Source organism: Morus notabilis, unplaced genomic scaffold (genome assembly GCF_000414095.1).
Source record: "Morus notabilis unplaced genomic scaffold, ASM41409v2 Scaffold388, whole genome shotgun sequence".
Lineage (NCBI taxonomy): Eukaryota > Viridiplantae > Streptophyta > Magnoliopsida > Rosales > Moraceae > Morus > Morus notabilis.
Genome location: NW_010362833.1, coordinates 398,911 through 509,275, shown reverse-complemented (window position 1 = coordinate 509,275; position 110,365 = coordinate 398,911). Strand labels below are relative to the sequence as shown.

General features: G+C 34.9%; 15 protein-coding genes across 23 annotated transcripts; 8 read left to right on the top strand and 7 right to left on the bottom strand.

The window, feature by feature from the left end:
• Positions 1-1,605: 1,605 nt before the first annotated feature.
• Positions 1,606-4,595, bottom strand: LOC21403286 ((+)-neomenthol dehydrogenase). 2 transcript variants are annotated; one of them, XM_010103068.2, is made up of 4 exons: positions 4,390-4,595; positions 3,979-4,237; positions 2,510-2,692; positions 1,606-2,085 (listed from the first exon to the last, which is right to left on the bottom strand). In XM_010103068.2, the coding sequence occupies exons 1-4, from the start codon at positions 4,461-4,463 to the stop codon at positions 1,681-1,683; spliced, it is 921 nt and encodes a 306-aa protein (XP_010101370.1). In that variant the 5' UTR covers positions 4,464-4,595; the 3' UTR covers positions 1,606-1,680. The 2 variants fall into 2 exon arrangements, with proteins under 2 accessions (XP_010101370.1, XP_024024656.1); XM_024168888.1 differs by lacking the exon at positions 2,510-2,692.
• A 2,115-nt stretch (positions 4,596-6,710) lies between these two features.
• Positions 6,711-15,084, bottom strand: LOC21403285 (cysteine synthase). The gene is made up of 10 exons (XM_024168887.1): positions 14,665-15,084; positions 13,593-13,702; positions 13,322-13,379; positions 12,617-12,880; positions 11,938-12,075; positions 11,637-11,688; positions 11,451-11,530; positions 11,135-11,194; positions 10,334-10,414; positions 6,711-7,154 (listed from the first exon to the last, which is right to left on the bottom strand). Exons 1-10 carry the CDS (start codon positions 14,923-14,925, stop codon positions 7,062-7,064), a joined length of 1,197 nt encoding a protein of 398 aa, XP_024024655.1. The 5' UTR covers positions 14,926-15,084; the 3' UTR covers positions 6,711-7,061.
• A 2,228-nt stretch (positions 15,085-17,312) lies between these two features.
• LOC21403284 (U5 small nuclear ribonucleoprotein 40 kDa protein) lies at positions 17,313-19,884 on the bottom strand. Of its 2 annotated transcripts, none has more exons than XM_010103066.2 (2): positions 19,807-19,884; positions 17,313-18,730 (listed from the first exon to the last, which is right to left on the bottom strand). In XM_010103066.2, exon 2 carries the CDS (start codon positions 18,718-18,720, stop codon positions 17,683-17,685), a length of 1,038 nt encoding a protein of 345 aa, XP_010101368.1. In that variant the 5' UTR covers positions 18,721-18,730; positions 19,807-19,884; the 3' UTR covers positions 17,313-17,682. The 2 variants fall into 2 exon arrangements, with proteins under 2 accessions (XP_010101368.1, XP_024024628.1); XM_024168860.1 differs by having other exon boundaries at positions 17,313-18,751; positions 19,807-19,882.
• Positions 19,885-20,975: 1,091 nt separating this feature from the next.
• On the top strand, positions 20,976-27,112 carry LOC21403283 (ion channel CASTOR). 2 transcript variants are annotated; one of them, XM_024168852.1, is made up of 12 exons: positions 20,976-21,500; positions 21,597-21,668; positions 22,230-22,838; positions 23,036-23,218; positions 23,337-23,396; positions 23,496-23,699; positions 23,903-24,151; positions 24,652-24,750; positions 24,950-25,144; positions 25,468-25,560; positions 25,827-26,081; positions 26,508-27,112. In XM_024168852.1, exons 1-12 carry the CDS (start codon positions 21,129-21,131, stop codon positions 26,724-26,726), a joined length of 2,610 nt encoding a protein of 869 aa, XP_024024620.1. In that variant the 5' UTR covers positions 20,976-21,128; the 3' UTR covers positions 26,727-27,112. The 2 variants fall into 2 exon arrangements, with proteins under 2 accessions (XP_024024620.1, XP_024024621.1); XM_024168853.1 differs by lacking the exon at positions 24,652-24,750 and adding an exon at positions 24,498-24,596.
• Positions 27,113-28,010: 898 nt separating this feature from the next.
• Positions 28,011-33,611, bottom strand: LOC112092503. Its single transcript, XM_024168857.1, has 13 exons — positions 33,406-33,611; positions 31,678-32,637; positions 31,239-31,339; positions 30,973-31,087; positions 30,698-30,775; positions 30,469-30,561; positions 30,057-30,140; positions 29,671-29,769; positions 29,522-29,584; positions 29,300-29,330; positions 29,127-29,173; positions 28,586-28,644; positions 28,011-28,446 (listed from the first exon to the last, which is right to left on the bottom strand). Exons 1-13 carry the CDS (start codon positions 33,457-33,459, stop codon positions 28,212-28,214), a joined length of 2,019 nt encoding a protein of 672 aa, XP_024024625.1. The 5' UTR covers positions 33,460-33,611; the 3' UTR covers positions 28,011-28,211.
• A 3,342-nt stretch (positions 33,612-36,953) lies between these two features.
• On the top strand, positions 36,954-39,454 carry LOC112092502 (probably inactive leucine-rich repeat receptor-like protein kinase At5g48380). The gene is made up of 2 exons (XM_024168855.1): positions 36,954-37,863; positions 38,401-39,454. Exons 1-2 carry the CDS (start codon positions 36,979-36,981, stop codon positions 39,334-39,336), a joined length of 1,821 nt encoding a protein of 606 aa, XP_024024623.1. The 5' UTR covers positions 36,954-36,978; the 3' UTR covers positions 39,337-39,454.
• A 2,329-nt stretch (positions 39,455-41,783) lies between these two features.
• LOC21403282 (probable phosphoinositide phosphatase SAC9) lies at positions 41,784-51,423 on the top strand. The gene is made up of 13 exons (XM_024168885.1): positions 41,784-42,151; positions 42,874-43,472; positions 43,971-44,103; positions 44,357-45,567; positions 46,225-46,332; positions 46,473-46,643; positions 46,880-47,122; positions 47,361-47,798; positions 48,073-48,909; positions 49,466-49,663; positions 49,961-50,416; positions 50,510-50,740; positions 51,006-51,423. The coding sequence occupies exons 1-13, from the start codon at positions 42,139-42,141 to the stop codon at positions 51,282-51,284; spliced, it is 4,917 nt and encodes a 1,638-aa protein (XP_024024653.1). The 5' UTR covers positions 41,784-42,138; the 3' UTR covers positions 51,285-51,423.
• A 1,250-nt stretch (positions 51,424-52,673) lies between these two features.
• On the top strand, positions 52,674-55,525 carry LOC21403281 (60S ribosomal protein L5). Its single transcript, XM_024168844.1, has 9 exons — positions 52,674-52,755; positions 53,374-53,443; positions 53,544-53,635; positions 53,944-54,070; positions 54,198-54,277; positions 54,382-54,498; positions 54,640-54,774; positions 54,867-55,036; positions 55,292-55,525. The coding sequence occupies exons 1-9, from the start codon at positions 52,753-52,755 to the stop codon at positions 55,398-55,400; spliced, it is 903 nt and encodes a 300-aa protein (XP_024024612.1). The 5' UTR covers positions 52,674-52,752; the 3' UTR covers positions 55,401-55,525.
• An 898-nt stretch (positions 55,526-56,423) lies between these two features.
• On the top strand, positions 56,424-58,364 carry LOC21403280. The gene is made up of 2 exons (XM_010103062.2): positions 56,424-56,923; positions 57,899-58,364. Exons 1-2 carry the CDS (start codon positions 56,754-56,756, stop codon positions 58,158-58,160), a joined length of 432 nt encoding a protein of 143 aa, XP_010101364.1. The 5' UTR covers positions 56,424-56,753; the 3' UTR covers positions 58,161-58,364.
• A 2,110-nt stretch (positions 58,365-60,474) lies between these two features.
• Positions 60,475-63,205, top strand: LOC21403279. 3 transcript variants are annotated; one of them, XM_024168867.1, is made up of 7 exons: positions 60,475-60,697; positions 60,933-60,984; positions 61,253-61,412; positions 61,530-61,611; positions 61,760-61,976; positions 62,138-62,202; positions 62,767-63,205. In XM_024168867.1, the coding sequence occupies exons 1-7, from the start codon at positions 60,605-60,607 to the stop codon at positions 63,019-63,021; spliced, it is 924 nt and encodes a 307-aa protein (XP_024024635.1). In that variant the 5' UTR covers positions 60,475-60,604; the 3' UTR covers positions 63,022-63,205. The 3 variants fall into 3 exon arrangements, with proteins under 3 accessions (XP_024024635.1, XP_010101363.1, XP_024024636.1); XM_010103061.2 differs by having other exon boundaries at positions 60,915-60,984; XM_024168868.1 differs by lacking the exon at positions 60,475-60,697 and having other exon boundaries at positions 60,981-61,016.
• Positions 63,206-65,908: 2,703 nt separating this feature from the next.
• Positions 65,909-69,447, top strand: LOC21403278 (mitogen-activated protein kinase homolog MMK1). The gene is made up of 6 exons (XM_024168869.1): positions 65,909-66,237; positions 66,340-66,469; positions 66,998-67,135; positions 68,019-68,351; positions 68,789-68,969; positions 69,082-69,447. Exons 1-6 carry the CDS (start codon positions 65,996-65,998, stop codon positions 69,252-69,254), a joined length of 1,197 nt encoding a protein of 398 aa, XP_024024637.1. The 5' UTR covers positions 65,909-65,995; the 3' UTR covers positions 69,255-69,447.
• Positions 69,448-71,030: 1,583 nt separating this feature from the next.
• Positions 71,031-74,463, bottom strand: LOC21403277 (protein FAM133). The gene is made up of 5 exons (XM_010103059.2): positions 74,138-74,463; positions 73,418-73,519; positions 72,334-72,475; positions 72,173-72,219; positions 71,031-71,572 (listed from the first exon to the last, which is right to left on the bottom strand). The coding sequence occupies exons 1-5, from the start codon at positions 74,222-74,224 to the stop codon at positions 71,354-71,356; spliced, it is 597 nt and encodes a 198-aa protein (XP_010101361.1). The 5' UTR covers positions 74,225-74,463; the 3' UTR covers positions 71,031-71,353.
• Positions 74,464-89,375: 14,912 nt separating this feature from the next.
• LOC21403273 (formin-like protein 2) lies at positions 89,376-94,238 on the top strand. Its single transcript, XM_010103055.2, has 5 exons — positions 89,376-89,394; positions 89,776-91,846; positions 92,140-92,348; positions 92,520-92,764; positions 92,912-94,238. The coding sequence occupies exons 2-5, from the start codon at positions 90,339-90,341 to the stop codon at positions 93,758-93,760; spliced, it is 2,811 nt and encodes a 936-aa protein (XP_010101357.1). The 5' UTR covers positions 89,376-89,394; positions 89,776-90,338; the 3' UTR covers positions 93,761-94,238.
• A 179-nt stretch (positions 94,239-94,417) lies between these two features.
• Positions 94,418-97,889, bottom strand: LOC21403272 (acyl-coenzyme A thioesterase 9, mitochondrial). 2 transcript variants are annotated; one of them, XM_024168834.1, is made up of 6 exons: positions 97,700-97,889; positions 97,122-97,571; positions 96,455-96,632; positions 95,365-95,831; positions 94,950-95,078; positions 94,418-94,705 (listed from the first exon to the last, which is right to left on the bottom strand). In XM_024168834.1, exons 2-6 carry the CDS (start codon positions 97,557-97,559, stop codon positions 94,547-94,549), a joined length of 1,371 nt encoding a protein of 456 aa, XP_024024602.1. In that variant the 5' UTR covers positions 97,560-97,571; positions 97,700-97,889; the 3' UTR covers positions 94,418-94,546. The 2 variants fall into 2 exon arrangements, with proteins under 2 accessions (XP_024024602.1, XP_024024601.1); XM_024168833.1 differs by having other exon boundaries at positions 97,122-97,568.
• Positions 97,890-101,228: 3,339 nt separating this feature from the next.
• On the bottom strand, positions 101,229-104,954 carry LOC112090257 (BTB/POZ and TAZ domain-containing protein 3). 3 transcript variants are annotated; one of them, XM_024168835.1, is made up of 7 exons: positions 104,803-104,954; positions 104,082-104,174; positions 102,814-103,203; positions 102,571-102,701; positions 102,164-102,470; positions 101,695-102,008; positions 101,229-101,469 (listed from the first exon to the last, which is right to left on the bottom strand). In XM_024168835.1, exons 3-7 carry the CDS (start codon positions 103,153-103,155, stop codon positions 101,334-101,336), a joined length of 1,230 nt encoding a protein of 409 aa, XP_024024603.1. In that variant the 5' UTR covers positions 103,156-103,203; positions 104,082-104,174; positions 104,803-104,954; the 3' UTR covers positions 101,229-101,333. The 3 variants fall into 3 exon arrangements, with proteins under 3 accessions (XP_024024603.1, XP_024024604.1, XP_024024605.1); XM_024168836.1 differs by having other exon boundaries at positions 104,082-104,166; XM_024168837.1 differs by lacking the exon at positions 104,082-104,174.
• Between the last annotated feature and the right edge of the window lie 5,411 nt (positions 104,955-110,365).

Below are 110,365 nucleotides of genomic sequence, written 5' to 3'. Positions count from 1 at the left end.
TCTAATTACTTCTTTATCCTTGAGTACCATTGATTCTCTAATGGACAGTGATTCATAAAACACATTCATGAATCGGAGCTCCTACTGATCCAAGTACCGAATCAACCCTCAAGAGAATTATTTATCTACTTCTTTCTTAAGAAGGAATGGATTCCATCTCATGTAATAACATTCCCGGCTACCTACTTCATCATGTCTCCAAAATACAAGGAATAAGATTCAGGATCTCAGAATCCGTACCGAGTAAATCAAAAGACACAAATCCATAAATAGGAGTTTGTTAAGAACTCAGGATTAAGATCATTCTATATATGACCATCGGTAGACTCAATTAGAATTTCTATACTTAACGGAATTATTAGAAATTCATATCGTGTCTGTGTCCTTGTTCCACATAATCTCATTATGCGAAATACACTCATTCAATATCTCGCCATATTAACAGTGCGGATAACACCGTTCCATTCTAAATGGGAATGACATGTATTAATAATGTTTTAATTAAAGATTCCAAACTTTAATTAAATTCATTATGAACATTGCTTTTTGATTATTATCCTTAAACATTATCCTCTCATATATAACACTTATATACAATGTTTAAGGTTACATAAATAATCATGGAATTTTTATTGATATTCATAAAATATTCATAAATATATGCACATAAAATAATGAATAAACTCCTTTATTAAATAAATAATAAATATCCTATTACATTTCATGCTTCTAGGACACCATTCCCAACAGGTGGGTCACGGTGCACGATGGATTTGAGTCGCCGAGGCTGAAGAGGGATGAGGTGCAATGGATCGGTGAGGTGATGACAGCTGGGCTCGCCGGATGGAGAAGAGGAGAAAAAGAAGGAGCCTCGTGTTAGAAATTAGAAAGTGGAAAAAATAGAAATTAGAAAGAAAGAAAGTCAGAGAGAGAGAGAGATGGGTGGGGGGGTGGGGGTTTGCAATGGATCGGTGAGACGATGATAGTTGGGCTCGCCGGATGGAGAAGAGGAGAAGAAGAAGAAGGAGCCTCGTGTTAGAAATTAGAAAGTGGAGAAAATAGAAATTAGAAAGAAAGAAAGTCAGAGAGAGAGAGATGATGGGGGGAGAGGATTTTCTTTGTTTTTTCTTATTATTTTTTATATTTTCAAAGGGTATAAGCGTAATTGCACTTTTAATGCTCTATAAATAAGTGACACGTGTAATTTCTGTCACTCATTGTAACAGAAGGAAAAAACTTGTTAACGGAATAAAATTCAGGAGAAGCAGATGTTACATTTTAAAATTTAGAAAATAAAGTGTTACAAGAGTCATAGTTCATGGGAAATTTTTAAAATTAATTCCTAATTAATTATTGGTGGCCAGGATATATTCTCTTTGACCATTTTTTCTTTATTTTCATTGTTATCATTATTATTATTATATTATTATTATTTGTATTATTGTTATTATTATTATTATTGTTGTTGTTGTTCAAGTATTGGTCAAGTTTCAGAGTAATCATATAAATAGTGTCGGTGCATATATATACAATATTCATTGTGTGTGTGTATATATATTTACTCAATATTCTTTGTTTTTGGAAATGGAGCCTGATGATCACATGTGCCCAACTGAAAGGAGTCGGTCGATCAATAGATTTATTAATGAATTACAAAACATTAATAAGCACTTTTAATTACTACAGTTTAGAGTCAAGAAAAGTAGCAGTGTTATTGTTGGCCCATACAAAGAATTTGCCACTAGGCAGTTGGTGAGGCGGAAGCAAGGCCAGCCTAGCCCCGGTCTCGGCGGCATCATCCGCAGTGTGCGTGCCCTTGCCGTGAGTCATGGCTGTTTGAGTGAAGCCGGGGCAGTAGCAGTTGACACTCAACCCTAATCCAGCGTACCGCTTTGCCAAAACCCTACTGTACGCACTTAGCGCCAATTTTGATACCGCGTAGTCTGTCCACATTTCTGGCCACCCTCGGCTCTCCCACACTCCGTTCTTCACGTCATTGAGAAATGAGTTAACCACACCCTCGATCTGCTCCTCGGACAGATCCTTGCTCGCCAAAATTGCTTTTATGCTAGGGTTTCTCATCTTCTATAATCACAGCACCATCGTAATTTGTCCAAACATTAATTTGTTAGCATTTAGCATTATGACACACACATATGTATTTTTTATATATAATGTCATGTTAAATATACGATCAAGAGTATTAATGTACAATGGTTTAAAATTTGTAATACAATTCATGACATGAACTTAAAAGCAAACTTAATTAATCTCTTTTTATATATATAATATGTTTTTTTTTTTTTGGCATAAATCATGAAATTTACGGACACACGTGAAAAATTCCCGACTCCCAATTGCATGTGTTCAAGTTATAAATGAAATGTCACTTTTAAAAAGTACAAGCAATTTTAAGATGATCCGAGGTAACAATAAACTCTGTTTTAATTAAAATTGATCTATTGATTATGTTTTAAGTTATATGTAATAGAGTTGATAAAGAACTTACATCTAGAGAGCCAAGTCTAGAGGTAATGTTAAGTAAACGACTTGAGGAAGAAGAACGACGGAAGAAGGGCAAGAGTGATTGTGTGAGTAACTTAGCTCCAAAGAAATTTGTTTTCATCACTCTCTCTGCCTGCTTTACTGAGTTCTCTCCAATTTCGTTGTATGATATACCAGCATTGTTTATCTGCAATAGTATGTGTGTGTGTATGTATGTATATATATATATATATATATATTAACACCATTAACAATTAAAATTTAATTAATTTTTCATTAATCAATAATAATTACTCGAGATTTTTTAAACGATAGTATTTAATATGGCTTACTTTTTAAATGTAATGATAATATATATATTCTCTAGAAGATAACTGCGACAACTACTATATATATAAAATACATATATGAACTTCACATACGTACTAATTAAGCATGCAATTAATAATTTTGAGTATTCCAACAACTCCAGCTCATGATGTAGCGAGAAAAACGCACTAATTTATATAGTTATGTCTATTAGTTCTAATTATCGAGTCAATAAATGGGAAATCTGCATAAAAATACTTTGACGTCAAATTGCCCTAGCTTCCAAATGACTTCTTATGATCATAAATATTATTCTTAATTTTTAAAACACACTCGTGCATGGCGGGTTCATTTTCTAACATTATATATGAGTTGCGTATATATATGTAAATTAAATAAGGGAAAAAAGGGGCTAAGGTATATCCTAATATCTGTTTAGTTTTAAATTCACATGATCGAAATTCATATTAGAGTTAAGAATAAAAAATCAACTTTAGTAGAACTTAATAGTTATATGATAATCCAGAATAATTAATAATAATGAAATTCAAGTCCGACCCCTATGTTAATTAGCTTCCAATCAGTATTAAAAAGTAAAACAATTTCTACAATCATTTTCATATGTACTTTTATTTTCCTCAAAAGAGAAAAAAAAAAAAAAAAAGAAACCATATACATGAACATGTATAGATGTTGATAGAGCAGGTCAAAGGCATACGACAAACAAAGGAATGCAAAGAAAAAGCGATAGCGCTGTCCGAAAAAGGGGGGAAAAGAGAAAAATACTTGTATTATATATATGTATATAGCTACATATATGTAAATATTAAACGCAAGTTACGTACCTTTACACGCCAGTGCATGCATATACATACATACATATACATATGATGTATGTATATGTGTATGTGTATATTATCTACTAAAATGAACAATATATTTTCATTAAAACCAGCAAAAACCGGAACCGGTCAAAATGTTGCACAAACAGCAGTTAAAATATCGTGTGGTCTTGAATTTATCGTACACATATATAATACTACTATATACAATTTAAAAAAAAAAAAAAAAAAAAACCATTTTGAACAAGGAGCTAAAAAATCTTGAGACACAGAGTCATAATAAATATACATAACAAGTAAAGATGATATTATAGAGACTTACAAGAATGTCCAAGGCCGGGAAGTTTTGTGAGAACCAGGAGACAAACGCTTGGATAGAAGCAGGGTCAGAAACATCCAAGCGAAAGAAGTGAACAAAGAGTCCTTGTCTTTTGAGTGATTCAACGGCCTTTGATCCTCTCTCCAAGTCTCTGGCAGTGAGTATTAGGGTTAGTCCAATCTCCGCCAGCCGCTTCACGAGCGCGAAACCGATGCCCTTGTTCGCTCCGGTCACTATGGCCACCGTCTCCTTGGACCACCATCTTCATGTATACGTGTACCATTAAAAATTGAGCATATGATAATTATAAATATAGTTCTAGTATGGTCAATTAATGCACAGAAAATATAGATGTAATTGAAAATTTGTATGAGTGGGAGAGAGAAATTAGTTAGATGAAGTAGTAGTTTATACCTGGTGGGGGATTGGAATGGATCTGAAGAAGGCAAAGAGAGGTGATCATACGGCTCTTTGGAATATTGATCCATTATTGTTTGGACTTTTGATTAAGAGAAGAAAACGGTGCAATTTATATAAGGATGGGAAAGGACAGGGCAATATTTTATTGCCTATCAACATCTTATATATTTAGGACCAGTTTGTGTGTGTTCATACAACTAAACAAGTACAATATTAGGCTTTACTTTATTCCTATATATATATATATAATTTTTTTTTTTTTTTTGATAAAGGCTTTAATAGAATTAAGGCAAGTGTGAAGATGGATCATAATAAGTAAAAGTAGCTCCCGCTTTGTCTCCAATTAACCCATAATAGAATGGGGGAAATGTTTTTTTTCTTCTTTTGAAAAAAGTATAAAGGAGCTGAGGAGCCTCAGTAGAAGGTAGGCCTGCTGGCCAACCCCCTCTGCAATTAAATTATTTTCTTTTATTTCGATAATATGTGACCAATAGTTTATTTTTAAGTACTTTTTATTTTATTTTATTTGGTTTCTACTTTTCAACCATTCAAATTAGTTTTTTATTACATCTGCATCACACAAGATGATGTATAGTCTCTAACCATATATATATGATGTGTGTGTCGTTTTTTAGCCGCCTAATTTGGTCTGCTATGTGGTGAACAGATTATGCAAATTACTGTTCTATATATATGTATATATATATATATGTGTGTGTGTGTGTGTGTGTGTGTGTGTGTGTGTATCTATATGTGCTGATTTTTTCTTTTATTTGGGGAAAATAAATGTGCTGGTTTAAATGATAAACTTACTCTTGGCATCGTATAGAAGTTTGGTTTGAGATCAAATTATTAGTTTTTATTTTCACTGAATTAGTAATTGGAAAATGAAAATTAATATCGGCAGATTTTCTTGACCACATGTACTAATTACTATAGAGTAAAAACTTTCTAACTGATCATCACACACACATTCCCTAGCATTTAGGACAATAAAAGGGTGAAGCTTGACTTGTGTAGTGAAAAGAAAAAGGCACCATTTTAGTAATTAAGTCTGAGCAAATGGCACTAAACTAGAACGAAAAAAAAAAAAAAGCTGTTTTAGGATATAAAGTTAAAGCTATGTATTTTTATTTTTGCAATAATATAATCTTTTGCATGCTTGGAATCCATACAGTGAAGTGGTGGTCTGTCATGCTTAAAAAGCTACACGATCACTATGTTATTGTTATATATTAAACACAAACATAAACTTATTATAAATTAAGGGCAGTGTAATTTACTGATTCGAGTTTTTAATTTGAGTTGAAATGTAACTTTATGTGAGAACTTCTTACTGTAATAAAAAAATTAAATATAACTATTTTTAAGAATTTTTTACTGTAATAAAATTTAAATTATAAATTCAAATCGGTGAAATGAACGGACCTAAAGAACATATGTGAGAACTTCTTACTGTAATAAAAAAATTAAATATAACTATTTTTAAAAAATTTTTACTGTAATAAAATTTAAATTATAAATTCAAATCGGTGAAATGAACGGACCTAAAGAACAACTCAAAGTTTAGATTAGAACACGAGCCACTATTCCATAGCCTAGCTAGTCATTTATATAATCTGTCGCTTTCTGAGTTTCTAGGATGGGGGACCTCAATCTTGCTTTTTTGCCACTTTGTCAAACGTCTATTGAAATTTGGGGGAGAATATTTGAATAATTATTAATTGGCCGCGTGATTAGGTTTAGGTAAATGCTGACCCATAGCCGTCACAAAAGCATTTCTTTAACGTTGTAAATCAAGAGGAGAGAATTTTTTATGAATAATGAATTTTTCTGTCTCCTTTCAAAGAATCTAAAAAGCTAACTTCTTTCATCCCTCTTTTCACTTGTGTTCTGTTTTTTTCTGGCTGAGGAAGAAATAATCTCGTTGATCTTGGTTGATTACTAGACGTGTTACATTTAGGAAAAAAATAATTGCTGTTGTTTTGGAATAAAAAGTAGTATAATTGGTATTTAAGTTGGGTAAAATAGAAGTAGCATGTGCGTCTTTATAAAATAGAAGTAGCATGTGCATATTTATAAATATTCTGCTATATTAAAGTGCAGAATTCCATTTTTTTTTTCCTTCCATGGATGGAACGTGCAGACTTTAATATGTATCCAATCCGAAAGGAATTTATTCCTGGTTAGGAGGAGGAAAAGACTACATTTTCACACGGACTTCTTTAGGAAATATGCATATGTAGAATTCAAAACCAAAATTCGAAACAGTGATTGACCAAAAAAATTAGGAAATGAAGGAAAGACTAGTCAAATTGGGATTTAGGTGGCTGGGTATTTTGATTATTGAAATCGTCAAATGCCAATACATTACCAACTGGAAGAAATCCGTGGCTGTGAAAATGGAATAAAATTGGTCTTAGATTTTGGTTTTATTCCCTTCCAGTCAATTTTGAAGACGAATTTTCTCGACAGCTCATTGTCCAAAATCAAGAACGAAAGTCCCATCGCAACTCCAGTGACTGGGATTTTCTAGAGAAAATCATGAAGAAACAAATTGCCCAAGGTCCTCTGGAGGAAAAACAGAACCTAAGAAAATGCACAGGAAAGAAAATTTTAACATGTTTCATGTTATAGAATCATTAAGGGCATTCTTTTTTGTGTTTTCATGGCTCTGGTTGCATCTTCTCGCATTCTTCTCGAATCGACTGAAAGAGAACCGAAGAGAGATATCGTTCACCAAAGCTTGGAAAGACCACCTGCAAGCCATTGAAATTCTCAGATGAATTGACATGAAGGGAAGTTTGGAAATTAATTCTTTAGTTGCTGCATGCTTTGCATGTAACACGTTACTGATCAGTCAACAAGGAGGGAAAAAATGTCTAAAAATGGTTTAGTGGAAGGATTTGGGATAAGAAAAGACTATTGAATTGTTGTAGGGAGGAAATTGGGAAGGAAAGAAATGAAAATCCATGGGGGTATTAGTTGCCACCATTTTTTTCCGTTCTAACTTTTGAAAGAAAAGAAGATAAAAGGTTACACACAGCTCATGAGGTATGACCGTATGAAATGACTCATTTCCATTTTCATACTCAAAACAAAACCATTTCGAAAAATACTACCAAACGGCCTATGTTTCCATCAATTACCTCATTCAATCATTATGTACAAGGATATAACAGTAAATTTTGCTCCAAGAAAACATAGGATTAACATTATAAATGCCCTTAAACTATGTACCCTAGTTCAACATCCTCCTTGAAGTTTGAAAAAGGTTCATTGGACCCCCCAAACTATGTACCCTAATTCAAAATGATGATGTGACACTACTTTTAATTTTATAAATGCCCACTGAATTATTGATTTTTAGTAACCTGACCTATAAATTATGGATTTTGTGTCAACTTGCCCCCAAAATTTTAAGAATAAGAGCAAGTTGACAAAAAATAAAAGTTTAGGGGGCATTTATGAACTTATATTAATTTAGGGAGTGTTCTGAACCACTTTACATACTTCAGGGAGAAACGAACTCTCTTTTAAAATTTGAGTGGCATGTTGAAGTAGGTTACATAGTTAGGAAGCAATTATGAAATTAATCTTAAAATACACTAGTAAAAAACAATTTCTTTCCTCTTTTTCCATCCCTCTCACCATATATATGGTGCAACACAATTTCCTGGAGGGGGTTATCTTAGGAACAAAAAAACTACTGTTTCCTGTACTAAGCGGAGGACAATAAGGCAGAAGCTACGTTAGCAAGTATGTTCCAATGGTGTCATTCCAACCAACCAAAAAAGGAAAGAAAAAGGCAAAGGCCGAGGAAACATTAAAGAAGCAGGTCCGTTTCACCTTAGCCGGTCTCTCTCACGGGTCAGCTTTTGGTTGGTGGCTTTGTTCACATGTCCTTTTGATAACTGGTTAGTGCACATGTTTTTCCTATAAAAATAAGAATTTGTTCACGTGGTGGCCACGATCAGTTTTTACTTTTTACTTTGAGAAAATTATTGCATTCATTGAGCCTAGAGCTGGAAGAAGTGATATATATCTCCTGCCAGTGAAACTAGTGGTGTCAAATGGGCCAGGCCGTCTATGGACGGCCTGACTCAGTCCGTAACAGTGCCGGATTCGGTACGACCTGGTACAATACTGTTACACGCTGTGTCGGCCCGGCACGTTTGATGGGCTAGGGCTGGGCTTCGGCTTCTCAGCCCGCGGCTCAAGCCCGTGAAGGCCCGCGGCCCGGCCCAAGCCCAATTTGGCCCAAGCCCGGATTCAGCCCTTGTTCAGCCCGGCCCAGACCCGCGAAAAAGCCCTCCAGCCCTTTCTGATTGTGACCGTTGGGCCCTTCGCGGGCCCAACGGTCACAATCCGAAAAAAACCCCAAAAATCCCCTATAATGTTGAAGGCTCCAATAATTCAAACAATATTGCAGGAACAGTCAGATGCGCCCAAGAAAGTTCTCAACTGACGTGAGACATAGGTGGAATTCCACTTATTTAATGTTGAAGGCTGTACTCCAGTATTCACAGCTCATCACAACATATGTAAACAATAAGAACGATCAACTTTTAATTTTCGATATAGATTGTCAGATTGGTCAATATTTTTTTAAATTTCTAGAAGTTTTTTACAATGCTTTTAAATTACTTTCTAGAGTTTATTATCCTACTACACATTTAATTTCACATCAATTATTTAATATTTCAGAAACATTTTCTTATTATAGGGATACAATACTTTTTGAAAACATAGTTAAGGTAATGGAAACTAAATTTAAAAGTTATTGATCAGGTTGTCCTATGTTATATGCATTAACAACCATTTTAGATCCTAGGTGCGGAGTAAATGAGACTGAATCTTTGATGACTGTTACATCAGAAAATTTAGGTATTGATATGCAACTAACTATTACTGACGCTAGGAAAATGTTAGAAAATGTATTTAGTTTGTATGAAGCAAAATACAGCACAGATCGAAAAGAACATGGAACTTCGACGTCAACTAGTAGTTCGGGGCCTAAAGGCTCGTCGTGGAGTTTCTTGAAGAAGAAAGAGAAAACGGCTGGATCGTTATCAACACAAACATCTACCGAACTGGTAAAATATTTTGAAGCAAATTTTGTAATCGATGACGACAAACTGGACATCTTACAGTGGTGGAAGAGCAAGACCGATCGTTTTCCAACACTGTCCGTAATAGCTCGTGACATTCTGACAACTCCAGTGTCAACGGTAGCATCGGAGCAAGCATTTAGTGCAAGCAACCGAATTCTTGACGAGAAGAGAATCATAATGCATCCAAATATCTTGGAGGGGCTAATATGCATTAAAGACTGGGAAGATGCTAGAAGACGAAAATAACAATACACGGATGATCCAATGCAATATTATTTTTCTAACTTAGAAATAACAGAATCTTCTAGAAGCACTTAGGTTTTGTAATTTACTATTCCTAGAATACTGCACTCTTTTTTCCTTCACTAAGGTTCCCACAGGTTTTACTTGGCAAGATTTTTAACGAAGCAGTCATTTATGTGTACTTATTCGTATTATCTCAATTCAATAAAATCACATATCATAGGGACATATGATATATTTTCTTTTTTTTTTAATTAAATTTTAGAAAAAAAAATTTACAAGGGCCAAGACCAGCCCGTGAAGGGCCTGGGCCCAGGCCCGATCCTGGCCCTTATAGACTAGGGTAGCAGGCTTAAGATTTTCTCCTCATGCCGTGCCAGGCACGGCCTAGGCTCGCCACAGGCCTAGGGTCGGACGTGTCGTGCCGGTCCGGCACGGCACGTTTGACAACTCTAAGTGAAACGTTATCTACCCTCAAAAACGTCAATTTCCTCTATTTTTTGCTTTTCCAATCATGAGCTAAAAAGCAAAGTGTAAATCCCTCATGATCGATTTGGATGGCATAGATGAAAATGACATACCGCGATAAGCTTCCCAGCATTCTCTGGTCTCTTTCCAACCTTGATTGCAGCGGCAGCTGCTGCCCCAGAAGATATTCCAACCTGATATTGATTGAAGTGTAACCATTAGAGAACATCAAAATATAAACACACAACACCAGAGAAGCACAGACATAATTTCTTGACAAGGGGCAGAATCAAGCAGCTAAAATTAATAAAGAAAAGAGTACATTTGAACATTCTAGTAAGAAATATACTTAAAGCCCTCCAATACTTTAAGCTGGTTTAAAGGCCTTTCAACAATCCAAGCTGGGGATGGCTACTTGTCTTTCTCAGTGGTACCGCTTTTTTTCCCCCCTCTTTCCTTACTAAAATGTCATCTCTGAGTAAATAAAGCATAATACTTGGAGATTGTTTTCACTTCAGTTTCCCTACTATCGCTGAAATTAATAAAGAAAAGAAGAATAATGTGGGACGGTTAACAGGGTTAATAGATTTCAAGGAAGAAAGCAGAGCTAATGGCTTTCCAGCTGGGTTAAGGACCTTTCCAGTATTCCAAGCTGGGACGGGTGTTTCCTATTTACCAGTCTTTCTCATAGGTCCTTTTTTTTTTTCTCTCGTGATTAAGATGTTATTTCTGAGCAAATGAAGCATAATACTTTTGTTTTCACTTCAGTTCCTTCAACGTAGTCATAATGTACAACAATGCTTTGTAACTTCAAATTTCACAGTATGAACAGCAGATATGTAATTCCGATTCCAAATTTTGCCTTTAATTGAATGGAGAGTTAACAAAAACAATGAAATACGAAAGGGACAAACCAACAAGCCTTCCTGTAGTGCCAATTGCTTCGCAGTTTCAACAGCTTCCTCACTGGATATCTGCCAATTGCCAAATTCAGAATCTGTGAGAACTGGTACGTCGTATAGAATAATAGACATAATTAATCAGAAAATGATTATGATACATCCTAGGGAAGCCAACAAAGTAGTTGGCGTCGTCACACTACCTTGGTTAAATTAGCCATGATACAGGGGATTTGAAACTTTGGTTGAAGAATATGAAAAAGAAAGAAACAAAACTAACAAATAAAAGAAAGTGATGTATATTTGAAAAAAGAAAAGCAAAACATTAGACCTCGATGACTTCATCAACAATATCTTGGTCTAAATTCCTTGGTATAAATCCAGCTCCAATCCCTTGAATCTTGTGAGGACCTGCATATTAATAAAAAGTCGAGAAAAGCAAATGATTAAAACTTTAAAACAACGATGCAAGCTTGTGTTTAAACTGAATTGCTAGAAGGTTACCGCTATGACTTACCAGGCTTTCCACCTGATAATATGTTACTCTCTGTAGGTTCTATACCAATAACCTGAAACAGAGTGTGTCAAATGGATGCCCAAAAATAGAAATGAAAAATAAAATGATGAATTGTTCCTTTCTAAATTCTTTGCCACCCAGCAAGGAAATTAGTATGCGCCAGTAGTATCTAAAGCGGATTTCATCCTAGACAAAGGAACTTATAAGGCTATCAAGTTCACGATGTACAGCTTGTTGGTACGCCCATGAAAATGGAAACAATCCAGAAGTGGTTTTGCAATAGTTAAAGAGAGAAACTTACCTTTATGTTAGGGTTTTGCTCTTTGAGGAACCGACCAGCCCCAGAAATGGTTCCTCCAGTTCCAATTCCTCCAATAAATATATCCACCTTCCCTCTTGTATCTTCCCAGATCTCTGGACCAGTTGTCTCATAGTGTATCTGCATAATGAATGCACATAAAACAAACACATTGGAAATTAGAAATCAAAATGTTGCACCACGCAACTAAAAAGAAGATCTTACTTTTTTTCGTAAACCTCATTGGAAGATAATAATCTAACCATTTTCTGGAATGTTAGAACTTGAAGAAGAGATTTCATAGAAGAGGTTAACAGGTAAGCTGTCTGGAAAGGATCTAATAAAAAATATGCTGATTACGTTTGAACTAGTTTCTATCTCTTTCCAAAGATCAAGTTTATATTTACACTTTATGTTGTTCTTAAATCTCTCTAGCAAAGTACTTTAGTCAGTTTCTTTCCAATTCGTTATAAAACTACAGACAACATAGCAAATAAATTTAAATCGTCATTGGCGTATTGATCTAAGTGTATGTTGTTCTTCCTGCTGTAGAATGAAAATTTGAGAAGCAATCTAAAATCATAAAACAGGACATGTACAATATTGTTAGAGGAGACTTGAGCCAATTGTTCTGTCATTGTGACTGTGTAGCACAAATAAACCAACTGAAGGGAGCACAAACCTTGGGATTCGCAGGATTGTCAAATTGTTGAAGCATATAGGCATTGGGTGTGCTATTCAATATTTCTTCAGCTTTCTGAACTGCTCCTTTCATGCCCTTGGCTGAATCAGTCAAAACAAGGTCAGCGCCAAATGCTTTTAGAAGAACTCTTCTTTCCAGACTCATTGAAGCAGGCATTGTTAGTATGAGCTTATATCCTTTTGAGGCAGCAATAAAAGCGAGACCAATGCCAGTGTTTCCACTTGTGGGTTCCACAAGAACGCTCTAAAAGAGAATGAAATGAAGAAATTATGTTAGAACAAATCAGAAAGCTAGCCAAAGCAATATTCACAAGAACCAAAGCTGATAAATAATTCAGTGATTTTCTTCGGTCACCATTCTTTTTTTTTTAATCTATTTATAGAGGGGTAAAACAATAAAAGTGGATGGGAAAAACAACAGAATCGAGTCTCCACTCGACTAATACTAAAATCATCTGAAAAGATTCACTTTTAAGCAATTCTAACTATTCTAAAGGCTCTTGCGGGAAAACATCACACAATTGGTTAAGGGAACTGTTTAGCACTAGGCTGCATAAAACTTTCAATTTCGTTTTGAAGTGGCCAAATGCAAGATACTTGATAGTTTTATCGGTCTAATTCAAGAGCATATCACACATTTCTCATTTTCCATACACGAGCAGACAGCTATAACCCCACTTGTTACCTTTCCAGGTGTTATAAGTCCTTTTTGCTCAGCATCATTTATCATACTAAGCCCTATCCTGTAGACAACATAAAAAAGAATATGTTAATTTTATAGAAACATCATTTACAACTTTTTATGTCTAGATGATAAAAGTGACCTGTGATTGTGAACAACTCTGTACTGAGCGTAGACCAGGATACATTTGAAAATTATACAAGAAATTGAATTTTTCTGGACTATAGAAGTTCTTATATCTCATCCCCAACATTGGCATATGATGCTTCCTCACCTGTCCTTAACGCTGCAACATGGCTCCATAATCTCAAGCTTGGCAGCAATGTTTGCCACGGATCCCTTTACTATATTATTCAGGTAAACCATCGGAGTTTTCCCGATAAGCTGCAGCATCAAAAGCAACCAATGGAGATGAATCAACAACAAAGAGAATTCATAATCCAGTGGGCAAAATGAATAGAGTTCTGTAGAAACAAGAAGCTCTCATACTTACACCTATTATTCACAAGACTTTACATTTTACTTTTCAATTTCAGAATTTTTCAGGGTGAAATAGAAAATAGATTAGTCCACTCCTGTGTACAGATCAAGATTATCATAGGCTTGTTCATCAAGCAGCAATTTACTGGTTTGGAAACTATGAGGCGCATCATGTATTTTGAAAAGAAAAAAAAAAAAAAATATATATATATATATATATATATACACACACACACACACACATATATATATATATATATAAGAAGAATTTAAATTTCCAACTTAACAACCAAATGCAAATTGCAAAGTAAGAACCAAAATAGTTTCTTATAGCATCCGAGAAACTCATCAAAGCGGGAGTTGACTATGTCCATGATAGCATTACCAAAATTTTGTGCCCTTAATATTTATCTGATTTTTTTTTCTTTTTTGATTTGGCCAAGAAAGCAGCCAATCTCTGAATTATATTCATGAAAATGGAATTTTTTCTATTATTTCGATCAATTAGAAACAGAAACTAGAAAATGGACAATCTTCTTTATTTAAACATATTAACAATTTAGCATAGTAGTTAATTTTGAAATAACAAAAGATTAGACATTTGTGGGGAAAACCTATCACATCCCATAGATAATTTCTAAATAAAAAAAAAAGAGCTTACGTAAATAAATACTAATGACTAGACTTAAGGCGAAATCTTTACCAAACTAATGGCAATTTCTAGAAACAACCGAACAATAACAACAATTATCAGTAAATTAAATCAATTTCCTGAGCTGAAAAACACGTTAATCAACATTCAACAGGAAGAATCACGATAAGTCCTACAAAAAGACAAAAACAGAGAAAGAGATGAATGAGCGTACCTGAGTAACATCTTCAGCAATGTTGAGACCTTCGACCTCGGTTTGTGGCTCCGTGGAAACGGCTTTGCAGACGACGGAGCGACCGGAGACGAGCTTGAGCTTCGCAGACCTAGTCGTCTTCTTCGCCGAAGCCACAGACAGAGAGTTCAGACTCAAAGAGTAGCATTGGTTCGGAACCAAGGAAGAAGAGATTGAGCAGAGCTTGGATTTGGTGCTTCCAAGAGACGATGTCAACGGATTGGTCACAGAAGATGAACCCATTTTGTCGGAGAGAACCCGCTTTTCTCTTCTTCTCTGCAAATGAAATGAAAGAAAGGAAAGCGCAGAAAAATTCCCAAATAGTGGAAACGACCCGTACGGTTCTAATTGTCCAGTTCGTTAGATATTTACTCAGTTTTGGCTGTCATGATCTTTTTGTCGATCCTGTAATTGACTGGCTAATAACGATCTGCCGTCTGTTCAGTGTTGACGCTTACAGTCTCGGATAAAGTTGACTTCAGTGAAGCGTTGAGAATATTTTTATTTTTCAATTTTTTTCTTTTATTTTTTGAAAGTTCTTTTATTTAATTTTGGCCATTCATTCAGTGGCATATGTATCTAATTAATCATAGCTAGCCTTCAGCAAAATAAATAAATAAATAATCACAGCTAGCTGCCGTTATATCAAATTTAAAAATAAAAAATTAATCATAGCTGCCACGTTTGCTTTATACACACAGACATATATATATATATATGCATTCTTTTTTTTTAAAGGAATATTTTTTTGGAATATTTTGAAATAAATATTTATTACATTATTAATTTTGCTTGTGCAACGGAAAGAAACTGTTTTTTTAAGGTAGAAAGAAACATTGTTGTTTCAGCCAAACACACAAAATGTTCGTGTCATTTATCAATAATTTATGGTTAAAAATATGTTACGAAAGACATAGTTTCACATAAAACTGAGAATTATATTTATATCTATCTGTCTGTCTCTATATAATCATAATTTGTGTAATTTAGTAATTACTCCTTAATCACTGCTGAGTCTTTTTATGATGCCAAAATGATTTGGCTAGAAGCACACAATGACACAAAATCCATGGCACGTCTAGAGCTGACCACCAATTTTGTGGGAATAACGTACTTTTCTTTCCAAAACGTTACTTAAGATTTCTTTGGAAAATTCGTCTACATTCAATGTACCATCCATGTTGGCTAACTCGATACAAGTATAACACGTTTCTTCTCTTAGACAATTGAGGCTCCATCTTGTCTATTTTGTAGAAAATAAAGTTATCCAGATCCTTCCAATAATGAAACAAAACGTTGAAGAACGGAAATGCTAGCATTGATTTTCTGCCCTTTTTTTTTTTTTTTGTCACTTCCTGAAAATTATTTTTGGACATTTTTGTCCTTTCCAACGTTGTTTATAAACATTTACTACCATTTGGAATAGGATTACTTTTATAAATGTCTTTTAAAGTATGTATTTTATTTTAAAACGCTCCATAATTTTTTAAAATATGTCAAAATACATTCTAATTTTAAAATAGGTCAAAATACCTTCTAATAGCTTATAAGGAATTCAAGTAACATTTGGGTAAAACGGGGAAATTTCAGCTAAGAAGCAGAGGAAGTATTTCAAACACAATAATTCTTTGAGTGATTTTGACTCCGGATCCGATTCCGAGTACCATCGCCGCACACGGCTTGAGTGGAAAGCATCACATCTGTGAACGCAGAGCCTCGTCGTCACAGAGAAGTGATCAAGAGACTTATCGTTGGTGCCCTTGAAGATCCCCCTCTCTCAGCCAAATCTCCGTCACATACCCCTTTAAGCAGTTTCCCACACCCCTTCCTACCCCCAGCCTAGAGCTGGGAGTCCCCTCCTCCCCCAACCCATGTCTCAACAATACGGCTTTTGAATTGATTATTTCCTCTTGTTTTTGGTCTGATTTATTTGTATTACTTAATTCTTGGTAGTGTTTTGGTCTTGTTGAATTTGATTAGAAGAACGGAATAAATACATTTTTCTTGAGTTTTTTCCTTATGTTTTGCTCGGTGAGAATGTGTCTATTTATGGCTTTGAAGATCTCATGAGCTAAAAAAGAAATGGTTATGGAAAGTGGGATTCGTTTGATTGCACAGAGAAAGAAACAAAGCTCGGGGTTTTCTCTATTTTTCTTGATTTGTGTTGTTTTATAATTTGATTTCATTTGTTTTCTGTCTGAATGGTAGTAGAAGAGCTAAAAATAGATTTGGATCTGTTTGGTTACAATTTCTCTTTCTTTCTTTCTTTCTTTTTTTTTGGTTTGATTTGTTTAGTTATATTTAATCATTTTTTCAAAATTAATTAGATATTAATATCTTTAGTTAATCTTTAATGACGTGCCAGGAGTATTTTAAACTGTTTTCTATACATTAAAGAATGTTTTGACCTATTTTAAAAAATCACGAGCATTTAAAATATATATATATATATACTTCGGAGGTGTTTATGAAATTAATCATTTGAAATAATGCTTTGCAGTAAAATTCATCGAAAAAGAATCTTTTAATCACATAACACTTGCAGAATGCAAATATAAATTAACTCGCTAACATTCAAATGCACATTCATAGGAACACTTTTGTCAAAAGTTTAGATTGGAAATGATAGCTGCGGGACAAAGAAAGATTTTAATTGCATCGTTGTAAAATATGACAACCTGATGCGTTAAAGACCTAATAAACCAGATTTTGATGCATTTACTCTCCCTTGTCAGCCAAAGCGCTATCAAACAAGGATTAAACAAGACAAACAGACACCAAGCAATGGCCGTATAGCTTCTACAAATTCCAAATTCTACATATCTAAACAATACTTCAAGGTCATATTGAAAAACTCATCAAAATGTTTGTACAAAACGCTGGATTAGTTGCAATTGTTTTTGAAACTAGGACGCGATACAAGCCTCTCATATCTCACTTTTGTTAATGCAGCTAACAGATTGATGAGAAGCGGCAGATTCAACTATGTTTCAGTACAACTCATATCTCTCCCAGATAAATCTGCTTGTCACTACTGCAAGATCCAATGATTGGCTCACTGGGGTGGAAGACGCTCTCGTTCACGGATCCAGTGTGCCCGGGGAGTTTATACAAGATGCGTCGAGAAGTAGTATCCCACATGTATACCATCCGGTCGGAACTACCAGCAGTAACCTTGCTTCCATCAGGAGACCAGCTACATTTCAGCAGGTTCTTTTCAAAGTTGTGTTGCTGCCCTTCCAATATCTTCACACAGCGGTTCTGCGGCGCATATGGCCGCATATCCCAAATGCAGAGCTTGCAGTCCATTCCATTGGTCAGAAGATAGGAGCCATCAGGGCTCAACGACATACCAGTTATCATATCTTGATGCCCTTGAAGTGTCATCATTACTTCACCCTTGCGCAAGTCCCAGACCTTGACATCATTGTCAATACCACCCGTGTAGATCTTATCGGATGCATCTGAGAAGCTTACTGCTGTAATTTGGTATTTGTCTGGAAATGTTTGGATCGCACCTCTTTGACGCATATCCCATAGTTTGGCAGTCCCATCATCAGATCCGCTGACTATTAGAGGAGGACCCCTCCTGGATGGGCAGCATGAATTCACAAATGAGGAATGCTCAGCCATCTTCTTAATTTGTTTCCCCGTTTCGACATCCCATGCCCTGAGAGTTTTGTCCGGACTGGCTGATATGATCTGGGACCCATCAGTAGTCCAGTGAAGATCCAAAACTGCATTCTTGTGCCCTTTTAAGACCATGAAGTTCTTACATTCTCCATGCACATACCATAAGAAAATTTCTCTGTCATGCGACCCAGACGCAACCACCGTTCCAGCCGGATTAAACTTCATTGTGTATATAGCACTCTGATGACCTGTCAGCAACATGATTGGCGATTCCAAACTGGAAGTCCTTTGTTTTCCATTTTGCCCAGGTGCTTGGGGAGCGTTATACGGTACAGTTGCCCATTCCATTGGCCTAGGACCAACTACAGACAGAGCATTTTCACCCTCTGTAGGAAGAACTTGCATCTTTGATCTCCTGGTATTTGAAGAGCAGAATCTAGTTACAAAAGAATTCCAATCCATACAAAAAGGAAAAATAAAACCAATGCTTAAGTGACTTGGAAAAAACAGAACCCAATAAAGGCAACAATTTCGGCCGATACAAGTCAATTGATTGTATGAACAAATAAAATTCAAGCTTTCAAGAATCTTAGTTTGCAAAGAATCATCTAATAAAAGAGCTCTCACATGAAAACTTCTATTAGTATATAGCAGAAGGAAACTATATCAAGCATGCGAAAATGTTAGCAGTATATAACATGTTCTGAGTACAGACCACTTAATTTTTCTCCCTAGTCATTGCAATATGAAAATTTATACCACAATCAACAGCAAAGAGTACAAATAAGTAGCCAATCCTAAATGATCTCAAGAAAAGAGAATTATTTGGTAGGTACATGTACAACCGCAGTTTTGGACCGTCAGACATTAGAATCATATTATAGCTAGAAAAATATACAAATTTAATCTAACTTGATGAAAATCTGACGTTTTTCGATAATGCAGGGTACATAATTTTTTCCTTAAGAATTCATACAGGGTTTCAAGTTCCAACGAAATCAGGCACTAGCTAACAGAAATACAGAGTGGGAAAGGAAAAGAAGAAAGAAATGAGTAAGAGCCAACATGATAAAATCCTTGTATTGTATCAAAGGATGTGTTCTCAGATAATAGAACAGAAAAAGCTCTGCAAATCCAGAACTTCAAAAGAAAAGAAACTACCATCTATATTAAACTTCCAACTTTTATTAACAAAATTACAAAAATCGAAAAACCCATATTATTTTGTTCTCATTTTAAACCCACAAATATCGCGAACAATCTAATTCAAGTAAAGTTTGCAATACCATAATCTATACATAACACCCAGATTTCAATTTTCACCCCAAAAGCTTACAGGTTCCAATCCATTACACATTTTATCAATTGAATTAGTTGGTCGAGAAATGATTAGGGAAAGTAATAAATCTTTGGTTTCCAACTTAACCAGTCAAAATACCGAATCCATTATTCCAGACGAATAACATCAGAAAGAGAGAGAAGAAAGAGTACCTGTAAGAGTGAGGGCCCTTTTTATGGTAAACCCTAGAGGGACGGAGGTTCTTCTACAACTTCCACTGCTTAACCGAGCTCGATAGAACTAGAAGATTTGTTTGAAAAAGAACAAAAAATAAATACCCAAAGAAGAAAACGACGTCGTCTTTAAATAGGTTTCTTGTCGTTCAATTTTGGCATTTGCTATCTACGACTTTGTTCTTGTCCTTGCTAGCATTCTTATTATTATTATTATTATTATTATTATTTTCATTATCTATTTTATTGTTTTTTATTTGCATTTCGTTGTCATATTCTAGGTGGTTCGACACTTCAGTCGTGTTTAAAATTGATCTCATTTTTATTTTTTACATTTTTTGAGAAAGAAAAAATGAAAACGTTTTCAAAACGGCGTTTGGCGCAATAAAGACAAAAAATGGAAATGAAAATGATTTTTTAGTTTAGTGTAAAATAAGAGATAAATGAAAAATGACTTTTAGTCATTTTTCATTTATCTCTTATTTTACACTAAACTAAAAAATCATTTTCATTTCCATTTTTTGTCTTTATTGCGCCAAACGCCGTTTTGAAAACGTTTTCATTTCTATTTTTATATAAAAAATAAAATCATTTTAAAATGAGTTTTAAACGTGACCTTTCAGTCTGGTTTTCTTTTATTGTTGAATGTCGCTGACTCGCTCTTCAGTTTGTTGTCGTTCTCATTCATTATATCGTTTTCCATTTGTTTCCTTGTTAACTTGTAAATTGTAATCTACCTTTCTGTCGTATTTCCGCTTCATTCCGATCTTCTTGTGTCGTTTTACTTTTCTCTTGGCGTTATTAAGGTTGTTGCCGTTTTTATTTTTTTCGTACTGGTCACTCACTTCACTTGCAATTTAACTGTTGCTCTCCGGTTTCGTAGTCGTTTTATTCTTTTATTGTTGTTATTAATCATTAATTTTGGTGTCGTTTGTTAGCTTTATTGTGGAATTTGTGGTCTTCCGGTCTCGCTCCTTCCCCTTTTTAAGGTCGTTAATCACTTTGCTTTCTTCATGTCGTTTTCCATTTTTTTCATTATTTGCACTTTTTTTTGACATTGTCATATCATTATCACTAAAAAAAAAAAATTATTCTTTAAATACGACAATACCTATACAATAATCCAACTCTTGACAACTAGTCGGCTTCATTAGCCATTTAAACCCCCTGCAAAACGTACGATCATCAAAAGCTAGTTCTAAATTTTTCGTTCTTACAGGAAAAAAAAAAAACTAATTCTAATTACATAAAATTTCTTCTTTACCGAAAGTACCCCCGAAACCATAAAATTATTACCACTTATGTCCGTTGACTCCGACGCGGGAACAGCCTCGGCTTCCTCCAGCAGAGACTGGTACTTCCCTTCACCGCCCTTCCTCCACCACCAGAATATCTCAAATTACCCCCGCCGATTCCCCGAAACCCCCAGATTCTCCCCTGTACCGGAGCCGTCGCCACCGCAAAGAGCTTTCCACCATGCAGGCCTTCGCCGGAGAGTCGGATTCGCTCGCCGGAGCGACCAGCCTCTCAGAACTGACCGCCGCGACGACGCCATTTCGGTCCGGAAGTCGGAAAATTCCGGTGAGAGGGCTTCCGCTCCGAAGAAGGCGATAGGTTTTCTCGGTCAAGGCTTGGAGTTTCGAGCTCGATGGAAGATGGCTGTCACTGTCGCGGTGTGTTCTCGGTTCTGTATCTGTATACTCCTACACGCACACACACATTTGTGGTTTTGAATCTGAGACTTGTTTTTTTTTTGGGGTGAAATGCAGGTTTTGATCACGGTTTTCTCGTCACTTCTGTATCAGAATTTCTCTTTGCACAACCAGGTCAATGCTTTGCAGGTAATAGGTTCTTTAAACAACCAAGTCAATGTCTTGTAAAAAAAGAAAAAGAAAAGCAAAAAAGATCACTTAGATCATTTCGCTGTTGTTTTTTTAACGCATTTTTTTGTACCATAAAATCTCTTTAGACAACCAATTCAATGCCTCGCAGTTTATAGAAGGAAAAGAAAATTCAAGTGGTTTTCAAAATTTGTCTGCTTTTGATAAATTTTGTATCAAAATTTATCTTTAAAGAACCAAGTCAATGCCTTGCAGGTTCAGAGCCAAAAAAAATAAAATGCCTTGCAGGTTTAAAGAAACACAGTTTTTATGATGGATTTTTTTAAAAGGATTAATTGCTAGTTGATCTCGAGTTTGTTGGTTGTTATTATATTTGTATCATTTTTTGAAAATTATAGTGTTTTCTCATGATACTTTTCCTTGCCAATGTCGAGTTAAATGTCTCTTATCTTGGTGTTGTTTGGGACCTTTATCTGATTATTTTTTGTTTCAAGATATTGTGCTGAAGCTTCTTCCATTGCGTAAGATTATGATGCTTACAAATTTTTTTTTTTTTTTCAGGAGCACATTTCTGAGCTTGAAACTTCACTTCTTGCCTGCAATTTGTCAGAATCAATAGATTCTATCAATTCCTTTGCAGGGGACACTGATGATCTTCCCAGCAAAAGCTTAAAAAGATTGGCTCTTTTTGTTTCAGTCACACTTCTATCCATCCCCATATTTGCCTTCAAGTTTATTGACTATGTATCAAAACAAAGGTCATCGGAAAATATTTCAGAAGAAGTTTCTCTCAACAAGCAGCTAGCGTATCAGGTCGATGTGTTTTTATCAGTCCACCCATATGCTAAGCCATTGGGATTGCTAGTTGCAACTCTTTTACTTATTTGTCTTGGTGGGTTAGCGCTTTTCGGAGTGAAAGACGATAACTTAGCAGAATGCCTTTGGTTATCATGGACTTATGTGGCTGATTCTGGCAATCATGCTAACTCTGAACAAATCGGTGAAAGATTAGTTTCGGTTTCTATTAGCTTTGGTGGTATGCTAATCTTTGCAATGATGCTTGGACTTGTTTCTGATGCAATTTCCGAAAAGTTTGATTCGTTGAGGAAAGGAAGAAGCGAGGTAGTTGAGCAAAACCATACGTTGATTCTTGGGTGGAGCGATAAATTGGTAAGTTTTTGCTTTTGTTGCTGATCTAGGTGATTAAGGGGATTATCTTTTATCTGTTTTATTAGAAAATGAGTGAGAGAAAAGTTTACTATTATGTTGGCATGGTCATGGAAGAATGTGATCATTAAAAACATTTATATGCTAGTTTAAGTGGCTCGTATTGTCTAATGACTGGTAGTACCCTTTCAATTTTTTAGGGATCACTATTAAATCAGCTTGCAATAGCAAACGAGAGTTTGGGGGGAGGAATGGTTGTGGTAATGGTCGAGAGAGACAAGGAGGAAATGGAACTTGACATTGCAAAAATGGAGTTTGATTTCAAAGGAACATCCGTCATTTGCAGAAGTGGGAGTCCTCTTATTCTGGCTGACTTGAAAAAGGTCTGTACTCTTGCTTATTAAAATATTTGCTTTCCGGGGGATGCAATCACAAAAATTTTTAAAATATTCTTAGCTTGTGCAAGCCCCTTCCGGTTTCCTAATAGTATTCACTTTGCAGGTATCTGTCTCAAAGGCCCGTGCAATAGTCATCCTTGCTGAAGATGGAAACGCTGATCAGGTCTGCTTCAGTCAGTCTCTCTTTTTTGGGGTTGCAAATGTTGGATTTTGTGCATGAATAGTTTAGACTTTAAACTTAATTCTCTCTGAATTGGTGCAGAGCGATGCTCGTGCACTGAGAACTGTTTTAAGTCTAACGGGAGTAAAAGAAGGGCTTAGAGGACATATAGTGGTTGAGCTAAGTGATCTTGACAATGAGGTTCTTGTTAAACTTGTTGGCGGGGACCTTGTTGAGACTGTTGTGGCTCATGATGTTATTGGCCGCTTGATGATTCAATGTGCTAGACAGCCAGGACTTGCACAGGTCACTGCTCCAAAATGCTTCTAATATTATTTTGGGTTGTTAGATATTTTTGAACTTTTTGTACTAACTTTAAAAAATAAAAAAAAATAAAAAATAAAAAAAATAAAAAATTATTTTGGGTTGTTAGATATTTTTGAACTTTTTGTACTAACTTTAAAAAAAAAAAAAAAAAAAAAAAAAAACTTCTGGGCTGGCTATGGCAGATTTGGGAAGATATCCTTGGGTTTGAAAATTGTGAGTTCTACATCAAAAGATGGCCTCAATTGGATGGCATGCATTTTGAGGATGCCTTGATCAGTTTCCCTGATGCCATCCCCTGTGGAGTCAAGGTTGCATCATTAGGTGGTAAAATTATTCTAAATCCCGAGGATTCCTATGTTCTAGAAGAAGGTGATGAAGTTCTTGTGATAGCGGAGGATGATGATACATATGCTCCAGCGGCGTTGCCTATGGTGCTTTCACATTCCCTTAAAACCATCAAATTTTCACATTGGTTTTTCTTCTAGTTTATTCATTGTTTGTTTCTAGGTAATTCGATAAATGATTCTATATATTATCTTAATCCGATTCCTATAACAGGAAAAGTATTACTAGTAATCAAGTTGTTACAGACGTGGTCCAGCCTCACAGTTTAAAGAGGAGGAAATATTGAGCAAAAGAAATAGAATGGGTTACGTGTATTATTACAAAAGAAAATTTTCATGTGCCTTGATGATCCCTAAAATGGAAATTTAGTAAATGGGGGATGTGGATGCCTTCATTAAAACTTACATAAGTATAATCAATTTGATCATTCAGGTCAAAGAGGCATCATTCATACACATCACCCGGCCATCAAGAAAGCCACAGAAGATTCTACTATGTGGATGGAGGAGGGACATTGATGATATGATTGTGGTACGTGCTTCTATTGAAGCTCCTAATCTCTGTTTTTTCCACCTGAATGCTGCAGGTCTGGAGAGGAAGTCTACCCAAAGACTTTATTGTTCCAAAGAAAGCTGAAAAGATACTTTTGTGTGGTTGGCGACGAGATATGGAGGATATTATTATGGTAATCTTACAAGGGTTTGCAATCTGGCTCCCAGTACATCTGGGTGCTATTCTTAGCATGCACAAATGGATGATGGCTATGTCAGAGACAGTTTAATGCTTTCTGCTTCAGCCTCAAAAGTGGATTGCTACTTCTGCAATTCCAAACACTAGAACTGTCAGTTACCACAAGTTACCTTGATTTTATGCTTTCTGCGCAGGTGTTGGATGCCTTCCTGGCACATGGTTCAGAGCTCTGGATGTTTAACGAAGTTGCGGAAAATGAAAGGGAAAAGAAGCTCATTGACGGTGGTCTTGATATCAGCAGGTTGGAGAATATAACTCTGGTTAATCGTGAGGGAAATGCTGTTATACGGCGTCATTTGGAAAGCCTGCCTTTGGAATCTTTTGATTCTGTGAGTAGCATGATACTGGACGTCCTTTTAAGCATTTGTAGAATGGTAGCAACAGATAACACTAATATCATTTGTAGGAAAAATGATTACCAAAGTACTGCAGTGACATTATTTTACTGGTCTTCCTTTCCGGAGACTGGAGCAATGGCATTATTTGCCATTTGACTGTGATAGATGAATGACTATCATGCAGGACGCAACATCTTAAATTAGGGAGACATAACTTTCCATTTATGGGACTTGTATAGACTCTAGTTTACTTTTAAGATATCATTCTTCACATTTCAAAGGTCATCCTGCTAATATGTTATTCATTTCTACAGATCTTAATTCTAGCTGATGAGTCTGTGGAAGACTCAGCAATTCAAGCCGACTCCAGATCTCTTGCCACATTACTGTTGATTCGCGATATTCAGGTACTTAGTGGTATTTGTTTAGCCGTTTCAACTTCTTTAATATTTTTATCTCTGCAGATAGATATTATGAACAATTCACGTACGCAATTAGAATTTTCGACTGGGGGTGAAGAAATTCATTGTCGCTTGGTTTTGTGGGGAAAGAACTGCCCAAATTGGGCGAGTTACTTCTTAATCTTCATTCGATTCGTGACGTTCTTTTACGGAGAACTGCTTGTCTATGGGGCTTTGTTATATTCAATCTCCAAAGCTTTATGGTTTTGCAGGCCAAGCGGATGCCGATGGTAACACAAGTTCACAGAGGAAGCTTCTCACAAGGCTCTTGGATTGGCGAAATGCAGCAGGCTTCTGACAAGTCAGTTATAATTAGTGAAATTCTGGATCCAAGGACTAAAAATCTATTAGCCATGTCAAAGATCAGTGATTATGTGCTATCAAATGAGCTCGTCAGCATGGCATTAGCCATGGTTGCTGAGGATCGACAAATAAACAATGTGTTGGAAGAGCTCTTTGCCGAGGAGGTATTCTTCTCTTTGATAGATTGGCTATTCCACCTATTCAGTACTTTATTCAGCAAATAGGAGAAAGTGCAAGAAATTATTATTATTGTTATAGAAGATTGTGAGAAAAATTTAACTGTTACTCCTCCATGCAAAATCGCCACATGTTTGATATTGCGGGTTTTCTGAAAAATGAACATTAGGGCTTTATGCTAAAGAAAAGAGTTTTTTATTTAATCAATTATTAGAAACACAGAGCTATAAGACAAACATCATAGCCATCGTCACCCCTCCACCTTTGGTAGTTTGCAAACATCTGCTATTTTTTATGCATGCATAGGCATAGCTGAGCTCGTTAGGTGAATTCTTCTTTTCGACGACTCTTAATCAGTATTGCAGTACACTAAACATGATGTTGGGTTTTTGTCAACTTTTCGTTTCCTTCAGGGAAATGAGTTACAAATACGGCAAGCAGATCTCTATCTTCGTGAAGGTGAGGAATTGAGTTTCTATGAAGTAAACCTACGAGCCCGACAGAGGAGAGAGATTGTGATTGGTTACCGGTTGGCTAATGCTGAGAGAGCTGTAATTAATCCTCCATCCAAAAGCAACAGACAAAGGTGGTCAGTGAAGGATGTTTTTGTGGTAATTGCTGAGAAGGAATGAATTATTCCTAAAATTACCCAGGTGAAAAAGAAAAGACTTGGGAATTTCATCAGAAATGAGGTACTGTTTTAGATGTGGTTTTATAGGCATCTTATGGAAAAAGCATGTGCTTGTGATTTTCTGAAAGAAAAAAAATGGTGGAGAATTGAGAATGCTTCCACTCCCCGCAGAGAGATTGAAAGAGAGAATACATCCGGGCTTCCTACACCAGAAATCGACATTAAACTTCTCTGTTTAGATGTATATCAGTTATCAGATTAAGTATACCACACAAATTTCTGTATATTTTCCCTAATTCACAGTGAACCTATCAAGCGGCCATGTCAAGTAGTCAACAATCACCATTTTTTTCCCCACATGTAGCAGAGTATGTTCGACTGTTCAATATACCCTTTCACAGTTCCATATTTAATGATAATTTTCAACTATTAGTGTAGGATATATACTTGAGAAGGAAGTTGATTTGAATCAGTGGATCTAGGCAATTTACCATTGTTATTTTTTCATTATCTTGTTCACTGGATTGGTTACCGGTTGGCTAATGCTGAGAGAGCTGTAATTAATCCTCCATCCAAAAGCAACAGACAAAGGTGGTCAGTGAAGGATGTTTTTGTGGTAATTGCTGAGAAGGAATGAATTATTCCTAAAATTACCCAGGTGAAAAAGAAGAGACTTGGGAATTTCATCAGAAATGAGGTACTGTTTTAGATGTGGTTTTATAGGTATCTTATGGAAAAAGCATGTGCTTGTGATTTTCTGAAAGAAAAAAAATGGTGGAGAATTGAGAATGCTTCCACTCCCCGCAGAGAGATTGAAAGAGAGAATACATCCGGGCTTCCTACACCAGAAATCGACATTAAACTTCTCTGTTTAGATGTATATCAGTTATCAGATTAAGTATACCACACAAATTTCTGTATATTTTCCCTAATTCACAGTGAACCTATCAAGCGGCCATGTCAAGTAGTCAACAATCACCATCTTTTTCCCCACATGTAGCAGAGTATGTTCGACTGTTCAATATACCCTTTCACAGTTCCATATTTAATGATAATTTTCAACTATCAGTGTAGGATATATACTTGAGAAGGAAGTTGATTTGAATCAGTGGATCTAGGCAATTTACCATTGTTATTTTTTCATTATCTCGTTCACTGGGCAGAGTATTTGCATCTCTCAATTCCATTGTACCTTCTGCATTGTACTTCACTCGACCCTTTTGAATTCTTTACAAGTCAGTCTCGAGAAAAACAGAGTTAAATTTGCTAGCACAAATAATTGATATAACGAAAATGTACAAAACTTGGGTTATTTATTTGAAGAAAAAAGGTACATAACAGTCGTACTTTGCATAAACAAAAGAAAAAGAAGGGGAGTAATTTGTGAATGACTGCTTATTGTACAGTAACAAGGGTAATTTGTGTTCTCAAGTCAGAATATTAGGCTCACAGTTGAAGTGATACCGCAGCAAGAAAAACTGAAGCTCTACGCTTCAGAGAGATCTACATTCTCGCTTACAGAAATCGTTGACTCGGGAGATTGATCAGCTAAACCTTCAGCATCAGATGGTTGAGATTCGTGCTTTGCAGCTGCCTGGAGAACCCGGTTTTGGACATCTGAGGATGATGGAGATGTCGGAATTCCAACACGGTTCGACTCCAATTTTCCGGCTGCCCATGAGAATGCCTGAGCTCCAATTCTAGCAGGAGCAAGCAATAGCCTGGGAGCATCGTAATAACAGCAACAGCAAGACATTTAAGTGAAATATATATGACATATAAAAGTAACAAAAGGGCATTAAACAAAAAATGATAGTGGTTAAAAATCTCCTGCTAGGATCTAAGGGAGAAAACTTTTACCTCACATCTTGTTTGAAATCGTCAGCGCGCTCATAAGAAGCAACACGCCGGAATACGGTCTGCAAGGATTATAATGCACCAAGGAATAAAGAAATGGTTCAAAATTGAACGATATAGCTTAAATACAGAAAAGGGCATAAAAGAAGATTCAGATGCCTTGTTTGGTAGGAGAAATAAGTATAGGGGGTTTAATGGATGGATTTAAAGACTTTATGGTTGTTTGGTAGGAGGGAATGGACTAGATAAGAGATCCAAAATCCTTTGCAAGACTCCAATTTTGATCCTCTGATTTCAGAAGGATTGGAGGAAGGAATCCATACCAAACTTAATACGAGAACCGTCATTTCCTTCCTTTTCATTTTTCTCACCCAAGGTTATAATCTACTTATCCTTACTGTTTCCTTTTCCTCTCACCAAAGACAGCCTTAAGTTGATAGAAAGTACAAGTAGTAGGGGAAGGAGGAGGGAAGCAACAGTTCACGAGAAGCAGCAAGCAAAGAGATGGAGTTCTAAACTGAGACAGAAATAAATGAGAAAATACCTGACCAAGGCCAATAACGCCAATGAATTGGAGTGTTTTCTCCCATTCTGGAAACAGAGATTACCATGTTTAGTCAGGAAAAAGAGAGGCAAAAACCAAAAACAGTTACCTAATAGATGACAGATTCAGCAGTGCATATGAGCGGATGACAGATACAAGAACAAGTATACTACCTAATACTGCATACGACGCCGCGATCAAACCCTGCAGATGAAGTAGTCACTTTTATTAGCTAAAGTTGCACAAAGAATAACATCTTCGGTACAAAGTCATCAACGCACCCCCCGGTTGCATCTGGTATATCCCTGTGTCTATTTAGTCTTAACCAATTTAAGTGACAATTAACCATGTTGGAACTTATTAACACGGTAGTGTAGAAAAAACATGAAGCTTACCACGCCATACCCAAGAACTTGTATTGGAGAAGTTTTAATATCCTCCAGGATTGCTTCTGCATCCTGAAATATATGCAAGTTTTGCATGAGCATAATGTGATAAAATCAACTCTAGTCATCAAAAATTAGTAAATATATAAATTAGATACCTCGTTGAGTATGGTAAGCGCCGTCTCAGGTTTGAGTCCCTTAACACGAAGACCCTCTTTCACCCAAGACCGGAAGCCGCCTTGAACCAAGTAAGATTGCTGTCATGTAGGATACAGCGTCATAATCAACACTTGCATGTTCAAATGCAATCGAAGATGAGTAGATGACCAATAACTTTTGCCTAGAATTGGACAGCTTGATTTTCATTCAGGCAATAAAATAGAAAAGGATCCTTCCATCTAAATTATCTGATCACTTTAGTGAAATTGAATGTGAAACTACAACTAGCAATTTGATTTTTCAGGACTCAAAATCATAGTTCACAAGCTAGATACACGAGCACGACCGTCCAGGGTTGCCTTAAAACCGAGTTAGAAACACTTGCCTTAACCCCAAGCTTTCTCAAGGATCTTGCAATTCCTTTAGAACGAGAACCTTCAGCATCAAGAACTATAACCTTGGATCTGTCCTACAAATAGTAGAAAACCCAACCAAAATCATTATTCAGGCCAGATCCCAACCATGAAGGTCAGAATATTGATAGAGGAACCATATCTAAACATTATAATTTATTTCCCAAATGTTATACATCGTTTTCAATAGTTGGATTTTATAATCTTTTAGCATGTGTACACCTCATGATAAGTATGACCAAAAGCATAAAAGAGCTGGTCGAGGAGACACAATGCTTACAAAAATATATAATTGCTAGCTAGGTTAAATTGTTGCTGCGCCAATAGATTTAAAAATGAGTTTGGTTCCTAGCAATGAAAAACATAAAGCTCTTCAATCCTCACCTGGACAATCTTCAAGTTCCGAATAACAGCAGCAGTCAAGGTGTCTTCAAGGTCTCGTCCATTCTTGAACAACTTGCGTTGAGACCCATTAACCTGAAAAGTAATAAGAATCATAACAATGCAACTCGCATGTTTAGGTCCCTCACCATAACATTCATAAGGTCCTCACCATAGCAAGTATAGACTTGGAATCAATCCTTGTCTAACGACAAATTAAGTGTAAACCAACCTCAGGAATAGTTATACTTGCATAGCGATACCGAGCTGATCGTCGGAGATCTGGAATGCCATCTCGTTCTCTCAAAACCTTCACAAAGAAAATATCAGATTCAAAATCCATGGGGGAATTAACAAAGTATTTTCAGAAGGGATTCTTTCTCATCTCCTCCAATACATGACTTCAAAAGGAATGATGGGTTAGAATTTCACTTGGAAAACTCAGCATACTTAAAAATATTACAGTCTACAAAGTAGTAACTGATAAACCAAAAGAATGTCTCTTGCCTCAGGCCGGATATCAATGAGTACAGCATTCTCCTTCCCTGTCAAGATCTCCAAAGTTAATTGAGGAGACAAATCTCCCGCATAACCGCTATATGTCAACACCCAATAGAAGACCCTGTACCAAATCTGATGAGAAATATAAATTTCTCACGCAGCAGACTAATCCATTTTCATAATAAACAAGGAAAGAGAAAAGATAAAAGATAAAAATTGGAAAGAGAAAAGATAAAAGATAAAAATTTCTTAGCAAAAAAGGACTTTCATACCATAACGTTGCAGAGGTGCCAAGAAAAAGGACAAATGGAACGATTGGATCATTTGGGTCCAAGCCAAGACCTTTCTCTAACCCCTCAATAGCAATATAAACCTGCTTATAGCACAGTTAACTTTAGCTTTAAGAATGTCATCGGGATACAGTTTTAAGCTATGAAAACAAACACAATAAATTCAAATTGCATCCGGTTCAAACAGTTTTTCAGTCAAACTAAAAGAATTCGTACCAAAAAGGTGAAGACTGACAACCTCAAAGAAAAGATTAAAAAAGGTTTGAACCTAGGGAACACTTCAGGTAATCTGGGAAAAAAATGCATAGGCCAGATGGTCATTTTGTACTGACAAACATAAAAGAATCTATGAAGATCCCATATGAGAATCATATAAATGTTATCCAAGGTAGAAAGCATGAGCTAACATTTACAGAAGTACCTTCTGAAAAGCAATCTTAGCAGGACCAAGAATTTGATTTGCTTTCTCTTCAGACAAATTAAGTGCATCCCTAATCTCAGGAGGAAGCGATTCTTTGGCAGACTGATAAGAATAAATAACAAAGGAAGTGCCATTTGTTAAAGAATCCTCCACGGCAACAATTGTACGTCTCAACAAATCAACAGCAATAACAGCTGCTTTGCTTGTGGTTTCCTTCAGGTCACTTGAAAAATTTGTCACTTTATTACCAGCTAATTCTCCGGTTTTATCGAAAGTTGAAAACACTTTACCAACAGCACCATCCACTGCATCATTAGCGCTTCTAATGATAGATGATATTGATGAATTGACTGTCTCAAGTGAACTATTCACAGCATTTTCTCCTTTGCTGATTGAATCATTAAAAGTACTACTAACCCCAGCTGTAAACTCCTCGAAACTAGATTTTGCACCAGACAACGAATCACCATCCACATCTAGGGAGACAGATGGAGCCGCCGAGGTGGATGATTCTGGCATTAAATCAACAGATGTAATGGTTTCAGGTTGTACATAGCCAGACAAAACATTAGCATTTTCATTCAAATTGTCAGTAAGATCCACCACTCCATTATCTGTGGCAGATAGGTCCAAGTTTTCAACATACTTCAGTTCAACGCTTCCCGTTGGATGACTTTTATATTCATCTCCTGTTGAAGAGCTCCACGCATAGGAATGCTTGCATTTAAGATAGTCTGACTCATTTTGGCAGGAATTTTCAGCAATAAAATTAGCGGAGACCAATTTTTCTGTGCCCTTCACAAAATTAGAATAGGAAGACTTTGCGGCATGTGTTCTGAAGAAATCTCTTTGCAAATTCACTCCATTTGACAATCCTAAGACCCGATATTCGAGCAGACATCTGGCCTCAATTTCCTTCTGGAATGAGGAAAAGGGGCGCAACCCTCCATGGGCTGAAATCTGTGAAATTCAAACTTTCCAACGAATTAATAAAGTTCGATAAGCATATCCACAGAGATGTTATACAGACACATTAGTGATGTGGTGTCGTTAACATTTTCATCTTCTACGCAGCAAAGGGTCACTTTTTGTTGACTCCTCCAAACTTAACTTCTTTTCTAATTCAAATGATCAAATTTAAAGTTGAGAAATAGATTAATCAATTAAGGGACACTTTTTCTCCTATGCCAACCAATTTTCACAAGACAATCCAAAAAGTGGGAGTATCTGTGATCAGCAATTTACACAATCTAAACATAAGGGAAAAAAGAGCCGCCAAAATATATAAAAACAGATTAAACCTAACGTAAACAAATTTATGAAAACACATTACTGGTGTCATAAGTGAAATTGACAGTAAGAATGACAACGATTTTCTGCTTGTAGCAATAAAGGGATTGTCTTTATCATTAGTTCCTCTAAAGACCAAACTTGTAATGTGTCTTTTGTCACTTGAAATCTAAGGTCCAAAAAAAAAAAAAAAAACTAATGAAAGGGGGTATATATTTTTTGAAACAATGACAACCAAGTTCACTAGACAAAACACACATTAGTAACGGATTAAAAGTTATAATCCTACAACTGGGATGATCCATAAACATCTATCAACACAATCTAGACTAATCAGCTCAGAACCGATTACATAAAAAAACCAAATAAACCTGGGGTAAGCAAATCTTATTAGATAAGTATTGGATTAGAAAAGAAGCAAACAATTTGGAATCTGACCTGAGAATGAGAAGAACAGCTTGGAGTTGCAGAACAAACAGGCAACATTGTCATATCATCAACTGAAAAACTCAAACACCCCAAAAAGAAATACACAAATAACTCACAAAACTCTCATCCTGAACAAATTAACTTCAAATTCTAAGAAAACCCACCGACCAAAAACTTAGTTACAGTTGCTGAAATGGGCTTCTTAAGATACAAGGCAAAGCTAAATAGCCGAAAATCGAAATGGAGTCAAAATTATTATGGTCATTTTTATTTTAAACAGGAGATATCTGAAAACCGAAAATGGGTTTTGGATTTGTGTGAGGATTGTCCAATGAAAAAGAATTATGAAGATGACGAGGCAAATCGTGTGGCTTGTTCAAGCACTTAGCTTGATCTTGTTCAGCTCCTCTTCTCCTCTCGTTTCTCTTGTGGGACCCTCATCCATGTCTTCGCTCTTTCAAGTCCCTTTCGTACTTCATCGTTTTAGGATATTCAAATTTACCATGGTTGCCCTGAAATTTGCTTTATTCTGTATCGACCCTCACAGTATATTGTATTTTCCTTCACACCTTTATTTGTTGTCGTTGTCGTTTCCTTTTGTATTATGGTCTTCCAAGTTTGTGTCGTTTTTGTTTTTTATTGTCGTTCTTAAGGTCTTTGTGGTTGTTTGTGGTCTTCCTAGTTGCTGGAGTTGTCGCCATTCTTCTTTTTTCTTTTTTTTTTTTTTTCTCTCTAGTTTCTTACTTGCTTCCCCATTTTATCATTGGTCTTCCAATTTGTTTGTTGTTGTTGTTGTTGTTCAGTTTGTTGTACTCACTACCTTCTTATCGCTTTCCAGTGGTTTAGCAATTTCCTTCGTGTTGTACAGTTCCGTTTTATTGTCGTTTTAATCCTTTATGCTGCTCATCATTTTTTTTTTGTTTTTTTGCTGCTGTACTCAATTCTATTATGGTCTTCCAGACTCCAGTTCCAAAGTCTCTTTAATTTCATTGTCGTTTTATCTTTAATTTCATTGTGTTGTAATTGTTTACTGTTTTCTTGTCGTTTAAATAAGACGTTTGGTTAGAGGATTCAAACTATGTTATTCGAATCATTTTTTATTTACGTGTATTTTTTATGAGAGAAAATACTATAGTGAATCACTAATCATAATTTAAATCAGGGAACGAATTCCTCTAGTGTCTGTCCTTTTTGTCATTCTGAAATGTTTCTGTTGTACTTATGGCTGGAATTTATCTCATTTTTGTTTTTTACATTTTTTGAGAATAAAAAAATGAAAATATTTTTAAAATGGTGTTAAAAATAAAAATAAAAATGATTTTTTAGTTTAGTGTAAAATGAGAGAGAAATGAAAAACGACTTTTAGTTATTATTTTTTGTTTTTATTTTCTCCTCTCTCGAGCAGATAGAGACATTAATGAGTTTTTTATACTGAAAAAAATCTCTTGATAAAACTACAAAACACATTTTCAAAAACGATTCATGTCTGAGATTGAAAACGTTTTTATTTTTATTTTTATATAAAAAATAAAATCATTTTAAAATGAGTTGTTCTATGATTGATATTCTTATGTGCTGTCATTGAACTACTTTTTACGTTCTTGTTTTGGCTTTTTGTCGTTTTCAATGTCTTTTTCAATTTCTTGCCCTTTTTCTTCTGTTTGTTGTCCTTCCAAGTCGTCAGTGTTTATTGTTTGTTGCCGCTTAACTATTTTATTGTCGTTTTCTTCTGGTAGTTGTCGTTCTTTTTATTTATTTTTTCATTTTTCTTCAGTTTATGTCATTCATATCCTTCTTGTCCTTTTATAATTCTTGAGTGTTGTTACTGTGTTTTTTTTTTGGAAGTTACTGTGTTTTGTTTAACTATTTTATGTAAAAAAAAAAATCCTTATTTTCAGAAGTCTGTCGCTTTTTTCTGTTTTTTCCGAGATGATATATCATGTACACGATGGTGCTAGAGCCTTAGAGATCATATCAGAATTCATGGCGGAAGTGAGCAACAAACAATTAATAGATAGACCCTTATTTATTTATTTATTTATTTGCATATTCAACGCGTTTGTGATATACAATTCAGTTCTGTGGTCAAAAGAGCTCTTCTGATATCTTTATCCAAAAGAGGGAGAAAAAAGGAGCATAAAGTAGAGCACTCGTTTCAGTGTTACTGTGTCTTTAATATGTTATATTACTTGGACAATAATGCTGTTTTCTTCTACATCTCAACAGGGTTAACAAAACTTTAACTGGAGCGGACATTGAAAAGGCCAAAAAAAAAAAAAATGCATATTCTAAAAACGCATAGGATGAAATTCCTTTCATGTTTCCACCTAAAAAAAAAAAAAAGAAAAGATTAATTTCACGTGCTTAAATTATGATCTACGGTATTTAGTATAATACTCCAAATATTAGCTGAATTCTGTGGCCAAATTAAGATCACTCTACTATATATATATATATATATATATATATATATATATTACAAGGAAAGATTTAGCTAATATGCACCCAAGGAAGTTGTGACTTGGCTCCTTTTGATTTGAGCTACAGTGATATATATAAACTGCTGAAAACGCGTGTAAGTTTATGACCTTAAAGCACGCCATGACTAATGAGCCAACGCATGGGAATTGACATGCAGAGACCATTTAATTTTGGCTCTTTTCCTTGCAAGTTCCAAGTCTTCGTCTAGCTATCATTTCTAATATTGACTTGGAAATACATATATATGTGGCTTGACTTTGAAGACCCTGCTTGCTTGTCTTGGTAGCCCTATAATGGAACTAACTCATGCCCTGTTTGTTTCTGTTTTCATTTTCATTTTTCACGTTTTTCAAGACTAAAAAATGAAAACAGAAACAGAAAATGTGTTTGGCTTAAAAATTTTTAAAAAACAAAAATAAAACCGTTTTTATCTTTTGTGAAAAATAGAAAACGAAAAAAATGTGTTTTCATTTTCTTGTTTTCGTTTTTTAAAAACGGATTTCATTTTTTTTTTCATTTTCTTCTCTCTCTTTTTTGAAACTGTTTTTGTCTTATATAATGATGTTTATTTAATATATTATTATTTAATTAATATTATTTATTTAATATATTATTATTTTAAATATTATTACATGTTTTTAAAAATTAAACCACCAAACACAGTTTCAGTTTTTTTTAAAACTAAAATCAATCTCTGAATAAAACTACCAAACGCATTTCATAAATAATTTTAAAATGAAAATGAAAACGTTTTCATTTCTATTTTCATACAGAAAATAAAAATATTTTAGAATTAATTCCAAACGCACCCCTATATTTCTTTATTTTTATTATTTTTTACGTCTTTTTAATAATATTGTGATAAGTCAATTAAAATATCACATTAATTAAATATTATTATCACGTCAATTAAAAAGATGTGTCATGTTTTTATTAGAAAGACACAAAAAAGACGTGTCATGTTTTTATTAGAAAGACACAAAAGAGAGAGGAAAAAAAGGGCATACGAACTCAATCCACCCTGTAATATCCTTCTTTCTTTACTTAATATGACTAGTGTTGCCTCTGCCCCTTGCATTAAGCCTGTGGTCGAAGACATATATGATCAATATGGCTCTCAAAATCTGTACAGCTCTTGCTTTGCTCCGCTTGTTCCTTTTGCTGTCAATATGTTCGTTCGGAGCGAGTCGTGCTCTTGTGGACGATATCCATTGCTTGAAAGCTATTAAAGCTTCCCTTGAAGACCCTTATGGTTACTTGGCTTCATGGGACTTTAACAACAACACAGAAGGTTTCATCTGTAAATTTATAGGAGTAGACTGCTGGCATCCTGATGAGAACAAGGTCCTTAACATCAGAATCACCGATATGGGGCTTAAGGGCACTTTCCCAAGAGGACTTGGACGCTGCAGAAGCTTAACTGGTTTGGACCTCTCCAACAACAAACTCCACGGACCCATTCCATCCGACATAGGGACTTTGCTTCCTTCTGTGACAAGTCTTGATCTTTCCTCCAACAACTTTTCAGGTGAAATCCCAAAGAGCCTAGCAAATTGTACTTATCTAAATGTCCTAAAGCTCGATCACAACCGACTCACCGGCAATTTGCCTAAGGAACTTGGTTTGCTTAGTAGGCTCAAAATGTTTAGCGTGGCGGACAATCTGCTTTCAGGACCAGTTCCTGATTTCCTAACAGGAGCGAGGATGGAAACGTATGCGAACAATAGTAAACTTTGTGGGGGGCCGTTGAGACGTTGCCGGCTCAAGCATAAGAAGAAATTCGATGATGATCCATTCAGAACTGGGTTTCAAGTTGGCTATTTTGTTTCGGCTGCAGCTGCGTTTATTTTGTTTTCTGTGTCCTGGCTGCAAGTGAAGAGCATAATCAAGATGATATTATTTTCTATGGTGCCGGTGCAAAACAGGCTCAGAAGAAAAGAAGCTGATCAACTACTTCACCTTCCAACTCTCAAGAACAAATATGAGGTATTCTCTTTAATTTCAGTTTAATAGATCTCCCTCTAACTATTAGAGAGAATATCTCAAATTCCTTTTCTGTGTATGAGCTCTTATATTAAGGATATAATTACTCATAATGAATATAAAGGGCAAGAGACGCATGTTTCCTTTTCCCAACTATTCGCATGTTTAGTTAGGATAATCAGGAGTGCTAATTTTGTTTGAATTAAGATGGGGAAAGCCAATCCTAAGTTACCCAGATTTTGTATCCTTTTGAATTAGGGACCACAGGAACATTTTTTTTACTTAAGCTATTAAGATTCCTATTCCTAGTGGAGTTAAAAAACAGTAAAAAGAGAATTAATGACCCCTTTATTATTCCTTTCACTTCCTTTCGAAAACACTTTTCTTTCACATTGCATTTTGTAACAAGTAGGTAAAATTTTAGTAGAAAAGACTTAATGCATCATGCGTGGTTGCTTTCAGTTTCTATTTCATGAGTTGGAACTTTGTTCACACAAATCTTACAGAATTAACCAAGAGTTATTGTCATCTCATTAACAGGTTTCACAGCTTGAAAAACTGGTTAACAGAATGAGTTTTACTGAACTCAGTAAGGCAACAGACAATTTCAGCGAGGACAATGTAATAGGAAAGGGAAAGACGGGGACAATGTACAAGGCCACTCTTCAAAACGGCTGGTTTCTTGCGGTTAAGAGATTAAACGACTCACCGCAATTCGAGAGCCAAATCGTGTCTGAGCTCTTGGGTTTGGCTAGAATAAGGCATGGCAACATAATTCCTCTCTTGGGTTTCTGCATGGAAGAAAATGAAAGACTTCTGGTTTACAAATACATGTCAAATGGGAATCTCCATGATTGCTTGCATCATGTGCAATGTGAGGCTAAAATCTTGGAATGGCCTATGAGGATCAAAATTGCCATGGGAATAGCAAGAGGCTTGGCCTGCCTCCACCACAAGTGCATTTTCCGAGTTGTCCATCGTAACATAAGCTCAAGATGTGTCTTACTCGATCGTTATTTCGAGCCCAAGATATCGAATTTCGGATCTGCTATCATGTCAAATTACGGAGGGGCAATGTTTGTGTACCCGAATGAGAATGAATCCGGTTTGTTCGTGAATAGTGGGGTGTGGGAATCAGATTTTGTGAAGAAGGATGTCTACGACTTTGGGATTTTGTTGCTCGAGTTGATTACTGGGAAGGAAACCATCACTACTTCTTCTTATAGGAATCTTCACAATACTTTAGTAGAATGGATCAACCATCTTTCAACAAGCTCCTATGTTTTCGATGATGCCATTGACAAGGCTTTGATTGGGCATGGATTTGATGGTGAGATATTGCAGGTGCTGGGAATAGTAGCAGATTGTGTTCATCCTTTTCCGTATGAGAGGCCAACAATGCTTCAAGTATACAAAAGAATTAGCCATATTGGAGAGAAATATGGCATCCCATGTGATTTTGGAATGCTGCTCTAACAATCAAGACTATTCAGCTACAATTGGAGTCAAACACGTATTATGTTTGATACCCAACGAAGCAGAATAAATCTTTGTTAAGAATGACAACTAGTAATAATAAAGTGGAAATTGATGAGTTGTTTGGTTGGGGGATTTGTATCCCGATTCGAATCATGATTCTTGATTCGTTACAGTATTTTCTCTCACAAAAAATACACGTAAATCGAAAATGATTCTAATCTCATGATTTTAATCCATGAACCAAACGTATTCTGAACTTTTTAAAGGCTTGAACTTCCATTTTAAAGGGTCAATTTTATAAGTAGGGTGGCCCAATATTCTTATAGATTGTATCTTTATACCTTACAACAGTATCACTTTAAAAGAAAATGGATTATAAATGTGTTTTTAGAAATAAAATAACATGTAACCATGCCTTTCTCATTGTGTTCATCCTTTTCCGTATGAAAGGCCAACAATGCTTCAAGTATACAACAGAATTAGCCGTGTTGGAGAGAAATACGGTATTCCATGTGACTTCGGAATGCTGCTCTAACAAACATTTGAGTTTGACACCCAATGAAAAACATTTTTGCGGCCATAATATAATTTAATCCATATTAGATTATTTGCAAGTTCTAGTTGATTTCTTAAATGAGTTTTTAGGAGCTAAGCATTTTTCTAGTTTTTTTTTTTTAAATGCAAAACGACATTTCACTAATCAGCAAGCATGAAGCTCTTACATAAAATTTGATACAACAAATCAAAATCAATAGATCAGTTGGCATCTTAATATAGGAATCCATAGACACAATTTGAAGCACTCTCTAGGCTCTTTTAAGTCTTTCTTTACAGTTGGCTCTCCTAAAAAGATTGTAGTAAACTCTCAATAAAGACTGATCTCTGAAAGCAGATATTCTTTCAAATTAAACTCGTCGAGCGAGAGATCTAGTTAAAAATATACAGAAAATAAAAAACAACACAAAACTCACACAAGGTTAGAAGCTTGGTGGGGGAAACAAATACAACATTAGCAAAATGATTGTATTTATTCCCCTTACGACTAAAAAAGAGGAGAAAACACTAGCATGGACTCCATCATCACGTAGATCGGCTGAAGTAGAAAGCGTGAGTGTATTTTAAAGGTCGGCTAACCGGAGATACTTTCAATAGCCGGCCAAACTGTTCTCCTTCTTCTCGGCTCTCCCTTCCCGGAATTCTCTCTTTCCCCAAAATCTGTACTGTTTAGCTAGTTCTTTGAGTATTTCTGTTGAGGAAAAATCATTTTCTGACGTGTAGATATATTTTAAGGATCATTTCATGCCTAGATAGCGAGCAAAGATTATCTTAGCTATATGTCACTTAGATAAAATAAATCACTTTTGTAATTGGAAATGTTTCCTAGTTTGGAAATTGAAGGCTGATACAAACATGTTTACTGTAAGTTGGGTAAACGACTGTCGCTTTAATGTTCGAAATCCTTTGTTAAATCGGTATGTGGTTTATGCAAAGCTTATACAAATAAACAATGTTTTTATTTATTTATTTATTTTTGATAAATAAATGAAAAAAATGAACCCAACATTGTTGGACGATGGACGTTGTGAAATGACTGTTTTGGGCACCTTTTTTTTTTTTTTTTTTTTCCATTCCTGTTCTTTATACTCTTACAATTATTAATTTAATTAGCATACAGTTTTTTTTTCTTTTTTGTCGTTGTTATTTCCTCCTCCATTTCTACTTGTCGTTTAACTTTCCACTTAGCATACAGGTTTTATTTTTATTCTTTTTTGTCGTTGTAATTTCCTCCTCCATTTTTCTACTTGTCGTTTAACTTTCCACTTGGCCAATCCAATCCAAAAAAAACCCCAAAAGAATCCGGGGGAAATTGTGTGTCGTTTAAGCAAAGAAAAGAAGATCTTACCATGTATAGATTCAAACTCCTCCAAAAGTCAAATCAAAAGTTTTACCATTGTCATAACCAGAAAATTAAAACAACATTTGGTTGGAAGATTCAAACCATGTGATTCGAACCATTTTCAATTTACGTGAATTTTTTATGAGAAAAAATATTATAACGAACCACGAATCATGATTCAAATCAGGGAACGAATTCCTCTACCAAACATCCTCTAAAATAAAACCAAAAAGGAAAAGTGAAATAAAAAAAAGAGACTCTTTACTTGAGAATCCTAAAAAATGATTTATTGGTAGAATATCATTTTTTATTGTTAGATTATTTTTTTAATAATTAAATCATTTTTTATTGTTAAATTATTTTTTTAATAATTAGATAGGTATACGATACATTATAAATTTTTAATATAAATTTATACAGTTAAAAAATTAATTCAACGCTTAAAAAACAACACTCTACCTGTAGAGCTTTTTAGGTTAGAGAATCCTAAAATAATAATAATAATAATAATAAAATAAAAAATAAACAAGCCCTCCTCTCTCTCCCTTCTCGACTCGCAAGCGTGTCTGTCAAAGGACATATTTTCTTGTCGAACCAAAGAAGACGTTAATTTTCTTTTTCTTTTTCCTTTTTAGTCACTTTCCTATTTTGTTTTTCGTCCTTGGGGAATCGAACAAATGAAATGAAGAAAATGCCGAAGAATTGTTGAGCGTTCCAAAAATTGTATAAAAAAAACTGCGGACGACGAGCCCTATAGCTGATCGGAATCGGATGGATTGGAATTCTCCTCGGAAAACTGGGTGACGATTCGCAGTTGAATTAATAAATCAAGATTTAATTCCTTAATTTATTAAGGAATTAATAAATCAAGATTTAATTCCTTAATTTATTAAGGATCGGTTATGGCATCACCTGGTCAGCTTCTTCTTCTTCATCTTCTAAATCTTCCTCTTCTTCTTTAGTTAACTATTGTTTGTTTATGCGTGATTTGGATATAATTAGCGATGTATGATCTGTTGCTTTGGAAGCTTTTGTTATGAATTTGACTATTATGTATCCATATCCCTCAGATTTGTAATCTAGCTTCCCAATTTGCTTCTTGTTTTTTCGCTTTTCCTATTATTGACTATTTGTCCCAGTTACTTCTAGTCCTGGTAGTTTTGTTGTATTCATTGCCTGTTTGTTATAATTTTTTTGTATTTTATCGCCAAAACCTGTGCTTTTCCGGCTTTTTGTGTGTGTGTTTGTGTGATTTCTGTTTGAGGATTCCCAACTCCCAACCATTCTCTGTAGCTGGTAGTACTCTTTTGGGGTATTCATGAAAACTCTTCTTGGTTCAAAATAAGTTTGGAAATTTGGGTTGAGAAAATTATTGATTAACAAGTCACTATGTGGAAGAAAGTACGATTTCACTTAGTTGGCTACTGTTTCTGGGGTCTTCATAAATAAAACTCCAATGTGTTATTCAAACTGCTTGGGGAATAGTTTGTTTATGGTAGTTTGTTGTTCTCATTTTAGTTTGAATTGGCTCCCTTATTTGAGTAACTACTAACTCTGACTGATTAATGTTACTTGTATAGAGTTTTAGATCGATTTGAAGATATGACTTAGAATTTATTTTGTCGTATTGTTTGCAGCTGGTGGTTTGAGGGAGACCTCCATTGTTGTTGTTACCCTCGATACTGGTGAAGTGTATATCGTCACAAGCTTGGCCTCTAGGCTTGACACTCAGGTGATATATGTTGATCCAACAACAGGAGCGCTTCGATACAATGCAAAGGTGGGGCTTGATGTCTTTAGGTCAGAAAATGAAGCTCTAGATTACATTACAAATGGGTCGAGATGGCTATGTAAGAGTACAACTTATGCTCGAGCAATGTTGGGGTATGCTGCCCTTGGAAGCTTTGGGTTGCTTCTTGTTGCGACAAAGTTAACTGCTAGCATTCCCAATTTGCCGGGTGGGGGGTGTGTGTATACGGTGACCGAGAGCCAATGGATCAAGATATCACTTCAAAATCCTCAACCCCAAGGGAAAGGTGAAGTAAAAAATGTTCAAGAATTGACGGATCTTGACATTGATGGAAAACACTACTTTTGCGAGACAAGGGACATTACACGACCTTTTCCAAGTCGCATGTCCTTTAATGAGCCTGATGAAGAATTTGTATGGAATGGATGGTTTTCATTGCCTTTCAAAAGCATTGGACTGCCACAACACTGTGTCATTCTTCTTCAGGTTTTATTTTGTTCTCAATATCTTCAACTTGAGTGCTCGTTATTGCCAAGTCTTAAACTGTGCTGTCACATACGCATACATCTCTATATGAAGCTATAATACAATCGAGCCTAGAAAATAGATTTCATGGTTATTAATTTTGCTACCCCCACTCCCCAATTTCACTTCAATTGTGCTTTGTACAAATATCTCATTCTTTTTTTCCCCTTTAATAAGAATGCTTTTCTCTCATTTGTCAATCATTGTGTTTGATTATTTTAGTCAAGTGTTGGTTTGCTTCCCCATTAGTTGGCCCCATTATCTTTGCTTTTACTTTTTTAAAAATTATTTTTTATTTAATGTTTCAGGTGCTCTAGTGAAATTGATTACAAAAGAATTTCTTTTATTATTTCAGTTCATTAAATCGAAATTCTTTAGTACCTCATGGCATTTGAGTGGCATCTTAGTTGTTATAGTTATTATGTTCGTACTGCTGTCTTATATTATATTAATCTGTAGGGGTTTGCAGAATGTCGGAGTTTTGGAAGCTCAGGGCAACTAGAAGGGATTGTTGCTCTTATTGCTCGTCGGAGCAGGTTGCATCCTGGTACTCGATATTTGGCAAGGGGATTAAATTCATGTTTTAGCACGGGTAAGATAACCTACTATTAGCAGCTCTGGAATTTTTCTTAATAATATAAGTGGCTACTTTTGAAGCAAAAGAGAGCTCTGAATATCAAAATAAAAACAAAAAGTCATGTGCACTTAGCAGATGGCATCAAAGAAACGTGCTTTGATTATTGGATTTGGATTTTAACTTTTCAAATGTACTGTTTGTCTTTTATGTTATCTGTCCACATCTTAAATGGTTCATGTAAACTTATGCCTAATGTAAATCCGGACAGGAAATGAAGTTGAGTGTGAGCAGCTTGTATGGGTTCCTAGGAAAGCTGGTCAGAGTGTTCCTTTTAACACATATCTCTGGAGACGAGGTACGATTCCTATCTGGTGGGGAGCAGAACTAAAGATTACTGCCGCGGAAGCAGAAATATATGTTTCTGATTGTGATCCGTACAAAGGAAGCACACAATATTATCAGAGGTTAAGTAAGAGATATGATGCTCGAAATTTTGATGTATCTGTTGGGGTGAATCAGAATAGAAAAGCTTTAGTTCCAATTGTATGCATCAACCTGTTAAGAAATGGAGAAGGGAAGTCAGAGTGCATTTTAGTTCAACACTTTGAGGAATCCTTGAATTATATTAGATCAACTGGGAAACTCCCCTATACTCGAATCCATTTGATAAATTATGACTGGCATGCCAGTACAAAATTAAAAGGCGAGCAGCAAACAATTGAAGGGTTATGGAAACTTTTAAAAGCCCCCACTGTATCTATAGGCATATCTGAAGGAGATTATTTGCCTTCAAGACAACGGATTAAAGATTGCAAGGGTGAAGTCATCCATACTGATAACTTAGAAGGTGCGTTCTGCTTGAGATCCCGTCAAAATGGAGTGCTACGTTTCAACTGTGCCGATTCTTTAGATAGGACCAATGCTGCTAGTTTCTTTGGTGCCCTCCAAGTATTTATGGAGCAGTGTAGGCGGCTGGGAATATCACTTGATAGTGACTTGGCATTTGGCTATCAGTCGTTTAATGATCATGGTGGATACACTGCTCCTCTGCCACCAGGGTGGGAAAAAAGATCTGATACAGTGACAGGAAAAATTTATTATATAGATCATAATACTAGGACTACAACATGGATGCATCCTTGTCCAGATAAACCTTGGAAAAGATTTGACATGACGTTTGAGGAGTTCAAGAGGTCAACAATTTTGTCCCCTGTATCCCAGCTTGCTGATCTTTTTCTGCTTGCTGGTGATATTCACGCCACACTTTATACTGGTTCAAAAGCTATGCATAGCCAAATTCTCAGCATTTTCAATGAAGATTCTGGAAAGTTATTTTCTGCCGCTCAGAATATGAAAATCACCTTGCAGAGAAGATACAAAAATGCACTTGTGGACAGTTCTCGGCAAAAGCAGTTGCAGATGTTCCTAGGGATACGACTTTTCAAGCATCTTCCATCCATATCTTTGTGTCCTCTAAATGTACGTCATGCTTGGACTTTTCCAACTTAATCGTGGTCCTAGTCCTACTCTTTTGCTTTCCATTTTCAAACTTATTTTCGTTGTTTGTGTATCTAGATTTTTGACGTGATTATTCCTATGTTGATTTCCAAGTTCTTGTTATCCTAATTAGTTCTACAGGGCTTCTTATTTCTTTGTTGTCTGCTAAAAGGCGAGAGTCAAAGCTGTTCTGGATTTTCATTAACCTGCAGAGAGTTTATTTGAACTAAATAATTAATAACTGTGGATTTGGCATTGTGTATTATATGCTGCAAAATGCTGAAACATATCAAAGCCTTCCTCTAATAGTTTCTTTTAAAAAAATTAATTTGGAGCTGAGCACAATTTAGTGTATGACAGATGACTTCCATTTGAATCTAGTTGTCTTTGTTACTCGTGATTAATTGGCTAATTGGTTTAATTGGCTGACTGCAATTTGCTAATTTTCACCAAAAAATTGCTGATTGAGTTAACTTGTTCAATGCTGCTCTTGTAATCTGAGTGTCTTTTTTTGCTTGTTACATATGAAGTTTTCTTGTAAACGAATTTTTTTTTTTTTTTTTTTTTGTTGGGAATTTCCTGCATTTTAGTTGTTGAAGTCTTTGACTGCATCTCCACATAACATGCTGATAATTGCAGGTAGTCTCTCGACCATCTGGTTTCTTTCTTAAGCCAGTTACCAGTATGTTTCCAAGTTCAAGTGGCGAATCAAGTCTTCTGAGTTTCAAGAGAAAAGACCAAATTTGGGTACTTAAAATATATCTTTCCAACAAATGGTTTATTGTAATCCCATTAAGAAGAGATCCTTTTGTGAGTGACTCTATAATTATCCAACTAGAGTTCTCTCTGTTAATGTTTCTTTTGGAAAATGCAAATTTTTTTGGCAGGTTTGTCCACAGGCTGCTGATGTCGTCGAACTTTTTATCTATCTTGGCGAGCCTTGTCATGTTTGCCAGCTTCTTCTCACAATATCTCATGGTGCAGATGACTCGACTTATCCATCAACAGTTGACGTTAGGACGGGACGCAATCTGGATAGTCTTAAACTGGTCCTTGAGGTCGGTGATGCCTCTTTTTCTAATTTTCATGTTAAAACTTTGCTTCTAGAGTTTCCCCTTGTAACTGGACTTTGTGTGTGCACGCGCGCATTTTTTCCCCCTCTCTATAATCAATTGTGTTTTATATGTTTGGTGTCTACATATAGTGGGTTGTTCCCAGGACAAAGTTTGTTTCTTTTGTATTGTTTCAACAGTCACTCCTGTGATCTCTGATCTTTATTGGACCTCGTTGGCAGGGTGCTTCTATACCTCAGTGTGTAAATGGGACAAACCTCTTGATACCTTTACCAGGGCTGATCAATGAAGAGGATTTGGCTATCACTGGAGCAGGCACACGCCTTCATGATCAAGATACGTCAGCCCTTCCATTCTTGTATGATTTTGAGGAAGTGGAAGGTGAATTGGACTTCCTCACCCGTGTCATTGCACTTACATTTTATCCTGCTGATTTGGAAAGAAGCCCCATGACTTTGGGTGAGGTAGAGTGCTTATAAGCAATTTGGCCTGGCGTAACTTGACTCGTGATACTCTTTTGTTTTTTACTTCAGTAATCTATAAATGATCGAGTGCATCACTATTAGAAATTATTACGAGACGATTTTTCTTCTCAGTTACTTGTTTATAATTCACATTTATTAACAGAGTTAGGCATGCAAGGAAAGCATCCATATTATTAACTGCAACATGATAATACTTCTTGTGTCAATTTTATTGCAGATAGAAGTCCTTGGAGTTTCTCTTCCTTGGAGAGGCATCTTAAACAATGAAGGGCCCGGTGCAACATTAATTGACCTTACCAAAAGCGTTAAAGAGGAGACAAATCCCTTTTTGTCTGGTTCAGATACCAACCCCTTTAATGGCTCTTCATTCCATGAAAATGCATCAGCATCGGTGCAGTCAAGTTCTTCTGGAAACAATTGGCCTGACCTCTTGACTGGAGGAGAGAGTTTGCCAGATCACATTGCTCAACCAGTGACAGAAAACATTGTGGGACAGGGAAGTGACTTGCTTGATTTCTTGGATCAAGCTGTTGTTGAGTATCATGGCGGTGCTGAAAATGATAAAAATCTGTCATCTTCAGGGGATTGTAGGAGTTCGGGTTGCAGTTCCCAGCAGTACATAAATTGTCTGAAATCTCTTGCGGGGCCACAAATGGTATAATACCATCTTATGCATCATACATATTGCTTAATGACCATGATATTAGAGCGTTGTTATAGTATTTTACTGTGAAATCACAGCGCATTTTTCCCCGAAAAGCTTAAATTATGAATTTTTCCTCATTATTAAATTATTGTTTTAGGAAATAGGAACTAATAAAGACTAGATAGCATCTAAATTTTCATAACATCTGGAACTAACTTTTTTGCATACTTGTGCAAATCCAACCGATGTAAACCTTGAAAACTAATGGATTGGAATTTTGCAGGGAAGAAAACTAGACTTCGTAGATGCAATGAAACTTGAAATTGAACGCCTCCAGTTGAATCTTTCTGCTGCCGAAAGGGATAGAGCTTTATTATCTGTTGGAATCGACCCCGCGAGTATCAATCCAAATCTCTTACTCGATCAACATTACATGGGAAGATTGTGCAAAGTTGCGAATTCCCTTGCAGTGCTTGGACAGGCTTCATTTGAAGACAAAATTATAGCTTCTATTGGGCTTGAGACAACGGATGATGATGTAATAGATTTCTGGAATATATGTAGAATTGGGGAGAGCTGCTCTGGTGGGGTGTGTGAGGTTCGTGCTGAAACTGATGCAGCAAGGCGCACGTCTTCCAACACTTCATCTCCGGGAGTTTCGAAACCTGCCTTGTTTTGTTCCCAATGTGAAAGAAAAGCATGTAAAACCTGTTGTGCAGGGAGAGGGGCACTTCTACTTTCAAGCTTTAAATCAAGGGATGCCATGAACTACAATGGGATGTCAAACCAAGGTGGATCAAGTCATGGCAGCCAAATTGACGTATCCACCAATCGTTCTGTAGTGCTAGATGGTGTTATTTGTAAACGTTGCTGCCACGAAATTGTATTAGATGCCCTGATCTTGGACTATGTTAGAGTGTTGATTAGCTTGCATAGTAGTGCTCGTCTGGATATTGCAGCACGTAAAGCGTTGGATCAGGTGATGGGATCTTCACTTTGGGATGATGATTCTGAAAGGAATAAACAATTGGTTGGTCAGAGATCAGTTAAAGCCTTAAGAAAGTTACTTAATGGAGAGGAATCCATTGCTGAATTTCCATTTGCCAGCTTTCTGCACTCGGTATATTATCCCCTCTTGTGTACTGGTCTAGTTTCAGAACTTCCACATATCATGTGCAAGTGATTGGAGTAGCAAATTTCTTGCGTAATCTTGCATTTTCGTCGCCACACCATAAGAACATAGTTGATTTGTCCCTGTTTTTGCTATTATCTTACAGAAACAGGGCAAGAAATATACTTCTCCATCAGTATATTCTATTTTGTCTCATTTACTCCACCCTCACTCTGTCACTTACAAAAGTATTTTTTTTTTTTAATTTCCTTTGTTCTGCCCTCTAAAAACTTTATTCATTGTCAAAATGGGGGAATAAAATTTTGCTACCATTAGCACACAATAAAAAAAATAATAATAATAAAAAGGATCCTTTTCCACTGTAACCTTTGTCATTATGAGGTTATGGAGGTCTGAATGTCATTATGAGGTTAATGCAAGGCTAAGGAATATTTTGTGGTACAATGTGTTAAAAAGGTTGTGATAAATAATTGAATTTCATGCAGCTGGATTTGGTGATGGTTTCATTCTTTGTAATGTTAATCCATATATGATGTTATTGTAGGTCGAAACTGCAACAGATTCAGCACCACTTTTGTCACTGCTTGCTCCACTTAATTCTGGATCACGGAATTCATTTTGGAAAGCTCCTCCCACTACCACTTCTGCCGAATTTATTCTTGTTCTTGGTACCCTTTCTGATGTCAGTGGAGTTATTTTGGTTGTTAGTCCTTGTGGCTACTCTGAGACCGATGCACCTATCGTATGTCGACTTCTTTGCTCACTTTTTTCCCTCTTGTTTAATGGATTTAGCCATTTAGGTAGAGGTTTATCAACTGCGTTTTGTGTAGAGAGCCTATCATCTACAACTAGCAAGTGTAAAACTGCAACATCAATTTGTTAGTTGTCGGCTTACTCTTTTTTGTAAAGAAATTGAGCTTCAGAAAACAAAGAAAATTTCTTCACTATTGCTCTACTCTCTGTCTTCAACTGTCATTTATGCTATATATTTGGTTTTATTTATCCTGCCTTTGATTCCTCTCCATCTTTGGTTGTACAGGTGCAAATCTGGGCCAGCAATAAAATAGACAAGGAGGAAAGGTCATGCATGGGAAAATGGGATGTGAATTCCCTCATCAGGTCTTCGCAAGAATATTATGGGCAAGAAATATCCAATGGTGATGATAAAGTACCAAGGCATGTGAAGTTTGCATTTAGGAACCCAGTTAGATGCCGCATCATTTGGATAACGTTACGTCTTCCACGATCCGGTTCAAGTTCTTTTAACTTGGATAACTTGAACCTTTTGTCTCTCGATGAAAACCCATTTGCACAAGTAAACAGACGTGCCTCCTTTGGAGGATCAATCGCCAGTGAAACCTGTCTTCACGCCAAAAGGATACTAGTGGTGGGGAGCCCGGTGAAAAAAGATATGGCACTTGCATCGCCACAAACTACTGACCAGCCGAATGTGAAAAGCTGGTTGGAGAGAGCTCCACAGTTAAATAGATTTAAGGTAAACCTATTAACTATTCATGATCACTTCTGTTTTTTGTTTCTCTCTTTTTCCGTTTTGCATCCTCATTCTTGATCTTATTCGAATTTCCAGGTTCCACTTGAAGCTGAACGGCCGATGAACAATGACCTCGTCTTGGAACAATATCTATCTCCTGTTTCACCTAAGCTTGCCGGATTCCGTCTAGATGCTTTTAGTGCAATAAAGCCTCGGCTAACCCATTCGCCATCTTCAAAAGCACATATCTGGGATATGTCGGCAACATTATTAGAAGACAGACACATCTCTCCAGCTGTTCTGTATATCCAAGTATCTGCTCTTCAGGTGCTAAACTAACTGCTTTATTTCTAAATTTTCCTAGGGGTATCGTTGTTCATTGTAGCCTAACTCGTTACCCCAATTGGTTTCATCTCTTTGTCAAGTCTCATGATAAGCACAGACTGTCACATCGTAGTTTTAATACAAGGCTACATGTAATGGTGATCACATCGTAAATAGTGATAATAGTATTTTTCATCGTATGACATTATGAGCGTGAATTTTTACTTTTAACTAAAACCATCTCTAAAACATTGCTCCAACTTAACAGGAACCTCACGGCGCGGTAACCATTGCGGAATATCGGTTGCCGGAGGCAAAGCCCGGAACAGCTCTGTACTTTGATTTCCCTAGTCAAATACAAAGCCGCAGAATTACATTTAAACTTCTTGGAGATATCACGGCGTTCGCAGATGACCCAACAGAGCAGGACGATTCCAGTTTTGGTTCTCCAATAGCCGTTGCATTGTCTTTGGTCAACAGAATTAAGTTGTATTACTATGCTGATCCTTATGAACTTGGAAAATGGGCTAGCCTTTCAGCAGTTTAAAAAGAGAACTAGACTGAGGAAAGAAAAAGATTTTCGTGTTGTGTTATTATGTAGTTTTGTTATCATTATTGGAATTATTATTCTGTATTCTTTGAAATTGTAAACTTGTTCATTCATAATCAATGGTGGTATTGGAATATCATTTCTTAAGAAATTTTCTATATCCTTCGTGCAAGACGGATTGAGCTGTTTGATAGAAATTTTCGTTAATTTCGTTACTCTTGTGTTTCTGGGAACCAAAAACTTACACCTTTCCTTAATAATGCAAGCATAATGAATCATAAGCGTGCAATTTTATAGAGTTTGTTCGGTTGCATTTTTAAGTTATGGTGATTTGAGTGTAGATCTTGAGTTGAATTTGAATTATAATTTGAATTGAAGTTGTAATTTGAGTTTGTGTTTCAATGTGCACGTTTGAGTTATTGTTTGAATTAAGAATCTATTTGAGTTTGTGTTTGGGTGGATCAAAACTTGAATTTGTATTTAAATAGTATTTTAATAAAAACTCAATGGTGATGGAAAATTTTAATAGTGTATATGGATGGGGTTTTATTTGTTTCTTCGTTGTGAACACACAAAAAAATTATCTCAATCGAAATTGAAATGAAAAAGTTGGTGTTTTTAATAATAAAAAAAATACAGTTCATTAACTTGAGTTTGAGTTTAAGAAGTTGAGTTGAAGGAGGAATTTGAACTCCGATTTTAGCCACAAATTCAAGTTAAAACTCGAGTTTAAAATCAATTTCAAACTCAAATTTTACAAAAAAAACGTGAACTTGAATAAAATTATAACTCGAGTTTAAATTTTTTTTGAGTTTTGAACTAAAAGAACAAGCCCATAGCTTCTCAAGCCATGACAACTCGAGTAACTAGACATAGGTCCCGTTCATTTCACCGATTCGAGTTTAGAATTCGAGTTTTACTACAGTAAAAAACTCTCATATAAAATCACTTCTTAACTCGAATTAAAAATTCAAATCAGCGAACTAAACAGACCCTTAATATTCATTGATTCTCCAAGGCAATAAAATATACTTTTAACGTTATTAATTATGAAAAATAAAAATAAAAATAAACTATTATAATTTTTAAAAAAAAATTCAAAATGATGGCAATTAAAATAATAAAAATAAAAATAAAAAAATAAAAAGATAAACCTCTGCCTAAAGCTCAACCTTGCAAGCAGAAAAGCCCAATTGCTGCGGAAGACACGGAAAGGGCTTTAGTAGAGACATAGTCCACCATAAGGCCCACGTGTATCTTCGCGACATCTGAGGGTACAAACCCTAGCGCCATGAAGCAAGTGAATCGTAGCCGTCGATCTCGGTGACACTCTGAGAGTTAGGGTTTATTTGTTCTGCCTCTGCTATATAACTCCAGTATCTCCTTTTCATATAGCCGCTTCCTCTGTCTCTCTCTCTCTCTCTCTCTCTCTCTCTTCGCTTCTGATCCTTTTTCCGCTTCAGCAATGGTAAGTCTTCTCCTCAACTGCGAATGCACATTTCCCTTCTTGTTCTTCCGCTTCGATCTTCTTTTCCTCCGTTTGGATTTGTGAAAAATGTGTTGCATTTTCATGGAAGAGTTTGTGTTTGATTTTTTTTTTTTTTTAATTTTAAGAGTTTTTGCTTGGTCACCGAGAAAATTCTGGTTTTTTTTTTTTTTTGTTTTCTTTCTCCGATTTAGAACCTGAGAAGGATTGTATGTTTGTGGTTTATCTGCTTATGTTTGATCTAGTTGCTGTTTAATTGTTCAGAGGATGAGGAAATGGATACAGGAAATTTTGATACATCAAGTGACGCCAAAAAATGATAGTATTTTGATAATTTTCTTTATTCGATTACCTGGAAATTTTTGTGTTTGTGGTACATTTATTTAGTCTGTGTTGTTGTTTTTATTTAATTGGTGATAGAATAAGGGAATTGAAAGGGGAAGTTATTTTGGCACTTTTTTAGGATTTACTTGCGTTTTTGACGAGATTTGGATATTTAAATTGAAATGATTAGTGATTTTTTAACATAATGACTAAACCGTAGTTTTAGACCTTCATCGAACTTTATTAGCCGCTGACAATCTTTGTTAACTGATTTAGGCCTTCGTGAAAGCACAAAAAACTAAAGCTTACTTCAAGAGGTATCAGGTCAAGTTCAAGAGAAGGAGAGGTAATTATTATTATTTCAGTTTCATGACTTCACCGTGTTTCGTTTTTCGATTTAATTAATGCTCTATCTCACAGCTTTTGGTCGTCTGAAATATTTGCAGAGGGAAAGACGGACTACAGGGCCAGGATCCGCCTGATCAATCAGGACAAAAATAAGTACAATACGCCGAAATACCGGTTTGTTGTACGATTTGTATCCTTCGTTTAAATATTTTTCATGTGTTAAAAGATCTATTAAGAAGCCTACTATTTATGTGGTTAATGTCGCTTCAAAAGAAAGATGTGTTTATGATTTGTTATCTGAACATAAGTTACTGCAGCTGTTTTGTGGGATTCTCATGCTGATCCGTTTGTGGGATTCATAAGATATAGAGACGTTTCTGTCTTTGTAGCTGTGTTTTTTGGGTTTCCTAAGCATGTCAAGAAACGATTTGGGTTTCCCTTTAAAATACATGTATTCCATGTTACTGTTTATGTTTCTATCCTTTACTCATTTATTAGACCAATAAGAACATTATTGCCCAAATCGTTTCTGCTTCCATTGCCGGTGATATTGTTCTCGCTGCAGCTTACTCCTATGAGCTCCCCCAATATGGGCTTGAAGTAGGTCTTACAAACTATGCCGCAGGTATTTCCATCAACCCAATTTATTGTAGTTTCTCTTGTTTATTTTTACTCTATTTCCCTGTTTTTGAATGCCCTTGCCTATTCCCTGTTTTTGAATGTCCTTGCATCGGCTACTTAATGTGTTTTAGCCTACTGCACTGGACTTCTCGTGGCTCGCCGCGTCCTGAAGCAGCTTGAAATGGATGGCGAATATGAGGGCAATGTTGAGGTATCTTTGAGTTTGTATGTCTGTGCGTTGCCTTAATGTGCCGTCTCAGCCACTTATTTATGTATTTAGTTGCCATATGTTTAAGAAGGTGCTAATGTTGCCAGGCTACTGGTGAGGATTTCTCTGTAGAGCCAACTGAAAACAGGAGGCCATTCCGTGCTCTCCTTGATGTTGGTCTTATCCAGACTACCACTGGCAATCGTGTTTTTGGTGCTCTCAAGGTAGTTTTATTTTTTTTTTGGCAGTAATTTTTTCTTTTGTCTGGTCTTGCCGATACTTTAATTTCTGAGAAGCCTAATTTGATATAGTTTATCAAGTCTTCATGTCATGTTAGTAGATCTCATTAATTTTGTGAATTGTAGGGGGCTTTGGATGGTGGCTTGGATATCCCTCACAGTGAGAAGAGGTTTGCTGGATTTTCAAAGGACAGCAAGCAGCTTGATGCTGAGGTTCACCGCAAGTACATCTATGGTGGACATGTTGCTGCATACATGAGGGTATGGTTTGAGAATTTGGTTTAAGTTTATTTCATATGCATGTAATTGTTGTCAATGTCATTTCACTTGAGTTCCTTGTTTGTTTTTTTTAGACTTTGGCCGAGGATGAGCCAGAGAAATTCCTGGCCCACTTCAGTGAATACCTCAAGAGGGGCATTGATGCTGATAACTTGGAAGAGCTGTACAAGAAGGTCCACGCAGCAATTCGTGCTGACCCCACAGGAAGGAAATCTGAGAAACAGCCTCCCAAGGAACACAAGAGGTGTCTACTAACTTTGTTCTTGTTCAGTTTCGGATCATTTATCTATTCATACATGTTTAGATAAGTTGAATTTCTTGCTTTTGAGGACTTGAGCATATTACAGTGTTCTCGTTGACAATTTCTGTATATCCATGTTTCTTTCTGATTCTGATTTAGTCTCGAGGCAATTGTGTCATTTTGTCAATGTTGTTGAGCCAACTGACGATTATTATTATTATTATTATTATTATTATTATTATTATTATTGTAAAACAGGTACAACTTGAAGAAACTCACCTACGAGGAAAGGAAGGCAAAGTTGATAGAGCGATTGAATGCCTTCAACTCAGCTGCCGACGTAGATGATGATGAGGACGACGAGTGAAGTTTGTATGGTGGAGTTCGCCGGTGATTTTGTTTCTGCTTTTCCTTTAGGACAGATGCTGCATTATTTACAGTTAATTATCAAGTTTTTTTTCTTTTTGTCAGAGGTTTGAGTAATTTTTGTCATTTTGAAATATTAAGCAAGAAATGCGAATTAAGTTTGACTTCTTGTTACTTATGTTTATTTTGTTTCCATACTATAAATCTAAAGTGTAGTTGTGTCCTCATCCAAAATTTCATTTCGTTAATTGTTAAAGACTTGCATGCACGTCAGTTTTGTCTTAATTGGTGCATATATATTTGTGTGTGCATTTTTTAGCATTTATATCTTTTGCTAAATGTCTATGCTTTTCAGCTGGAAATTGTTTCGTAAGACTGGGTCGTTGACTGGCAAACGAAAACTGTTGGTCGACATATGCAATGCTTATAAACTAGTTTAAAAACACCACTGTTATCTAATGGGTTCTTCTCTAGTAAATTACTCTCAAATGTGTGTAGCTACCACAGGTGGATTATATTTATGTGTGTATATATATATATATATATATATATGTATATATCATGTTCTTGGCATTTGAAAAGTTGTTAAAATGTTATATGTATGTTTCGTTCATTTTACCGATTCGAACGGGCTGTAATGCTTAATGTTCCTGTCGAATTGATGAAATATATCTGGTCAACTGTGATAATTAAAGGCATTTAGACGGGCTGTAATGCTTAATGTTCCTGTCGAATTGATGAAAATATATCTGGTCAACTGTGATAATTAAAGGCATTCATTAAAAGGGTTTTGTGGAGAAATTTGATAGAGTGACTATTCAGTGGAAAATGGCTTTTTAAATTTCGAAGAATGATCATGTTATATATATATATATATATAATTGGTCGTTTCTAATTGTTCTATAATACAAATAAAATTTTTTGGAGAATTATTTTATTAATAAAACTATTCTATTCAGTCATTTTTACAAAGAGCTTGAGTTTTATGATTACCAATTTCTGTGGAGATTCGTTCAATGAAATTCTTAATGCGGCACGACGACTCTGATTTTGTACATCTTAGAGGAATAGAGTGGGGGATTTGATTTTATTGACCAAATGATATCCAATCCACAATACATAAAAGAAAGCAGCATGAAAAAGGGTCCACTACTATGCAATCTTATCCGTTGTCAGCCAATAGGCTAACGTTTTCATGTACATCCGGCTCTCAACTTTTCAACACTATCCACAAAACAGATATAGATTTAGATTTAGCTCCTCAATTCTCAAAAAAAAAAAAAAATGGCTCGTTGCAATTCAAACAAGAATCCCATAAACTCTTACTCTTAACTAGGGAGGGAGAGAGAGAGTCATGGCACATTCACTAACCCCGGCGGCAGCCAGTGCAACAACACCCTTCTCAACCACATCCAAGAGGAACAACACCAATTTCCCTTCTCCAACTTTTCTCAGAGTCCGGGCTTCCCACCAAGCTCAAAATGTTGCCCCGGATGACAATCATAATAATATCATTAACCGCAGGTTAGTTGTTACGTTTCTTAACTGGAACCAAACTATTTCCCTTGTGCAATGCCTAAATTTTGCCCCATTTTTACAGTCTGTTTGGTATGATTGAAAACTAGAAGGAAGGAAAATATTTGAGGGATTTTAGGATGGAAATTGATAAATTGAGATGTTTGGATGGAAAGGAAATTTAGGTAGAAAAATTAAGGAGTGGGTCCCACTATATTTCTTCTTTTCACAGGTGGGCGGAAAATGGAATGGAAAATGGAGACAACTAATTAAAGTGAGCAAAGTTATTAAACTACTATTTTCTCTATCAACATCCAAGCAAAAAATTTAAGCGGCAATTTTGAAAAATTAAGCAAGCGGGTGGTTTGTATTTGCTAATGTATAGCAGTTGTATGAAAGCCCTATCTCGTTGTATTTGAAATTTTATACTTAATGCATGATAGGTTGAATGTTAATGACAAATGGTGATGCTAAATTATTTTTATTACTTTTTTGGGAACTAAAAAATATATGGTTAAATACTACTTGGATAAAATGGTAACTATTCATGTTGTTTTATCATGAAGTACAATTTTACCTCTTGACATTCTTTTCACAAATATTATTCATAGGTATAAAAGTAATTTACGAGTAAGATTTTCTCTTTTCTCCTAATTTAATTTCCAATACTAAACAAGTGAATGTAAGCTCATTTTCTTTTCATCTTCTCGTACCAAACAACATAAAAGAAAATCAATTTTCTCTCTATCATTACTATTTTTCATCACTTTCATATTTTTTTTCTATTATATTTTCTTTTATTCATACTAATTATTATTATTTTTCATCACTTTCATATTTCCTTTACAGACCGGTGCGTGTATATTTTGCCTGTTTCAATTAAAACCCAATGTATGTGAGTTTGCCTAGTGTAAAGGACAAGTACATATACATGTTTTGTTTAGTGATCCTCCTGTCATTTTTATGTTATGGAATGGAGTTTAGGACTTTGAGCCTCGGGTTGGCTGGTGCAGTCCTTAGCTTGAACGGTGGTGACGGGAGCGCGAGAGCCGCCGGGAGAAGGCCTCCTCCACCCCCACCGGAAGAGAAGAAGGACCTGAATTTGAGCGGCGTTCAGGCAAAAGTATTGGCTAGCAAAAAGAGGAAGGAAGCCATGAAGGAAGAAATAGCCAAGCTGAGGGAGAAAGGAAAGGCCGTTATCAAACCGCCCTCTGAAAAACCACCGCCACCTTCGCCTTCTGAATAGTTGTCCCACTATTTTACCATCCACTTGTAATTTGCTCGTGTCTTTTCTTCAGAATCACAAAGATTAATTTTGTTTGAATGGAGAGGAACGAAATGTGTATTCTTTTGTGGCGGAGAAAGTATCATTCAGCAATGAGCCACTAAAACTAGAAATTAAAATGGGCAGGTAAAAGGACTTCGTCTACACAAACTTGTGATTTCCAATTTGATCATAATAAATTGCTAATGCAAAAACTGCCTTTTAAGTTTTTGCTTTCATTAGTAATTGAGTTGAATAAAAGTTAGATGGTTTAGAATGCGCTTTTTTTTTTTTTTTTTTTTGTTGAAATAATATAGTATATGTTGGTACAAGAATTTAGAGGACAGATCAGAGTTACAATATAAATACTTTGTTTAATATTTACAACGCGCCTTTCATCAACCTCACTCATGCATACAATATGCACTACAATGAAAAAGTTTTAATTAGTTTGGTGAAGCCTTCAACACAATTAGATCCCTTCTTGCCTTTTGGAATAATTAGTCAAACTTGATTTTCTGGAGAAATTGTCCCCCTTGACATACCAACATTTGATATCTTATGATCCGTTTAAGAGGTATATTCGAACTCATGATTTTTTATTTTAATATTTAAAATTTAAATTTTATATGAAAGTTTTACACAATAACAGAATTAATAATTTAAGTTTGAATATATGAAACAAATGACTCATTATATTTATAGTTATTTAGTAGGAGGATCTTGTTGGTGTTTCAAGATGTTCTCTATGTGTAGGATCCTAATTCGATTAATCTAAATTTAGACAAATTGATGCTTTTGTTTTTTTCCTTCCTCCTGTATGTAGATCGTGTATATACCTGTTCATAATTAAGTTATCATCATAATTTACCCAAAATAATAATAATAATAAGTCAAAAACCAAAAGCTTTAAGGATCTTTATGCCAAAAAATAAGTATTTAAAACATAAGGCCCGTGAAAGCCTTCAAAGATCAAACAAGAGATATTTACATTTTTATACCTTATGTTTTAAGCTTATTTAAAATCTATACATTTAGTTTTTAATCTCATTAAAAATATACATTTAAATTTAATTTAATATATAAATTTATCATTTATCTCAGTCAATAATTGATTTTAACTTTTAAAATGACCAAATTATCCTTAAGAAAAAAGAGAGAAAGTAAAACTAAACCTTTCCAACACTACAAAAATAAATATTAAAAACACAACAAAAAAAACTCATTTCAATAGTATTTTAAATTTTTTAAAGTTAAAACCGTAAGTTTAAAGTTTCTTTTTAGTTTTTTTTTCTTTATTCTTTTGTATTTAAGGGTACTTTAAGTATTTTATACTTGAAATTGAGAGTTAATTGTGAAAATATATAAATTTAAGTATTAAATCTAATTTAAAAATATATATTTAATAAAATTAAAAATTAAAAATATAATTTTTGAATAAACTCAAAACACATATTATAAAAATGTAAATATCCCATTAAACAATAATGGGATTTAACAGAAAAAGACCACACACTAACAACTGCCAACGAAATGAAAGTTTATGGACACAGTTGTCAAAATTTTCAAATGGAAAAGCCAAGTGCCAGGAAAATGGGATTTGGGGACGTCCCTTTTACCATTGCCCGAGTGTTTAAGCCCTGTTTAATTTGTTAATTTAAATTTTATTAATTTAAATTTTTTGATTTGAATAAAAAATTTTAAATTATTTGATTTAAATTATAGTTTAAATTGACATTTGAATGTATAGTTAAAATTTTAATTTAAACAGAGAATAAAATTTAAATTTGTGTTTAGTAGGTGTGAAATCAAATAGAGTGAGTACATTTTTAGGCCCCGTTCACTTCGCTAATTCGAATTTAGAATTTGAGTTGAGATGTGACTTTATGTGAGAACTTTTTACTGTAGTAAAAAAGTTAAATGTGATTGTTTATTAGAGCTTTTTACTGTAGAAAAACTCGAATTCTAAATTCGAATCAGCGAAGTGAACGGGGCCTTAGTGTTTAAAAATAGTTTGAACGATTAAACTTGAGGGAGAGTTAAATTTTAAGTTCGACCGTTTAATTCAGTTCAAATAGAAAATATAATTCACACTGCATGTTTACTAAATATCAATTTAAACTGTACTTACTGTTCAAATTGAATTGAACTGAACTAAATTAATGAAATAAATGAGGTTAAATTTGCAAAATAAGGACTAAAGTGCTAAGAGTTGAAAAAATTGAGAAGATGAGGTGAAAAAAAAAAAAATATATATATATATATATATATGGAAAGTTGAGTTTGGCTCCCATTTCAGACGGAAAAAGGCCCTGGGAGTCGGGGAGTTTGGACTTCCAAACAAACTGAGAATCAAAGGAAGGTAAATTTTTCTCATCTTCAAAGGAACAGAGAGAGAGAGAGAGAGAGAGAGAGAGAAGCGGAAGATGATGCCCAGATGTTCAGTTCTGCCAAACGAGGCTCAGCTCTTTCAGAAATTAAATGGCCTCCAACAACTCGCTGAGACTCGCCTTTTTAAGGTAACTACTTTTCTATTATCTTCGATGAATTGGGCAAAAAAAAAGAGCAACTTCTTTTTTCTACTGGGTTCGTTTTCTAATTGTCTTTATTTGTCAATTGTTTGCATATTGGCTCTAAAGTTTCATTTGTTTATACTGCATATCAGTATATGTATGTATAAATTACCCAAAAAAGAGAAAATCGGATGAAGAAGTTGGGTGTAAATGTAATGTGCAGGCATGGTTTTTGGATCAGTTTGGAGTGCTTCATGATGGGAAGCAACCTTATCCTGGTGCCATTTCCACATGTATGTTCTCATCTCTACCTTTTGCCATTTGGGTTTCTTTTTGGTTAGTTTTTTTTTTTTTTTTTTTTTTTTTTTTCAATTTTGTAATTCATAGTTCTATTGAAGTTTTTACCGCCGCTGTATACTAGAATAAGAAATTCATGGGACATAAAAAGTAAAATTATTGAGTTCCACATTCATGCGATGATAGCATCACTTACTGATGATGATAAATAGCTTTTTTTTCTATAAATATGTTCGTGTGATTCTTGTGGTTGTTGTGTAATAGTGGAGAAGCTAGCAAAAAGTGGTGCAAAGATGGTGATTATAAGCAATTCATCAAGACGCTCGTCGATAACCATGGACAAAATGAAAAGCCTTGGTTTTGATACCTCTCTCTTTGTAGGAGCCATTACCAGTGGAGAATTAACACATCAGAAGTTGCAAAGGTGCTACTTCTTTTCTTTTTTCCTTGTATCAAAAGAAATGAAAATCTAATTCATAGGAGTGCAGTTATCAATTAATTTGTATGTTTAGCACATATTTAATGTTGATTTTTTTTATAGGAGAGATGATGCTTGGTTCACAGCACTTGGAAGATCTTGCATTCATATGACTTGGAGTGACCGGGGAGCTATATCTCTTGAGGTGTGCTTTTTCTTTCTAGTGTTTGAGGCAATAACATGAACTGGGAAAAGAAAAATTTGTAATAACATATAAGTATGGAGATATGGCATTCAGTTGGGATGCTCGGTATTTTTAATGGAATGATCTGACATTTCAAAATCTATTGTAGGGATTAGGCCTACAAGTTGTGGAAAATGTTGAAGATGCTGAATTCATCTTGGCCCATGGCACTGAAGCCCTGGGGCAACCTTCTGGTGCTGTGTGCCCCATGAAACTTGAGGAGCTTGAGAATATACTGGAACGTTGTGCTGCTAAAAAAATCCCTATGGTGGTGGCCAATCCAGATTTCGTGACTGTTGAAGCTAGAGCACTACGAGTGATGCCCGGTAAAGATATTTGGCTGCTCTTTCGAATTTCAAGAACATCATTTTGGGAGAGTACATGCCTTTCTTTTTTACAAAAATTTTCTATTTTCTGTTTTCTATGTTTTGTTTGTATATATGTTCTGTATATTTTCCTGACATGAACAATTCTATTCTATTATTAGGGTCTCTGGCAGCTAAATATGAAGAGCTTTCAGGTGAAGTAAAATGGATGGGCAAACCTGACAAGGTGATGCATTGACATTGTTTTTATAATCCGTACTATCGTTATTATTAATCCCCACCATCTATGTACTTGTAGCTTAGTACTTGATCTCTTGGCAGTTGCACCTTAAATGGAAACTTTGTTTCCCTTTATTCTTTAGTGTGATATAGAACCAAGAGAGCAAATAGATAAACAAAACCAATAGAAATTAGATAGCAAAGGAAGTGTAGAGAGAGAATTCTAGCAAACAAGTTTGCATTGAAAGTGCTATCACTGCCTATTAATAAGTAGACAAACTCGTAACTCAAGTTCTATTGCTACAGTGTTTTCTCTTACAAAAATTCAAATTCAACTTTTTTGCTACAATGTTGTTCTCTCACATACACAACTCAAGTTCTCAACTTGAGTTGTAATAAACATAGCCTAGCTAATCCTAATAGACATAATATATATTTTAAATTCTTAATGTCTATGTCATGTGATGAGTAGTTTGATGCCTGTTATGTGCATATTTTCATAATCTAGTTCCACTTCTTCTTCTTCTTCTTTTCCCCCTTTCTTTTCTATCTTTTACACCTTTTGATACAGATAATCTACGAATCAGCTATGGCCATGACTGGTGTGGATCCTTCTGATTCGATTGCTGTCGGTGATTCTCTCCACCATGATATCAGAGGTGCAAATGCAGCTGGAATCCAATCAGTTTTTATCACAGGTGGAATCCATGCAGCTGAATTAGGGCTTGGTAGATTCGGAGATGTCGCCAGTCCTTCTTCTGTGCAGACTCTAGCTTCCAAATACAATGCTTATCCTTCATATGTCCTACCTGCTTTTAAATGGTAGGCTGTTGAGGATGGTAAGCAGTCGAAACTCCGGCCTCTCACATCATGCCTAGATATATATATTTGTTTGACTAGGAAATAAGATCCCATGACTATATTGACTTGAAAATTTATTGTTTGGTAGGTGATGGAGAATGTCTTTCTTTATTTGATTTGGGGAAAACTCTTCCTTTATAGTGACATAATTACAATCATAAACCATTTATACTTTCAAGGTGGTCAAGAATTGCTGTTAAATCTATTTATCTATGTTTAATAGAGGTGAAAAGTGAGGATTTTTTAGGAGAAAATGGAATTGTAGGTTGTTTGGTAGAAAAGAAAAAAGAAGAAAGAGAAGAGAGAGGAGGAAACAAAGAAAAAAAGGAGGACATGAGTCCCACCATTGTAATCCATCCACAAGTAGAGAGGTTTTTCTTTCGAAAAATTTCCAATTAGTTACTATTTGAATGGAGAGAATCACCTATTATTCGTCCTCATTTTCTAGGAAAATAAGACTAATAAATCCATGAAATAGTCATTCACCTACTCATCTATTTTCTTTCCTAGAGGAAAAACAAATTCCTCGCTTTCATTCATTTTCTCTGTCACTCCCCTTCTCTTTCCTTCTTACCTACGTGTTGCTTACTATTGATTATTGAACTTTCTACAATCAAAGGAATAACGAAACAAATAAATAATAATCCAAGAAAATGAGCACAACTTATTTCTTTTTCAAGTTTTGAGTCATTCACTGAACTTGAAAGCTTTTACACGACATTCCAAGCTTCCCTACATTCAACCGAAAGAGCTGACACATAAAGAGTAAGCGCCATAAGGGGGTTGGGTTTTACATGAAGGGAAAGTTTTTTGGGCAACTACTTTTTTCACATTTCAAGCGCACACACAAAAAAAAAAAAGAAAAAAAAACACTAATTTTTCACATCTTTTGTTACATTCAATGTAATTATTACAAATCCATTAGCAATAGGTGATGGGCATGGCAAAGGATAATCAGCTGAGACCACATTAAAAAAAAATGTCGGTTATTCTCGTGTGCCAATCATGCTCGATTTTTGTCCTGATCACGCTTTTTTCCTTTGCGCATCGGCATTAGTATTCGTCCTTGTGCTCCTTTGCGCATCGGCATTAGTATTCGTCCTTGTGCTATCAATGGTTTTATTGGTGGAACCAATCATAGGGGTCGAATTTTATTTGTATTTGGCGTATTTATATCGAGTATGTATTTCATTCTTTTTGGTAATAAAATTTCTTTAAAAAAAATTTCATATTTTTAAATGAGAACATATGGGGTCTATTTAGTTCGCTGATTCGAGTTTTTAATTCGAGTTGAGATATGCTTTTATATGAGAGTTTTTTATTGTAGTAAAAAAGTTAAAATGTGATTGTTTCTGAGAGCTTTTCATTATAACAAAACTTGAATCGGTGAAATGAACGGATCAGGCAGAACAACTCAAAAGATAAAGAAGTATCGTTAATTTCTTCATGCTCGTTCCAAGTTCGAAGTACCATTTGTACAAATAAGAGTCCCCTTCGTTACATGATCTCTTCTTTATATAGATAGATATAGGATCTATGGAGCAATTACTTAGAAGTACATTTTGTGCAACAGCCCTTCCTATCTGATAGAAAAAGATCCCATGATCCTGAACGGATCTTACCTGGGATCGCAAATCCCAAGTTTGTCTATGAAAAGCGGATCTAATTATATTAGTGTCTATAATTGATTTCTTCTGTGTAATACTAATCGATAGGGCCTCATTGGTAAGTGCTACAAGATCTCGTATATTGGAACCCATGGTTATGGACCCGAATCCATTAGAATGGAACATTTCATTTATCATTTAAAATGACTTGATCACAAACCGCAGGTGATGTCAGTTGTTTATAGGACATGTCGTTTTTTTTAGGAAGTTGGTTCTTTCTCCGCAATAACTAATGATAAACAAAGGCCTTAAAAAAAACTAATGATAAATAAACACAAAAGAATTTCCGGAAAAAAAAAAAAAAAAAAAAACTAAAAGAATAAAATAATGAAAGAGTAATTCTTACATAAAATAGCAAATATTGAATGCAAAACACTGAACAAATCAAGAATCTTCCACCATCCGACATAAATCGATAAAATTGGGGAAAAAAGGTTGGAATGTTTTAACAAATGTTAATTTTTTGCCTTTTGTCTTATAAGTTTAAGTTATTTTATAAAATGCTTAATCTATTGGTAATAATTCGCTAAAAATTTGTCGTATTTTTCCTTTGACCTGGCACAAGACTTTAATATAAGCTGATAAAAGTATAATTATACTTATATAGTAACTAACCGGTAACGACTAACATGAATCTACAAAAGAAAAACTATGATGAAACGTATTAATATATTATAATACATAATCTAAAAGAAACTACAAAAAACATGGTGGCTTCTCTGATCTTTTTCTTTTTTTTTTTTTTTTTTTTTTTGAAAAAAAAAAAAAAATGGGGGGTTTTTTTTTTTTTTTTTTTTTTTTTTTTTTTTTTTTTTTTTGACTTTTACTTTTGTAAATGCCTTGGAATTGTTGTTGTCGTTGTTGTTGTTAAAATCACCATAGATAAGTAATTCTCTTTTTCTTTTTGTTTACATATGATAGTTTTCAATATTGTTACTTATCATCATTAATAATGAAATAAATTACATAAAACAAGTAAATCTAACGCTGATTATAAAACAGTTTTAAAAGGATGCTACACTTGTGGTTGGTGATTGAATTTGAATCAAGAAAAACAATTTTTTTTCTTTTTCTTTTTCTTTTTTTTTATTTCTTGTAAACCAATCGCTGAATAGACAATTGGTAATAAAGCAAATAAATAAATAAATAAACAAAACTACTAGGAAAGAACAAGTAGAAGTGGGAAGAAGCCAACAAAAGAAAGAAAACAAAGAGCCCCAATTTCTTTCCTTTCCTTAGTTCGTGGGAACTACCAAACTTAAGCAACCAAAAATGGAGGGAGCAGGAGCAGCTCAGCCGTCGGACACCGTCATGTCGGAGGCGGCACCGCCACAAGGAGAACATCAGAATCCGCCGCCGCCGCAGCAGCATATTGGGATGGAGAACATCCCGGCGACGCTGAGCCACGGCGGGAGATTCATACAGTACAACATCTTCGGCAACATATTCGAGGTCACCGCCAAGTACAAGCCTCCCATCATGCCCATCGGCAAAGGCGCTTACGGCATCGTCTGGTTCGTAGATTTGTTCAACTCTTTCTTTCTTTTCTTTTCTTTTTCTGAAAAGAGTTCTTTTGTCTTTGAATCTGATTCGAGAATTGGTTAATGTTTGTGTAGCTCGGCCTTGAATTCGGAGACGAACGAGCACGTCGCGATTAAGAAGATCGCGAATGCCTTCGACAACAAGATCGACGCCAAGAGGACTCTCCGCGAGATCAAGCTTCTTCGCCACATGGACCACGAGAATGTCCGACTCCTTTCCCTTTTCTCTCCCCTTTTTCTTTATTTTTTTTTCCTGTTTGTTTCTCGAGAAAATTCTACCACCGTTTCTTACATTACAACGCCATTGGAAAGAAAAAAATGTTTCTTTTTCTGAGATTTTCAAAGTCCAGAAAAGAGAGAGAGAGAGAGAGAGAGAGAGAGAGAGAAATTGTTACTTTATATCTAGTAGAATTCGCTTCTAGTGTCCTTTAGCACCTTCTCAGTTGTAGAAAAGCAAGAAAATGTCCATGTAGATAGAAATGGTTCGAATTTAAGAAAATCTTTTTGGATAGTAACACGATTATAAAGCATATAAATCATCCAAGAAAGTACATTTACAATAATATTAGGACTCTTTTCGTGGTAAAGTAGTGAACTTTATTATTTGTACTAATTATGGAAATACCTATTTGCGAGGAATTGAGGACGCCTTTTACTCCTTTAGGACCTTCTCAGTTGTAAAGTAGTAAATTAGTGAACTTGCTTTCTCTTACTTATTTGCATCTTCTTGTAGGTTGTTGCAATTAGAGATATAATCCCACCACCTCAGAGGGAGACATTCAACGATGTCTACATTGCATATGAGCTAATGGACACCGACCTCCATCAAATTATTCGCTCCAATCAAGCTTTGTCAGAGGAGCACTGTCAGGTTTTATTGATAATGTTTTTATGCCTTTATAACTAGGCCTGCTATTATTGCTTAAATTTGCTAATTATGTACATGATTTTAACTTCATGAATTTTATTGTTGATTTCCTTTTTAGTAAAGGAATATTTCATTAATAAGATAACAGAAGGAATAAACTTCTTCATACGATACTGAAATGAGACAGTATAAGCAGTAAGTTCGTCTGCAACACTTGCTGATTTAGCCTTAGGGAGTACATGGTAACTCTGGAATTGACTTTAATAGAATGTGATTAGACCAAAATCTTTGTTATTATTTTGACTTTGGGGTGGCAGGATTTAAACTCAACCTCGATATTGGAGGTGAGTATGATTTACAGCTACGTTAAGCCTACAACCACTAGACCCTATTAATTTTTTGTGAGACCATTATCTTTACTTGTCAGTAACACTAGAATGGTCTGTGATGGAAATCTTAGGCTTGAAAACATTCTTGGGGAAGAATGCTAGGAAGTTTAAGTCACGTTTTCATGGACATGAAGCTATAAGCAGGATAAATAACTAAAGAAGACAGGCATCAGAGCAACCAGACATGTCTCTGGACTTGTACCATGTTAGTCTAACAGTTCAGGGTGTAAAGATCCTTTCTTGATAATGTAAACTTAAGTATCATGTTTATTTTTATAATTCAATAAATTACTGCTGACTTTTTTCATACGAGCTTGATTTCCACTTTTTTTCTTTTTCCAACACTTTGCCTGTCCTACTTAAAGAAATTATGCTTTGTTTCTGGGTTATTCTATATCCTGCTTTCTTTCTGGAACGTCATATTCTGGTCATGCTTACTCTAATTACACCTATCATCCTTGAATCATTACATACCGCATTTTCTCCCTCTTTTGCAGTATTTTCTTTATCAGATACTCCGTGGATTGAAGTACATACATTCTGCAAATGTCCTGCACAGGGACTTGAAACCCAGCAACCTTCTCCTAAATGCCAATTGTGACTTGAAAATTTGTGACTTTGGGCTAGCTCGTGTCACCTCAGAAACTGATTTTATGACGGAGTATGTCGTTACAAGATGGTATCGTGCCCCAGAACTTTTGTTAAACTCTTCAGATTACACTGCAGCAATCGATGTATGGTCTGTAGGTTGTATTTTCATGGAATTGATGGATCGGAAGCCACTATTTCCTGGCAGAGATCATGTGCATCAATTGCGTTTGCTTATGGAGGTAAAAATAAAATTTCCTCGTTTAAAATTACCTCATTTCTTATGGGCTGAAAATCATTCGATTTTCCTTCCTTTTGTTTCCCCTGCAAAGACCCACATTTTTTCCCACAAGTTTTATGCATCTTTGAAGATTAATGATGCAAAATGCTGTTTTTTCAATTTTCCTTGGCGCATTTGGCATTTCTTAATGACTCTTAAATTTGATTATGCAGTTTGACAACACTCCAAATTAGCCTTTGTTTATGTTGTAACTGTTTTAGATCCAAGGTTTTTTTTTTTTTTTTTTGAATAATAAAACGGTTCAACTAATGTATAAAGGGGCGTGATCTTTAGTGTTTATGAGCACCGTGCTTCTAAAACTTATTATGGTTATAGATATCCATGTGCTTGTTCATAGATACCCATACGACTCAGATTAATCGGTAATGCACCTTGCAGCTCATCGGCACCCCATCAGAGGCTGAGTTGGGGTTTCTGAACGAGAATGCTAAGAGATACATTAGGCAACTTCAACTTTACCGCCGGCAGTCCTTTACCGAAAAGTTCCCTCATGTTCATCCTTTAGCAATTGACCTTGTTGAAAAGATGTTAACTTTTGATCCAAGACAGAGAATTACTGGTAAATATCAAATATGTGTTCTCTAATAGTAATGGCGCTAACATCAGTTTCCTTAGCTTCTAATGTTATTGGTGAGTTTTTTGTTCCCTAATATTTTTCCCACCTGTCACAGTTGAAGATGCCCTAGCTCATCCCTACTTAACATCTCTGCACGACATCAGCGATGAGCCGGTGAGCCTATCTCCCTTCATCTTCGACTTTGAGCAGCATGCACTTACTGAGGAACAGATGAAGGAGCTGATCTACCGTGAGGCTCTTGCATTTAATCCCGAGTATCAGCAATAATGAGGATTAGATTCGAGATATTATTTCATAATCACTTTGATTAGTGTGTTGTTCCTTTTCAATGTGTTTTCAATGTGTTTGGTGATCTATTTCTTCGTGTACATATGCTCCATCCTCAAACTGGGTGGTATCCGAATCATCTAATTGTGGTAAAATTCAATGACTGATAAGTGATAACAGTGGTAATTGTGTTTGTATCGGTTATTTTGCTTCTTATTGTTGTTTCTTATTCAATTTAGCAGACTTTTGATGAAACCTTCCTCTATATATTATATATATATATATATATATATATATAATCAACATATATAATTCAGGCATCAATTGAAGAAGAAAAATGTTATTTATTACCATTAATGGTACGATCACTGGAATCTACTTTTTGTTATGTGGCCGTTCTTTTTAGTTGATGCACGCGTGGGGGATAAATAACCCTGCTCTTCGGGCAATCTACGTCTATTTTCCACGCTCATAGGATGGCCAAAGACAATTTTCAATTTAAATGTTAATGCTAATTGTATAATTGGCTCTAAAAAGTAATGGCATATTTTGCATGTTATTTTTATTTGTACTCACTATATAATACTATTTCAAATGCTAAATTTACTTTTTATCATAATCATTGAGCTTTGATTGCATGTTTACAATTTGCATTATCAGAATAGATATGAATCAAAATGGGCAGGATTCAAAATGGGTAGGATTTAGAGTGAGGAATTAGAGTCAGAATAAGTTGTTTACTTAGTGACAAGATTCGGAATCAGAATTACTTTAAATCTCATTCATGCGTTTACTACATTCAGAATCAGAATAAAATAGTGTAGAAGTACTAATATACACTTTAAGTCAATTTTATATTTTTAATTTAAAAAATAAATTATTGTACTTATTATATTTAAATATTTAATGTAATAATACGGTATTAAAATAATAAATATAAATTGTATAATTATTTAAAATATAAAAATCAATTGTTAAAAAATATAAATAAAATAAATATAAATAAAACATAGTGTTAAAAAATTAAAATAAATTATTAAATTATTAAACAAATAAATTACATATTTATTTTATTAAAGTATATAACAATTAGGATGATATTATAATATTACGCAAATAAAAAAATAAATACATGTTGTAATTATTATTTTTTGAATTTTATTTTGAATTTTATATTTATAAGTAAAATATGAGTATGAGAGTAATTTAATGTTAATATCAAGAATGAGAGTCTCAATCTCAAGGAAGGCATGAGAGTGTCAATTCCATTCCTTAATTCTAAATTTGAGTGGAGCCCACGAATCTCACTCTCATTCCAAATAAAAAAGAGCAAGTAAACATGATATTGATTCTCATTTTTCACTCTCATTTCTCAATCCTAATAAGTAAATATGTCATGAAAGTTATAAAAACAAACTTTAAATTTTAAAATAACTTGAAAATGAAAATGTCACAATAATTAAATAAAAAGTTATATATCAATTAATAACACTCAAATGTCAAATTTATCGTATGTTATATTTAATGCAAATTTACCACCAAATATAGTATATGGCAAATCGACACAACTAATGGTACTATATTGAAAAATGGTTTTTGCATTCAAATACTAAACTTGTCATTAACACATCAATTATATAATTCCGTTACAGATCCTCTTACATGTCAATAAAATGTGATTTCCACTTTGTACTATGAAAATGTAGCAGAAGAACTGAATCTTGAAGGAATATCCAAACCCTGGAGCTTGACAAGCAAATATTAATAACTGAATTACTTTGCCCACCAAAAGTTATTAGGAAATTATGTAGCTCATTACACTTGCGATGGTTACATCAAATGATATTATGGAGCTCATTACAGTTTAGATGAATTTGTACCAGTCTTTCTACCAAAGAAAGAAGCACAGACCTTGCTCATATTAAAGCAACTAGATAGATACTATAACTGGTCAAGCCAAAGAAAAGATATTATCAATGAGGAATATAATCCTAAGAAACAATTGAATCTATAAACCCAAAAGGAAATCATTAAAGAAAAAGCCTCATGATGCCCTATTGTAGGAATAGATAATTTATTACAGAGTGGCTACACCCCTATTAGCTCTTCACACTCTCGAAGAATCTTGAAAGGGGAACAGGACCGTCAGCCTCGTTGTCACTGCCAGAGTGCTTGGTCCTTGATCTGTGCTTCTTTTCCTTCTTGGATCTCTTAGACCTAGACTTCGATCTTCTTGATTCCTTCTTCTCTTCATCACTACTAGAAGAGTCTGAGGATGAACTTGACGAACTTGATTCGGACCATCTCCTCCTTGAATGCTACAGCAGTAATCGAGAAGAGAGACATTAGATTACGTATTCCGATTACAGATTTCCGTTGATAAACAAAGCAGACTGCGCCAAATAAACAAGATTATGCTCATAGTAAAGTAAACTGGAGGACTGGACATATTGAAATATTCAACCATAACTCGTGTTTGAAGCTCCGCAAAAACAATTTGGAAGTTTCAATTCTAATTTAAGAGGATTGTATTTCATCTAATTAGATAGAATCTATACAAGTCCAGAGGAATTCACAGCCACAGAATCTGCTCCAGAACTAGGTTGAATTGAAGCTTCAATTTGCTTGCTTCTAAAGAAAGACCAAGAAGATTGAAACCATGATTTTCTAAAGATGAGTTCCTACGAATCAAAAGATCTGCCACGTTGACATACTGATGGCATTTAGTTTCCATAGATGCAGGCTAGAAACCTAGAATCAGAAATGTCTGTTTCCCCTCTCTTCATTAGTTTCAACAAGGAAACAGTTAAATTACTGTGTTTCAGTTTTCAGCGGGGGATGAGAGGTCATTAAGCAGTCTGTAAATCTAGAACGTCCAGAAAAGAGCATTGGTAAACAATAAAAGAAATTGTAAGCACCTTCCTCTTTTTGCTGCTGCGTTTCTTCAAGTCTTTCTCCTTTCTATCTGCAAGAAAACGTCTCATCGTAACAAGAAGAGGAAATTAAAATAAAAGCCTCCGAAATAAAGAACATAGAACAGAGGGACTTTTCTTTCCACATCTACAAGTCTTAGACATACCTCTTTTGCGATCAGACTTGCTACCAGAGTGGTTTCTTCCTTGGGCAAGCTTGCGTGCCCTTTCAGCATCCAGTTGAGCTCTGTACTCTCTCATCATTCTATCTGTATCTTTCTCCAATTCTCCCTTTCGCATTTCATCTTCCTACAATATCAAGTACAACATGCAACAAGCAAAAAATATTAACAGAGAAATAAATAGTGGGAGGGAGTATAGGAAATTTGAAACAAAGTACCCAGTTTCTTACGGCAACGAAATGCTCGCCAATGAATTACTAGGACAAAATTTAGAGACATCACAATTACCATTCAAAGTAAATTATCAGAAGTTAGGTTCTATTATACTAAGTATTTTATCAAAAGTATTTTCAAAGGTCTAACTTTGACAAAAACTCCCAAATTGTGAAATAAACCTAAGAGGAACGTCATAGATATTCATCTTTAACTGCCAACCATGACTCCACTATATCCACCAACTAAAACCAAATCTTGTAAGCAATGAAAGGCTTCCTAACCTTAGGCAAAACCAAACATGATGAGATACCATTACACCAAGTACTTCACCAAAACTATTTTCAAAGGTTTTCCATTGACAAAAACTCCAAAACTGTGAAACAAAACTAACAATAATGGCATAAATATTCATCTCTAACTACCAAAAATGACGCTCACTGTAGTCTATACCCCCCTCCAAATGAAACCAAATCTCGTAAGCAATGAGCCACGAAAGAATTTCATGTCTACATATCGAATCCAAAGGCAAAGATGCAAGTTGCCACTATACACTTCAAGAACCATTTCTTTGTATTATAATCCCATTTTCAACAGAAAACCAATAGCAAGCAGCTTCAACAGGAACGATTATTTCACCCAAGTTCAGATTCAGTTTTGGCTAAAGCAAAATGAAAGATCCTTATGGATTATTCTCAACATAAAACGTCGACTGATTAAGTGCCAAGATAAATATCCATCTACCCCCACAAAACATGTTCGAGCGTCTTTAAAATGCAATGTTGCAATGAAAGCTCGCAGTCATGTATAACACAGCAAAATGGATGAAAAGATATTTAGAAGCAGAATATAGTACCTTTTGCTTTTTCTTGAACTCTTCCCAGGTAATCGTATGAGACGTCTTTAGGCTGGCCAAACGGGCAGCATGCCACTCTGGTGAATGAAATGAACCATCCACCTGCGACTCTCCTCATCAGTAATGTCCAGGGAAACAACAAATCCATAATTCAACCAGAAGTTCTCTCTACCACATCATTATAACTGACATTTGATGGCCAAGCAACTACTTTTTTAAAATATTCCAGCAAAAATTATATACAATCTTTCAAATATTTTGCTAATCATTGAGTTGGAGAAGGAAAATTGAGCATTGTTTCTTCTCATTCCAGACTTCCAGTTCAACAATAGTACTAGATGTTTAATAACAATAATTTATATACGCAAAAATCTTGCTTGAGATCCCTAAAAGGAAATAAATAAATAAATAAATAAAAGTTTATGTTGTATGATTCATAAATTATCCATATCAAAAGCTGTGGAAGTTTCCTCTACCACATAATTAAGCACATTTGATGGCCAAGCAACCTTTTTTTTTCCTAGGGTTCTGATTCCAGTTCGCGACTCAGGAATTAAGGAACACAGACGAACAAACCAAACATGAATAATCAAATACTCGATAGAAATCACAAAATTTAACAAATCATGGACCAAGAAATATCAAAGAAATTAAAAGGGGATAACGAGAAGCGAATTGAAAAAATGGAATAGAGAGAGAGAAGTATGGAAGGGTACAAACCATGCCATCCTCGACCTCGTCAGGTCCGGCGGAGCTGGAGCCAAGCTTGGCTCGCTGCATAGCTTTGTAGGCTTGATTTTTTCCCATTTTTTTGGGGGGGGAGAAAAAGAAGAAAAGGAAAATCACGAAATAGAGGAAGAAAGTAAGAGAAAGTGGAGGAAAATTAGGGCATTAAAGGCCGAAAAATGAAGAAGATGAAGAGAGAGAGAGAGAGAATGATAGCAGAGGAAAAGGGTATGGGTTTGGGTTATGGAACTGGAGGAGGAGGACGATCCAAACAAGGCGAAGCTGTCTCTCTCTCTCTCTCTCTCTCGGTTGATGATCGGATTTGCTATCCAGGTACACTACACGCGGGTGAGCTGTCTCCGTCACGTGTCAGATTCTTATTCGATGCTACGTTGTAGTCAAAGCCCTAAGGTGTTCCCGGTGTCATTTGACTTTAGTATATTATTCAAACCCAAATCCGTTCCATCCGTCGATAATTCTCTCATAAAAAATTCAAATTAAAACTTAAATAATTGTTTAAATACATTTTTTAAACGGGTCCCTGATAATTCTGAAAATATTTGGGTTCTTTGCACTAATTTGTCAATGTGTGCTAGCATTTTTTTTTTTACCGCCACAAAATTTATACTTGGATTGACTTATGCCTAAAAAAATATTTGTAAAAATAACTACAACTGTATTATTACACTGTATTTAGAATACAATATAAGGTAATAATTAGAATAAATTGTACGGATGATTCTCAAACTCTTTAATAAATGATAATTTGATCTTTAATCATTTTTTTACGAAACGATCCTCAAATTCTTTAAAAGGTGACAGTTTGATCATTTTCGTTAAATTTTATTAAATTTTAAACAGAATATGTCACGTGACTCATCACGTGACTTTTTTTCAGTAAAATGACTTAAATGTCCCATTAAAAAAGCCTTATTCTCAATCTCCATCTTCTTCTTCTTTTTTCCTTAAATTTCATCATCTTCCCTCTTTCTCAGGATCAATCAATGGGTCCTCAGGATCAACCACTCCTTCAAGCTTTTCAGGAAAAGTGGTGGAGATGAACCTGGAAATGATGGAAAAGAGACTACGTCGGAAATTTATGGCACTACTATGATTTAGTGAAGGGAATTTCGGTGTTGGGTTTTTGGAGAATAACGAGTTGAATCGAAAATGAAGAAGAGCTTGGAGGAGGCTGGAATTATCTATTAATACAGGGCCACATCATTAGTGAAGGTAATTATCTGGTAGGGGTTGAAATTGTAGGCCTGTTTGAAACTCATTTAGGAATCGTTTTTTTTTTTAGGACTCAAAAATGAAAATACAATGGGTGTATTTAGAATTCGTTCCAAAATAATTTTATTTTCTATATAAAAATGAAAACGAAAACGTTTTCATTTTCATTTTAGAATCATTTCTGAAAATACGTTTGGTAGTTTATTATGATATTATTTTCAGTTTTAAAAAAACTGAAATTGTGTTTAGTGGTTTGGGGGGAGGGGGCAAACGGCGGAGGAGCTCGGCCGAGAAGCAAATGGCACAGGTCAGGCGAGAGGAAAACGGAGAAGCAAATGGCACAGGTTCACACTGGTCAAGGGCAGAAAAAAATGAAAACAGGGGCCTCTGGTCTGGCTGAAGAGAGAAAAGGAAAAAGGAGGAGAAAATGAAAACAAGAATAAATCGATTACAGATTTTTAGAAAATGACAAAAACGTTTTTGTTTTTAATTTTTAAAAAATTTTACACCAAACATGTTTTCTCTATGCGTTTTCATTTTTCATTTTCGAAAATCATGAAAAATATAAACAAAAACGAAAGCAAACAAGCCTAGTAAAGACTCTGTTTGGCACCCCATCATAACAAAAACAAAAAAGAAAACGTTTTCTATTCTCTCCCAAAAAGTACTCATTTCTAAAAACGAACAGAATTCGTTTTCTTCTTCCCAATTTCATTTTTTATTTTCTTGACTGGCATTTCTGTTTGTGTCCTGTGATTCTTTTTTTCAGTTTGCTGATGCTTCGGGGAAATGGCTAGTTCAAGATAAAGCCTTTCTATAAAATCCTATTTCTAAAAATTGGCTCTTGACAGTTTTACATTTATCACAGAGAAAACTTTTTTAAAAATTTTATTTATTTACTATATATTTGTAATGTACTAAAAAACTTATTCGTAGGAGACATGCTTGGGACGTTTAATTATTAAGCAATTGATTGAGGATTATATTAATTATTTAACATTATTTAAAGTACTATTACATATTTTAAAAAATATAAAATTAAACACAATTTTAACTTTTTTTAGATAAAATAAAATAATCAAACATATTTTTATAAATAATTTCTATTTAAAATTAAATACGTTTTTATTTCTGTTTTTATATAGAAAATAAAATTATTTTAAAACAGATTTCAAACATAGCCGTAAAGACCCTTAGGTTAAAAATCTATAGCCCAAATTAATAAGTCCCATAAAAACAAAAAAAAATAGAGAAAGAGGGAAATAGGTTAAGATTTGAGATAAATTAAAATTAATAGGCTAATAATTTACATAAGTTAATAAATAGACTGTTTTCGTCCATAACTTGTATGGTTATAAACCATAACTTGACAAATTATTGTCCATAACATGTCTGGTTATGAACCATAACTTGATAAGTTTGTCCATAACTTATTTGGTTATGAATCATAACTTGACAAGTTATGACCTATTAATTTCTATAACTAAAAATTGACCTATATACTTCTTTAAACTTTTCATATTGACCTATTTTTTACTATTTCTGAAAAAAAAAATTGCATCTAATCAAATCCTTCTTTCAAAGCACTCGAACAAACAATAAAAAAAAAAAAAAAAGTCCTTCCCATTATTTCCGACGTAGTCCCTTTGCTTTTGGGCTCATGAGTGTCTCGTTCATTTTACTAATTTAAGTTTTTAGTTTTAAATTTAAAAAATTATCAGAAAATATTAAATTTAACTTTTTTTATTACAATAAAAAATTTTTAAAAAATATCACATCTCAATTTAAATTAAAAACTTAAATTTATAAAATAAACTCAAATTCGTAAAGTGAACGAGACCTAATAGTATATTAGGGTGCGGCGGAGATCCCACATATCATAACCAACTTCCGTACAAAGTCAAGCCGTGGTGTCTCCCTTACTTTTCTCCTCACTTGGGTTGATGGGTTCGTATTTTTCTTTCTTTCGTTTTTTTTTTTCCTTTCTTTTGGTCACTTTTATTTTCTTCTTGTTTTTTTTCCGAATAAATCTAAATAAGTTTCTAACAATATGTTACCTTTTTTGTTCACTTTCTTTTCTGGGTTATATATGTTGATTGCAAAGATGTGTTTAATCTTGTGGGTTGTCTTCTTGAACCAGCAACGGTGAGTATTGCATTTTTCGTGGTCCAGAAAATGACCAGAGATTTATTGGGTGGCTCTGGTCAGACCACCATGTGCATTTTTCTGTCAGAAATCTCTTCAAATTTCTGTATTATTTATATATCAGCATATATACATATATATATATATATACACACACATATGTTAAGAAACATTAATATATATGTTATGTTTTTGGATGCAGTTGCCAACCCAGTACTATACAGCTCTGGTGATTGCACTTTCCGACGTAGTCCCTTTTCCATCATTTCCAGGTTCATCTCCACCACTTTTCCTGAAAAGCTTGAAGGATTGGTTCATCTTGAGGACCCATTGGTTGATCGGAGAAAGAGGGAAGATGGTGAAATTTGGGAAAGAAAGAAAAGAAGAAGAACATATTCTGTTAAAAATTTAATAAAATTTGACAAAAAGAATTAAATGGTCACTTTTTAAAGAATTTAAAGTTTGTTTTGTCAAAAAAAAATAAAAATTAAATTGTCATTTACTAAAGAATTTAAAGAACATATGTGCAATTTACCCTAATAATTAATATCCACTTCGTTACCAATTAGTAACCGCTGTGACACCTATCAGTAACTGTAGTGACACTAGCCGGTATCCACTGCCGTCAGTTATCGATCAATAACGAGCCAAACAACAATTCGTTACTGACCGGTACCAACCGTTATACCGAAGGTACCCATTTTAATACTGATTACGAGTTCGTAACCACCGCGATACCAGCCGGTAACCACCAAAAAATACTGTTATCGGCAACGCCCAACGACACAATCAATTCTATATGAAAATTACAAAAACAACTCCCTCAATCAGAGCATCTTCGTTAGTAAGTCGCATATTATAATGAATCAGAGCAACAACAAAATATGTAAATCTTTGATTGTCGACATTAAAGAAGTGGCGGCAATACTAGTTTGTGCAGGTGCAGAGGTAGTAGATCGGGAGACCATTCTATTGGTGTGGATCTCTACTGCAGAGGCAATGACCTCCTGCACTCGCATGTGCGCACTACTTGAGTCACGGCTCAGAACTGCATGGAGGTGGTGCAAATCTCTACAACAGTGAAAGGTCGAAGAACTCTGTAATTTGCTCTTTGCCACACGAAGGTCTTGGACTCCCTCGCGCGGAAGAGGAGACGCGAACCGGTGACGAGCTGGACCCAAGCACTGTGGCGCGAGGGCGGTCCTCTGCCGGAGGTCGCGATAAAGCCAAGCTTACACCAGAGCAAGGCGGCGTGGACAGCTCGCAAGAGAGATCTCCACGGAGATCAAATATCCACAAGATGCTCTTTGCTGTTTTAAGGTGAGGAGATCGACCTAGTGCGCTGAAATCTCAAACTCGCCGGTGTGGAGTGTGGTGCTACAATGACGGAGCAGCACAACGCCGATGGGAGTGAAGACGACATCAGTGTGGAAGTCAAATAGGCTGGCGGCGCAGGAGGAAAGAGAGAAAGAAGCTGAGAAGGTGGAGAGAGAATCTGAGAAAGAGAATTAATCCTATTAGTCGAGGTATATCCTCTCACAATATTTTTTATAAACACCATGTCAGAAAATCAAATAGTTTTTGTCCACCTGACAAAAGTCGATCCACACCTGTGATCCTGGTATTCCTCCTAAGTATCTCTTCTTCTTCTTTTTTTTTTTTTTATTTGAAATGATTGCTAACAAACATTGCTTTTAGAATAGCGTTTAGATTCTGAACTTTAAATTGTATTAAAGAAGATTTATTTCAAATTTTTGACAATTGTAATCCAATAGTAATTGTTGTCAATTAATTAATTAAAGTACCATAATATTTTTGCACAATTATAATCTAAACTTCTCATTTTTAATATTTGGGACTCTAAGTTCACATGTAAAAAATGAATGCTCGTATGATACAACATTACCCTCTACTACGGTACCTCAGATGATTAAAAGTTTTAAGTTGTTAAAATAATTGATATCTCAATGACTTAAAATGATAATTTGGTGAAAGTTATGTTTCATTTTGGTAGTTTAAAAAGACAAGTGAGGTAATTCCTAGCTAAATTTAGAATTACCCTTTATTTCATTTCATTTGCCCAGCACTACCTAAGAGATCGTCCTCCCTTTATTAAACACTGCAGTGATGATTTTTCACATCTTCATCTGTGCACACTATAACTTGTTAACCTCGTTTAGTGACTTTCAATAATGTAGCTTCTTCTTTTTTCTTTTTTTTTTCTCATAATTTTTTTAAGAGTCGATTTTGGTAATAGAAGAACTGGGCCTAACTATAGGCCAGCTCACTTCTTTGGAGCCCAATCCACTACTTAATGTAACACAACCGTGGGCCGTGACTGAAGCCTGAAGGAAACCCCGACCACCAATAATGCCATTTTTGCTGAAGGAAGCCTTATTATAATGGTTCATATGTGCATCAATTCTGATTTTTTCTTCTTTCATTTTTCTTCTTTCCTTCTTTCAAGAAAAAGTCAAAAAACCAATTCGGTGGAGATTGCAAAAATAAGACACAACAAGCTCCACTAGAAGTTTTGCTAAGTAATCAACGTGCACGTTTTGAAACAAAATATATATGTTAGGATTTTAATCCTAACGTGGCACAAATTGTTTGCGTGGAAATTGTGTATTTTTATTGTCATCCTCTAATCAAATCATTTAATTATTTGTTGTTGTTTTTTCATAATCTTTCCCATATTTTGTTAATTGATATTTGCATTATTTGTTTTCATAAATAGCCCATTTTAATTGAATTTTTATAGATTATATTGACTGTCAACACCAGGTTCATTTTTATACTAATATTTGAATCTTTTCTTATATAATTGTATTTCTTTGATTTCATGTTGACGAATTTTTTAGCGTGTTTAGAACTCGTTCTAAAATAATTTTATTTTTTATATAAAAATGAAAATGAAAACGTTTTCAATCTCAGACATAAATTATTTTTAAAAATGCGTTTGGTAGTTTTATCAAGAGATTATTTTCAGTGTAAAAAAATCATTAAAGTCTCTATTTCTCTCTCTACTCGAAAGAAGAGAAAATAAAAATAAAAATAAAAAATGAAAAATGATTAAAAGTTACCTTTTATTTCTCTCTCATTTTAGACTAAACTAAAAAATTATTTTTATTTCTGTTTTTTATCTTTATTGCGCTAAATATCGTTTTAAAACGTTTTTTTTTCTTAAAAAATATGAAAAATAAAAACTGGATCAATTTCAAATTGCGACGTTTATTTAGACAAATTTGTTTTTTAAGAGTATCATATCTATGCATGACAGATTCTCCTGTTTAGTATTTTTCAAATTAGTACTTCTTGTTAGGATGCGTCATTTTATTGGGACCGTACTTGTATATGCCTCGTACCCACGACATCATGATCAAATGCACCGTTCACATTTTATTACTTTAGTTTTTTTTTGAAAAAAAAGCACTAGCCATACTCACAAATACTAAGGCTTCGTTCACTTCACGAATTTGAGTTTTTAATTTGAGCTAAGATGTGACATTTTCATATAGCTTTTAACTGTAGCAGAAAAAGTTAGATGTGACATTTTCTGAGAATTTTTTACTGTAGAAACTTAAAACTGAAAACTCGAATCGGTAAAATGAACGAGACCTAACAAGTTGCGCCACAAAAATAATCTTATCAAATTTTTTTTTTAAATCTTTTTTAAATGAAAAAGGATTCAATATTTTTTTGAAAAAAGAAAATCTTACGCCATCTTCTTACCCTCAAATTGAAAGGAAAAAAAAAAAAAAAAAGACTAGGCAATTTTTAAAAATACCCCTTAAAATAATTTTTTTTTTATTTGTACCTCTTAACATAAACTCATACATTTTTATCATTTAAACTAAAATTAATTAAGAGTTTTTCAAAAAAAATATTTTTAATTAAGCCCGTTCGGTTCGTTAATTTGAGTTTTTAATTCAAGTTGAGATGTTATGTGCTGTGAGAGCTTTTTACTGTAATAAAAAAGTTATATATGACTATTTCTGAGAGTTTTTTACTGTAACAAAACTCAAATTCTAAACTCAAATCAGCGAAAAAAATATAGTCTTAAGATAAAATTTATAATTTTCTCTAAAAAAAAATAAAATTTATGTAACCAAAAGTGAAACAAAGAAATGAAACATGTCCACGTGAACCAGCCACACAAGTCAAAAACATCTGTCAGGCCAACTTTCTCTTGCATGCCTAATTAAGCAGACATTCTCTCTCTCTCTCTCTCTCTCTCTCTCTCTATTTAAGCAATATCTATAGATTAATACGCGTTATATTATATGTTATAAACTTGGCTTGAGAGGAGAATGTAGGGACAGGCAAGCCATCGTAAAGAGGGACAAGGATTGTAAGGATTTAAGGTATCTGCTTGTTCCCAACATGTGGAATGTGGACAAAGATTTGGAGTTGCATTATTATAATTAGTTCAAAACCATATCTTATTATTTGAGCAGTGGAAAATTGATTGCTTCCATTTATTGCATTTATAGAACAAACTTGACAACCTCTTATTAAGAAACAATGAATTTTCGAGTGGGTTACATAATTGCCTACTTTCTATTCACTCATTACGGGGGGGAAACTAAAAATTGGTTTTTGGTCTCTCTTTCTTTCTTTCTTTCTTTTGTGTTATTAAACGCAATGTCGTTTACTCCTGTCAAGCTATCTTTGATTTGGGGATGCATGCAATAGAGTCTCACCCAATATAGGCCCACTACTAGCCAATTGGTGGTAGAACACAACAATCCTTATTTCTCCAAATTTTTTCAAATTTGATTAAACTATTTATATGTTTTTCGTAACTTAACATGATCCAATGATTTTGATATTATGAATTTAAAATGGAAGATGCTGATACGTGAAATTTGAATTTGGGGGGGAGACAATAATTCCCAGAAAGGTAAAACATCTTTGAGCCACGATATATGACAAAGTTTCCTAAAGTCATGTTTAGAAAAGGGTGAAAGTGAGAGAAATGAGATCATTTTTAAACAGAAAAAGTTTTAGCTTTATTTTCCTAATATTGTTTCGAAAAAAGGAGGAGCACTTGGTGGTTTTTGCACAATCTTTTTTATTTTTCCCACTTATTTGGACCCACGTCGCCATAATAGCATAGAATATCTTGAATGGGGATAAAAATTGTGGCATCCCACTCCTACTCTACCACCCACACACCACCTGCTCTGCTGCTTGCTTTACTATAATTCACAAAATCATGAATTCCCAATACACAGATTTGGTGGTACTCTTTTTTCGTGCTTTACTACCTTCTTATCAAACCAGAATTATTTGGTAGAATATTGTACTATATTGATCGCGTTTTATTAACTTTACGTACATTTTCATTTTGAATTTAGTTTCATTGTTATGTAGCGTTCAAAATAGTATTAATAGGAATACTTAGGTAAAAAATCCTCTCCAAAAGAATAAGGTTAGTTTCTAAAAACATACTCAATTAAAAAAGTATGCATAACATACAGTTTGTGATACAAATTTAACATTTAAAAACATAATTTTTTATATAATTTCATTTTTATAGTGTCTGTGGTCTGTCAAAGAAATCCTTAAAAAATAAAATTAGAATACCATAACTGTAGACAATTGGATTTTCATTATGCGCCAAATTTTATAAAAATTTCATATAGCTTATAAAAGTGCCACCTTAATAAAATAAGTAGTTTTTTTTTTTTTTTTGAAGGACTTTTTAATAGTAGATGAGATTAATAGTAACTTATTGAGGAAAAAAAAACAATAATTTCAATTTAATACCCTATATTTTAACAAAATTCTCTTAGTACCCTCTCATTTTTTATAATTTTAAATGGGTACCTCTACTTTTAAGAATTTGGATTTTTTAAAATTCTAAACACTTTTTAAGGTTGAAAAGTCTATTTTGCCCTTTTTATTAATTTTCAATTACTGAAATTTACTCTTTTAAGATTTTTGAAGGTAAAAGAATGTTTGCTACATGGATAAGATATTTTTTTAAAAAAAATTTAATAAAAAATAAATTCAAATCAACTAAATCAGAAATTATTAAAAATGATAAATTTAACATTTTAATGTTCTAAAAAAAACCTCAAGTACACAAAATTAATTTTTAAAACATTAAAATACCAATTTAAAATTATAAAAAATATAAAATTTTAAAAGACGAATTCATTATTACACATGTTATCAAATTAAAATTATAAAAAAAAATAAAACTATTTCCATTGATATTTTTTCAAATCTACTGTTACCATTGACTGATTGGTTTATCTTTTTCCTGATAATTTGTACTGCATGAGATTATTTTTATTCCGTTCCCACTTGGGGTCATGAATGTTGCATTTCCACCGTAGGATGAGAACAAGCTTACGTGATCAATGGCTGTGATGAACGCATACGTAAGCGCGAGGAAAGTGGAGCCCATTTTGTCTGATATGTAAGTGCATGACAGACGACTATAGACTATAGTCAATGAAGCAGAGGGCACGAGCCCCAAAAACGCTTGAATCTCCCCAAATACCTTTCCATTCGTCCATTCTGATTCGAGTATTTTTCACATTTGCCTCAGAATTATAATTCGCTTTGGTAACTTGGCCATTAGCCTTATAATTTTGACAATTTACTCCCTGATGTCTAGGGTCGGCAATATGGGTCACGACACGACTAAAAAATGACACGAATTTTACGGGTTAGGATTGAGAAAAGAGGAGTTTGGGTTAGAATTATGTTGACCTAAAATTGACACGAAAAACACTGGTCAAATTCGGGTTGGACCCGCCTAACCCGAACACGACACAAAACTCGTAAAAAATTAAAAAATACATATATTTTTCATTTCATATTTTAAATTTTATTATAAACTTATGATATCATGATAGTTATACTTAAAATCTTATACTATTATTTGCTTAATTTCAATGGATGTTATTGAAATTTAGTGTGTTATAAATTTGAAGTTATTTCTAATATGTAAAAAATTAAATAAAAGTATAAAATTTTCGTGTCAATTTGGGATTCACGGGTCAATTTCGTGTCACAGGTTATTTTCGGGTCGTGTCGTGTTCGTGTTGCAGTTTTTAAAAAATGTCGTGTCACGAGTCGTGTTCGGGTTGACTGTAAATTTAAAAAAAAACGATCAAAACACGACACGTGACACGAATTACCACCCCTTCTAAAGTCAGTGATGTGTTAAACTATTATAAATTATAATGTGGCCTATTTTACTAACGGACGTCCAACAAAAAATTCATTATCTTAATACAAACTCTAACATAAATTCTCAATCTCCCATTCTTATTCCCCTAAAGCTGACCAAAATTAGAAAAAAAAAAAAAGTAAAATAAGTCATGTTGTAATAATTTAACAAGTTAAATGAGTTAATTTTCTAAATGTTAGTTCGTGATGTGTATGTATAGTCCTCAATTTTATGATAAGACAAAATCCTCAATTGTATAGTCAAAGACCAAAAAATATTGTCTTAAAATAAACTGTCGTGATTTTCATATCTTTTCGATATTTTCATCGATATAAATAAATTTTTTTTTTTCCAAAATTTATAAAATAACCATATTTTTGCTGATACATACTAATATTTTTCATCTAGTTGCAAAAGATAGTGTAGACGGATGCATTTTTGCTTCTTCGTGAGTATCCCAGTGTGGTTATCTTGTTCAATATCCAGTGGCTGCTTATGTGCTAAATACAACAAATATAACCGAAGTGAGCATAAAGCAAAGTAAATGGTTCATACTGCACAAGAATGCAAAATGCAGGGAGCAATATGCCAAATACTTTTCTAGTCTAGGGGATAAAGTGTTAAAAGCACCATAATCGAGGATTAAAATGAAAATTTCCCAAAATAAAGCGGCATTGCGAGGATGACGAATTCACGGGTTCAACCTATGCCATCATCGTCCCGCCGAAAGTCTGAAATATTTTTCAATTTTTAACCTTTTGTGAGGTCAATTCCGCCGACGCTTCAACGGCGTCGTTTTTCTGTTGTTTCTCTCCCAGTAATGTGACACCTACTCGCTGATGTGTCTCATTTAACGTAAAAGTGGGGCCCACCATGGTCCTCTCCTTATAAAAAAAAGAAAAAAAAAAAGAATCTAAGGAAGGTGTTTGGATTCTGGGTGAATATTAGCATGGATAAGGATATGTGCCTTACTAATAAACTATTAGTCATGATTCATGTGACAAATGATTTTAGGTCCTACGTAGCACTAGTTTCTTTTTGCTTGCGACAAACTATTATTGTTGACGATGATTGAGCTATGAAAATCTGTTTACCAAAAGTATCGGTTACCAAACATCTTGTTGAGTTAGTGTACGAGTGTGTGTAATCGTGATGATAAAAAAAAATAGTTAACAACAATAAAACAACTAATAAAGTCGTTTGACTCGTTTCAAATTAGAAGACGTTTGGTTTATGGAGTATAATTATGTGATTATAACTATTTTTAATTTACGTGTATTTTTTGTGAGAAAAAATACTATAATGAACTATGAACCATAATTCAAATCAATATTGCTACTTTTTATTGGCACTAGGGCACTACATATTTGACAACACGACAAAAAATATAATAATTGAGTTATGTGGCCATTTAATATATATATATATATATTGCCACATACATACAACCTGATTGATTACATTTTTATAAATATTAACATGAAATAATGTCGAATAACAACAATAAAGCATATAGCTTTCGTGAAGTCATTAGATGGCTTAATTAGACAATACAAGAAAATTTGGTCATCGATGCATTTATACAAGTCGGAGGCTTGAAGCAAACTGCAACGCTTACTTGCCAACAAATTATTCTTGATGGTTACCCCTTTATAATTTGGGAGCTTCTCTAGTAGACTAATCATATTAATAGTATTAGTTTCTGATTATTAGATCAAATTAAAATTATATTAGATTGAAAAAATATGTAACATAAATAGTTTTTGATACAGATTTAACGATTGAAAATAAAATAAAAAATGTCAATAATTCATTTTTTCTCATGATACCAAAACAGCTCCCATATGATTTATATACAGCATAGCATGACACTGAAAATGACAATTAAAGACACAGCACGTCTTTACCACTGTTCTTTACATGTTCCTTCGAATGTCGTGACAACAAATATGCATGGCCATTGCAATATTACAACAACTAACTATAATAGAAACGACGTTTTCAGGAAAAAGAAAAACACCACCACCAACGTACAACGTGATAGTGGTCATAACAGGTAGTCCTTCATTTATACACGCATTCAAAACAATATTCAGAAGGCGTACAGTTTCACAAATCCTTCATATTATATATTATATATATGTATATATATATATATATAGTGTTAGAGACACCACCTTAAATTTTAACTATTATATCGACTGATATGACATGTGAATTGTTATTTTTACATCGGTGAGTATTTAAAACATTGTCACGTTAATTAATAAAAGAGATTACCTATCAATAAAAAAATAATAACTCACGTACCACGTTAGTTGTATATAAAAATAAATGGCATGTTCTTTTGTCTAAAAAACTAAAAAAAATACAACTCGAGTTTCAACTTTATTTAAATTCACGTTCTTTTAAGTTTTAACTTTATTTAACTTTACTAAACTTTATTCAAGTTACAATTTCAACTAAAGTTATAATTCAAATTCAACTAAAAAACTACACTCAAGTTATACTTTAAAAGAAGAACCCCTTAGATTTGAGTAAATATCTCTAATATTATTATTATGGAAATATAGAAAGAATTTAAACTACCTCAAAATTGGAAACGCGTGCAAATTTACTGATTTTTCGGCACGTAGTTTTTGAAGTGCCTAAAAACAGAGCACTTATTAAAACCGAACGATTAACTTCGATAATATTTATACGTTAAGAAATAAGGTAAATATATATATGCTACATATTATTTTTTTCTTTTAGCAAAAATGATTTTGTTATACAATGCATGATTGAACCGCCCTCCCAAATTAAATTCTCCCATTCCACTCATGTTCATCCGCTTAATAAAGAAATAATTCTACATGTTCAATATATACTAATTTCTTCTCCCTACAAACTCTATGATCACATTTATGAAAATAGTCACATTCAAACATCCATTGACAGCTAATTCCAACCATTTTTATAAATTTTCATTCGTGTTGCATGGTCAAATTAAACTGTGATGAGAACCATCCATCTCGGAGTAGATGTTACGAGAAATTAGTTTTATGTCTGTATAGGAAAGTCATGGTGAGGTGAGGGAGTTTGGTACCAGACTTTCACGGTTTATACACACAAAATAGAATGCCAAGTCACATTATTTTAATGCATCCAATATTTGACTCTAAAGCGACTGTTTATAGGACTTGTCTAGTTTTATACTTCCGCAAATAATAAATATTCAACTACATGCACACAAATACAGACATCTACGTTGTATATTTGTTTTTTATCAAAACAGCTTAATATTTGAAAATATGCACACTCAGCTTTACACATTAAAAAAAAAAAGAACATGCAATTTGAAAAAAAAAAAAAAGAGAAAAAAGAAAAGAAGAAAGGCATTACAATAGTATATAAACAACTGTGCTTTTTGGGAGAAAAAAAAAGTGCTTTGGCACACGTGTTTTCCCTTGACATGGACAAAAAAGTCTAAAAATATGTCTGCAGTATCTCAAGTGTTTGGTAAAGGGGCATTAGTTTATCAAAGTCTGATTAGAAGAGTGACCAACTAAGCATACATAATTGTTCAATCACTATAAAGTTGTCTGTCACTAGTTTTATGCAGAATAATTTTATTCAATTCAAATAGCAAGCCCATAAATAACCCTTTGTATCTCAAGAGAAGTTGAATTATAGAACATTTTTGGAGGGAGAAAAATATTGTATTATAATGACATTCAAAATAACGTAAAGACAAAGTAAAATATGTAAAATTTTGGGACGTAATAACGAGATCGATAACCAGTCTGTGAAATGAATGATATATCCGGGAAAGTTTCATTTAGAAAAGTACGGAATACAACTTATATTAATTTGGTGCCGTTTTGTATCATTTTAATTTATAGGAAAAAATAAAGGCATTCACTATTTTTTGAGGAGATATGCAACTATGGGTCGAGGCCCGTGAATCGGCCCAAATCTATCTTGTTACAGGTCAGGCCAACATGGCTCGACAATTTTCATGGCATGGCCCGGCTCATCAATAATAGTGAATTGGGTTAGACTGGCCTAACATTTCTCAATTTGTGGGCCGGCCCAGTACGGTCTATGAAATTTTATGAGTTAGGCCGGCCCCACTTAATTCAGCTCATATAGATCCACTCGACCAGCCCACCGAAGGCCCATTTTAATTTAACTAAAAAAATATTAAAAAAATAAAGAATTTATTTTTAAAAGTGTGTAAATTTAAATTTTTACACTTTTACTCTAAATAAGTACTTTTTTATTAATGTAATTATTTAATTAAAAACATTATAAAGTAAAAATAAAGAGAAAATTCTGATCCATACTAAAAAAATATTTATTAAGATTATCTAACTATATATTATATATATTTTTATTAATCTTATAAATATCTTACTTATAATTATTTTAACTGTACTCTTTTTTTACTGAGATTTTGTCCTACTAAAATCGTGGGCCCGGCCCACGGCCCGACGCAGAGTTGAGTTTAAAAATTCAACTATACAGTTCCTTCTATAAACTGTATAAAATATAAGGACGGATAGTAGTTAGGCCAGAAAATGAGTCGAAGTTATCTTTTTTACCGGTTACCAACTTAGCACGTATCACCGAGTAATAAAGAGAAGCTTTTGGACAAACGAGAGTGAGGTGAACAGTAAAACCGTGGAAAGAAAAGATTTTGGTAATGATTTTTTCTGGGTTCACTTTTTACTCAAATGGCATTGCAAACAGCTCATGGTTATTGTTTGAGGTGATAATTGTTCGTAAGAAGAGAATCTGAGGCACAGTAAGACAAAACCAAAAAGAAAGTTCAAATCCCAATAATCAGCTGTGGCTGTCTGTCAGAACCCATTAGGGGCTTTTTAACCTCTTTCTCTTCTTCTCCTTCTCTTCCTCTCTCTCTCTCCCCTTAATTCAATATCACCAAGAGAAGAGAAGAGAAGACAAGAGATCTTCTACCTCTAATAATTTCCAGAGACGTGTTTTTGCAGAGTCTAATTTCATTATTATTCTTTTTTATTTGAGAGCACCATTTCTATTTCTTATTTACCTTTCACTTCAGTTTCAGTTTTCTTCTTTGAAAAGGTGAAAAAGGAGCCTAAAAGTACTTTTGGTGGTTTTTGATGTCATAATAGGTGGTTTTGCTCTTTGAACTCTGAACTACCATTCTCTTTGCTCTCTCTCTCTCTCTCTCTCTCTCTCTCATCTCTCACGCACCAACCCATGTAGCATCTCTGAGAGTTGAAACATTCCTTCCGGTACCTCACACAGTCGCATTCTTTCTCTCAAGTCTCTCTGCCTGGTCCAATCTTTCCCAATAGAAACAACCTCAACTACACTATCACTATGGCACTTCTCTCTTTTTTTGGCAAACCCCATTAGAGCAAAACCACAGAGCATCAAAGCTTTCTGACTTCTTCCTTCATTCTTCTCTGCAAAGCCCTCCAATCTCAGAAGAAAAAACAACACACCCATTTACCCAAACCTTATTCTACTTCTTTTCAACCTTCACACTTTAGAGAGACACAAACTTCTACTCTTCATCCATCACTCCAATGAGCTCACTCAGAAACTCTTATCATCTTCAAAGCAGCTAAAAACACAACCTTTTGAAACCAACCCACAATGCCAATCATTCTACTACTACAACTACTATTTGCCATCCACTTCTCCACCGCCGCTGTGTCCTTCCCTTTCAACCACCACCACCACCGGCGGCAACTCCTCCACCAGCCCTTCTTCCCGACAGACTCCCTCATCCCTCCAACGCAATCTCCAACTTGGTCTCCCTCTCCCCAACCCCAACCCCAACAACAACCGAAGCTTCCGTTTTCTTCCTCATCTTCATCATCTTCTTCAAGTCCACCACAATCACAAAGGCCCTTCTTCCCCTCCTACCACTCCCCACCTCCGCCGCCTTCCCCCACCGCCCTCACCTCCTTTCCGGCCAACATCTCCTCCCTTTTCTTCCCCCAAACCTCCTCATCCCACCCCCACCGCCGCCACCGTCTCGCCCTCGCCGTCTCCGCTTCCCTCCTCTCCGCCGCCCTCATTGCCGCCTTCGCCGCCGCATTCCTCTACCATCGCCGCCGCAAAAACCGTACTTCCGCCGAAGATGACCTCGACAAGGCCACCTCCGCCTCCAGATCGGACAGCCTCCGGCTGTTCCCGCCCAACACCGCCACCTCCGACGGCGGCGGTCACAAGTCGCGCGGCGGAACGCCCAACCACAGCTCGGAGTTTCTCTACCTCGGAACCCTTGTCAACTCCAGAGGAGGAGGCCCTGACCACCGAGAAACCGCTGCGGCGGCAGCGAATTCGAGCAATGCAGGTCTAAAGATTGGCGTTTCCGCCGCATCTCCGTACCGGAAACTTGGCTCGCCTGAGTTAAAGCCGCTTCCGCCGCTTCCCAAGCACAACTTTAGAAGGACTTACAAGAATGGTTCCGACGATGATGAGGAGGACGACGAGGAGTTCTTCTCGCCGAGAGGCTCTGCTGCGGATACCAGTAGCCCCGGCCGTGTAGGATCGAGCTCCCGGAGGGAAGCTCAGAGCTTGAAGGTCGATAACTTTGGAAGCTTAAGAAGCTTCAATTCCAGAACGACGTCTTACCCCTGCTCGAAATCCCCTTCTCCTTCTCTGACGACAACTACTTCGCCGGCGAGCTTGAAATCGGGGTCGCCGGATTCCGTCGTCAACTTCATGGCACCTATTCTTCATCCGTCTCGACCTCCTCCGTCGCCGTCCTTGTCGTCGTCGTCGTCTTCGCGGTCGGAAAGAGGTTCATCGCCGAAAAATCAATCTCCAGAGAAGCAATCTGTCGCGGTGAAGCTACCACCGCCACCTCCGCCGCCTCCTCCGGCGAGGTTTTGGGAATTGGCGGCGGATACGAGGAGGCCAAGCTCGGAGGGGCCTCCGGTTCTGGTAACGCCTTGGAGAGCGTTTCAGAGTAGCGAAACTGTTTCGAAAGAAAGGCAAGAAGAAGAAGGAGAAGAGCATAATGTTTTGGAAAGGAATGAGGAGGAGAATCCGAATAAGACAAAGCTGAAGCTGAAGCCTTTGCATTGGGACAAAGTCAGGGCCAGCTCCGACCGGGCAATGGTCTGGGATCACCTTAAATCAAGCTCTTTTCAGTAAGACCCTTTTAGTTTTTTCCTTTCATTTTCCTTTTTATATGTGTTGTTAAAAGTTTGTTCTTTTTTGGCTTAAATTAAATGTAAGGTTGCTAGAATTTGTTCTTAAGCTTATAGTAGTTTACTGGTTTTCCATATGTATTTTTAACGAGTTTTTGTTTTCATTTGCAGACTCCTTTTTCTTTTTTCTTTTTTTTTTGACTTTTTTGGTTTTCTTTAATTTATTAAAGCTTGTTCTTTTTTGCCGTAGAATTTGTTCTTATGCTTATTGTTTTTTTTTTTTTTGTTGGCAGATTGAATGAGGAAATGATTGAGACACTGTTTACTGCAAATAATAACGTCAATATGGTGATGATGGGTAAAGATAATGGTCGCCGTCAGGTAATGCCGTCGCTGGTGCAGGAGAATCGAGTGCTTGATCCAAAGAAGTCTCAAAACATTGCTATTCTGTTGAGAGCACTTAATGTCACCATTGATGAAGTCTGTGAAGCCCTTTTGGAAGGTAACTTTGATTTTTCTAATTAGTACTATTAGTATAGTATAATAATATACATAGCAAGACGTTGCATTTGTCTATGTTCTTCTCAATCACTGGATTCTAAGATTGCTTTAATGAGCTACTGCTATTGCTTATGCCTTGTGTTTTGCTTTGCTTAATTGCTACTTGAATTAGGCAATTCGGATGCATTGGGGACGGAGCTTCTTGAAAGTCTACTAAAGATGGCTCCAACCAAGGAAGAAGAACTGAAACTCAGAGAGTACAAAGATGAATCGCCGTTTAAGCTAGGTCCAGCTGAGAAATTTCTCAAGGCAGTGCTTGATATCCCTTTCGCATTTAAGAGGGTCGACGCATTGCTTTACATTGCCAATTTTGATTCAGAAGTCGACTACCTTAAGAGGTCCTTCGACACACTCAAGGTAATTCTTAGACTTCTTCTCTTGTTTGTTCATATTTTTGTTTAGTGTTTATGATTAATTATTATTGGAACGGTACCGGAGTGAAAGGCGTTTTTTGTTCCACTAGATGAAAGTAGCCATGACACAGCTAGGTTCCCTTGTACACAGGTAGCGTGTGGAGAATTGAAGAACAGTAGGATGTTCATGAAGCTTCTTGAGGCAGTGCTCAAAACTGGGAACCGCATGAATGTCGGCACCAACCGAGGCGATGCCCATGCCTTCAAGCTTGACACCCTTCTCAAGCTTGTTGACATCAAGGGCACAGATGGGAAAACCACTCTCTTGCATTTTGTTGTACAGGAAATCATTAGAGCCGAAGGTTTGCGTCTTTCTGGCACCAATCAGAAAGCAAGTGCCAAGAAAAGCGACCAGTCTTCTTACTGGGATGATGTCGAATTTAGGAAACTCGGCCTGCAAGTTGTTTCAGGGTTGAGTGGGGAGCTCAGCAATGTAAAGAAAGCTGCCGCCATGGATTCAGATGTGCTCAGCAATGAGGTTGCTAAGCTCGCCGGTGGAATTTCAAAAGTAGCTGAAGTTTTGAAATCGAATGAAGAAGTCGCGTTCAAGGAGAGCAGCAACCAGAAATTCTCGGAGGCTATGAATGGATTCTTGAAGAAGGCAGCACAAGAGATCGAGAAGCTTCAGACACAAGAGAAAGGTGCCTTGTCTCTAGTAAAGGAAATAACAGAATATTTTCATGGGAACTCGGCAAAGGAAGAAGCTCGCCCGATCCGAATATTCATGGTGGTGAGGGACTTCCTCTCTATTCTGGATCAGGTATGCAAGGACGTTGGGAAAGTAAATGAGAGAAGCATAGTTGGTTTGGGGTTGGCACGCCAATTTCCGACAGCTACAAATCCTACTATCGCACCAGTTTTCTTCCCCGGACTCCATGGAAAGCAGCAGCAGTATGGATCTTCAGATGATGAAAGCTCCTCTTCATCATACAGTGCTTGAGTTGGTCAGAAAAAAGCTATCTATTACTATATACAATCAACGCATATGCATATATGACAGCATATTAGAACTCTACATAGTACTGTGGGACGCAATGTCATATATTTTTGGTCATGCGACTCTTTTGTTAGTGACATACATGTGGTAATGCATCGCTTAATGCTCTTTGGTGGATGGTGAAAGGTGGAGCTTTTTTCTATGGCTTTCTGCGGAATCTCGTTGGGATTAATATGCTGGTCAATGCTGGGTGGTTGGAGCAGCTATGCTGAGAGCTGACTTTTATATGTTTATTACCCATTTTTCCTTTTCTGGGTGATCTTTATTGTAATTAAATATTACATATATATATTATAGTACCAATATTTTGTTAATCTTGTATAATATTAGAGGAAATTCTGTTTGACGATAATAAGTACTATTAGATTTTGCCAAGATTGCAGGATTGATCTTCAGATTGTTGCACCACATTTTGTGTCAGTGCTTTGTCAGGAAAGAAACGCAAAAGTGCTAAACCTTGATGCGATCACGACTCAAGTGGTAGTATATTAGAATTATCACGCATCAGAATGGAATCTACTTTTAAAACTTTTTTGCTGTATGATTGTACTGACACGTGTGGCTGTAATGAAAGGCAATGCTCTAAAATAAAGTGTCGAATATTTTTATAGCAAAAACAGAGTGAAATCTCAGATAATTTATCATTAAAGATCTGGAAACAATGTAAGATGTACAATGAAGTAAGAAAATTAAAATAGCTCCAAGCTTATCGATTTCCACCTAATAATTCTAGTTGTGTGAATGAGAAACCAGGGAACTCTCAGCATCCATTCTTTCAAGCACACGCTTTGCTTCTTCTTCAGTTGCAGGAACCACGTTCCGAATGCGCAACCCGTCTTTAACAGCCTCAGGATGAACAGAAAACGTGAAATAGAATTTGTTGGATACCTATCCATTTCCACAAATACAGAGCTAAATGCATAAATGTATAACTCGACACAAAGAAACTTCAGAAAGAAAACAAAAGTGCTAGAACATGAAATGCCAATTCAGTCAATATTTCACATAACACTCGGTTGTTTATCATTTTCAGGTCTGGTGCAAACCCCACCAAGAAGAATAAGTAAGAGCATAGCTAAAAATTGTTAATTGTGTCATGTCTTTCAACGTGGCTGATTTCAGAAATGCTCACCTCACTGGACCTGAGCTCAGGCCTTGTAACATGAGCAACAACTTCCACGTTTATCAGAGGTTCAGCGGGGTTCTCAAGCTCTGTGTAGAGAACACAAGATTTCATTCGAAGAAAATTTCCAACATCCACCTGCATCAGTTTTAGTAATACTCAAATCAGAAAAAGTGGATTCGTGAGTAATCTTGCAATAATAATAGTAAATAATAACAAACGGAAGCCTTTCAATTGACATTATATTACCCTTTTTAATGGTTCCTCAATCAATCAAGTTTCCAGTTTCCACCAAATCGTTAAATTAGCATTTTCTTTTGTTGGGATTTTGGTGATACTGTTCAATGTACCAGAGTTCTACATTATCACAGTATTTACCGCAAGAAATATCAAGGAATTTGTAAACAATAGGATGGTTACTCACAGGTTTAAAGAAATCAACATGATCAACTTCTAGAAAGTGTGGTGCAACCCCAGCAAATGAATACGTTGTTGAGAAGGCCAGTTCAAATGCTCTTCGCATCAAGAATCCTCCGAAAATCCGACCATGAATGTTCCTTTGCTGCGGTTGGCAAACAAAAGAGTTCTCAAGATAAGTATCTCTTATGAGGATGCTGTCTCTGTCTGCCAATGCCGGCATGTCGCAGAAGATTCGCCCTTCGGCCAACAATGCGTCGAGCCTGTCTGCATCATGGTCCTCAGCATCTCTATTATGTTCTTTCTTCTTTTTCCTCTTTTTGTTTCTTTCGTCTGCTTCCTTCCAGAGCAACTTTTCCTTTTCCGTTTTGGGTGAAATCTGGTTAACAAGAGCTGATTTTCCAGTCTTGGAGTCACGGGCCACAAATGTGAAGTTTGCTACGAGAGCAAGTGTGTCTGATGGATCCGGAGATTCTGCAACAAAAGATTTGTGATAAGCGTGGAAATGGAAGCAGTGATGAACCACTAAACTGTACGGTTATTATGATGATTCAGTAAATATAACCTTATAAGAACTGACATTTATTATTATTCATGCTTCTATGCAAAAGACATTTTCCTACAAAAATGCATATGTATACATAGGTACCAGCATCTGATAGCAATACAACAAGGTCTCAAGTGTTGTTGTGTTCAGCAAAAGAACTCCGACCACGCTATAAATATTTTGGAACGAGAGAAAGGAAAGCATGAAGCGCATGATCATTTAAAGGACGTGAGGTATCTTATAGCAATGATGATCTAGGATATGGCTCAAGCATAACATCAAAGATTTTATTATCAGAAAATTACACAAACTCCGTCACTCTTATTTAATCACATCAGTAATTTGTCTAAGTATTATAATTTTTGATTTGTTGTTGCATAATACAAAGGATTTACTTGATGGATAATATTTATAGGGAATTAAATAACATTCCTGAGAACCTGGTTACCTTAAAAACAAGCAGGGTCCGCAAAAGCAAACAAGACCAAACATTGAAACAAGAAATTTTCCAAATGACTTTGATCAGATTGTGTATTTAGAAGAAGAATACCATGTGTTGGCTGAAGGACTTCAAGTTGAATCTCCATGAAAGAGCGGTCAACCCATGTAACAGCACCGGCGATACTCAAATCGGTGTCGACGCTGATTGGTTTCTTAAGAACCATTCTGTCAACAGAAGCAGTCACCAACAATAGAGGCCTCGTCGTTCCATCTTCGTTGCAGCAGTGCTGGTCCCACAATTTAACGTTTTACTAATTTTTAAAAGGAATGTAATATAAAGTGACACTGACAAGGTTTTGGGAGGGAAAAAAAAAAAAAGAAAAAGGAAATGAAAAAAGACATGCTTGATATTTGATATTTTCCTTTCTGTTGTTTGAACAACTTCTGCAATTTCCTTGCTTTCTTTCTAACCTTTACTAACTTTAGGAATTAGAATCATAATAACTTGTTCATTAAAATGTTCTCAACACAATCAAAGTTAAAATCTCTTTATCCATATGCTAATTTAAAAGCCCTTAATATTACCTCTCTCTCTCTCTCTCTCGCTCTCTCAATCAAAGTTGGAAAATTGCATTAAAAAAACTCAAACTTGATGATAAAGATGAATAATAACAGTTAAATTAAGTTGAAAAGAAGTAAAAAAACAGAGTAGAAGAATCTCCGATCCTATCAAAGTGGCGAGATTTAAGTTAAGTAAGTTGAAAAACAGAAAAGACCTTGAAAGCGATGGTGCCAGCGAGAGCGTCGAGATCCTCGACGAGCTTGCCGATGCGAATGTGGTTCCAGGGATTCCTGTATTGCTCTCTGAGAGTGTAATCAGAAGAAAACTTGTAAAGAACACTGGTGCAGCTCTGCGACGGAGTCTTGAGAACCAGTGGGGTGGTTGTGTCATCTTTCTCGAAGATGTGGGAGCGGGCTTCCCAGAGGGCGTTGGTGACCGGAGAATGGTACATTCCGGGCCATAGACTGATCGGTTTTCTGATGGAAGACCCTGCGTCGATTGGTCCACCCACACCCACTGGCCCTCCCCCTGGGAATGGGATAGATGAGTCCCTGTCCGACGAAAAAGCGAACAACAACAAGTGGCGGTGGGATTTGGGTTTGCGGAGGAGGTGGTGGGAGAGCTGTTTACCGATTGGTCTGAGGAGTTTCATCTCATCGTCCTGCTAGAATTAATTGGTCTCAACACACAGTTTAAAGAACATCAAAAACAATAATCTAGCTATAACTCTGAAAATATCATCAAATTTATTTAGGATTTAAATATACATTTTTATGGGCAAAAAGGATTTACCTCCTCCGATAGGCAGCAAAAAAGTGTCGCCCACGGTGAGCTGAAAACGCCAATGGCCGACTGGAATTAATGAGAAGCTGCAAAACAAGAAAGAGTGGCAAAAAGTTTACTTGAACTCCTTTCTCTTCCTCTCTCCAAAATCGTTAGACCACTACACACAAATTGCCATGAAAGCCACCCCAAAAACGAAAGGGTGTGCATCACTTATGAAATCAAACGGCCTATCGAGCTTATTTTAACAACATAGAATTAGAAATGTATTTAATCTAATAGACTAACTAGTGAGATAGATCCGTTCACTTCGCTGATTCGAGTTTAGAATTCAAGTTTTTCACAAACAATCACATCTAACTTTTTTGCTACAGTAAAAAACTCTCACATAAAATCATATCTCAACTCGAATTCTAAACTCGAATCAACGAAGTGAACGGGGCTTAGTTTATATGCCTCAAATTAATTAAGTCTATTTCATTATGGATCGATAATTAATATACACGCATTCGTTAATTTATATTAAACACAAGCTTAAAACAATTATGTATAATAACGTATTGACATGATATAATCATTATACATTATCAGGCGCTAGAGATTCATCAAAATAAGACGCTAACTTTAACATATGGGTCAAAAATAATAATGCATATAATGAGACTAATAACCGGATATCTCCTTTTCCAATATGTCATTTACTAACTAAACTTGTGTCAATCACAACATCACATGCAAAGTGATAGATTCATAAATATGCATGTATTATTTGAGGCATAAGTAATCTTTATTAATAACAACATGTCACATACAAATAGCAACAAACTCCCACTAACTCAATACTACTACAGGCTCCTCACAGTTTCGAGTGGGATGTGTGTTTTTAAAACACCTAATAGGTAAGCCTTTAGTGGAACTGATAACATGTTGTTTATAAGCGTGTTTTTAATCACAACGAGAGATCTTACATCTTTCTCTTTCATAAAATAGAACACAATATCAATACACTTGAGCAAGAAATGCTCCTAGTGTTCTAAGAAAAATACTATTATGGAACTTTTACAATAGAGTTTCAGTATGTTCAGAAATGGAGTCAACTACTCCTCGTGCTGAAATAGGGTTCCATAACCATATCACATAAGACAATTTCTCAACACGCCACATACTCTGCATTACGGTTGAGGACGCTACGAGTGTCTCCTTGACACTTTTTAATAAAGTAGCTATTCCTTTTATCATTTATGCAGCCTGCATAATCAGCATCACAAGATCCAATTATAACAAAAGTGTTGGTTTGCTAATACACAACTATGTGGTACTTCATTCCCAATTAATTTAGTAATAATAACAATGATCACTCAAGTACCGAATATGCACGTTAATAACAAACACAACAATAAGACGTGTGCATACTTGAACATACATCATGATGTTAAACACAAAAGCATAAGGGACAGTTTGATATGCTCTCTCTTACTTCACCATAAGGACATTACACATTTGAGTGTTTGTTAATTGCTTACTAGGAGAATAAGAATGCATACTGAACCTATTCAAACAAGAGCAATATAGGTTTTTATGAGACGGCCAGAAAATGCACTTAACCTTATCATGGAGAATCTACATGCCTAGAACATAATAGGATTTTTCAAGATTCTCATATCAAAGTGACTAGACAACATGTTATTCGTCTCAACCAATATGTCAGAATCATTAGGCGTAAGCAAGGTGTCATCAACACAAAAAGTCAGAGATAGACAACTGCTCTCACTGATCTTATACATATGCATTTATCAACAACGTTTTCCATAAAGCTAATTTCAGTGATTATCTCATCCAAAATTGAGATACTACTGCCTCGATTTTTTCCATACACTCTCACTCATCATATAGTTTCTTAAAAAAACATTAATGGAGCTAGGAAACGTATCAACTCTCATGGCTATGTCAACTTCACCATTAACAGATTCATCATGAGAGATCCATACCATAAATAATGACTCGGTCCATTTAGCGTCAAGATAGTGGAGATACAAGGATTACTCAAGGCTAAAGACAACAAAAGGGCAACTAATATTAGGCATGTAAAAACAAAATTATGCAATTTGCCCTTTACTTAGTCTTTTCCAATGATCATAAACCATATGATCATTGTGTGCTAGAGTTCTCTAAGCAAGAATATAACTCTTTCGCAGGTAAGAACAATTCATCAAACATCACAAGCAAATACATCAATCCACCACCGACATGGTAATAAAGATTATGCGGTTCATGACATTTAATAAATTTTTTTCACCGGTCTAAGCATCCTACCAAACAATTAAGTATCCTACCAAACAATTAATTGTCGACCGAAAAAATTAATTGTTTGTCTGGATTTTAACAATATGTAATACATAACTTTATTCATAATACTCCAATTTATTATTTGACAATGATATAAATTTAGGGATTATGCAAATCCATACAGTCCGTCCGCACAAAATTAGTTGCAGAAAGAATTCAAGTCCACGGTTGCCGTTACTCAGATTTCGATTCAAACTACAAAAAAGAAAAGAAACCGGATGAGTCTCTACTCTACTCTTTGCTTCTCCTCTGTTATCGACCTTGATTGAGACCATTCATTTGGGCTTCTTCTTCCCAGGTCCAAGCCCAAACCCAAGTCCATGCCCTCTCTCTCTCTCCCGTACTTTCTGCCAAGCGAGCCGTCTGCATCGTTCACCAACCTCCGGATGCGGAATGTACTAAAGTGGTTCAATAAGCTACTTAGAAAATTAATTACTCTTGGTTATTAATGTATTTAATATCGATTTGGTTTTCGAATGTAGGAATGAAGATAGGAATGTGATGGAATTGGAAGAGGACGAATAGCAATATTGAGATTTGAGAGTTGGGAGTTAGAACTTGAATTCTGCTGTTAATTGTAGCATTAATTTGTGTAAAAGTTATATATATATAAATTTGGATATTGTGATATATTTTGCATTTTATTTTTATGTGCGACTGTTGCGTTCAGAGTTTATGTGGATTTTCACATGAACTTGGTAGGTTTGTATTGTACTAGAGATTTTGACTAATTTTTTGACTTTTTATCTAGTCTTATTTGTGAGGTTAGGGTCAGTTATGAAATACATGACTATGACGAGCCCTGGTTTTATGGTCTCTTGATTAATGATCATCACATTTTGCCAATAACTTAATTCCATTTTCCTGCTTGAAATAAAAAATTACAGGAGATTAAGTCGCGGCTTGAACTAAACATGCAAAGTGATGAAACCAATGGTTCATGACTTATTTAGAAAAATACTTGTGCTGTCTGTTTTCAATTGGATGGAAAGTCGCTTTATTATACTGAAAACAGTTTAAGGTCTCATTCAATTCTCCAACTTGAGTTTTTATTAATTCGGTAATGAAAAGACAGTTGAGTTGCCATCGAGCATATGTACTAATTTTTGCCATCAATGACCAACCTTGGTTCGAACGAGTCCAATCTCGTGTTTTGCCCATGTTAATATCTGAAAATTAAGAGAGAAATCTATGCTGTGAAAGGATAATATTACTATGAAATACGTTTTGCAATTAAACATTATTGGCATAGAGAAGGCCAGAATTGTAGCCTCAACTGTATATATAGAAAAGTAACTCATAAGAAAGCAGAGCCCGAGCGCCAACTCGAGAAACCTCCAACTCCATTCTTGGCAGCTATTACTTTGCTGACCAACAATTTCCACTTGGTCTCGTCTTTCTTGCTCTGCTGCTGCATTTTTTCCTCGAAATGCCTAAAAACAAAGAACCAAGGAAAGGTTATTATTCATTTAATCAACAAACAAGTTCTAAGGCTGTCCACATCTTTCACTCAGGTCAGTAGAACAAAAATATAAGCTAAAATATAGCTCAGACTTGAAAGCATCAACTTAAATACTAAAAGATTCATGAGTAGTGAGTGGTTAAGTGTCTGTCAGCAAAGAAAAGAAAAAACGCCAGGGAAAAAGCTTCATGCTTACCTACAAAGAGGGACTTTGCACGCATCAGGCTCATTACACAAGCGAGAATGCAGCTCAAGAAGTTGCCACATGCGCTTGCAGTGCACACAACCACCAGGAACACGGGTTTTACAGCTGGAGAAATGGCGGACTAAAGTTTCAAGCCCTTTGCAAGCTGGAAATCCACATGCAACTTGGCTTCCTTTCAGGACTTTGTCACGGGGCCCTATTGTTCTGCACCCGTCCCTGCATATATGAAGGAGGGCTTCCATCGCCTCATTCAACTGCAAGTATACTTTTTTCTCTTCCATTTTCTTTAACCTCTCCTCCTTTCTCTGAGATAATTAACTAAAATGTAAGATTTCAATGGTAAAAATAGGAGTAAAACAAGAGTAAAAACTTTGCGCATAATAAACAGACATTAAAGTGCATGTGAGTTCGTCACTAAGCAAGATTTTGTTTTGTGTAGTGAACGAGAGACCAAACTTACAGTATCCGCTTCAACAACAGACTCTAGTAGCTCCTGTTCAAGTGCAGGGTTAGCTCGCCTCATTACTTTCCAACCTTCAGTTGAGGATATGGCCTTAAAGTCCTTCACAACCATACGCACACAAAATAAGGAGAGTCGTGGCGCGTCACAATCCCTTGCTAACTGAAGCACATCTACTGCATTTTCCTTTGTTAGCCAATCCTGCTCAAGAAAGTATACACAAACTCTTTTAAGCGATGGAACTGAGTAGGAGTGTGACAAAACCAACAGATGAAGAACAAACTTCTTGATCTCTTCCATCTCATAGCTGCACACAAGGAGTAACAAACTTCAACTAATGTTGCCAGAATAGCTAACTGAGAAGTAAACGGGAGCTGATGTCATGGTTCAAGATAATTCCATCATACCGGGAAGAGTAAAGAAAACGTATGAATAGATAGACAGCATCATAAGGCACCCCAGGAATCTTAATGTATCTCATACCATTCTTGACTCTCGTTTGCTGCACCAAATTCTCCAACACAGGTGATGCACAACTCTGCAAAGATAACATTGAGCGATATTCTGTCAGCAATAGCAATATCGGTGCTATTTGTTGTTGGTCATGAAATTTACAACAATAACAAGGATGAGAAAATCGAGCAACTTACCAGAATACTAGAATGAGATGGAATGAACAAGTCATCCTCGGTGATAACATAGACATCAGCGCCATGTCCTTCCTTGAAGAGTTTGTCCCATGTATCCACTGTTTCCTTTGGGACAGGGCAAAAGTCTGATAGCCTGTTCACATATTTGGTTCTTGTAATTATTTTATTAGGGAGCGGTGGTGGCTTTGGAATGTTACAATTATAGGATACAGAAGAGGTAGGAGCTTCCAGCACAGGTAAAATATCAGCTGAATTCGCTTCCTCTAGACGTATATCTAAAGATCCAGAAAAAGAATAACCAGATGATGATGGCCAGGTTGAGTCAAGATCAGGAGAAGCCATTAACTAGTGCTGATTATCAATAACAGACACAAGTTATGAATGGAAGATCTGCACAAAGAGAAAACTTTGGTTAGAAGATAAATCTAAGCTATCTATATATGTCTTCTTGAAGAAGTTAAATGAGGTCAAAATGTTCTTATTGCCTGCAATATACTAATTCTGAGAACAGTAAACAACAATAGATATTTGAGAAACAGACTATATATAAAGGTTTGGTTAAATGGTATATCATGGTAGCACCAGAACATCAAATTCTAACTAAGAAGCAATGTTAAACAACTGTAGATTAATCAAGGCAGCAAAGAAAGACTCAATAGTATGAAACAAGAAAAGAATCAGTCAGAAAATCCCATGGGTGAATTTTGGTCATTAAGAAAGTTGCTTGGGGGAAAACTTTGGCATGTCCAATTCCGGAGTTAGAAGTTTCTTCCATGTTTTCTAAAACCCATGCCAAGAAATCTCGAACCATTATCCAAGGAAGGTGATAACCCACCAAAACCCGATTCACAGGTTGAATTTAATAAGAAGCTGGTAAAGTTTTAAACTTGATCCAAGTTAGTTTTAACACAAGTCTCGAAACACAAGAGAAATTGAAGCCCAAAGTCCGACTTGGTAATGCAAATCGGATTAAAGAATTGGAAAGAACGTGCTTTTAACAAAAAGCACAAAGAGGTGATGAGATCTGGTAAAGTCGAACTACAAATAAATCCAGCTTTTGATACAAGCTAAATAATAATAAAATTTAAGCTCGAAAAGAAAAAAGAATTTACAAGCATCGGATTCATAATCAAAAGCTCAAATAAATAGAAAACAAATATAGAAAGGGAATCCGCAAATAGTACTCGCTCTGGCAGTTAATTAACTAACACTAACTAAATGATAGTTTAATGAACAATATGCAAGAATTAGAATCTCTAATTAATTACCTTTTGGATAAAATCAGCAAATCTCCGTTCCAAAAATTTCGAGATATGCCTGATCTTCAGAATATTCTAATGGCTGATACACAAGCTAAATTTCTGGAAGTTTTTATTTATTTATAAAAAGACAAAATCTAATCAAATATCAGGAATTCACTATTGCCAACGAAAATTATAAAATAAAAATAGATGAATTCAGAGGAAAAGAAATCTATATTAATAAGCCGAAAAACAAAGCACTTGACTTTTTTCAACGAAGAATATAATTATATATATCGGCAATAAATATAAAAAATTATTTTGGGTTATGCATGTAAACCAGTTTTTTCTTGTAGAAAAATAATAGGAAAACTATTTTGTTGTTAACTTGTTATAGCTTTTCTGTCAAGAAACTCCCCTTCAGGCTCTAGAGACGGAGATTCAGATAAGTGTTCTAGATTTCCGGAGAAAATATATACACATATATACATACATATATATATATATATACACACATCAAAATATAATTCAACATTCAACGCAGGAAAATCAGGCGAGGAAAACAAAAGGCGAAAATTTAAAAAAAAAAAAAAAAAAAAAACTGCAATTCTTCTTGATTGCTGATAATAATATTTTTATTCGAACAGAGAAAAAGAACATAGAGCTAAACTATTAAGTTGGGAAATATTCGAAAAGGAAAAATGGAAAGTAGCTTCAATCAATTCAATAAAGAAAGAAAGAAAGATACCTGTTATATATGTGTGAAAGACATGGATTTTTTGGTGATAGTGATTACTGATTCTGATTATTAGGAAGCAGAGCAGAGAGACGTCGCTATTTATTTATTGCTATTACTATGTAGAGAGAGAAACAAAGAGAGAGAGAGAGAAGAAAAGGAGGAAGAAGAATTGAAAACTGCAGAGAAGAGAAGGGAATGAGAAGTCACCGGCCTAGTTTCTTCTCTTCTTTATTGGTGTCAAAATGGGGAGCTCACAGCAACGTGTGTACTTTTTTTGAACTATTCCTTTCAAAATCAATCCAATTTATCAACTGCTTTTCCCAACTCATTTTATCGTTTCACGACATTTTCGACACGCACCTTTTTTGTCCAATAAAACAAAAAGGATTTAACATAATTCTGACCCTCCATTCATTTCACAATCGAATTTAAAATTTAAGATTAGTGAACTAAACGTGCTTTCTATCCCCTCAAAATATCGGTTCAATTTCTCTATCAGCATACATATTTGATCGGATAGGAATTTTATATGTATATTTTAAGAAAATAAGAAGAACATATATTCTTAATGTTGCATGAATGATTTTTTATTTGTGGAAATTACTTTCATTCTTTTGTTTAATATTATAAATACAGGGTAGTTGTAAAATGTATATGCGTTGGCGTAGTTAAATTCTGACTTTGGGAGTTGGCACGTGTAATAAGTTTTTAACAAAAAACACCTCTCGATGTTGCATCAATGCTTATTTACTGTGTAGAGTGTGTGATATGAAGCGAGTATATTTCTCCTTCTTCAGGAATATATATATATATATAGACACACACAAGAGAGATATGTTTTGCAGTCATTATTATTATTATTATTGTTTTGGTCTTGTTTTTCCCGGGTTTTCGTTTGAAACCCATTCTAATGATTTTGAGATTATTTTTGAGAATACGTTTAGTTATTTTATTTTGATATTATTTTTAATTAAAAAAAAATTAAAATTACGTTTAGTTTTATATTTTTAAAAACATATAATAGTATTTTAAATAATATATTAAATAATTAATATAATCCCCAATCAATTGTCTAGTAATTAAAAGTCCTAAGCATGCCTCCTACGAATCAATTTTTTTTAATACATTACAAATATATGGTAAATAAATAAAAATAAAATAAAAAAAAGTTTTCTCCGTGATAAATGCAAAACTGTAAGAGCCAATTTTCAGAAATAAGATTCGATAGAAAGGCTTTATCCTGAACTAGCCATTTCCCCAAAGCATCAGTAAACAGGAAAAAAAAAATCACAAAACACAAACAGAAATGTCAGTCAAGAAAAACAAATTCTATTAGTTTTCAAAAGTGGGTGCTTTTTAGGAGAGAATAGAAAACGTTTTCGTTTTTGTTTTTATTATGATGGGGTGCTAAACTGCATTTTTATTTTTAGGTCCTTAAAAAACGTAAAAAACAATTCTAAAATGAGTTTCAAATATGCTAGTTATATCATACAAATAAGTTGTATCAGAATATCAAATGTGTTAGTAGAATTAAAATATAAGATGACGTTTATTTTTTGTATTCATTTCTGATTCTGAATCATAATTCATAGTTCTCTATAATATTTTTTTCTCATAAAAAATACACGTAAAATAAAAATAATTCTGAATCATAATTTTAAATTCATAAATTAAACGTCCACTGAAATTAAACTTTTTTTTGTACTCTGCTAAAGAGTTGTATATTATAATTGACCGAAAATACGTATAACAAACGTGCAAAGAGGTTGATCAATGCATTTGCTTGGCAATCTAATTTGGTTCACCTTCATTGTTAGTGGACGGGGGACCCTAACTTGAGAGCCAATTATACTAGTTTTGAGTTTTGAAGTAATTATTATTATTTTTTTATCCTTTTTACATATGGACTCAACTATACTAGAAAACTATTTGGTTCGTACTTTTTTTTTTTTCTCTTAGAAAAGTGGTGGTTCACCGTAGAGGGACGTTCATGACCAATATTACAGCACTAATTAACAAAAGTCGGGGAATTTTGTGGCTGAAATTCATTTGGTAAAGAGAAATTGTGGGTCTAAGTTAACCATTAGGCATTAGCCATATATTGAGATTTTTGAGTGACAGCTACTTTCCAAAAGCATATTCTCTTAGTTGTTAGCAATTTTCTCTTCACGTCTCTTTTCTGCACTATACGACCGACCAATACGACGAAGTATGGAGAGATTAGAGACCCGTCCTAGTAGACTGTACTGTACATATCAATAAACCACCAATGACATAATTGAAGTCCAAGATATCCCGTGGGAAACTTTGGACTTATTTTCATTTCTAACCAAAAGGACGGAAAAATTAATTCAGATCGATTTTCATTATCCGCAGTAAAACTGTAATTTTATCTCTCATTGACTTTCAAATATATTTTCTTAAGTAATTAACACAGATAATTCTTATTCTATTTAGTATGGGACAGTCTAATCTCTATTCTTTTAATTTTGATAAAACGGTCTTTAATATCATTAAATTAGTACAATTAAATCTTTTTATCCAACTCCGTCAAATTTTAGACGGTTTTATAAAAGTGATCTTATTTTTATAATAAACTTACAAAAATATCTCCCATATAAATCAACTCACTATTTTTTAAAATATCGAAAAAAGGAAAATAAATAAAAAAGTAAGGTCTTCTTCTCAGAAAAAGTGCTCAAGATAGACCTGATGCACATTAATCCACCGTCAGATAAAAAAAAAGGGTAATGATTTTTTTAGGATCGTTTCAATCGTAGAGAGAAGAATCAAGTACCCTTGTGTATCTTATAATTGAAAAAAAAAAAGAAAGAAAGAAAGTTTAAACTTTGTAAAATAAGATCCCCCATAGCCTGATATCTGCCGACCATCCCTTTCTACAAGCACCGTTGACAAGTATACGTTGCTTTTGATGGAATGTGCTTGAAGAAGTTGGCGTCGAATCTGCCCTACGTGAAGTCGTTGTTCTTCGGTTGGTTCGAGCCGCTGGGGAATGCCATTGAGCAGGAGCATTAGCTGTATTGAGAGGGAAAGAAAAGAACGATGTGCTCGTCGTACTTTACTCAGTTGTCGCCGGAGATGATGGCGGCCATCACGATGCATAAGTTGATGGGACTGCTGATGTCGAGGGACGAGTATGGCATTGCCCGGGTTGTTAAAGCTTCTCTCTTGATCGGGGATGCCATTGAACAAGAGGGTTGAGCTTAGTTTGCTCGTTTTCTTCATTGTCATTTTGTTTTGAGCCTAATATTTGGTTGGATAATGGATAATAAGCTTCCTCTTCCACTGTAGTTCATAATATGTCTTTCTTTTTTTTTTCTTCTTACAAGCTTCTTATTCTTCTTTTTAGGATATTAGGGGTTTATTTAGTTGTATTTTTGAGTTATAGTGATTTGAGTATAGATTTTAAGTTTGATTTGAGTTATAATTTGAGTTTGTGTTTAGATGTGCACATTTGAGTTATGATTTGAATTGAGAATCTATTTGAGTTTGTGTTTAGATGGGTCAAAACTTAAATTTATATTTAGATAATATTTTAATAAAAACTCATTGGTGATGAAAAATTTTAATAGGGTATATGGATGAGGTTTTATTCGTCTCTTCGTTGTGAACGCATAGAAAAAAAATCATATCAATCGGAATTAAAACGAAAATGTTATGGTATTTTTAAGAATAGAAAAAATAATGTTCATTAATTTGAGTTTGAGTTTAAGAACTTGAATTGAAAGGGGAACTTGAATTCATATTTTAACCTCAAACTCAAGTTTTAAACTAAAGTTTAAACTCAAATTTACAAAAGAACATGAACTTGAATAAAGTTATAACTAAAGTTCAAATTTTTTTTAAATTTTGATCAAGAAGTACAAGCCCTAGTTATCTCACGGTAGTGCCAACACAATGAATATATTTTCACACTTGGTTACTCTGTTGGGCATGATAATATACCTGTGGATTGATTCATTCAAATAAAAATATTTTCTAAAGATTCTATTGGGTTTTCTGATCTGAGTAGGAGGGTTGGAGGGCAAGGGAGGTTTTATTTGTTTATTTTTCTTCTCAATTTATGACATCACATGCCTTGTATATGGTCAATTATATTAAAATATTAACAAAATTGGGCACAAAGAACTTAATTGCACCAATTTATGACGTTAGGGTTTTCTGATCTGAGTAGGAGGGTTGGAGGGCAAGGGAGGTTTTATTTATTTATTTTTCTTCTCAATTTATGACATCACATGCCTTGTATATGGTCAATTCTATTAAAATATTAACAAAACTGGGCACAAAGAACTTAATTGCACCAATTTATGACGTTGGAGATTATTTTGTCAAAATTAAAAGAATAGAGATTAAACTGTCACTTATTAAAAATGTTAGAGACTATTCATGCCAATTAATTTTTTTTTGAGTGAACCTTCAAGTATAATCTAATTGATATAATTTTAAATTACTTGACGTTAGTTAATAAAAGTACGAGTCATGTTCTCTTTTTATTTATAATCTCAATAGATTGTCGACTGATCGAGCATGAGGATACCACAGTTTTTTCAAGCAACCGAAAAAAAAACTGAATTTATAATGTATAGACTATACAATAAAAATGTTATTATTTCTGAAGATCTCCTTACTTAGAACGAGAATCGTTATTTTAGATTTAAAGTTGAATGGATCAAATTATACATCCCTAAATTAATACCCAATATATTGATTCCTTTTGTAACTAAAACAATCACTTCGCTCAAAATATACGTATCCAATCTATGTATATATTGGTTTTTCTTCAAAAAAGAATATCTGTCTATATCCATATATTAATGTGCGATCATAAGTAATAAATATATTATATTTTTCTGAAATCTTTTTCCACCAAAATAAAATTATTTATTATTTTCAATAAATAGATCGTACGGTTAAACATGAAAATTTAAAATAATTAAAAGGGGTTTCATATAAAAACTCGTGATATATAGAAGAGATGATAAGATTCCTGACAGTAGAAACTGGTGAAGGTGGGCCCATTATTCGTGCCCTCGGAAACATCCAATGGATTATTGACGCGTGGAGGTGAGAGATGAAGATAGAAAAGAAGTATGGGGCGGCTAGGAGAGAGCAGAAGAAGAAGAAGAAGAAAGGCCAAGAAAAGGGACGGTGGGATGGGAAAATCCGACGGCCAAAGATGTGATGTGGACGGTGGGACTTGTGGGACCACGTGACTCACTAGGGATTCGGATCTCCACTACTGGGGTCCACTTTTTTCTTCTTGTTTATTGGTGGGTTTTTTTTTGTTTGTAATTCTTAAAGAAAATATTATGAGAGTTATTGATGGTCTTTTTTGTTGAGTCCATTGATTTTATCATTTGAGTTTAAAATTTAAATTTTGTTATAATAAAAAATTCTCAATTATATTTAATATTTTTATTATAATAAAAAATTATCATATAAAATTATATATCAATTTAAATTAAAAATTTAAATTAACGAACTAAATAGACTTTTAATTTATCTAAATAATTCGTCTGAATATTCAGGAAATACTTTTTGAGAACAGTGG

Coding starts and splice junctions, on each gene's coding strand:
- LOC21403280 (XM_010103062.2), top strand. CDS start 56,754: ATGGCACATTCACTAACCCCGGCGGCAGCCAGTGCAACAACACCCTTC. Junction 56,924..57,898: donor AATAATATCATTAACCGCAG/GTTAGTTGTTAC, acceptor AATGGAGTTTAG/GACTTTGAGCCTCGGGTTGG.
- LOC112090257 (XM_024168835.1), bottom strand. CDS start 103,155: ATGGCTTCTCCTGATCTTGACTCAACCTGGCCATCATCATCTGGTTAT. Junction 102,471..102,570: donor CGTTTTCTTTACTCTTCCCG/GTATGATGGAAT, acceptor CCTTGTGTGCAG/CTATGAGATGGAAGAGATCA. Junction 102,009..102,163: donor CTGTTGTTGAAGCGGATACT/GTAAGTTTGGTC, acceptor TAATTATCTCAG/AGAAAGGAGGAGAGGTTAAA.
- LOC21403278 (XM_024168869.1), top strand. CDS start 65,996: ATGGAGGGAGCAGGAGCAGCTCAGCCGTCGGACACCGTCATGTCGGAG. Junction 66,238..66,339: donor GGCGCTTACGGCATCGTCTG/GTTCGTAGATTT, acceptor ATGTTTGTGTAG/CTCGGCCTTGAATTCGGAGA. Junction 68,970..69,081: donor TCCAAGACAGAGAATTACTG/GTAAATATCAAA, acceptor CACCTGTCACAG/TTGAAGATGCCCTAGCTCAT.
- LOC21403272 (XM_024168834.1), bottom strand. CDS start 97,559: ATGAAACTCCTCAGACCAATCGGTAAACAGCTCTCCCACCACCTCCTC. Junction 96,633..97,121: donor CTGGCACCATCGCTTTCAAG/GTCTTTTCTGTT, acceptor TTGTGGGACCAG/CACTGCTGCAACGAAGATGG. Junction 95,832..96,454: donor AGTCCTTCAGCCAACACATG/GTATTCTTCTTC, acceptor CTTTTGTTGCAG/AATCTCCGGATCCATCAGAC.
- LOC112092502 (XM_024168855.1), top strand. CDS start 36,979: ATGATCAATATGGCTCTCAAAATCTGTACAGCTCTTGCTTTGCTCCGC. Junction 37,864..38,400: donor CTCTCAAGAACAAATATGAG/GTATTCTCTTTA, acceptor TCTCATTAACAG/GTTTCACAGCTTGAAAAACT.
- LOC21403285 (XM_024168887.1), bottom strand. CDS start 14,925: ATGGGTTCATCTTCTGTGACCAATCCGTTGACATCGTCTCTTGGAAGC. Junction 13,703..14,664: donor TTGCTGAAGATGTTACTCAG/GTACGCTCATTC, acceptor TTGATGCTGCAG/CTTATCGGGAAAACTCCGAT. Junction 11,689..11,937: donor AGCAAAACCCTAACATAAAG/GTAAGTTTCTCT, acceptor ACTCTGTTTCAG/GTTATTGGTATAGAACCTAC.
- LOC21403284 (XM_010103066.2), bottom strand. CDS start 18,720: ATGCAAGTTCTTCCTACAGAGGGTGAAAATGCTCTGTCTGTAGTTGGT.
- LOC21403282 (XM_024168885.1), top strand. Junction 46,644..46,879: donor GTCTTAAACTGGTCCTTGAG/GTCGGTGATGCC, acceptor CCTCGTTGGCAG/GGTGCTTCTATACCTCAGTG. Junction 48,910..49,465: donor TTGCCAGCTTTCTGCACTCG/GTATATTATCCC, acceptor ATGTTATTGTAG/GTCGAAACTGCAACAGATTC.
- LOC21403286 (XM_010103068.2), bottom strand. CDS start 4,463: ATGGATCAATATTCCAAAGAGCCGTATGATCACCTCTCTTTGCCTTCT. Junction 4,238..4,389: donor CCATTCCAATCCCCCACCAG/GTATAAACTACT, acceptor GTATACATGAAG/ATGGTGGTCCAAGGAGACGG. Junction 2,086..2,509: donor CTAGACTTGGCTCTCTAGAT/GTAAGTTCTTTA, acceptor CTGTGATTATAG/AAGATGAGAAACCCTAGCAT.
- LOC21403281 (XM_024168844.1), top strand. Junction 54,278..54,381: donor AATATGAGGGCAATGTTGAG/GTATCTTTGAGT, acceptor TAATGTTGCCAG/GCTACTGGTGAGGATTTCTC. Junction 55,037..55,291: donor CCTCCCAAGGAACACAAGAG/GTGTCTACTAAC, acceptor ATTGTAAAACAG/GTACAACTTGAAGAAACTCA.
- LOC21403283 (XM_024168852.1), top strand. CDS start 21,129: ATGTCCGTTGACTCCGACGCGGGAACAGCCTCGGCTTCCTCCAGCAGA. Junction 21,501..21,596: donor AGATGGCTGTCACTGTCGCG/GTGTGTTCTCGG, acceptor GGTGAAATGCAG/GTTTTGATCACGGTTTTCTC. Junction 24,152..24,651: donor CTCCAGCGGCGTTGCCTATG/GTGCTTTCACAT, acceptor TGAATGCTGCAG/GTCTGGAGAGGAAGTCTACC.
- LOC112092503 (XM_024168857.1), bottom strand. CDS start 33,459: ATGACAATGTTGCCTGTTTGTTCTGCAACTCCAAGCTGTTCTTCTCAT. Junction 31,340..31,677: donor CTAAGATTGCTTTTCAGAAG/GTACTTCTGTAA, acceptor TGCTATAAGCAG/GTTTATATTGCTATTGAGGG. Junction 28,645..29,126: donor GCGTTATTGGCCTTGGTCAG/GTATTTTCTCAT, acceptor TAATCCTTGCAG/ACCGTATTCCGGCGTGTTGC.
- LOC21403279 (XM_010103061.2), top strand. CDS start 60,605: ATGATGCCCAGATGTTCAGTTCTGCCAAACGAGGCTCAGCTCTTTCAG. Junction 60,985..61,252: donor TCCTGGTGCCATTTCCACAT/GTATGTTCTCAT, acceptor GTTGTGTAATAG/TGGAGAAGCTAGCAAAAAGT. Junction 61,612..61,759: donor GGGGAGCTATATCTCTTGAG/GTGTGCTTTTTC, acceptor AATCTATTGTAG/GGATTAGGCCTACAAGTTGT.
- LOC21403277 (XM_010103059.2), bottom strand. CDS start 74,224: ATGGGAAAAAATCAAGCCTACAAAGCTATGCAGCGAGCCAAGCTTGGC. Junction 72,476..73,417: donor AGTTCAAGAAAAAGCAAAAG/GTACTATATTCT, acceptor TTGATATTGTAG/GAAGATGAAATGCGAAAGGG. Junction 72,220..72,333: donor CAAGTCTGATCGCAAAAGAG/GTATGTCTAAGA, acceptor GTTTTCTTGCAG/ATAGAAAGGAGAAAGACTTG.
- LOC21403273 (XM_010103055.2), top strand. CDS start 90,339: ATGCCAATCATTCTACTACTACAACTACTATTTGCCATCCACTTCTCC. Junction 92,349..92,519: donor CTGTGAAGCCCTTTTGGAAG/GTAACTTTGATT, acceptor TACTTGAATTAG/GCAATTCGGATGCATTGGGG. Junction 92,765..92,911: donor GGTCCTTCGACACACTCAAG/GTAATTCTTAGA, acceptor CCTTGTACACAG/GTAGCGTGTGGAGAATTGAA.